General features: G+C 35.6%; 1 protein-coding gene across 1 annotated transcript; it reads right to left on the bottom strand.

Moving 5' to 3' along the window:
- Positions 1-447: 447 nt before the first annotated feature.
- Positions 448-97682, bottom strand: MSH4 (mutS homolog 4; the record flags this gene model as incomplete). The annotated part of the gene is made up of 18 exons (XM_081307548.1): positions 97525-97682; positions 95747-95857; positions 90091-90206; positions 89104-89277; positions 84715-84887; positions 75762-75829; positions 53466-53540; positions 51797-51861; positions 49144-49313; positions 46744-46880; positions 45726-45829; positions 44579-44703; positions 42585-42785; positions 38632-38750; positions 37196-37324; positions 13868-14042; positions 11891-11979; positions 448-639 (listed from the first exon to the last, which is right to left on the bottom strand). Exons 1-18 carry the CDS (start codon positions 97594-97596, stop codon positions 448-450), a joined length of 2295 nt encoding a protein of 764 aa, XP_081163674.1. The 5' UTR covers positions 97597-97682.
- Between the last annotated feature and the right edge of the window lie 11832 nt (positions 97683-109514).

Genomic DNA, 109514 nt, shown 5'->3' on the forward strand with positions numbered 1-109514 from the left:
ATCATTTATAATTGGAATCTAAGGGTATCAATTCAGCAATTGTTGAGTTATAGGGTATATTACTTCAGAATAGAATGTTAAAAAAAACTCAAACAAGTTTCCAAATCTAAAAAGAAAGGATTTTTTAAAGTTAAGGTATATGTAATATTTTATAATTCATAAATGCAAATAAACTTAGCAATGTGATTTTCATAAATGAGAGAAAAGTTATGCCTTATACTTTTTTCTAACATAAAGATCATTCCTTTAAATAGTTCTCATTTGTTAAATTAAAATAGCAAATTTTTGTTCATTTTAGAATATTTAGATGAAAATTCTGAGGTTAATATAATATGGTTTTTAATTAAAATATTTAGCAAATATTTTCTTTTGCTCTTAGGAGATAAATTACTTCAGGGTTCCTGATATTAAGATATATTATTTCATTAGTATAAAATATGACTTGTATTATTCTTCAGTTTTTCCTGGAACTTGCTCAGCCTTGCATAAATCTTCTTCATATTTCTTCTTGAGATTATTTAAATACATCCGCAAACTGTCTGGATCCAATTGAGAATTTCGAGCCGTTTGAACAAGTCTTGTGGCTAGATGATACACAGCTCTCTGTCTTTCCATCTCCGGGGTACTCCTTTGGTGCTGCTGTTATTAAATATCCATAGATATAAATTTAAAATGAATACAATTTTATTTAAATCATAGTTTGACACTGTTCTACTTCTATAGAAATATGGAGGAACTCAAAGATAAGAATCAGTTCCATCCAACTAGTAAAAATAATACACTAGAAGAAATTTTTAAAATTCTATTTGGAAGAATAAAAATACTATTTGGAAGAATGAAATTTCTTATGAACATTTACTACTTTATGACAGAACCTTAAATCCTCAAAAATCACTTTTCAATGAAAAAAAATTTTCTGTTAAATAAATCAAATTCTTCAATAAAAATACCAAAAAAAGTATTAGAAAATTCAACAGAGAAAGGTTCTACAAATACTTTTTCACTAAAATGGTATGGGAAAATAGCACTACTCATTGCTATACAGTAATCATAATTTTAATGTTATCCAAATATACCACTATGTGTCTCCTATTTTAATTCCTCAATAGATAAACTGGTGGACATAATGGGTCATCAGAAAATTCCTTGTCCCTAACAACTCATATGTAGAAATTGTTGGAGTCTAAGAGAAAATATTCATGGAGGGGAATAGTACATTTTAAAAATATACAACATAAATAGCTATTTAAAATTATGCCTTAATTCCTAACAAACTATACTTGAGGATACCCAAGAAATTTAAAATGATAATTTGGAAGACTTTTATATATTCCATTTTTAAAATAGTACTTCATGATTGGAAATACAGCTGAAAAATTCTTAATTCATACCTTTGCCTGATCTAGATAGAGGAGTCAACATTTTCAATCTCAACTATGTATGAAAAGTCTTGGTTAGTCTCCCAGAAATACAATCCTGTCAACTCTTTCTCAATACATCAAGGAATTCTAAATATTTTCCTACTTTTATTATAGGAAAAGATGAGTTAAGATTCCATGAGATAGAATAAGGTTATCATATATTCACCCATGTTTCTACTTAATACATAGGTTGATTACCATTACTCTATTATTCAAATAACAAATTTTAGATATCTATTACCATCTACGTTCCAGACCCCAAAGCTTGTGTATATGTGTCTAGGAAGAATACAAAATGTGAATCTGATATAATATCAGAGCTCAAGGAGCTTGTGGTCTAGTGGTAAAAAGGCTTATTTTAAGCAATTTATTATGGCAATTATGAAAAGTTCCACAAGGGCAATATAAAAGATTCTGAGAAAGGGAAGTTCACTTCTAGATCACATGAAGAGAAGCTTAAATTAAATGGAGTATTTGGAATGAATCCTGATGAGTAGAAGCACCTAGAAGGGAGAGTGTTCTTCATAGAAGAAACAGCCAAAGCACATTCAAAAGCATGCTACACAATCAAGTCAAAGTGATGAAATGACAAGTAATTCAATGCGACAAATGTGGATTATGCAAAACTGAGTGAAGTAATGTAAAGCTTGTGTAGATAATAAAGAGGATCTTAACACAAAAATCAACAAACTTCAGAATCATCTGATAACTGGTTAAAAAAAAAAAAAGCAAATTCCTGAGCCACAAATTCCTGAGATCCTTAAAATCTAAGATGTACCAAACATTTCAGGTGATTCTAATTTCTTAAAACTATGTTTTGAGAAATAATATAGAAGACTTTTAACACTAGGCTAAGGAGTTCAACTTTTATATTGTTAAGAAATAACTGAATGTTTCTGAGTAAGCAAACAATCTGATAAGAGCTAAGCATTAGAAGATAATCTGGTAGAAGTGTGCAGGAGGTATTGAAAAGAGAGACAATTTAATTACATAGACCTAATGAGAGGTAATTAAGAGGAGGGATACATAGATTATTCTTATGGGTCACTGGGAGGCTTGAAAGAAAAGATATGGGAGATGTTTTCAGAAAAAGTAATTCTTAATTCAATTTTTGTCCTAAAAAGTAGACTAAGGTGTCAAGGGGAAATGTATATAGATTTGGAGATGGGCAGTAGTGATACAGAATCTGTGAAAAAGGATGAGATCACCAAGACTGCAAATTTTTTAAAAAGTGTGGGGGTGGGAAAAATATTATAAACATTTATATTTAGTAAGTGTAAAAGGATAAAGTGTTGGTGAAGAAAGGAAATAAGTAATAATAAAAGAAATAAGAGGATAAAAATGTCCATAAGAGAAAAACTGCACAAAACCAAGACAGAATTAAGGAAAGGGAAGTGATAAGTGCCATAGAGATATCATGGAAGATAAGAAGTGATTTTAAAAAAACAAAAAACACAAGATGTTTTGATTAACTGGGATTTAAGAAAAAAGTTTCAAAATACTGAGGGGAAAGGGAAAAAAAAACGAGGGAAATGAATTACAGTAGATGGGGTAAAGAGAGAAGATGGGAGGGGAGGGGAAGGGAGGGGGATAGGAAGGGGATAGGAAAGGCAGCAAAATACAACAGACACTTGTATGGCAGTATGTATAAACGTGGATATATAACCAATGTGAATCTGCAAGCTGTATATGTGGTAAAAATGGGAGTTCATAACCCACTTGAATCAAATGTATGATATGTCAAGAGCATTGTAATGTTTTGAACAACCAATAAAAAAAGAAAAAAAAAAGATTAAGATTACAAGTGGATAGCAGAAGAAGAAAGTATAGATACTCCTGAGTTTTCAGTAAAAAAGAGAAATGGGAAAATAATTTAAGAAATTGGGGTGAGGATTTCTTGGTGGAAGAAAAAAACATAATCATATTCATAGAAAAAGGGAAATCAGTGCAGAAAAGAATAAGCAAAAGAAAAAAATGAAACAAACAATAATTTACTCAGAAGGAAAGAAAACAGAAAAGTTAATTTAAAAAAAATTTTAAATGTTAATGAACCTTTATTTTATTAATTTATATGCGGAGCTGAGAATCGAACCCAGTGTCTCACACATTCTAGGAAAGCGCTGTACCACTGAGCCACAACCTCACCCCAGAAAAGTTAATTTTAAAAAGTCTGAAAAGCAATCTTTTTTCTTAAAATAGAAGAAATATGAGATGGGAGAAAAATAAATATTCCAAGAACAGAATTTTGCAGGAATTGTGCAACAAGGGCTCACAAAGGGTAGAAATGTTTTGAAAGAGTTACAGAAAAGAAGTTATAGAGATCAATAAAAGGAGAAGAAAAAATTATTCAGTAAAATATTCAACTAAAGTTAGAATGTAAGAATTTTATAGTGGATAAAATTAGACTATCTAGAATATTTTTCAAACATTACTAGGAAAGTTAAAGCCTAGATGACCAGTGAAGAATTGGCCTATAACAGGAATTTGGCAAGATTAAATCTGAAAAATTATGGAATGAGAGGTACTTTTGAATGATAACACTGATAAAATTACTGATGAAGAGATTTAAATGGGTAATTAGACAAGTGAAGTCATAGAGACAGTCTAAAAAATCAGAGAAGGAAAGAATGCAATAAAAAGTGGAAGGCAGCTGGAGGGGAAGATGGCGGCGAAGGGAGTGCATCACCCCAGTGTGCTGCGTCACTGTGCGGGAGAAAGATGAGGTGAAACAGCTGAAGGCTATCTTGTTGGGAATTTCCAGTGAAATTGAGGTGCTCCAGAATCAAGTGGACGGATTTCCATCGCGTGAGGTTCGGCTGCGGGGGCTCGGTCGCAGGTGATTTCTCCACACGGAGGGTCGCAGTGCCTGATCAGCGGACCGCCCCGCAGCTGAAGTCTGCGGCGCGCGCGCGGAAGCGGCGAGGTTCCGGAGCCGGAGTGCAGCGATGCGGATTCTGGGGGCTCCTGCCAGTGGTGCAATGGCCGTGCTTAGTGCTGAGTTCCGGCTTTGAGACAGAGGAGAGAATCGGTCCAGTTTGATTCTCGACACCAGTCGGACCACGGAGGAGGACAGCAGCCGCCATCTTGGAGAGCTGATGTAATCATCCCTGTTTTCTACTGATCTCAGCTCATTCAGCTATGGAACAGGTGATTTCAGGCTGGTATTTGCCTGCGTCTCGAAGTCTGATCGCTCAGGCTCGGGGCTAGAGAACCTGTGGAGAATACTCCTTGGGGCTCGCTCCTGGCAAGGTGTGCGCCGGGCTTTGAGCGGCCGGATTCTGGTTCCCCGGGCTGCTTTGGCCCAGGGCTGGGGAACCTGCGGAGACTGCGTGTTGAGGCCAGCTCCAAGTGGAGCGTGCGCTGAGGTCGGGGCAGCTGGGCTCTGACTCCTGGAACAGTTTTGGCCCGGGGCTGGGGAGCCCGCGGGGACTGCATCTTTGAGCCTGCTCCCAGTGGAGCGTGCACCGAGCTCGGAGAGCTTGGAGCGGCCGGGCTCTGGCTCCCGGGGCTGCTTTGGCCTGGGGCTGGGGAACCCGCAGGGGTCGCTCCATGGAGCCTGCTCCTAGCGGAGCATGGCCGGGATTGGAGAGGCCGGGTTCTGGCTCCTGAAGCTACTTTGGCCCAGGGCTGGGGAACCTGCGGTGACTGCTTCTCGGTCCGGGTCCTGCTGGGTGCTGTGGGGGCAAGGGGGGCAGAGTGGAGCTGCCGCCTGCACCTAGAGCAGGCCAAGTGACCCGCCGGCGTGGTATCACGACACCCCAACTGCAGCTGGGGCCGAAGAGAATAGCCGCCCACGCCTAGAACAGGACCAGCGACCCGACGGTGCGGTAGCCAAGTCACCCCATTTGGAGTAGGGGCTGTGCAGAGCCGCCGTCTGAGCCTGCAAGGTAGGCAGACCTGCGACCCACTGGCAGGACAGGCCCGGTAGCCTACCAGCGTGGTGGACAAGTAGCACCGAGGCAGTCACGTCACACTGGTTGGAGTGGGGGTGGAGCAGAGCCGCCGCCCGTGTCCGGAAAAGGCCCAGCGACCCGTTGGAGAGGCAGTCAGGTACCCCCACTGAGAGTGGGGGCTGAGCAGAACTGCTGCCCGAGCCCGCAAGTTAGGCAGACCTGCGACCCACCAGCGGAACAGGCCTAGAGGCCTGCCAGCGTGGTAGACACGTCACACCAATTGGAGTAGGGGCCGAGCAGAGCCGCAGCCCACATCCGGATCAGGACCAACGACCCGAGGGCGTGGTAGTTACGTCACCACAATTGGAGTGGGGGCAGAGCAGAGCAGCCACCCGCGCCCGCAGGGTGGGCAGACCTGCGACCGACCAGCGTGGTAGACAGATCACCCTAATTAGAGGAGGAGCACAGCCACTACCCGCCCTGCAAGGGAGATTTCCCAACTATACAAGAGCAATATAAATAAATAGGGGGAAAATTTCAAAAACACAACAGTTTCACCAAGCAGAAGGAAACGCGAGCAGTATGAAAAGACAAAGAAAGGACCAATGCAGGTCAACTCAACTTTAGAAGAGGTAATAGCTGCAACAGATGCAATGTCAGATAAAGAGTTCAGGATATACATGCTTCAGATGATCTGGAGTCTCAAGGAAGACATGAGACAGCAAAATCAGACAATGAAAGATCACTTTGACAAGGAACTACATAAACAAATCCAGGAAGTAAAAGATCAATTTCACAGGGAGATAGAGGTAATAAAAAACAAACAAATAGAAATCCTAGAAATGCAGGAAGCAATAAACCAACTTAAAAACTCAATTGAGAATACTACCAGCAGAGTAGATCACTTAGAAGATAGAACATCAGACAATGAAGACAAAGTATTTCAACTTGAAAAGAACATAGACAGCTCAGCAAGTCTGCTAAGAAACCATGAGCAGAACATCCAAGAACTATGGGATAACATTAAAAGACCAAACTTAAGAGTCATTGGGATACAGGAAGGCACAGAGCTCCAAACCAAAGGAATAAACAATCTATTCAATGAAATAATACGAGAAAACTTCCCAGATTTGAAGAATGAAACACAATCCCAAATCCTAGAAGCCTACAGGACGCCGAATGTGCAAAATCATAAGAGATCCATACCTAGACACATTATAATGAAGATGTCTAACATACAGAATAAGGAGAGAATTTTAAAAGCTACAAGAGGAAGGAAGCAGATTACATTTAGGGGTAAACCAATCAGGATAACAGCTGATATCTCAACACAGACTCTGAAAGCTAGAAGATCCTGGAATAACATATTTCAAACACTGAAAGAAAATGGGTTCCAACCAAGAATCGTGTATCCGGCGAAATTAAGCTTCAGGATGGAAGATGAAATTAAAACCTTCCACGATAAACAAAAGTTAAAAAAAAATTCGCAGCTAGAAAACCATCTCTTCAAAAAATCCTTGGCAAAACATTACAGGAAGAGGAAACGGAAAATAACATTGAAAACCAACAGTGGGAGGTAGGACAGTAAAGGGGGGAAAGTAATCAAAGAGGAAAACAAATCAGGTTTAGTAACATTAATAAACAAATATGGCTGGAAGAACAAACCATATCTCAATAATAACCCTAAATGTTAATGGCTTAAACTCACCAATTAAGAGACACAGGCTAGTTGAATGGATCACAAAACAAGACCCAACAATATGCTGCCTACAGGAGACACATTTGATAGGAAAAGACATACATAGACTGAAGGAGAAAGGTTGGGAAAAATCATACCACATATATGGACTGCGGAAACAAGCAGGAGGGTCCATACTCATATATAATAAAATAGATTTCAAGCCAAAGTTAATCAAAAGGGATAAAGAGGAACACTACATACTGCTCAAGGGAACCATACACCAACAAGATATAACAATCATAAATATATATGCCCCAAACAATGGTGCAGCTATGTTCATCAAGCAAACACTTCTCAAGTTCAAAAGTCTAATAGACCACCATACAATAATCATGGGAGACTTCAACACACCTCTCTCACCACTGGACAGATCTTCCAAACAAAAGTTAAATAAGGAAACTATAGAACTCAATAACACAATTAACAACCTAGACTTAATTGACATATATAGAATATACCACCCAACACCAAGTAGTTACACTTTTTTCTCAGGAGCACATGGATCCTTCTCAAAAACAGATCATATATTATGTCACAGGGCAACTCTTAGGCAATATAAAGGAGTAGAGATAATACCATGCATCTTATCTGATCATAATGGAATGAAACTGAAAATCAATGATAAAAGAAGGAAGAAAAAATCATGCATCACTTGGAGAATGAACAATAGGTTACTGAATGATCCATGGGTTTTAGAAGACATCAAGGAGGAAATTAAAAACTTCTTAGAGTTAAATGAAAACACAGACACAACATATTGGAATCCATGGGACACATTGAAAGCAGTTCTAAGAGGAAAATTCATTGCTTGGAGCTCATTCCTTAAAAAAAGAAAAAAACAACAAATAAATGACCTCATACTTCATCTCAAAATCCTAGAAAAAGAAGAGCAAAGCAACTGCAAAAGAAGTAGAAGGCAAGAAATCATTAAAATCAGAGCTGAAATTAATGAAACTAAAACAAAAGAAACAACTGAAAAAATTGACAAAACTAAAAGTTGGTTCTTTGAAAAAATAAATAAAATCGACAGACCCTTAGCCATGCTAATGAAGAGAAGAAGAGAGAGAACCCAAATTACTAGCATACGGGATGAAAAAGGCAATATCACAACAGACACTTCAGAAATACAGAAGATAATCAGAAATTATTTTGAATCCTTATACTCCAATAAAATAGAAGATAGTAAAGGCATAGATAAATTTCTTAAGTCATATGATCTGCCCAGATTGTGTCAGGAGGATATAGACAACCTAAACCGACTAATAACAATAGAGGAAATAGAAGAAACCATCAAAAGACTACCAACTAAGAAAAGCCCAGGACCGGATGGGTATACAGCAGAGTTTTACAAAACCTTTAAAGAGGAACTAACACCAATACTTTTCAAGCTATTTCAGGAAATAGAAAAAGAGGGAGAACTTCCAAATACATTCTACGAGGCCAACATCACCCTGATGCCTAAACCAGACAGAGACACTTCAAAGAAATAAAACTACAGACCAATATCTCTAATGAACCTAGATGCAAAAATCCTCAATAAAATTCTGGCGAATCGGATTCAAAAACATATCAAAAAAATTATACACCATGATCAAGTAGGATTCATCCCTGGGATGCAAGGCTGGTTCAATATACGGAAATCAATAAATGTTATTCAACACATCAATAGACTTAAAAATAAGAACCATATGATCATCTCGATAGATGCAGAAAAAGCATTCGACAAAGTATAGCATCCCTTTATGTTCAAAACTCTAGAAAAATTAGGGATAACAGGATCATACCTCAACATTGTAAAAGCAATCTATGATAAGCCACAGGCCAGCATAATTCTGAATGGAGAAAAATTGAAGGCATTCCCTCTAAGATCTGGTACAAGACAGGGATGCCCTCTCTCACCACTTCTGTTCAACATAGTCCTCAAAACACTGGCCAGAGCAATTAGACAGACGAAAGAAATTAAAGGCATAAAAATAGGAAAAGAAGAACTTAAATTATCACTATTTGCAGATGACATGATTCTATACCTAGCAGACCCAAAAGGGTCTACAAAGAAACTATTAGAGCTAATAAATGAATTCAGCAAAGTAGCAGGATACAAAATCAACATGCATAAATGAAATGCATTCCTGTATATCAGCGACAAATCCTCTGAAACAGAAATGAGGACAACTACTCCATTTACAATATCCCCCCAAAAAATAAAATACTTGGGAATCAACCTAACAAAAGAGGTGAAAGACTTATACAATGAAAACTACAGAACCCTAAAGAGAGATATAGAAGAAGACCTCAGAAGATGGAAAAATATACCCTGTTCATGGATAGGCAGAACTAACATCATCAAAATGGCGATATTACCAAAAGTTCTCTATAAGTTCAATGCAATGCCAATCAAAATCCCAACAGCATTTCTTGTAGAAATAGATAAAACAATCATGAAATTCATATGGAATAATAAAAGACCCAGAATAGCAAAAACAATGCTAAGCAGGAAGTGTGAATCAGGCGGTATAGCGATACCAGACTTCAAACTATACTACAGAGCAATAGTAACAAAAACAGCATGGTACTGGTACCAAAACAGGCGGGTGGACCAATGGTACAGAATAGAGGACACAGTAACCAATCCACAAAACTACAACTATCTTATATTTGATAAAGGGGCTAAAAGCATGCAATGGAGGAAGGATAGCATCTTCAACAAATGGTGCTGGGAAAACTGGAAGTCCATTTGCATCAAAATGAAACTGAATCCCTTTCTCTCGCCATGCACAAAAGTTAACTCAAAATGGATCAAGGAGCTTGTCTGATAGAACAAAAAGTTGGCTATGATCTACATACTGTGGGGTCGGGCTCCAAATTCCTCAGTAGGACACCCATAGCGCAAGAGTTAACAACTAGAATCAACAAATGGGACTTACTTAAACTAAAAAGTTTTTTCTCAGCAAAAGAAACAATAAGAGAGATAAACACGGAGCCTACATCCTGGGAACAAACACACACTTCAGATAGAGCCCTAATATCCAGAATATACAAAGAACTCAAAAAATTAGACAATAAGATAACAAATAACCCAATCAACAAATGGGCCAAGGACCTGAACAGACACTTCTCAGAGGAGGATATACAATCAATCAATAAGTACATGAGAAAATGCTCACCATCGCTAGCAGTCAGAGAAATGCAAATCAAAACCACCCTATGATACCATCTCACTCCAGTAAGATTGGCAGCCATTATGAAGTCCAACAACAACAAGTGCTGGCGAGGATGCGGGGAAAAGGGTACACTTGTTCATTGTTGGTGGGACTGCAAATTGGTGCAGCCAATTTGGAAAGCAGTATGGAGATTTCTTGGAAAGCTGGGAATGGAACCACCATTTGACCCAGCTATTCCCCTTCTCGGTCTATTCCCTAAAGACCTAAAAACAGCATGCTACAGGGACACTGCTACATCGATGTTCATAGCAGTACAATTCACAATAGCAAGACTGTGGAAGCAACCTAGATGCCCTTCAATAGACGAATGGATAAAAAAATTGTGGCATTTATACACGATGGAGTATTACTCTGCATTAAGAAATGACAAAATCATAGAATTTGGAGGGAAATGGATGGCATTAGAGCAGATTATTCTAAGTGAAGCTAGCCAATCCTTAAAATACAAATGCCAAATGACTTCTTTGATATAAGGGGAGTAACCAAGGACAGGGTAGGGATGAAGAGCTTGAGAAGAAGATTAACATTAAACAGGGATGAGAGGTGGGAGGGAAAGGGATTGAGAAGGGAAATCACATGGAAATGGAAGGTGATCCTCAGGGTTATACAAAATTACATATAAGAGGAAAGGAGGGGTAAGAGAAGAATAATACAAGTGGAAGAAATGATTTACAGTAGAGGGGGTAGAGAGAGAAAAGGGGAGGGGAGGGGAGGGGAGGGGAAGGGGGATAGTAGAGAATAGGATAGACAGCAGAATACATCAGACACTAGAATGGCAATATGTAAATCAATGGAAGTGTAACTGATGTGATACAGCAATCTGTATACGGGGTAAAAATGGGAGTTCATAACCCACTTTAATCAAACTGTGAAATATGATATATTAAGAACTATGTAATGTTTTGAACGACCAACAATAAAAAAAAAGTGGAAGGCAGGTTAAGAAAAAGTGAAAGAAAACTATTATTGAAGAAAATTCCCACTACCTATCCTAGCTCAACTTACTGAACACATTGAATTTTCTTTTTTTTTCACATTGAATTTTTTAAAACACTACAAAGCAACCTAATTTGAAAAATGAAAAATATTTCCGATTTTCTGAGTCAACGGATGTGCTTTTAGTGTTGGATATAGTACTTTGTAGCAAATCACTTAACCTCTATAAACATATAAAAATGATAGTAAAACTAATACATTTATTATTTATCATTTTATTAGAAAGACCTAACTACTTCATTTCTTCTTTTCAATGCTACATAAAACCATAAAAATACAAATGTCATGCATAGTGATTTTTATTTTGAATTTCCCTTTTAAATACTTATTTTCTCATTATAAATTCATTTGGCAATAATTAATATAGAAACTGAACTGCTGAATTTTTCTCTTTTAGTAGCTGATGTGCTGGGAAAAGCCATAACAGGCCAAATCAAAAATGTTTTGAGAAATAAAAATAATTTTCTTAAGAATTAAGCTTTATATTTTAAATATTTAATTATTTTAACTATTACTATTACAAGATATTTAGGTCAAAGCCAAAATAAGAAAGTACACTAAAACCATTTTTTTTTAATTTGAAAAACAATTAATTATTATTGTTAAAGTGGTTTTTACCAAAATTTTTCTTGTAATTTGAGTTGTGATTTCTTTGGCATCCATGACAATTGATTGTGGAAGTGATGATACCTCTGCTGCTTTTAAACCTAAAATTATAAATAAAAAAACTGGATTCAAAATAGTTATGATATTTTTATGTTTGTTTTAACTGATGTTAATATTTTTTACAAAGATTTAAATTTCCCTTGTACAAGGATTTCTGAACTGCTCAATTCTCAAAATTAAGTTTTCCAAAGTTTTAGATGACAACTTCCCAATTATTAGATTTAATTGCTTGTCCCAGACAAATAAGGCAAATATCAATTACCTCTCAATATACTTCTGAGACAGGAAAGAAAAGAGTGACTAGGAAATAATAACATTAATATTACAATTACAAAAACAGTCAGTTGCTGGCCACAGTGGCTCATGCCTGCAATACAGCAACTATGTGACTGACCTCTGTGAGGAAAAGTAAAGCATCCTTGTTTTACTTTTTGAAATGGTAAATCAACCAGATAACTTATTTGTTTCACATGTCTAATCTTTATAAGCCTCAATTTCATTGCCTATGAAATGGGGATAATTTTTCATATATAGAGACTCATAAAAATTCAATAAACTATCAAAAGTCAGCTGCCTAGCATATAGCATAGTACTGGCTGTAATTCCAGCAGCTCAGGAGGCTGAGGCAGGAGTATTAAAAGTTCAAAGTCAGACTCAACAACTTAGTGAGACCCTGTCTAAAAATATAGAATAAAAAATGGTCTGGGCTATGGCTCAGTAGTTAAGCAATCTGGGTTCAATACCTGGTACCAAAACAAACCAACAAACCAACAAAAAGTAGTTGGTTAATAGAAGGTGGAAGGATATTTGTTTTTTCAAATGATAAGAATGTTGAGTCACAGAGACAACCTTACAGCTGAATGTTCCTCTAGCAAAACTATGAGATTAGAATTTCTCAGAAGATACAATAGTAGGTGACCACTCTACGCAAATTCAAAGTATAAACTATTATTCTTGTATTTTTAAAGTTTAATTGTATTGTATCAATGTCATGCAGGCACTCTACTGTGTGCCATTGTTTATTGTACTTTAGAAGCAATGGAAGCAATGACAATATTTATTGAGAAGTTACTCATTGCCAAGTACTATGCTAGGCAGTTGACTTTTGATAACATTGAATCTTTATGACTCTCTCTCTATAAAAAAATTATCCCTATTTCATAGGTAATGAAATTGAGGCTTATAAAGACTAGACATGTGATACAAATAAGTTATCTAGTTGATTTACCATTTTGAAAAGTAAAACAAGGATGCTTTACTTTTCCTCACAGAGTCAGTCACATCCATAGCTAAAATGGTTTTTGGAACCTTATATGTATGGATCAACTGAATATTCTCTGAATCTGTGATGATTTTATATGTCATATAATTACTTATGTAGAAAGTATCTAATAAAGTTTAGGAATATCATATGATTTGGTAATAATTCTCATTTAATTAGTAATACTCTGAAATTGAAGAAAACAAAAGGAATTTACTCCTAATAGAGTGTGTAGGAAATGTACAATTTTCAACTTAATATTTAACTTGCAATTATAAACTAAATTACATTTTTGTAAGAGTAGAAATTCATACTTCTAGGGCTTTCATGTAACATATTTCTACACAGTTACTGGTTCATGTAAGTTTTTAAATTAAAAAGTTATATAACGTGTGTGTATATTATATATATAAGCTTATAATGTATAAATGTCATATATATGGTATATATTAATTTTCAGCTTATACGAACTTATATTAACCAGTATAACAGATACATAATGTGATTTTGACATATAGTCTTAGGCATATAAACATTCACACACACACACAAAAAAAAAAAAAAAAACTAAACAAAGAAAGTTTGCTTAGATTGATAGCCAAGAAAAGGGGAGAAAACAGTTTGTCTGAAGAGAGTGTGTTTTAATCTATAATTTATATATGCAATACCATAATTTTTTTCTTCTGTGAGTCCTTTAGAAAGTTTGTATGTATACAAAATTGCTTCTTTATTTCTTGAGGCATTCTTTACATGCTGAACTTCAAAATGCATGTTTTCTACATTAGGATACAAGACATCTATATGGCATAGTTCCAGGAAATGTGTAGCAAACAGTGTAAATGCCTACAATACATAAAAGACAATGAATATTAGTGCTTTTTAAAGTGAATTATAAAATTCAATTGTAACTATTTAAACATAAAAATTTAATTTCTTTTTCCAAATAGCTTGACAGAGATGTAAGAACAAAACCAATAATGTGGAGGCTAACATGATCAATCCATTTTAAAGTGTTTTGAAATTTTATATCCAATGAAGTAATATCTTTATTATTTTTCCTCATATATATGTGTATGATACTTTATGGAAAAGAGAACAAATCTAAAATTAAGATCATAAGAAATATATTTGAAGATATTAAAAAGATGTTTGCCAGAAACAAAACTATTAACTGAGGGAATCACTTAGTAGGGAGATAACCCCCACACATGATAAAATCATAATATTTCCTTCAACTTTTAAAAACTCCATTTTGAAAGTAGCTTCTCTTCCTGTAATTGAAATCAATGGATTGCCTTTAAGTATTCGAAATTCTCTAAATGTGATTTTTGTTTGTTTGTTTTGTGGTGCTAGGGATCAAATCAAAAGCAAAGCCACCAAAGTTTTTACTTTTGCTAAAATAAGCAAAAGTATGCATAATTGATTATATTTTAGGACATATTTACCAATGAGAAAAGAAATAGATGATCAATGGAAAACAGAATACTAAAATAGTCTAAAAAGAAAATATTTGGCTGGGGGCTGGGGATGTAGCTCAGCTGGTAGAGCTCTTCCCTAGAATGCACAAAGCTCTGGGTTCTAGCCCCAACACCACAAACAAGAGAGAAAAGGTGGGGAGGGAGGGAGAGAGAGAGAGAGAGAGAGAGAGAGAGAGAGAGAGAGAGAGATGGATGGATGAATTTGGTTGGCAAAATGGTACAACCATGGAAGACTGGTAGCAAGAACGGAAAGAAAAGTTTTTGTATATAACTTGCTAATAGTTTGGATATTGAGTGTATCCTCTTAGGAGCTGTTAAAAGCTTGTTCCTCAGTTTGGCAATGCTGGAAGGTGAAGGAACATTTAAGAGGTAGGCCTTAGTGGAGGTAATTAGGTCACTGCTCCTAGAAGAAATTAATGCCGGTCTACTGGAGTGAGTTCTTTAGAACAAGTTGATATAAAAGAACAAGGGAGCAGTCCTTGATTAACGGAATAAACTATTTAAAAGCTAGGGACCATGGTCAATAACAATATTCTTAAAAATTATGTGTCTAACCTATCTACTAGAATAACTTTGTAAACTGTATTTCACATTAGTTCAATTTAACAAATAATTATTCACAATGTTTTCTATTGCAAACATTGTGCTAGGAACTGAAGATAGTAAATTATAAAAAATAACAATTAACTTTAAGCTCCTTAAAAGTGAGTAGCGGCAGCCAAACCGCTATGACTCAGTACTAACGATCCCGCCGAAACAACTGGTCAGCCCTTCTGATCCTACGGAAGTAAATGCCAACCGAGCCTTCATAGGCAGTGGCCACAGGATTGAAACAGGGTTTGGGAGAGAAAGTCAGGACCCACCCGTTGCATTGGTCACCCAGCAAAGGGAACGAACTGTCACCATTTGCATGGGATACCACCATGGCGGAGAACTGACGTCACCAAAATGCGGCGGAGGAGATAACTTCATTGAAACCAGCGGCAACAGGTGTGTAATCCCCTAGCCTTCCCTCTCCACACAGTGGGGAAACCTTAAGGGCCCCCCCCTCCCAGCTCTCCCATGAGCACAATAGCCAGAACGAGGGAATCAGGAGTGGCGCGGGACTCACGGCGCGGAACTCCCGGCTACTGCTCCCACCAGTGCTGACAACTGAGGTCCCTTGCACCAGCTACCGGGGGTGTGGCTACCAGAGGGCAAGAAAATGTGCTGGGGGTTCTCAGCCCCAAGCTCTACAAACTTAGGGTCCGAGGGAATGGCAAACAGGGAGAGTGTACCCAGGCATTCATGAAAACAGAGCTCCCAGGAGCACCAGACCTGGCGTGTAGCCAATATTGTGGTGAGTGTCACCAGTGAGCGGGGCCTGGCTTGAGGAAAAGAGGGGAAGTGTCTAGACACAAGAGAAGGCCCTAGGCACCCAGGATTGGAGACCCGCCCAGTCTGGGAGGAAGAGCTGCTGCACAGTGATTGGTTCCCACCTATTGAGAGAAGCTTGGCCCAGTGGGCACAGCTCCACCTACTGGAAGAGAAGTTAATCAAACTCTAAGACTGCATTTATTAATTTTTTTTTAATTTGGGTTTTTTTTCATTTTCATTTTGTTGTTGTTGTTTTATAAATATTTTTTTTTAATTTTTAAAAAAAATTTAATTTTTTTTATTATTTTATTTTATTTTTTTAATTTTAATTTTCATTTTTTTATTATTATTTGTCTTTTCATTTCTTTTCAATTCTCTTATTCCCCCTTCCTCGAATACTATCTGCTTACTCTCATTCTCTTTAATGACTTCTTCCCTTCCCATCTAATACCTTTTCTCCCAAGCATCAAATAAATTTATAGGAGTAAACAGTAACTCAGCAGTCAAACAGAACAAGAAGTAACATGAGCACCATGAAAAAGCAAGGAAGAAAAGGAGTACAAACAATGCAGGACAGCCTAAATATTCAGGAGGACCTACAGCCATCAGAAAAATGGTCATATAAGGAACTCAAGGAATACCTTAGACAGATGGAATGGAACCTTAAAGAGGATACGAGACAGCAAATTCAAACAGTGAAAGAACACATTGAGAATGAATTACATAAACAGATAAAAGAAGAAGTTAAGCATCTTTATCAGGAGATAGAGATTATTAAAAAAATCAATAATTCTAGAAATGAAAGAAACTATAAACCAAATTAAAAACTCAAATGAGAGTATCACTAACAGAGTGGAGCAAGTAGAAGCCAGAACGTCAGATAATGAAGACAAAATATATCATCTTGAAAAGAGTCTAGCTAACTCAGAAAGGCTGGTTAAAAATCACGAGAAAAACATCCAAGAGATATGGGATAACATTAAAAAAAAAACAAATTTAATAGTCATCGAAATAGAGGAAGGCACAGAGATTCAAACCAAGGGAATGAGTAACCTGCTGAATGAAATAATTACAGAAAACTTTCCAGAAATAAAAAAGGAAACGAATATACAAATTGTAGATGCATACAGGACACCGAGCACACAAAATCAAAGTAGAACAACGCCAAGGAACACTGTAATGAAGATATCCAATATACAAAACAAAGAGAAAATATTAAAAGCTACAAGAGAAAGGAGGCAGATCACATTCAGGGGTAAACCAATAAGGTTAACAACGGATTTTTCATCACAGACGCTGAAAGTGAGAAGATCCTGGAACAATGTAGTTCAAACACTGAAAGACAATGGATGCCAACCAAGAATTCTGTATCCAGCAAAATTAAGCTTCAGGTACGACAACGAAATAAAAATCTTTCATGATAAACAAAAGCTAAAAGAATTTGCAGCCAGAAAACCAGCATTGCAAAGCGTCTTGAGCAAAACACTACATGAGGAAGAAATGAAAAACAATAACCAAAACCATCAGTGGGAAGTGCCTCGGTAAAGACACAGGATGGGGGGAAAGCTAATCATGGAGAAACAAACTAAATTAGAAAAAAAAGATAAATAATCAAACATGGCAGGAAGTACAAACCATATATCAATAGTAACTCTAAACGTTAATGGCTTAAACTCTCCAATAAAGCCACATAGGCTGGTAACATGGATTTAAAAAACAAATAAAACAATATGCAGCCACCAGGAGACACATCTGATTGGAAAAGACATACACAGGCTCAAGGTGAAAGGTTGGGAAAAAATATACCACACACACGGTCCTCGTAAGCAAGCAGGGGTGGCCATCCTCATATCGAATAAAATCGACTTCAAGACTAAGTTAATCAAAAGGGATAAGGAAGGACATTATATACTGTTAAAAGGAACCATTCACCAACAAGACATAACAATTATCAATATTTATGCACCAAATAATGGTGCTGCGACATTCATAAAACAAATTATCCTCAAGTTCAAGAATCAAATAGACCACAACACAATAATTATGGGTGACTTCAACACACCTCTCTCACCATTGGAGAGATCCTCCAAACAAAAGTTGAATAAACAAACTATAGAACTCAATATCACAATCAATAACCTAGACTTAACTGACATATATAAAATATATCAACCATCATCAAGTGAATATACTTTTTTCTCAGCAGTACATGGATCCTTCTCAAAAATAGACCATATATTATGCCATAGGGCAACCCTCAGTAAATATAAAGGGGTGGAGATAATACCATGCATTTTATCTGATCATAATGGAATGAAACTGGAAATCAATGATAAAAGAAGGAAGGAAAAATCCTACATCACATGGAAAATGAACAATATGTTACTGAATGATCAATGGGTTACAGAAGACTTAAAGGAGGAAATCAAAAAATTCTCAGAGATAAATGAAAATACAGACACAACATATCCTAATCTATGGGACACAATGAAAGCAGTTTTAAGAGGGAAATTCATCGCCTGGTGGTCATTCCTCAATAAAAGGAAAAACCAACAAATAAATGAGCTCACACTTCATCTCAAAGCCCTAGAAAAGGAAGAGCAAAACAGCAGCAAATGTAGCAGAAGGCAAGAAATAATTAAAATCAGAGCAGAAATCAATGAAATTGAAACAAAAGAAACTATTGAAAAAATTAACAAAACTAAAAGTTGGTTCTTCGAAAAAATAAATAAGATTGACAGACCCTTAGCCATGCTAATGAAGAGAAGAAGAGAGAGAACTCAAATTACTAACATACGGGATGAAAAAGGCAATATCACAACAGATGCTACAGAAATACAGAAGACAATTAGAAATTATTTTGAAACCCTATATTCCAATAAAATGGAAGATAGTAAAGACATCGATAAATTTCTTAAGTCATATAATTTGCCCAGACTGAGTCAGGAGGATACACACAATTTGAACAGACCAATATCAATGGATGAATTTGAAGAAGCAATCAAAAGACTACCAACCAAAAAAAGCCCAGGACCGGATGGGTATACAGCGGAGTTTTACAAAACCTTTAAAGAAGAATTAATACCAATACTTTTCAAGTTATTTCAGGAAATAGAAAAAGAGGGAGCTCTTCCAAATTCATTCTATGAAGCCAACATCACCCTGATTCCGAAACCAGACAAAGACACCTCAAAGAAAGAAAACTACAGACCAATATCTCTGATGAACCTAGATGCAAAAATCCTCAATAAAATTCTGGCGAATCAGATACAAAGGCACATCAAAAAAATTGTGCACCATGATCAAGTGGGATTCATCCCTGGGATGCAAGGATGCTTCAATATACGGAAATCAATAAATGTTATTCACCACATCAATAGACTCAAAGATAAGAACCATATGATCATCTCGATAGATGCAGAAAAAGCATTCAACAAAGTACAGCATCCCTTTATGTTCAAGACATATAAAAACTAGGGATAACAGGAACTTACCTCGACATTGTAAAAGCTATCTATGCTAAGCCTCAGGCTAGCATCATTCTGAATGGAGAAAAATTGAAGGCATTCCCTCTAAAATCTGGAACAAGACAGGGATGCCCTCTCTCACCACTTCTATTCAATATAGTTCTCGAAACACTGGCCAGAGCAATTAGACAGACAAAAGAAATTAAAGGCATAAAAATAGGAAAAGAAGAACTTAAATTATCACTATTTGCGGATGACATGATTCTATACCTAGAAGACCCAAAGGGTCTACAAAAAACTACTAGAACTAATAAATGAATTCAGCAAAGTGGCAGGATATAAAATCAACACGCATAAATCAATGGCATTTCTGTATATCAGTGACAAAACTTCTGAAATGGAAATGAGGAAAAATACTCCATTCACAATATCCTCAAAAAAAAAAAATACTTGGGAATCAACAAAAGAGGTGAAACAAAAACAAAAACAAAATTAACAAAAGAGGTGAAAGATTTATACAATGAAAACTACAGAACCCTAAAGAGAGAAGTAGAAGAAGTTCTTAGAAGATGGAAAAATACACCCTGTTCATGGATAGGCAGAACTAACATCATCAAAATGGCGATATTACCAAAAGTTCTCTACAGGTTTAATGCAATGCCAATCAAAATCCCAACGGCATTTCTTGTAGAAATAGATAAAGCAATCATGAAATTCATATGGAAAAATAAAAGACCCAGAATAGCAAAAGTAATTCTAAGCAAGAAGTGTGAATCAGGCGGTATAGCCATACCAGATTTCAAACTATATTACAGGTAACAAAAACAGCATGGTACTGGTACCAAAACAGGCAGGTGGACCAATGGTACAGAATAGAGGACACAGTAACCAATCCACAAAACTACAACTATCTTATATTTGATAAAGGGGCTAAAAGCATGCAATGGAGGAAGGATAGCATCTTCAACAAGTGGTGCTGGGAAAACTGGAAATCCATATGCAACAAAATGAAACTGAATCCCCTCCTCTCGCCATGCACAAAAGTTAACTCAAAATGGATCAAGGAGCTTGATATCAAATCAGAGACTCTGCGTCTGATAGAAGAAAAAGTTGGCTCCGATCTACATATTGTGGGGTCAGGCTCCAAATTCCTTAAATAGGACACCCATAGCTCAAGAGTTAATAACAAGAATCAACAAATGGGACTTACTTAAACTAAAAAGTTTTTTCTCAGCAAGAGAAACAATAAGAGAGGTAAATTGGGAGCCTACATCATGGGAACAAATTTTTACTCCTCACACTTCAGATAGAGCCCTAATATCCAGAGTATACAAAGAACTCAAAACATTAGACAATAAGATAACAAATAACCCAGTAAACAAATGGTCCAAGGACCTGAACAGACACTTCTCAGAGGATGACCTACAATCAATCAACAAGTACATGAAAAAATGCTCACCATCTCTAGCAGTCAGAGAAATGCAAATCAAAACCACCCTAAGATACCATCTCACTCCAGTAAGATTGGCAGCCATTATGAAGTCCAACAACAACAAGTGCTGGAGAGGATGTGGGGAAAAGGGTACTCTTGTACATTGCTGGTGGGACTGCAAATTGGTGCGGCCAATTTGGAAAGCAGTATGGAGAATCCTGGGAAAGCTGGGAATGGAACCACCATTTGACCCAGCTATTGCCCTTCTCGGACTATTCCCTGAAAACCTTAAAAGAGCATACTACAGGGATACTGCCACATCAATGTTCATAGCAGCACAATTCACAATAGCTAGACTATGGAACCAACCCAGATGCCCTTCAATAGATGAATGGATAAAAAAAATTTTGGCATTTATACACCATGGAGTATTACGCAGCAATAAAAAATGACAAAATCATGGAATTTGCAGGGAAATGGATGGCACTAGAGCAGATTATGCTTAGTGAAGCTAGCCAATCCCTAAAAAACAAATACCAAATGTCTTCTTTGATATAATGAGAGCAACTAAGAACAGAGCAGGGAGGAAGAGCAGGAAGAAAAGATTAACATTAAACAGAGACATGAGATGGGAGGGAAAGGGAGAGAAAAGGGAAATTGCATGGAAATGAAGGGAGACCCTCATTGCTATACAAAATTACATATAAGAGGTTGTGAGGGGAATGGGAAAATAAACAAGGAGAGAAATGAATTACAGTAGATGGGGTAGAGAGAGAAGATGGGAGGGGAGGGGAGGGTGGATAGTAGAGGATAGGAAAGGTAGCAGAATACAACAGTCACTAATATGGCATTATGTAAAAATGTGGGTGTGTAACCGATGTGATTCTGCAATCTGCATTTGGGGTAAAAATTGGGAGTTCATAACCCACTTGAATCTAATGTATGAAATATGATATGTCAAGAGCTTTGTAATGTTGTGAACAACCAATAAAAAAATTAAATTAAATTTAAAAAAAAACAAAAAAAGTGAGTAGCAATGTTATATGTTTACTAAATTACTTATAATAGAAAAAAACATTCAGACCTATCATTAAAGTTTTTATTCTTAGATACTACAGAGTACCACAGGGGTTTCATATTGTTGCTGAGACTTTGTGATCCTCCTGCCTCACACTCCTAAGGAGCTGGGATTACAGGTATGTACACCATGCTTAGATAGGAATTGACTTATAATCATGGAGATGGACAAGTTCTAAGAACTGTGATTGGCAAGCTGATAATCCAGAAGAGCCAATTATAGTTCTAGTCTGAATGCAAGCAAATTTTAGATCCAGAAAAAGTAGATGTTTCAGTTTGAGGCTGGTGGCAGACAAGAACTCATCTTCCAAACTGAAGGCAGTCAGAAGTTTCTCAGGACTCTTGAGAGAGTCAATATTTTTGTTCTATTCAGGCTTTTAATTTATTAGCTGGGACCTAGCCACATTTGGGAGGGCCATCTGATTTATTCAGCTTACAATTCAAATGTTCATCTCCTCCAGAAATATCCACACAGACAGACACAGAAAAATGTTGGACCAAATGTCATGACAACTTGTGACCCCATCAAGTTGATATATGAAACTAACCATCCACAAGTCCACTCCTTGTCAACTTGGTACCTATATATATCTCCTTATACCATATTTCATCTCCAAGTGAAGATAACAATAAGGTCATAATTTTACCTAATATGATACAACTATCTTGAGAACAACCATGAACACATTAACTACTTCCCCAGAAGAGGAGGTAAAAATCCTCCAGAGAGTTCATTCTTCTCTGTGATGTCTTATACTTTAAAAACTATGATGGATACTATCTATAGATGTAGCTCTATAGTAGAGTGTATTCTTAGCATGCACAAAGCCCTGAGTCTAGCACCAATAAAACACAAAAAAATATTTTTTAAAAAAACCTATGATGTAAAATTAGCAATATTTAAATCCTATAGTATTAAGTTAATACATTTGGGTCACCTGATAGCAAAAAATAAAGATGTTCACTTAATATATGTCTTTATGCACAAATATTCATAATAAAAAGGAGGGGAAAATTGTACTCTTCATTATTGTAACTGGTAACATAGTCATAGCTGCTTCTAGAACTTATTTTAAAATCCCTTTGTCTTCAGGAAGCACCTTAGCTACTCATGGTTCTTTGCCTGCTAACATGGTTCAAATCTCCATTACTGAAGGATCTTGGTCAACCATGGTTCTTCCTATATCCAATTGTTATAGTTTTCCATCAATCTTAATCACAGATGTGATAATTTATAAACAGATACCCTAAGGAATCTCTGGTATTCCAGACAAACTCCTCATGCCCACATTGTGGAGTAGTGCTGTTTCCCTTTGGTAATCAAGATCAATCACTCCTGTCAGCATAGTGATTCCCTTCTTTGATTTAGAGACATAAGGAACCTAAAGTAGCTGGGGAGGAGCCTTAACTTTCAAGTCAAAGTAATTGTGTCCCCTGGAGGAAGCATTGTTCCCTCTGTAATTAAGATGTTTATGCCAACAGAGTACAAGTTTTCAAGCACAAGAAGCAAAAATGTTGCTTGGTGGTTACGAGCAATGTCTTTTCCATTACCACTCTTTTATTCTTAGACTCATGAATCTGGGCTATGGGAGAAATAGCATCATATTTTGAAAGCTGACTTAGAACATATACAGTCTTCTCGAGAACCTTACTCCAGTATAACAAGGTACTGCCTCCTACCTGGTTCTATAACTGAGTGCTTCAAAAGGCCATACCACGATTTTGTGAAGGTGTTTACTTTGGATGGTGGAGAACATGGTAAAAACAGTCAATTCCAAAGCTATTTGCAACACTGCATTTATTGTGAAGGGAGTTGATCAGAAGTAATGCTGCAATATTCCATTGTGTATATACGCCACATTTTTTAATCCATTTATCTACTGAAGTGTATCTAGGTTGGTTCCATAGTTTAGCTATTGTGAATTGTGCTGCTATAAACATTGATGTGGCTGTGTCCCTGTAGTATTCTGTTTTTAAGTCCTTCTTTGGGTATAGACCGAAGAGAGGGATAGCTGGGTCAAATGGTGGTTCCATTACCAATTTTTGAAAGAAATCTGCATACTGCTTCCCATATTGGCTGCACCAATTTGCAGTCCCACCAGCAGTGTATGAGTGTACCTTTTCCCCCACATCCTCACCAACACTTATTGTTGTTTGGCTTCATAATAGCTGCCATTCTGACTGGAGTGAGATGAAATCTTGGAGTAGTTTTGATTTTCATTTCTCTTAATTGCTAGCAATGATGAACATTTTTTTATATATTTGTTGATTGATTGTATATCATCTCCGAAGAAGTGTCTGTTCAGGTCCTTGGCCCATTTATTGATTGGGTTATTTGTTTTTTGGTGCTTAGCTTTTTGAGTTTTTTATATACCCTAGAGATTAGTGCTCTATCTAATCTAAATGTGTGAGGAGTAAAGATTTGCTCCCATTCTGTAGGCTCTCTATTCACCTCACAGATTGTTTCTTTTGCTGAGAAGAAACTTTTTAGTTTGAATCCATCCCATTTATTGATTCTTGATTTTGATTCTTGTGCCAAAGGAGTCTTATTAAAGAAGCTGGGGCCTAATCACACATGATGGAGATTCAGGCCTACTTTTTCTTCTATTATACACAGGGTCTCTGGTTTTATTCCTAGGTCCTTGATCCGTTTTAAGTTGAGTTTTGTGCATGGTGAGAAATAGAGGTTTAAGAGAATAAGATCATGGCAATTGCAGGTAAATGGATGGAGTCAGAGAAGATAATGCTAAGTGAAGTTAAGCCAATCCTAAAAAACCAAATGCCAAATGTTTCCTCTGATAGGAAGCTGATTCATAGTGGGGTAGGGAGGGGGGCCGTGGGAGGAATAGATGAACTATAGATAGGGCAGAGGGGTGGGAGGGGAAGAGAGGGGATTAGAAATGATGGTGGAATGTGATGAACATTATTATCCAAAGTACATATATGAAGACATGAATTGGTGTGAATATACTTTGTATACAACCAGAGATATGAAAAATTATGCTTTATATGTATAAGAATTATAATGCAGTCCACTGTCATATATAAATAAAATAATTAATAAAAAAGAAGCAATGCTGTGTGAAATATTGTGATGGTAGATAAGGCATTCCATAAGTCCACAGATGATAATTTTGGCAGAAGGATCACATGATCACATGTAGAAAAGGTAAATCCATCTCAAGAGTATATATTTCAGTAAGAACATGATAGAAGTTATCCAATGTAATTAACCTGGAGCTGGTTGATCATCTCAGGGAATGGTTCCTTAATGGGGATATCATGTTGATCTCTGCTGCTGGCAGATAGAGCACTCAATAGTGGCCATAGCTGAGTTGATCTTGGAAAGTAAAAATCCATGTTGCTGAGTCCATGTATAAATTCCAGTCCTCCTATCATTGCTACTTTGTTCATGAGCCCTTTGGGTGATAATGACAAAGATGTCTGGGAAAAGGAGCTAGTTGAAGGTTTTAGTTAGATTTTTATTGCTGTGACCAACATACCTGACAGGAACAACTTGGAGGAGGAAAGTTTACTTTGGCTCATGATTTCTCAGAGATTCAGTATATGGTTGGCCAGCTCCATAGCTATGGGCCTGAGGTAAAGCAGAACAGAATGCTGGAAGGGTAGTGGAGGAAAACATTTCAGTACTTGATAGCCAGGAAAGAAAGAGAGGGAGCTCTGTTCACCAGGGACATAATATCAACCCCAAAGGCAAGCCCCCAGTGACTTACTTCCTCCAATCATATCCTATCTACCTATAGTTCCTACTCAGTTAATATATTCAAGAGGATTAATCTACTCATTAGGTTATAGTTCTTTAATCTTTTTACTTCTGAAAGTTTTTGTATTCTCTCACACATAAGCTTTGGGGGGACACCACATATGCAAACCATATCACTTGTATCCACATAACAAGTCATCCTATCTCCTATCCACTTGATTATTAAAATCTTCCTCTGCTGAGATCACTCTTTGGTAGGCATTCAACAGGACACAAATATCTTTTTTTGTCTATCCTCAAAAGTCTATTCACATCTTTCCTTCCCAAATTTCCTTGTCATCAATTGTCTGATCATATTCCAAGTTCCTGACTATGTAGCCAAACCACTGCCTACAGTCCATGAATTAATATATAGTTGCATATTTGGCCATTTTTCCTTCCAGGATTTTTCCAGCTGTTAAGCATATTTTAACTAGGCATTGCAGTATTGGAGAAATAACCACAGAATTAGTTTGGGAACTCACTGGGCCCACTGTGCGATAGACTTAAACTAAAATTTAATTGATCACCTGACCTTCATAAGTCCCTTTTCTGACTAAGGACTACAGTAACATTTTGGATCTCCTAAAATTACAGAAAGCTCAAAGCCAGGACCAGTCATTAGTCCTTACAAAATTTGACTGCTTCTTTTCCCCAGTGCACAATTATCCCGGTGAAAGGATTGGGTAGGAGGAGGATAAATTGAATAGTTATCCCTCTATATCCATTGGCTCCATATCCATAGATGGAACCAACCACAGATGGAAAATATATGGGGAGAAGATAGGTTTGTATTAGTATGGACAATCTTTTTTTTTTCCGTGTTCCTTAATATAGTGTAACAACTACTTACATTGCATTTATATTATATTAGGAATTATAAAGAATCTAGAGATGATTTAAAGTATACAGGGAGATATGCATATATTACATTCAAATATGACACCATTTTATGTAAGAGCTTGAAAATCTGCAGATTTTGGTAAACTTGGGGGTTCCTGGAACCCAGGTACCACAGACACTGAGAGATGACTGTATAAATATTTGAAAGTGTACCAGGATTCTTTCTCAAGAGGATCTCTCCCCAGCTGGTGCATGAACTGCTAGAAACAATGGTAACACAAGCCTCTCTTCCCTTGGTATCCTCAGCCTGGATTCCCCTGTGCACAACCCCTCTTTATGCCTATTTCAGTTGCAATGGGCCATGTTCACTCTGGATACCTCACCAGGCATTTGTTGGAACAGATTGGCAATATATTTTATGAACTCCAGAGCTTCCACCACTGAATGCTGCCACCCAGTCACTTGCAAATGTTTCTTGTCTCAACTCTCTTCTCACTGCCAAGAGGTTCTAGTTCTTTCAATCATCAGTTTGCTCCAATATCTCTGGGTCAGTTGAGATCAGCCTACTTCTCCATTTTATGGTTCTCTCATGCCAAATTTATTCACAGTACCTTTTTCTCTTTCAGCCTGTGTTCTCCCTCCCCTCTGTGGTAAACTGGCAGTGATGATGCTGCTACCACCAGCAAAGCTGCTATGTCTCTAATATATTATTTCCTGTTCTATGTTCAAAGCTTCTGAATTTCTGTGTCTCTATGATTATTTTACTATCCAGTATTGAATTTAAGTGAATTCCCTCAGGTACCCCCCTTGCTAAGAAGCAATACTCCTGTGCTGCTTGAATCTCAAGCTGTATAACAACTGGAAAGTGCTCCCTTCCTTTAATCTGTCATCTTCACAAGCTCCCAAGTCAAACTATTCTGATTATTGTTTTGACTCTTCTGCTTATTATGGTAGTAACTATGCCCACTTTGACTTTGGTGATTGAGTATCACTGTTTGGCCCTTGCCACCACAAATCCAATTATTCCTATTATAGGTTTCCCAATTCAGAAACCACAGTTCCCACCATAAAGTCTGGCCTATAGAAAAGAGTGACAACAGACCATTTCAAGGATGCCAGGACTTCTCTCATAAATTTATTTCCTATACACATGGTGAAAGGCATGTCTTTTCAACTTTCCCAGAAGGGGTAAATAGGTCATATATGACAAATACACTCTAACATTCCAACCTCCCTAGCTTTGAAGCTTTTCTTCTGCCTTGAATTATACCCAGTTTTCCAACTCACTCATGATGGGCCACTTATGCTCCATATTTCAGCCAACCAACCAAACTGTTAGAGCCCTTCTTAATTCACAGAGTTGCAATATTAAATACAGACTCTACTTACAGCCCATATCAATAAAATCACCTTGATTCAACTTTATCTCCCTTTTTTTTAAAGAGAGAGAGAGAGAAAATTTTTTAATATTTATTGTTTAGTTTTTGGTGGACACAACATCTTTATTTGTATGTGGTGCTGAGGATCGAACCCAGCGCCACGCACATGCCAGGCGAGGGCACTACTGCTTGAGCCACATCCCCAGCCCACTTTATCTCCCTTTTATCATTATCCCATACCCTTAATACCCATCCCCACCCATGTTTCCTAGATTTCTATTTGTATAGGTTTTAGAAAAAGAAGCCAAGATGAGTGGGGGAGTGGGGAGTATACTCAGCATTGTCTTACATGGAAACTGCCTCAGGACAGTCATTATAGTTTCCTTAGGTAATGCTGGGTAATCTCCTCAGATGAGATTGAAAGCTACTTTCACTAGGGGTAGGGAGGTCTGACAAAAAAAGATTCATCAGGGACCCAACATGGCCGCCGGCGAGGAAGCAGGGATTCCAATGTCTCCACATTAACGGGATCAGAAAGACCCATTGGAACAGCGGCAGTCTACCTACTGAGGAACTTCTAGCAAAATTTCGTGAAGAGGGGACCTGCCGGGAATTGGTAGGTTTATTAGAAGTGTCAGTTTGTCTCAGACAAGTGGATCTTGGCCGGTCACGCGGGCGCGGAGGTCTAGTCCCACAGCCACCAGCCGCTTCAGAAAGTTGCTGGAGGCCCCAAGCGGCGCGGTCCGCCCGAACCCGCAGACGGCACCTGCCATCTCGCTGTCCCGGAAGGCACCGTTCTCGCTCAGCGAACGGCCACTCCACCCGCCCGGATCTTAGCCACACGGTGGCGGCCCGGCGCAGCGAGAAGTGTCCCCGCCGGGCCGAGCAGAAAACCTGTGCCCTCCGGGCTCTACTAACAGCCACGCCCACCCGGCGAACGGCTCCCCCCCCCCCCCCCCGAGACAGCGTGAAGGGAATCTAACCAACCCTTTACGAAATAGCAAACTGGGAACTAAAACCAGAGATTGTGTCAGACCAGAGACAAGCCAGTTCCACCCCTCCCTTCGGACACTCCGGCAAGGAGCCAGGGGCCCGCCATAGCAGAGAGGGGAAGTCACCAAAGTTCGGCCAAAGAGATTCCTTCCCAGCGGAATCTACTTTAGCAGGTGTGTGACTCCCACCCACACCAGATACAAACAACCGGGAAACTTCAAAATCTCTCCGTGGGCATGACCGTAAGGGCCAAAGGACTCTCAACACCCAACTCCCCCTACTGCCAGTGACGAGGGCGTGACTGTAGGGGCAGAGGGAAGCAGAGAAGACTCCCCACCCCCAAATCCCCCAACCGCGAACTGAGAGGGTGTGACGGTAGGGGCGGAGGGAAACAGAGGACACTCCAGACCCCCAACTCCTCCTACCGCCAGCAGTGTGGTTGTGACTGTAGGGGCTGAGGGAAGTAGAGGGGATCCTCGACCCCCAACTCCTATTACCACCAGCAGCGACACCAATGGTCTTAGCTGCCAGACTCCGAAGTTGTGCCCACCAAAGGGGTCCGGAAAAATTAAACAATTGACTCCCAGACTACAGCTCCACAGCACTGGGGCTTAGATGAATGACAGCGAGAGTGCTCAGTAGTTAGGGAAATAGAGCACTCGGTGGGGCTGAAAGTGTAACCAAATCCTTGGGGAACTGCCTCCGGTGAGCAGGACCTGGCTGGCTGGCAGGAGGAAGGGGAGGAGGGGCCGTAGAAGTGAAACGGCTCTGGAACAACAGGATTGAGAGACTCCCAGGAACCACCTTACAGGGATTGCTGTTGACACACTGAGGGCAAAACTCAGCCCGGAGGGCACAGCTTTGCCTACGGGAAGAGAAGAAAATGGATCTCTAAGACCTAATTTTATTTCCTATTTCATTTTAATTTTTTCTCTCCCTTTTCCCTCTCTCTCTCCCCTTCCAAGTTTTACTGCTCTTTCCATTATCCTCTATGCTATCTATCTCCCTCTCCTTCTTTCTTTACAAGAGCACCTACCTTCCCCTTCCCCCCCCCCAACTTTCATCCCCAAGCATTACGTCCTCCATTTCGCGTAACTGTCTAAATACAAATAGGTGTGCGCCCTCCCCCCGCGCCTGCAAGGTAGCCGGACCTGCAACCCACCAGCAGGTCAGGCCCAGCAACCTGGGAGGGGCAGAGCCGCCCCCACGCGCCTGCAAGGTAGGCGCACCTGCTACCAACCAGTAGAACAGGCCCAGCGGCCTGCCGATGTGGTAGACACAGTGCCCCAATTGGAGGAGGAGCAGAGCCCCTGCCCGCGCCTGCGCAGGAGACTTTGCAACTATACAAGAGTAATACAAATATATAGGGGGAAAATTCAACAACACAACAGTCTCAGTAAGCAGAAAGAAACACGAACACTATGAAGAGACAAGGAAAGAAAGGACCACAAGCAATGCAGGTCAACTCAACGTTAGAAGAGGTAATATCTGCAGCAGATGGAATGTCATATAAAGAATTCAGGAGATACATGCTTCAGATGATCTGGAGTCTCAAGGAAGACATTAGACAGCAAAATCAGACAATGAAAGATCTCCTCAACAATGAAATACATAAACAAATCCAGGAAGCAAAAGATCAACTATACAGGGAGATAGAAGCTATAAAAAACAAACAAACAGAAATCCTAGAAAGGCAGGAAGCAATAAACCAACTTAAAAACTCAATTGAGAACACTACCAGCAGAGTAGAACACTTAGAAGATAGAACGTCAGACAATGAAGACAAAGTATTTCAACTTGAAAAGAACATAGACAGCTCAGCAAGACAGTTAAGAAACCATGAGCAGAACATCCAAGAGATATGGGATAACATAAAGGGACCAAACTTAAGAGTCATTGGGATACAGGAAGGCATGGAGGTCCATACCAAAGGAATAAACAATCTATTCAATGAAATAATACGAGAAAACTTCCCAGACTTGAAGAATGAGACAGAATCCCAAATCCTAGAAGCCTACAGGACGCCGAATGTGCATAATCATAAGAGATCCACACCTAGACACATTATAATGAAGATGCCCAACATACAGAATACGAAGAGAATTTTAAAAGCTACAAGAGAAAGGAAACAGATTACATTTAGGGGTAAACCAATCAGGATAACAGCTGCTCTCTCAACACAGACTTTGAAAGCTAGAAGATCCTGGAATAACATATTTCAAACACTGAAAGAAAATGGCTTCCAACAAAGAATTGTATATCCAGCAAAATTGAGCTTCAAGATGGAAGATGAAATTAAAACCTTCGACGATAAACAAAAGTTAAAAGAATTTGCAGCTAGAACACCATCTCTCCAAAGAATCCTCAGCAAAACATTACAGGAAGAGGAAATGGAAAATAACAATGAAAACCAACAGTGGGAGGTAGGACAGTAAATAGGGGGAAATAATCAAAGAGGAAAACAAACCATATTCAATAACATAAATAAACAAATATGGCTGGAAGGATAACCCATATCTCAATAATAACCCTAAATGTTAATGGCTTAAACTCACCAATTAAGAGACACAGGCTAGTAGAATGGATCACAAAACAAGACCCAACAATATGCTGCCTACAGGAGACACATTTGATAGGAAAAGACATACATAGACTGAAGGTGAAAGGTTGGGAAAAATCATATCACACATATGGACTTCGGAAACAAGCAGGAGTGTCCATACTCATATCAAATAAAATAGATTTCAAGCCAAAGTTAATCAAAATGGATAAAGAGGGACACTACATACTGCTCAAGGGAACCGTACACCAACAAGACATAACAATCATAAATATATATGCCCCAAACAATGGTGCAGCTATGTTCATCAAACAAACTCTTCTCAAGTTCAAGAGTCTAATAGACCACCATACAATAATCATGGGAGACTTCAACACACCTCTCTCACCACTGGACAGATCTTCCAAACAAAAGTTGAATAAGGAAACTATAGAACTCAATAACACAATTAACAACCTAGACTTAATTGACATATATAGAATATACCACCCAACATCAAGTAGTTACACTTTTTTCTCAGCAGCACATGGATCCTTCTCAAAAATAGATCATATATTATGTCACAGGGCAACTCTTAGACAATATAAAGGAGTAGAGATAATACTATGCATCTTATCTGATCATAATGGAATGAAACTGAAAATCAACGATAAAAGAAGGAAGGAAAAATCATGCATCACTTGGAGAATGAACAACAGGTTACTGAATAATCAATGGGTTATAGAAGACATCAAGGAGGAAATTAAAAAATTCTTAGAGATAAATGAAAACACAGACACAACATATCGGAATCTATGGGACACATTGAAAGCAGTTCTAAGAGGAAAATTCATTGCATGGAGTTCATTCCTTAAAAAAAGAAAAAACCAACAAATAAATGATCTCATACTTCATCTCAAAATCCTAGAAAAAGAAGAGCAAAATAACAACAAAAGAAGTAGAAGGCAAGAAATAATTAAAATCAGAGCTGAAATTAATGAAATTGAAACAAAAGAAACTATTGAAAAAATTGATAAAACTAAAAGTTGGTTCTTTGAAAAAATAAATAAGATCGACAGACCCTTAGCCATGCTAACAAAGAGAAGAAGAGAGAGAACTCAAATTACTAGCATACAGGATGAAAAAGGCAATATCACAACAGACACTTCAGAAATACAGAAGATAATCAGAAATTATTTTGAATCCTTATACTCCAATAAAATAGAAGATAGTGAAGGCATCGATAAATTTCTTAAGTCATATGATCTGCCCAGATTGAGATAGGAGGATATAGACAACCTAAACAGACCAATATCAATTGAGGAAATAGAAGAAACCATCAAAAGATTACCAACTAAGAAAAGCCCAGGACCGGATGGGTATACAGCAGAGTTTTACAAAACCTTTAAAGAGGAACTAATACCAATACTTTTCAAGCTATTTCAGGAAATAGAAAAAGAGGGAGAACTTCCAAATTCATTCTACGAGGCCAACATCACACTGATTCCTAAACCAGACAAAGATACTTCAAAGAAAGAAAACTACAGACCTATATCTCTAATGAACCTAGACGCAAAAATCCTCAATAAAATTCTGGCGAATCGGATACAAAATCATATCAAAAAAATTGTACACCATGATCAAGTAGGATTCATGCCTGGGATGCAAGGCTGGTTCAATATACGGAAATCAATAAATGTTATCCACCACATCAATAGACTTAAAAATAAGAACCATATGATCATCTCGATAGATGCAGAAAAAGCATTTGACAAAGTACAGCATCCCTTTTTGTTCAAAACTCTCGAAAAAATAGGGATAACAGGAACATACCTCAACATTGTAAAAGCAATCTACGCTAAGCCCCAGGCTAGCATCATTCTGAATGGAGAAAAGTTGAAGGCATTCCCTCTAAAATCTGGAACAAGACAGGGATGCCCTCTCTCACCACTTCTGTTCAACATAGTTCTCGAAACACTGGCCAGAGCAATTAGACAGATGAAAGAAATTAAAGGCATAAAAATAGGAAAAGAAGAACTTAAATTATCACTATTTGCAGATGATATGATTCTATACCTAGCAGACCCAAAAGGGTCTACAAAGAAACTATTAGAGCTAATAAATGAATTCAGCAAAGTGGCAGGATATAAAATCAACACGCATAAATCAATGGCATTCCTGTATATCAGCGACACACCCTCTGAAATGGAAATGAGGACAACCACTCCATTCACAATATCCTCAAAAACAATAAAATACTTGGGAATCAACCTAACAAAAGAGGTAAAAGACTTATACAATGAAAACTACAGAACCCTAAAGAGAGAAATTGAAGAAGATCTTAGAAGATGGAAAAATATACCCTGTTGATGGATAGGCAGAACTAACATCAACAAAATGGCGATATTACCAAAAGTTCTCTATAAGTTCAATGCAATGCCAATCAAAATCCCAACAGCATTTCTTGTAGAAATAGATAAAACAATCATGAAATTCATATGGAATAATAAAAGACCCAGAATAGCAAAAACAATGCTAAGCAGGAAGTGTGAATCAGGCGGTATAGCGATACCAGACTTCAAACTATACTACAGAGCAATAGTAACAAAAACAGCATGGTACTGGTACCAAAACAGGCGGGTGGACCAATGGTACAGAATAGAGGACACAGTAACCAATCCACAAAACTACAACTATCTTATATTTGATAAAGGGGCTAAAAGCATGCAATGGAGGAAGGATAGCATCTTCAACAAATGGTGCTGGGAAAACTGGAAATCCATATGCAACAAAATGAAACTGAATCCCTTTCTCTCACCATGCACAAAAGTTAACTCAAAATGGATCAAGGAGCTTGATATCAAACCAGAGACAAGGCATCTGATAGAAGAAAAAGTTGGCTACGACTTACACACTGTGGGGTCGGGCTCCAAATTCCTCAATAGGACACCCATAGCACAAGAATTAATATCTAGAATCAACAAATGGGACTTGCTCAAACTAAAAAGTTTTTTTCTCAGCAAAAGAAACAATAAGAGAGGTAAATAGGGAGCCTACATCATGGGAACAAATATTTACTCCTCACACTTCAGATAGAGCCCTAATATCCAGAGTATATAAAGATCTAAAAAAATTAGACAATAAGATAACAAATAACCCAATCAACAAATGGGCCAAGGACCTAAACAGACACTTCTCAGAGGAGGACATACAATCAATCAACAAGTACATGAAAAAATGCTCACCATCCCTAGCAGTCAGAGAAATGCAAATCAAAACCACCCTAAGATATCATTTCACTCCAGTAAGATTGGCAGCCATTATGAAGTCAAACAACAACAAGTGCTGGCGAGGATGTGGGGAAAAGGGTACACTTGTACATTGCTGGTGGGACTGCAAATTGGTGCAACCAATTTGGAAAGCAGTATGGAGATTTCTTGGAAAGCTGGGAATGGAACCACCATTTGATCCAGCGATTCCCCTTCTGGGTCTATTCCCTAAAGACCTAAAAACAGCATGCTACAGGGACACTGCTACATCGATGTTCATAGCAGTACAATTCACAATAGCAAGACTGTGGAAGCAACCTAGATGCCCTTCAATAGACGAATGGATAAAAAAATTGTGGCATTTATACACAATGGAGTATTACTCTGCATTAAGAAATGACAAAATTATAGAATTTGGAGGGAAATGGATGGCATTAGAGCAGATTATGCTAAGTGAAGCTAGCCAATCCCTAAAAAACAAATGCCAAATGTCTTCTTTGATATAAGGAGAATAACTAAGAACAGAGTAGGGAAGAAGAGCATGAGAAGATGAATAACATTAAACAGGGATGAGAGGTGGGAGGGACAGGGAGAGAGAAGGGAAATTGCTTGGAAATGGAAGGAGACCCTTAGGGTTATACAAGATTACATACAAGAGGAAGTGAGGGGAAAGGGAAAAATGATACAAGGGGGAGAAATGAATTACAGTAGAGGGGGTAGAGAGAGAAGAGGGGAGGGGAGGGGAGGGGAGGGGGGATAGTAGAGGATAGGAAAGGCAGCAGAATACAACAGACATGAGTATGTCAATATGTAAATCAATGTAAGTGTAACTGATGTGACTCTGCAATCTGTATACGGGGTAAAAATGGGAGTTCATAACCCACTTGAATCAAAGTGTGAAATATGATATATCAAGAACTATGTAATGTTTTGAACAACCAATAAAAATTAAAAAAAAAATTAAAAAAAAGATTCATCAGAATTTAAGGATTAAATATCTCCAACTTCATTATGATCTTCCTATACATCTCTATTCACACTTTCAGTATTCCATTCCTTCCCAACTCTGTCCTTTTCCAAATCAAATGCAGGCAGACTCTGAGTCATCTGGTTGTTTGCTCTATTCAGGTTCTTAATCTATTGGAGGGGACCACTCACTTCAGGGAGGATCATCTGCTTTATTCAATCTACAATTCAATGTTAACACATTCTAGAAATAACCTCATACACACACCTAGAATAATGTTTGACCAAATGCCTGGCCCAGTCATGTTGACACATAAAATCATCCACCATAGATACTAATTAGCTTTTGGTCTTAAGTAATAAGTACATCTTATTTATATGAGAAATTATAATTGACTGACATTTAGAATTATAGAAACTAAAATTATCGATTAGCATTATTATTTTGTGGGGCGGGGGGTAGGGACCGGGATTGAACTCAGGGGCACTCTACCACTGAGCCACATCCCCAGCCCTATTTTGTATTTTATTTAGAGACAGGGTCTCACTGAGTGCTTAGAACATTATTTTTTAATTCATCACATACCTTTGTGTATAAAAGAAATTTTTTCTTATTTTATATAATAAATCATTACAGACTCTCATTTAAGGTTCATCTTAGGAATATTTAAGGTATTCTAAATATAAAAAGTATTTGGAATGATCATCTAAAAAGACATTTTAAAACTTAGACTAATAATAGAGAAAAAACACTGTTTAAAAGTGTAATGATGTTACTTTTTCATGCTAAACTTTTTATAAAAGTTTAGTTGTAAACTTAACCCTTTTATACAAAATAAATCAAGTGTGTTTATTGAATGGTGATTGCCTGCTTTATTTCAGACAACCAGTGCTTTGATTTTTATTATGCTATGTTATAACTGAACCCAAATAAATACAAGTTGAAATTTATGTAGACTGTATTAAGATTATAATAAAATGTACCTGAAGTTAAAAAAAAGACACTGTTTGACATAGCTGATTTGTTAAAAACTCTTTTCTGTAAAGGAATTAGATTTTAGATGAGTAGGTCAATAGAGTTTTGCAAGTGACCTCAGATGGATAGTGTTTACTTCATGTTGTGACATCATAAACAATATAATTACATGTGGAAATAATTATTAAAATGTCTTCATATTTTTCTATTCAAATTGATTAAAGCCAACCATCTTTTACATTGTTTGTATTTATTTTCTCCTTGTTTATATTACAGCTATCATACTAATTATTCCCATTTTCATCAGAAATAAAGCAACAAAAATATAAAATGTTATGATATACATTTTCAACCCCAAAATTGTTTGCAAAGCTATTTGGGGTGCCTGTGACATCTGATCATAAATATATCAAAAATGACTCAAAATTAATACATTTACATTAAATAGAGAAGTATACCTTTAAGCTCAGCAGATATTCACAAACAGCATAACAAATACCAATACCTTCTTCTGTATTAGTACCTCTGCCAAGTTCATCAATTATTATGAGTGATTTGTCATTAGCATTATGTAGAATATATGCTATCTGAAAAATATAATTTTAATATTATTCATTGTAGCCAAACAGCTGTCACTATCATAGAAAAATGGAATGAAACCCAATCTCTTTATTAGTTCATCTGAAATGTATTTTAATATAGAAATCCTGCTGAGTAGAAAATAACACATTGCTTTTCTTTCTCAAGATCTCATGACTAACAATTTCAATTGAATATCTGATATATAAAGAGATAGACATATGCATATGTATATGAGACAACAGAGTAAATAATCATTATCTAAAATATTGATGTCTTTAGAGATAGTGAAATAAAACAAAGCAGTGAATTAAGTGTTCAAATAAAACATCATGATAGTCATTTTCTTCTCTACAAATGACTAACCACTATCATAAAGTACTTAAAATCATCTAACAAATTTATTTTACCATCACTCTGTATTCAATAAAGATGGAAAGAAAAATTTAGGAAAAGAGTGCCCAATTCTTAATTCTTCATTTAAGAAAAAAATGGAATTCCTGATCAATAAAGACTTAAAAATTAAATTGTCAGAAGTGCTCCTTATCCCAAAGAATATTATCTTCTTTCACTGAAGATAGAATTCCACCTATATTATATTATGACACAATATAAGTTTTATGAACATTATTTATTTCAATGAGACTAAGCTTTTTAAGGCTAGGATGATTTAAAGAAACACCTCAAGCACCTGGTATATTTCTATACTCCTCCAAAGACATTCAATATATACTAAGTAATTATATAAATTGTGGGACAAATTATAACTTTATTCACTATCTATTTACAGAAAATTATCCAATTATAGTGATCCAATAATTCCTACCTAATATAGATATTTCAAGAGCTATGTTTAGCTGTCAAGCCTACTTGATATAGGTTTGGAAATAGGGAAGGCTACATATTTTATACAGCAAAAGAAAATTCTATAAGGGCAAATATGAGGGTGATTTAAAAATCCTTCTAACAGTTACCTTTTATTTTAAAATCAAGCCTAAGAGGAAAAATAGATATTATACAGAATGATACTAAATATTGTTTTTTGAAAAGTCTTTTATACATTCCATATAAAAACATGTAAGCATATTTTTTCATTCAATAACAAGATTTTCTTTTAAACTATATTTTTCAATAAAATATTCACTTCTATTTCTTCCTAAAACAAAAATTAGGAAGCTGTCTTTGACTGCCCTCTGGCTCTCAGAAAGGAGTATAAGCACTTTGCAAGTTTTACTTCAAGAATACTTTCTAGCATAATTGACCATTAATGGGAAAATGTAATATATTTAACACAAGAAATGTTTTGTTTGAATACCTCTTTCATTTCCTTCATAAATGTTGATGAATTTGTTTCAATATCATCATCAGTACTGATCCTTGTAAAAATCTGTTCAGCAATTCTAAAGGAAGAATATTCTGCTGGAACATAAGATCCTATAAAATATAAGATCAAAGTAAACTAAAATCCTTTTATAAAATTTTTTATAAAAAAATTATATAAGTACCAACAACATTTTATACTTCTTGGCTCATTTACTAGAATTATGTGGTGGAAAGAGCAATGGATATAGAGTTAGAAACACAGCCCAGCCCTATTATTTATTTCATAATCTTGAACAGCACTGAACTCTCTTGAGTATCATCTTCCTCACATATAAAATGGAAATAGTTGTACAAAGTTATTTGGACATTCTAATAATACAAATATTATTTCAAATGGAGTAATTTTTAAGTAACATACTTAAATGATAATCACATTCAAAATATGAGAATTTGAAGGAAATGTTTATAAAGTTCAAGTTGATAAAATAACTATAGAAAGGTATATTAGAAAACATTATCATAAATATACAGAAACAGACAGGATCAGAAATGAAAAAGGTGAATTTTAATCCACAGACGGTTTTTATCTGAGAAATTAATATGCTAATTAATCTAAAACATTTATCTTTTGAAAACAAGTCAATCTAATTAGTATGTATCTAACAGTATGTACATAATATTATAATCTTCATTTGCAGATAGGATGCGCCCATCTTTCTACATAGTATGGGATATAAAAGACATTCTAACATCATAAGAATATAAATATACAATAGTTGAGTGGGGAAAGTATTACACATATAAAATTCTTTATAGATAAAATAGTGAAATAATGGGAGCAAAGAAATAGCCTTTTAAAACAAAGATAAGGATAAAGGACGGAGCCTATATCAGAAGAACAAGATTATCAGGGTATCATCATAATTGCCATCACTACTTTTAGTTTTATTAGTATAACTAAAAGTAGTGATGGCAATTATAATGATTGCACCTACTTTTCACATGCTAGACATTTTATAATTATTTTCTCCAATTCTCAAAAGATAATCCACTGAAGTAGGTTCTAATTTTTCTCATTTTACCACTGAAAACATGGAGCCTCAGAATTACAAAGCTAGTAAGATGTAGCTCTTTCATGTTAATCTACTTTTAATCTTCTTAAAAGCAGATATTATAAACCTAGAGCAGCTTCTAACATCATAATCTCATAATAAATGTTTTCTGAAAATAAATAAAGAATTGATGAAGGCAGAATTTCAATCAGATTTGTCTGACTCAAAACAAAAACAACCCCTATTTTCTCAAGATACTGGAAATGAACTGCTTCTTTCTTAATAGTCTAGAAGATGGGACATTTTATTCATTTAGAGCTGAGAGTCTAGGGTCATGCTGTCTGAGTTTGAATCTATAGTTAAAATACATCTGCAAGCTACATATACATCTGCCTCATAGGAATTATGTGATATTTGATAAATTACTTCCCAATTATTTGATTTACTCATCTATAACATGGAGTTAATGATAATACTCATTATATCTTTATAAGCAATAGATAAATAATACATATATTAGGATAATACATGGAAGGTACAGAGAAACAGAATTAGCTATTAGGGCCATTTGGGTAGACTAAGGCAAAGAACTGATATGGGGAGATATTGGGCAAATCTTTGGCCCTGATCTTCCTTGTTATATAGAAATTTAGCAAATAATTATTAAAAGCTATTATATGTTGGGGTGAGTAACACAGACATGGGCCCTTCCCTCAGAGAGAATAAATTATTAATCTCTTAAATATAAATTTCCTATAGGGTTTTCAGAAGAATTAAATGAAAAATAAATGTTAAAAGTACCAAAAAGAGAATATAGAATATGCTATTAATTGGCATGCTTGTATTTTATCCTTTCTCCTAACCTCCACCCCCAAAATTCTCAAAATTGCTTATCTATATTATTACAAAAGCTGTCTAGCTGATATTTTGCTTCTGGTCTGGTTCTTTTCTATAACCAGTAAGAGTGATCTATCTAAGTTAAATCGGATCATGCCATTCTCTTGCTAAATAGCTCCCTAAAGATTGCTGGATAAAGTTCAGTCTCCTCCAGTAAGGATCTAGACACTTCATGATTTAATTCCTGTCCATTTCTCCAGTGTTATATCCTGCCATTCAGTCACTCTGCTCAACAGAACTACAAACCTCAGGACTATTTGTAAATCCTTGAGCACATCATACTATTTGTTTTTTCTACTGTGCTTTAGAAAAATGCTTTTACCTCTGTCTGGGAAGTCCATTTTGTTTCTCATACCCTCCCCTTCACAGTATTTTGTATATATTAGTTCAGTTCTAATAATGATTCTTAGAAGTATGTACCTAATATTATAATCTTCATTTTCAGATAGGAACACTAAGACTTGAGAATTTAAGGAATTTACTTAAGATTACACAACTAGTAACTGGATAAATGGATCTACCTGCCAAGTCTGTGCTCTTACTATCAAGCCTTTCAAGTCCCAGTGCTTTCTTTTATTCAGACTATACAGACACTATATATAGTTTGAGGTATTTCAGAGGTTTAAGATGGGCAACAACAGAAAATAATTATCTTTAAATATTTAAAGAACTAATATCAGAAAGACTAGATTTTTCTGTGATAAATAAAAGAATTAGGACTAATAAATACAAGTTATAGAAAGTTAGAATTTAGTATAATGAATACGTTAACAATTAGGGCTGTTCAATAATTGGACAGCCTTTTTAAAAGACAAAGCTCCTCATAAATACTCAAGTAGGAGATTACGTCACATATAAATCAGTTAAGATGTATTTTTAATTTCAGGAAAACTCTAAATAAAATATTTAATTTCCTTTATTTGTTAATCTCTGATTTTCTTTCCCAGAACTAAGAGTAAATTTTCTCTGTATCAACAATATTACCATTGCTGTGTTCCTTGCAATCCTTTACATTAGACCAGGGTTTCTCACCTATCGTGCTACTAACATCCCAGGCTCAATATATTTTTCTTATGTGTTGGTGAAGGAGGGAAGGAGAAAGAGGGGAGCCCTGTATTATAGAATGTTAGCAGCATTGCTGGACTCTATACTCCCACCAGCTAACAATCAAAAAATATTTTCAGACATTGCCAAATTCCTAGTTTTGGGGGTTAGGGATCTGGAACCAAAACCAAATTTGTAGGCTTGGGGGAAAGTGAACCAAAACCATGCCTGCTTGACAATTCCTGCATTAGGGCCAAAAATTTCATCCCTGATCCATATATTCCTCAAGGACACCCATTTTTCAGAGATAGTAGTTGTTTGGACAGCAAGAATATGTGACAGTGTTGTGTGTTCATATATGTATGCCTAACATCCAATTACTATTGGTACCCTCTAATTAAAGGATAAATTTCTTTATCTGAAATATTATAACTTTGGGAAAAACTCACATGGGTTATTCAAGGCAAAAGCTTATCCTACTCATTTCATTTTTTCTCACAAAAAAGTGTTTTTGATCCTGAAATTCTTATATAATTCAATTCAATGATAATTGTTGCAATATTAATGGAGTAAGCTAGTTTCTAATTTTGTAATATTCCAAAATGGAATATTCCACTATACAATCCAAATCGAATGAATTTTAATGAATACCAAGAGTTAAAGTTATGATCTACATAATAGGTGCACTACTATACTTTTTTTTATAGACACAATACCTTTATTTTATTTGTTTATTGTACATGGTGCCAGAGATTGAACCCAGTGCCTCATGCATGCTAGTCAAGAAGTCTACGACTGAGTCACAACTCCATCCTCACTACCATACTTTTAGGTAGGAGAATCTACTCAAAACTTTTCTTGAGTTAATTAGGCACGTGGAGCTAAAATCTAGGCATAAAACATTTTCAAAAGGGAATATAATTGGTAACACTAAAGTAAAAGCATAACTTACCAATCTGGGCCATAATCTGACAAAGAGCAATCTGTTTTAAATATGTGGATTTCCCACTCATATTTGGTCCAGTTATGATTAAAAAATTACTCCCTTCTGTTATATAAGTATTGTTGGCAACAGGTTTCTCCACAGATATTTTCTCAAGAATCGGATGCCATCCCTGTTTGATTGCTAAAGTGTCAGTGAACTCTGGACGTACTGAAGAGAAAAATATAACTTTTTAAAGATTAGTATATTTATATATAAAGAGTTTGTGATATGTATTACTGTGCATAACTTAGTGATTTTACAAGGGCCAACATGGGACATTAATATTGATATTGTTTTATCACAAATCCCTAACTAAATCCCTCTAAATTACAATGGATATATCTAATCATTTTTATTCGCTTTCAGAGAACTCTGCAATTTAGTTATTTGTCACTGTCTTGGGTTCGAGATCATTCAATTTTCAGATTAAATTGTATAGATTAAAAAGAATAAGGTATCCATTGGTGATATTGTTAAAATAACAAGTGATTACTACAGAATTGCATATTTACTTACTGTACCTTAAACATTATTTCAACCTTTAATATTATTTTGAATCCTTAGCACTTGAAATAAGGTATGATTATAGAATAAAAGCAAATGAAAAAAGAATTTTCTGTCCTAGCCTCTGGATAAATTTGTCTAAAAAGAAATTTAAGAGCACAAATAAAATATAACACAAAAGTTTTGTTACTTCAAAAAAACAAATAATGATCAGATCTCTATGGAAACCAGTTGAAGGTGGAAGGAGGATGAAGAAGGTGGAAGTATGAGTGAAAACTAAAATGCTGTATAATCTCTAGGTGAAATGCATGCATAAACTTGAAAGCATGCATTATAAAACAGAGATTAATTTTTTAATTTTAAGGGATTTTAAAAAATTCATTATTTATTCATTATTAATATTATTATTATCCCTCTCAAACCAAAATAGAACAATATTAAATCCTTTAAGAGTTACAAAAAAAAAAAAAAACTATTGTCAGGATGGCCAAACCCTAAGGTAAGGTTTTGATCCCAAAAGACATATAAAAGATTAATAAGTTTCAGTCTATAAAATACCAAAGCAAAAGTAATATTTCCATGAGAAATATGAAAAACTTTATGATTCTTCCAATAAAAACAACTTAACATCATAATTTTGAAATGTTAGCATTGATTTTAATTAGAAATTTTAATGTTTTTAATGTTATTAGGTCCACAATTATTTTTTTAAAATATTTTCATTAGTTGTTGATGAATCTTTATTTATTTATTTACATGCAGTGCTGAAACTCAAACCCAGTGCCTCACACATGCTAGGCAAGCACTCTACCACTGAGCCACAACCCCAGCCTAAGTCCACAATTATTGAACCATAACCATCACATACTGGTTCTGTAAATCCTCATGCTAGAGTATGGTTATTACTAATAAGTTGGATAAGAAATTTCAAAGGGCTATCTTGAGTGAAGTATTCACTCAACATTAGAAAATTACTTAACATTACTATTCAAGGTCTGTGCATAGTATTGAATACAAAAATAAATGACATAATTCCTGATCCTGGTATGCTCACATCTAAAGAACAAAAACGCTCACTTTGGAGATTCATTTCTCTCTATTAGCATTTGTCACACTGCTTCTAATGAGTATTCAGATATGAACTTCATACGTTTCAATCATTGCCATTTTCACCAAGGAAATGTCTCTGTAGTGTCTTATTTGGTAAGCCTTTAAAATATCTTGCAGTGTTTTTCTTTTTGATTTCCCATTTTCTGAGTGAATAATTTTTTGGATTTTAAAATTAATTTTAGGGGCAACTTTACTTTATTTTGTGTCCTAGTCTAAGACATAGGCAAGAATCTATATTTCATGTAAAACATGTAATGTTAAATACAATTATTCATGTTAAATACAATTATTTAAATAGAATACAAATATCAGTATGCCACATTCTTATTTCAAAGAAAGTAACTTACCATAGTCAGAAAGAGTGCAGGCATGAGCAAAAGAGAGTAGCATATCCAGCATTGACACAGTGTCAGAAAGTTTATATAAGCAATGAATATGTTCATAAATCTCACTAAGCAGTTTGCACACTATCCTGAAAGTACATGTTGGGGAAGACACGTAATTATTTTTTAAAAAGCACATACAATACAATTATCAAATACTACTAAATTTATTGCCTAAGGTAGAGTAATATTCATGGTGAAGTGTACACCACAACTACACAAACCTATTGTTCAGTTGTTTCATTTTAGAGATGAGGAAATGAAATGATTGCTTAAGGTCACATCTACTTAATGACAAAGAATCTATCTTTTGGTGTATTAACACTACATTTTTAAAGTGATGTTTCTATTAAGAAAATAATCTTTTATTAATAAAAACATCATATATAGGTCAAATCAAGCCCTAACAATACTTTAATCCCATCTGTTAATAATTCTGTTTTTGCACACATTAGATTGAACACAAAATCTATTATGTATTTTTCTTTCATTCTCTCTTACACATGCAACATCCAAATAACATAATCATTTAAGAATTTATGTGTCAGTATTTTGATATAGTATAAAAGTTTTTCCCTTACAAGATAAATATGTACCCAAAGCTTATTATATTTTATAATGTCTGTGGTCCATGTCTTGAAACTGTTTATAAATCTCAACATATCTCTATTATCTCAGAACACCAATTCTAAATTTTCTATTTCTTCTAACAGTATAGCTATTGTTTCATGAACAACAAAAGAACTGGTACCATTGTGATATTGCTATAGAAATGTCAGGATATGAGAAACTGAGGGCTTATGGACCATAGGAAAAAAATAAAGTAAAAGAAATTCAAGATAAGCCCATGCTATGCTAACCTCCTCTACTTATGGTGGAAAGTACAATACAGAAGTATTGGTTATAATGTTATAATGGCATTTTTTGTGTAATTAGATCTGCCCTGAAGCTTCTGTGAGGCTCAGTGGCCCTCACCATAATGACAGACTTTCTTTCCTAACATTCATAATTTTATAATTGTCTACAATCAGACAAAAAGTCAATTAATAAAATTTATCATAGTTCTTTAAACCAATTTATTTCAAAATTCAAATACTTTAAATGCTCTTACATATAAGTCATGTGATAGATTTCTCGCAAAGACTCTTGGCATCTTTCATTCATTTTAATTAAATCTGCTGATGTAAAACTGTAAGAATTTTTCACTTTAGAAATCTGTTAATAATTTAAAAACAGGATATATGAACATGCATATGAAACAAAATGGACTTATACAACTTATAAATATAAGTTAGTCACTTTAATTTTTGAGAAATGATATCACAAAAAAAGTTCTAAGTAATGTTTGGGAAAAATAAAAGGAAGACAACTTCAAAGGATAAAGCAGTCTATTTTAACCTGCTCTATCCAACATGACCATTTTGACAGGTTTTAAATAGTCTGTGTAAATGTTAAAACATTGCATTTTATTACCAATTGACACACATGACAGATATCAGTGATATTCATGCCATGTGTGACTCCTGTCTTATCCCTTATCCCATAATTGAACCTCACTCAAAATCTAATCACATTGCTGACTTTAACCCACTTATTACTTCATCCTTTCCTCACTTCTTGGAAACACAGTTTGCTTATACACACACACCCCAGAGTACATGCATGTGTATGTATGTGGGTAATATACAAATAAATTTAAAAGTTAAAGAGTTTGTTTTTGTCAAAAGGTCCTCCTTGGAAGCAGAGAAAGAAAAGTTAATAAGCATGCAGAAAAAAAAGATTTCCATGGTCCAAAGGTTTGTAGATATTAAGTTTTAAAGTTTAAGCAGATTTCTTTACTTCAGGATTTTTCAAAATAGGAAAATATGTATAGAGGAACATTTTCTATTTTAGGTAGTCTCTTTGTTTTCCTTTCTTCTTACACCAAGCTCTCAAAACTGATTTTTCTCCTAAAAAAAGCTTCTAAATCACTCTGAGTCTAGTATAACTCTTACACAGTGGGAGGAAAATAAAAGAAGCAATATACAAAGTATTCAGAAGATTGGCATGTAAACTTAAGGAGTGCTGGAATATATGTAAATGTACTATAAAATCAGGAACAATAATTTCCTAACCACTCTTGAATGAACCTTAATAAATTCTGAAGGAAGTTGATCAGTGGGTAGCACTGTACAATCCGTAGTCATCTGAATGAAAAATCCTCGAGCAGAGCTAAAACTTGTTCTTAAAGGCAGACTATATTTTTCTGCAAGCTGCGTTATCATTCCTAATGGCCAGAAACAAGAAAAACAAAAATAAAGTGAAAGAATTTTAATGAGAGAGTTGCTTTTTGTTTAAAAAGTCACAAGATATTTTTCCATAAATAGTTTTTAAACATTTTTTTCCAGTTTTATTTTATTGTAGTTGAAAATGAGTAATAGACAAGAATAATTTCTACTGGTGACCATAGTTTATAATAATACATTGTATGTTTCAAAATTGCTAAAAGAATAGATTTTTAAATGTTCTCACCACAAAGAAATGGTAATTTTGGAGTGATGGATATGTTCTTTAGTCTAGATGTTTTCTTTTTTTTTTTTTTTGGAATGCATTACACTAATTATTACCCATATACAGCACAATTTTTCATAACACTGCATATAAAGTATGTTTACGCCAAATTATGCCATTACACATGTACTCTTTTTTTGCATTACAATTCTAAATACACATATATACCACAATTTTTCATATCTCTGTTTGTATATAAGGTATGTTGACACCAAATTCAAATCTTCATTCACGTATTTCTTATAATGATTACCACCACATTCCACCATCCTTGCTAATCCCCTTCCCCCTCCCTTTCCCTCCCACCCCTCTTCCCTATCTTGAAATAATCTTCCTCCCATGCTCTCCCTCCCTACCCCACTTTGAGTCACTCCCCTTATATCAGAGAAAACATTCAGCATTTGTTTTTTGGGGATTACCTAACTTCACTTGGCATTATCTTATTTAACGCTATCCATTTGCCATCTTTTTTGTTGTTGTGACAGACAGAATAAATACATTTATTTATTTATTTATATGTGGTGCTGAAAATTGAACCCAGTGCCTCACACATGCAAAGCAAGTGCTTTACCACTGAGCTACATACAGCCCCAGCCCCCATTCTAATTTTTAATAAAAGATAACAATCACATAAATTATTGCAATCATTAAGAAGGTCCCTCTATAAAATATATTTTTTAACACAAAATATTATTTTTAAAGAAATAATTAATTCATCAAAATTCCCTAAAAATCTAAACCTCCTATCGACTTCATACTATTTAAATTTATATTTTATTTTATGACCATTAATCTTGAATATTGTTTGAACATTGCTCAAAACAATCACTCCTCCTGACTTTCCTGCTTTTCTCAATGGTACCATCATTCTTACATTAGAAATTTCATTAAGCACTAATGGCCACATTTCCCTTTACCAAGGCCATATTAACTTAATAATTAACTTATATAAAATTTTCTTTTAACCTCGGTATTTTTCTTGACTCAGATTCATTGTTATCATCCTAAATATTAATATTAATATTACTAACATGCAATAATTTAAACTGGTTTCCCTGACTCCATTTTACTCAACTTTACTAAATATATTTTAAATAAATTTTATTTCACAAGGCAAAACCATCTCAGTACTTCATTCTCTTTGGGGAAAACATTTAAACTCCTAACTCTCAAAGACTAAATTCTGGTTCCCAGTCTACATTTAGGATTTATCTTTGACTAGTACTGTGAGGGAATGTCTTATTCCATCCTATCACCTTTGCTCATTCATTCCTTGAGGATTTCCTTGAACCTCTGTGCTTCAGCTTATACCACTGCCAGTGGTTAGAATTTCTCCCTAGGCTATTCCAACTACCAACAAATGTCCATCATCTATGGGAAGATCCTCTATTTATTCTGACTCCTCTCAAATGCTGCATTTTCCTTTATACACCTAATATTCTTTGAAGTTATGATGTTTAGGGTTTAAATCCACCAGTACTTATATACATATATAATGTGTACATATTTATGTATGTGTGTTTTTTACTTTATCGTCTGCCTCCACATAAGCTCTGTGAGGACAGGGACTTAATCTTGATCACTATGTATTCCTTGTGCCCAGATCAGTATCAAAGGTATTATAAGATCAATAAATATTTGTTAAAAGGTTACTGGACTGGCTTAATAATCACCTCCTCTTGAAAAAAAATGATGTTTCTGCTGCTGAAATTTTTAGCATTAATAGCCTACATTTTTCTTATAACTTATATACAATATTGTATGAGAGTAACTATATTTAAGTTCAGAAAAAAGATATAATAATTTCATGTCCTTTTTTAAAAAGGGTTCCTTATATAGTAAAATGTTAACATTACCTGTTTTGAAATAAAAAATAAATTTAAAATATGTATAACTAGTTATCACCAGCAAAAAATCCAGCATGTCCTAAAAAGTGTGTTTTATTCCTTAAAATTAAAAAAAAGTCTGAAATAAATTACCTGCTATGTCATCTACTATCTCTGTATATGTTCTTCTGGCTATGTCAAGAAATTCATTTATGTGAGACCTCACTGCATAGCACTTCTGAGTCCTCATATTCAAGCATCCTTTCATGTATCTTGCATCATCATTAATTACTGTTTTAATCTTTTCAAGTATGATTTCAAACCTAATGTTAAGGTTAAAAAATTACAAGTAATAAATCAGCTTTTGTATAATTTGATCATAATAATAGTAAACTTATTGAAAGCTATTTTCAAATAGTTATGCAACAATTATTTTCCATAAGTTACAGTTATGATTCAATAAATTCTAAATTTTTTCATCAGTCAAAACTAGAATAGTGTGAGGCCACCAAGAACAATTCTAAGATCTGCTAATATATAGATCTCCCAAATTACACATACTGACTGTGCCTGTGAGTACAAAACATATTCCTAAAGAACTGTTGTACACTGCTGGTGGGACTGCAAACGGGTGCAGCCAATTTGGAAAGCAGTATGGAGATCCCTGGGAAAGCTGGGAATGGAACCACCATTTGACCCAGCTATTGCCCTTCTTGGACTATTTCCTGAAGACCTTAAAAGAGCACACTACAGGGATACTGCCACATCGATGTTTATAGCAGCACAATTCACAATTGCTAGACTGTGGAATCAACCCAGATGCCCTTCAATAGATGAATGGATAAAAAAAATGTGGCATTTATACACCATGGAGTATTACGCAGCACTAAAAAATGACAAAATCACGGAATTTGCAGGGAAATGGATGGCACTAGAGCAGATTATGCTAAGTGAGGCTAGCCAATCCCTAAAAAACAAATTCCAAATGTCTTCTTTGATATAATGAGAGCAACTAAGAACAGAACAGGGAGGAAGAGCAGGAAGAAAAGATTAACATTAAACAGAGACATGAGGTGGGAGGGAAAGGGAGAAAAAAAGGGAAATCACATGGAAATGGAGGGAGACCCTCATTGTTATACAAAATTACATATAAGAGGTTATGAGGGGAATGGGATAACAAACATGGAGGGAAATGAATTACAGTAGATGGGGTAGAGAGAGAAGATGGGAGGGGAGGGGAGGGGGGATAGTAGAGGATAGGAAAGGTAGCAGAATACAACAGTCACTAATATGGCAGTATGTAAAAATGTGATGTGTAAGCGATGTGATTCTGCAATCTGTATTTGGGGTAAAAATGGGAGTTCATAACCCACTTGATTCTAATGTATGAAATATGATTTGTCAAGAGCTTTGTAATGTTGTGAACAACCAATAAAAAAAAAAAAAGAAAGAAACTAAAACCACTAGACGGAGATGAAAAGAACTACTCTGCAGTTCAGGTCATGTCAGGTCAAAACAGGAGCAGCACGTCAGACTCTAAAGAAATCGTCCCCAGCGGTCCCCCTCTAGACAGACATCTGAAGTTGAAAAGTACCCACCCTGGCCCAGAATCACTGTCCTGTGTTTTCAAAGAGTGGGGAAAATGTCTCAGGAAAGAAAAAGAATGACTGGGGGTCTGGGGCTGTGGCTTAGGGGGGAGCACTTGCCCCTGTGAGGCCCTGGGTCCATCCTCAGCACCACATAAAAATAAATAAATAAAACAAAAAAAATGCAAAAAAAAAAAAAAAGAACTGTCATAAAAATTCTGTCTTCATGCTCATTCACTCAATAAATACTTACACAATGTAGCAAGAGCTGTACTAGGTACAAGGATTCAAAGAAAGATAACATGTGCTCCCTACCCTCATAAGGAAGACTAAACATATATTGTGAGGCAGTGTAACTGAAGCCTCATAACTATCAGTTATCTAGTGGAGTGGAGAAGCCTGGTAACACCTATTTTCCTAACATTTTATTTTATTCTGCTCTGTATTTTATTTGCAATTAAGCTGGTTTTATTATTAACTTCAGTTTGTGGCATCACACTGTGTATAAAACTTGAATAAATAAAATATTTTTAAGTATCTTTTTTGGTCATGAACTAAAATGCTATTGCTAATAATTTAACAATATTCAAATCAAACTGTACTTAGATCTTTTTCCATACTCATATCTATTATTTCTATTTGCATTAGGCCCTTTTTTATTTAATAAAGAAAAGGAATATATTTCTATATTTTTAAGTCTTTCCATAGAGAATGACTAAAAAGGGAAGTATTAAAATCATCCATAGGCCAGGCACAGTGGCACATGCCTATAATCCCAGAGGCTCAGGAGGCTGAGGCAAGAGTATGGTGAGTTCAAAGCTAACCACAGCAAAAGCAAGGTGCTAAGCAACTCAGTGAGACCCTGTCTCTAAATAAAATACAAAATAGGGCTGGAGATGTGGCTCAGTGGTAGAGTGCACCTGAGTTCAATACCTGGTATTCCTTCCTCCCCCCCGCCCGCCAAAAAAAAAAAAAATCACTCATGGATTTTAATCTCTCATACAATTCTACCTGCCAGTTGCATAAATAATGTGTTGTTACCCTATTTTTATATACATAATATGAAATATATAGCTCGAATTTTAATGAATAGTTTAAAGTTTCTGTTAACCAAAACTCAAGTAACTATTCTATCGACTACAATTGGAATCTTTAAAATAAGTTATGATCAGGAAGAAAAGAATAATCTTATATTTTATTAACAGTTGAATGACAAAAACCTCTTGTCTTCCAAGGAACCATAGTAAGCTCTTAATAAAGGTGTGTTACAGTTCTTCAGAGTAATCTATTAAAGAGTAAAATAAAGAATAGTTAAAGATAACAAATTATGACATTATTCAAATACAGCATTTTATATTTGTTTAATACTTTATAGTTTACCAAGTGCTTTCTTGCTTTCTAATTTTCATGCACCCCAAAAATATTTTAGGTATGTAGGTGAGGACAGATTTTTCCTTCCAAAAAGAGCACATAGTTAATGAGTGTCATCCATTGTTTCACCTTCATGACTTCTATTTTTCTTATCTCCTAATTGTTAAGATTTAACAACATATAGTGGTAGGTAGTAATATAGCTCTGTTGTACATTTAGAGTTCTCAACATATAATTACAAAATTTGGATTATAAATACATTAAACTAGAAAAGTGCTTGGTATGTTTGTAAATAAAACAATTTCTCTATTATTAAGTGGCAAAAGTAGGAATTTTGTTTTGCTTAATGAAAATTATGAGTGCTTACTAATTGAATAAACAGAAATGAGGAGAATACCTCCTTAACCTGATCTTTATCTATTTTAGTTTGATATAAGGCAATGGCAAAAACATTTTTCTTTTGCTTCAGAAAAGAAAAATAATATATACATACTGATAAAAACTAGAAAGTTCATAGAAACATAAAGGAAAATTAAATCACTCATAATTATATCTCTTCTAAAGATACTCTAAATATTACAATATATTTCCTATCAGAAATCAAAACTTAAACACCATTGTATGTTCCTTCTCCCCACAGTTAATACTACATATAAGTATTAGAGATTTTTTTCATTCCAAAAAATTTAATAATTTATATTCCACCCTGTGGGAAACAAATAGTCTAATTATTTGAGTATTATTCCACGTATAATTTCACACTAATACAAATAATGTTGACCATCCTTGGATGTAAATCTTGGTCAACATTTGTTAATTTTTTTCAAACAGATTTGTAGGCATAGTATTGCAAGATCAAAAGATATATGTTACGAATGTTTCCTATAAAGTAGGTACAATTTGTACTGATACAAGCTATTTAAGAAGTTTTCTATCTCATTGGTCTCTCATTTTTCCAAAATAATCATACCATGAATGGAAAGGCTAACAAACTTTTTTCCTGTTTAAATTAGTTTAAAACATTAAATATAATGTATGGTGGTAGACTGGATCTTGTACCAAGAAAAAAATTCTATAAAGAATATGGTTAAAAATTTGATAAAATGTAAATATGGGGTATACACTGTATAATAGTATTATATCAACATTAAATATTCTGATTTTGATAATTATATTGTCATTATATAAGAGAACATCCTTTTGTGTAGAAGATACACAAGCTAGTATTTAGGTACTTCAACTTACTTTCAAATGGTTCAGTGAAAGTTATTAATAAACACATGTGTGTGAGTGTGCATGTGCAATTTGTATTAAGAAAAGATATGCAAATTTGTTAAACAATCATGTAATTTCTCTAAGTTTAACTTTTTTCCTAAACACAAGTTGAAAAAATAAATGCCTAATATGTTATACAATTAATATACACACATGTAAATGAGGAGCTTTTTACTGTCATGTATAACTGATTAGAATATATATGTATATGCACATACACACATATACACACACGTAAATTACCTTTAAAGGTTCCACAAGTTCCAAGGTATGCTTTAGATATATTAAATTTGTTATTTTTGATTCAGCTGCATTAACCTGTTAAGATAAAAATCTAAATGTGGAACCATAAATATTTAATGCAAGAATGGGTTTTTCTCTTGAATATTTTAGCAGTCTATTCAGGATGTCAGTCTAGAAAATAATTAGAAGTTACTGACATACCATAATAAGCCAAGCAGACTAGTCTCCTGGAAATTGACAATGGGAGGAGTTTACTTCATTGTGCCTAATTTTCATTTCTATTTCAACATCTGAGCTAAACTTAAATTGTAATAACAAAAGTAGATATAGTTTAAACCTGAGTGGCACCAAGAGACTAAGCTTAATTTTTAAAAAGCACCAAGAATATATGTGGATAGATGGTATTTTGAAACTGAATCTGAACCTCCCAGATAGGTATAGAACAACACAAATTCCCACCACATATTCCTGTTTAGACAAATAAAATCATTTTCATAATTCTAGTGGTCCAAATTGGTTATAATTTTCCAAAATACAATAATATCAACATTCTAAATTTTGTAAATAAAGTTTATGTGAATGAAATTACAGTCTTTACAAATGAGTAGTAGTACCGACCTAGGAAAATGAGGATGTTGTTGTGCATGGACTAATTTATCAATATTGATAGAAACAGAGTTTTAGGATATCCCAGTTATAACACAATGTACTTGACATTGAGCTGTTTCCTTTTGAGGTCCCCTGGCCTATATCTTCACTGCACAATATCTGAGCCCTTCTATGACCATCTGGCCCAATTTAGAAGATACCATAATGAAGTCATCAGACCAAAAAGCAGTTCATACTATCTTATGAAGAATCTCTGAAAATAACAGGACAATTAATTCTAAATAAAATTCACCACAAAGAAGACAACTATTTTTCCTATCACCAAATGTAAATAATTCCAAAAACAGCCAACCTTCCCCTGAAGAAGATCAAGGTGGAAGGATTAACGCACTGAATATAAACTTATAATAAATTAAGAAACAGAGAGACCAAAGAAACAGAATAAAAAGTCTAGACACAGACACAAGCATATATTGGTACTTGATTTATGGTAAGGCTGACTGCAGAAGAATAGGAAAAAGACAATCTTTTCCATAAATGATGATAATACAATTCTGAATCTATATGGGAAGAAAGAAACATGGACCTTTCTTCACCCCACCAATATAAAAATTAATTCCAATGCACTGTAAATCTAAATGTAAAAAGTAAAACAATAAAACATCTGGACTATAACAAAAGAATATATATATGACTTTGGATGTTCTAAGTTTTATGGAATTTTGTAATTGATAATTTGGCATCCATTAATCACTTAGTAAAGCTAACAGCCAAAGTTGTGTACATCTTCCCTGTTGTCTGGCTTTTGTAGGTACCAAAAAATCATATTATAAACCCTATAATCACAAACCTTAACATCTGAGTTTTGCTTTCTGCCAAACAGAAAACATTCCTACCTAACTAACAACTTCCTGGTACTATAGTAATAAAAGACTTTCCTATGCTTTTCCTTTGCTCTTCCCATCTCTTAACAGACCTGGTACTTCCTAGTGTGAACCTGCCCTCTCCTCTTGGGAATTATAAATAATAAAACTCTTTCAGTGTCATTAACTTCTCCATGTTGCTATTTAGTCACCTCCATAAATAAAAATCCATGAGTGTTTTAGTTAACTTTTTTTTCACTGTTGTGACTAAGGACTGACAATGTAGAGGAGAAAAGTTTACTTGAGGGCTCACAGTTTCAGAGGTCTCAATCCATAGACAGCAGGCTACATTCCTCAGGGCTCGAGGTGAGGCAAAACGTCATGGCGAAAGAGTATGGTGGAGGTACGCAGCTCACATGATGATCAGATGGTAGACTCCACTTGCCAGATACAAATATATACTCCAAAGCCATGTCCCCAATGCCCTATCTCCTCCAGCCACACCTCACCTGCCTTCAATTACCACTCCATTAATCCCATCAGGTGATTAATTCAATGATTGGGTTAAGGTTTTCATGACCCTTTCATTTCTCCTCTGAACCCTTCTGCATTGTGTCACATGTAAGCTTTTGGGGGACACTTCACATACAAACAATAACAATGGGTAAAAGCATGATATTAGAATAGGTAAATATTTCTTAAGTAGTACGCAGCAAGGATAAACTATAAAGAAAAAACACTGATGTATCCAGACATTTAAATTAAGCACTTCTTTTTTTTGGTATTGAATTTTTATTTTGTACATATACATGTGGTTAACAAAGATTTTATTAAAAAATTCATGAGCTTCATGTCTTGATTTTTTTATGTATGATTACATAATTTTTACCTAGTGTCACTAAGGTTTTTTTTTTCACTTTGAACTACAATCTGGAAAGATTCTGATGTGGTATTTTGGGATCTTTCAGATTTGATTGTAATGATGTTGGCAGAAAACTTTTATGATGTTGAGATATGTTCCTGTTATCCCTAGTTTTTCTAGTGTTTTGAACATGTATAGGTGCTGTATTTTATTGAATGCTTTTTCTGCATCAATTGAGATGATCATATGATTCTTATCTTTCAGGCTATTGATGTGATGAATTACGTTTACTGATTTCTATTTTTTATTTTTTTTTATTGGTTGTTCACAACATTACAAAGCTCTTGACAAATCATATTTCATACATTAGAATCAAGTGGGTTATGAAATCCCATTTTTACCCCAAATACAGATTGCAGAATCACATCGCTTACACATCACATTTTTACATACTGCCATATTAGTGACTGTTGTATTCTGCTACCTTTCCTATCCTCTACTATCCCCCCTCCCCTCCCCTCCCATCTTCTCTCTCTACCCCATCTACTGTAATTCATTTCCCTCCATGTTTGTTATCCCATTCCCCTCATAACCTCTTATATGTAATTTTGTATAACAATGAGGGTCTCCCTCCATTTCCATGTGATTTCCCTTTTTTTCTCCCTTTCCCTCCCACCTCATGTCTCTGTTTAATGTTAATCTTTTCTTCCTGCTCTTCCTCCCTGTTCTGTTCTTAGTTGCTCTCATTATATCAAAGAAGACATTTGGAATTTGTTTTTTAGGGATTGGCTAGCTTCACTAAGCATAATCTGCTCTAGTGCCATCCATTTCCCTGCAAATTCCGTGATTTTGTCATTTTTTAGTGCTGCGTAATACTCCATGGTGTATAAATGCCACATTTTTTTTTATCCATTCATCTATTGAAGGGCATCTGGGTTGATTCCACAGTCTAGCAATTGTGAATTGTGCTGCTATAAACATCGATGTGGCAGTATCCCTGTAGTGTGCTCTTTTAAGGTCTTCAGGAAATAGTCCGAGAAGGGCAATAGCTGGGTCAAATGGTGGTTCCATTCCCAGCTTTCCCAGGAATCTCCATACTGCTTTCCAAATTGGCCGCATCCATTTGCAGTCCCACTAGCAGTGTACAAGTGTACCCTTTTCCCCACATCCTCGCCAGCACTCATTGTTGTTTCACTTCATCATGGCTGCCAATCTTACTGGGGTGAGGTGGTATCTTAGGGTGGTTTTGATTTGCATTTCCTTGACTGCTAGAGATGGTGAGCATTTTTTCATGTACTTGTTGATTGATTGTATGTCCTCCTCTGTGAAGTGTTTGTTCATGTCCTTGGCCCATTTGTTGATTGGGTTATTTGTTTTCTTATTGTCTAATTTTTTGAGTTCTTTGTATACTCTGGATATTAGGGTTCTATCTGAAGTGTGAGGAGTAAAAATTTGTTCCCAGGATGTAGGCTCCCTATTTACCTCTCTTATTGTTTCTCTTGCTGAGAAAAAACTTTTCAGTTTAAGAAAGTCCCATTTGTTGATTCTTGTTATTAACTCTTGTGCTATGGGTGTCCTATTAAGGAATTTTGAGCCCGTCCCCACAATCTGTAGATAGGAGCCAACTTTTTCTTCTATCAGACGGAGAGTCTCTGATTTGATATCTAGGTCCTTGATCCACTTTGAGTTGACTTTTGTGCATGGTGAGAGAAAGGGATTCAGTTTCATTTTGTTGCATATGGATTTCCAGTTTTCCCAACACCATTTGTTGAAGATGCTATCCTTTCTCCATTGCATGTTTTTAGATCCTTTATCAAATATAAGATAGTTGTAGCTTTGTGGATTAGTCTCTGTGTCCTCTATTCTGTACCATTGGTCCACCCGCCTGTTCTGGTACCAGTACCATGCTGTTTTTATTACTATTGCTCTGTAATATAGTTTGAAATCTGGTATCGCTATACCACCTGATTCACACTTCCTGCTTAGAATTGTTTTTGCTATTCTGGGTCTTTTATTTTTCCATATGAATTTCACGATTGCTTTATCTCTTTCTACAAGAAATGCCATTGGGATTTTGATTGGCATTGCATTAAACCTATAGAGAACTTTTGGTAATATCGCCATTTTGATGATGTTAGTTCTGCCTATCCATGAACAAGGTATATTTTTCTATCTTCTAAGATCCTCTTCTATTTCTTTCTTTAGGGTTCTGTAGTTTTCATTGTATAGGTCTTTCACCTCTTTTGTTAGGTTGATTCCCAAGTATTTTATTTTTTTTTTCTGAGGATATTGTGAATGGAGTGTTTTTCCTCATTTCCGTTTCAGAAGTTTTGTCGCTGATATACAGAAATGCCTTTGATTTATGTGTGTTGATTTTATATCCTGCCACTTTGCTGAATTCATTTATTAGTTCTAGTAGTTTTTTTGTAGACCCTTTTGGGTCTTCTAGGTATAGAACAATGTCATCCGCAAATAGTGATAATTTAAGTTCTTCTTTTCCTATTTTTATGCCTTTAATTTCTTTCGTCTGTCTAATTGCTCTGGCCAGTGTTTCGAGAACTATATTGAATAGAAGTGGTGACAGAAGGCATCCCTGTCTTGTTCCAGATTTTAGAGGGAATGCCTTCAATTTTTCTCCATTCAGAATGATGCTAGCCTGAGGCTTAGCATAGATAGCTTTTACAATGTCGAGGTAAGTTCCTGTTATCCCTAGTTTTTCTAATGTTTTGAACATAAAGGGATGCTGTACTTTGTCAAATGCTTTTTCTGCGTCTATCGAGATGATCATATGGTTCTTATCTTTAAGTCTATTGATGTGGTGAATAACATTTATTGATTTCCGTATATTGAACCATCCTTGCATCCCAGGGATGAATCCTACTTGATCATGGTGCACAATTTTTTGATGTGCCTTTGTATCCGATTCGCCAGAATTTTATTGAGGATTTTTGCATCTAGGTTCATTAGAGATATTGGTCTGTAGTTTTCTTTCTTTGAGGTGTCTTTGTCTGGTTTCGGAATCAGGGTGATGTTGGCCTCATAGAATGAATTTGGAAGAGCTCCCTCTTTTTCTATTTCCTGAAATAACTTGAAAAGTATTGGTATTAATTCTTCTTTAAAGGTTTTGTAAAACTCCGCTGTATACCCATCCGGTCCTGGGCTTTTCTTGGTTGGAAGTCTTTTGATTGCTTCTTCTATTTCATCTATTGGTATTGGTCTGTTTAAGTTGTGAGTTTCCTCCTGACTCAGTCTGGGCAAATCATATGACTTAAGGAATTTATCGATGTCTTCACTATCTTCTATTTTATTGGAATATAGGTTTTCAAAATAATTTCTAATTGTTTTCTGTATTTCTGAAGCGTCTGTTGTAATATTGTCTTTTTCATCCCGTATGTTAGTAATTTGAGTTCTCTCTCTTCTTCTCTTCATTAGTATGGCTAGGGGTCTGTCGATCTTATTTATTTTTTCGAAGAACCAACTTTTAGTTTTGTTAATTTTTTCAATAGTTTCTTTTGTTTCAATTTCATTGATTTCTGCTCTGATTTTAATTAATTCTTGCCTTCTGCTACATTTGTTATTGTTTTGCTCTTCCTTTTCTAGGGCTTTGAGATGAAGTGTGAGCTCATTTATTTGTTGGTTTTTCCTTTTTTTGAGGAATGACCTCCAGGCGATGAATTTCCCTCTTAAAACTGCTTTCATTGTGTCCCATAGATTCCGATATGTTGTGTCTGTATTTTCATTTATCTCTAAGAATTTTTTGATTTCCTCCTTTATGTCTTCTGTAACCCATTGATCATTCAGTAACGTATTGTTCATTGTCCATGTGATGTAGGATTTTTCCTTCCTTCTTTTATCATTGATATCCAGTTTCATTCCATTATGATCTGATAAAGTGCATGGTATTATCTCAACCCCTTTATATTTACTGAGGGTTGCCCTATGGCATAATATATGATCTATTTTTGAGAAGGTTCCATGTGCTGCTGAGAAAAAAGTATATCCACTTGATGATGTTTGATATATTCTATATATGTCAGTTAAGTCTAGGTTATTGATTGTGATATTGAGATCAATAGTTTCTTTATTCAACTTTCGTTTGGAGTATCTGTCCAATGGTGAGAGAGGTGTGTTGAAGTCACCCATGATTATTGTGTTGTGGTCTATTTGATTCTTGAACTTGAGGAGAGTTTGTTTTATGAACGTCGCAGCGCCATTATTTGGTGCATAAATATTGATAATTGTTATGTCTTGTTGGTGAATGGTTCCTTTTAACAGTATATAATGTCCTTCCTTATCCCTTTTGATTAACTTAGTCTTGAAGTCGATTTTATTCGCTATGAGGATGGCCACCCCTGCTTGCTTACGAGGACCGTGTGCGTGGTATATTCTTTCCCAACCTTTTACCTTGAGCCTGTGTATGTCTTTTCCTATCAGACGTGTCTCCTGGAGGCAGCATATTGTTGGATTTGTTTTTTTTAATCCATGTTACCAGCCTATGTGGCTTTATTGGAAAGTTTAAGCCATTAACATTTAGAGTTACTATTGATATATGGTTTGTACTTCCTGCCATGTTTGATTATTTATCTCTTTTTTTTTTCTAATATAGTTTGTTTCTCCATGATTAGCTTTCCCCCCGTCCTCTGTCTTTACCGAGGCACTTCCCGTTGATGGTTTTGGTTATTGTTTTTCATTTCTTCCTCGTGTAGAGTTTTGCTCAAGACGCTTTGCAATGCTGGTTTTCTGGCTACAAATTCTTTTAGCTTTTGTTTATCATGAAAGATTTTTATTTTGTTGTTGTATCTGAAGCTTAATTTTGCTGGATACAGAATTCTTGGTTGGCATCCATTGTCTTTCAGTGTTTGAAATACATTGTTCCAAGATCTTCTCGCTTTCAGCTTCTGTGATGAAAAATCCGTTGTCAACCTTATTGGTTTACCCCTAAATGTAATCTGCCTCTTTTCTCTTGCAGCTTTTAATATTTTCTCTTTGTTCTGTATATTCGATAGCTTCATAACAATGTGTCTTGGCGTTGGTCTACTGTGATTTTGTGTGCTCGGTGTCCTGTATGCGTCTACAATTTGTATATCTGTTTCCTTTTTTATTTCTGGAAAGTTTTCTGTAATTATTTCATTCAGCAAGTTACTCATTCCCTTGGCATGAATCTCTGTGCCTTCCTCTATCCCGATGACTCGTAAGTTTGGTTTTTTTAAGTTATCCCAAATCTCTTGGATGTTTTTCTCGTGATTTTTTACCAGCCTATCTGAGTTGGCTAAACTCTTTTCAAGATGATATATTTTGTCTTTATTATCTGACGTTCTGGCTTCTACTTGCTCCACTCTGTTAGTGATACTCTCGATTGAGTTTTTAATTTGGTTTATCGTTTCCTTCATTTCTAGAATTATTGTTTGATTTTTTTTATAATCTGTATCTCCTGATAAAGATGCTTAACTTCTTCTTTTATCTGTTTATGTAATTCATTTTCAATGTGATCTTTAAGGTTCCTTTCCATCTGTTTAAGGTGTTCCTTGAGTTCTTTATATGGCCATTTTTCTGATGACTCCAGGTCCTCCTGAATATTTAGGCTGTCTTTCATTGTTTGTACTCCTTTTCTTCCTTGCTTTTTTATGCTCATGATACTTCTTGTTCTGTTTGACTGCTGAGTTACTGTTTACTCTTATAAATTTATTTGATGCTTGGGTGGAGAGGTATTAGAAGGGAAGGGAAGAAGTCACTAAAGAGAGTGAGTGTAGGCAGGTAGAATTCAAGAAAGGGGGAATAAGAAAATTGAAAAGAAATGAAAAGACAAAAGAAAAAAAGTGAAATGAAAGAAAGAAAAAAACAAAAAAAATTTAAAACAAACAAAAAAATTATAATGATAATAAAAAATGGAAATTGAAGTTTAAAAAATAATAGTAATAATAATAGAATAAAAAGAATTTAAAAAATTGAAACCATTAATAAGAAAGTTAAAGAACAACAACAACATCAACTACAAAAAGTGAGAATAAAATAAAAAAATACTAATAATAATCATTAAATAATAATAATAATAATAATAAATGCAGTCATAGAGCTCGATTAACTTCTCTTCCAGTAGGTGGAGCTATGCCCACTGGGCCAGGCTTCTCCTCTTGATAGATGGGAACCAATCACTGTGCCTCAGCTCATCTTCCCAGACTGTGTGGGTCTCCAGTCCTGAGTGCCTAGGTCCTTCTCTTGTGGTTCCTCAATCCAGGTCCCACTCACCTGTGACGCTTACCACAATACTGGCTACACGCCGGGTCTGCTGCTCCTGGGAGCCCTGTTTTCATGGATGCCTGGGCACACCCTTTCTGTTTGCCTCCCTCGGACCCTAAGTTTGTAGGGCTTGGGGCTGAGGACCCCCAGCGAATTTGTTTGCCCTCAGGTAGCAACTCCCCTGGTAGCTGGTGCAAGGGACCTCTGTTGTCAGCCCTGGTGGGAGCGATAGCCGGGGGTTCTGCGCCGCTAGTCCCACGTCACTCCTGATTCCCTGGGTCTGGCTATGGTGCTCAGTTGGCTTTTACCTCTGTGAGATCAGGTGGGCCGACTAGTTATTTCAGCGGGATCGTTAGTGCTGAGTCACGAGAAGCAGGCGAACCGGGGCTTAAATGCAGCAGATTCGTGCTCAGTGTGTGTTTTCTGAGGGGCCCAAAGTGTACGCCCTAGCTCCACATCAGCTCAGCATTGCCTAGTGATCCTGAGCAAACAGTCTTTAGATAATTTACAGCTCCCTATGCCCGCGCAGTTGAAGAGGTCAGAGACTTGATCTCTCCGCGCCTGCCGCCATGTTAGACCTCCTCAATGATATTCATGTTACCCTTACAGTTTCCTGGCATAAGCAAGATCTTGGGGTTATACAAACTGCTGCTTCTGTTTCCAGTCCAGTTTTCTAGAACTGAAACCCTGCTGCCGTCGCCTCCACCTCTGGGCCGCGCTCTTGGGCGCCGCGCTTGTCCGCGACCTTAGCAGCACCACCGCGGCCTCCACTGCTCCTCGGCCCGGTGCCTAGCTCCCAGGGCCCAAGCGGCTACCGCCGCGGCTCTCCAGCCCCCTCCTCCGGAGCACGGGTCCCCTCGCAGGGGGATGCCGAACGACCGCAGAGCAGGCTCTGCCCCAAGGTGCAGCAGGGAACAGGCAACCGAGGCACTTGAGGCCGTGGTCCAGCCTTTGGAGGACAGGGCTCGGCACGCAGCCCAGTTCCAGTCTCTAGATGCGGCAGCTGGACCGTGTAGACAGGGCCATCAAGACAGCATGCAGAAAGCAAATGGCGGCTCCCGCGGAGTGGATTTTCGGCCCCGAAACCACAGCCCAGCCAACAATTCCAATCCACTAACTCTCCCTGTATAGACAATATTCAAAAAAAAAAAGGCGGGGTGTACTGAGCTTTCTTTGCCTCAGGTACTTACAATCCACTGCTGATTACCCATTCAGCTTCTCTGCCGGGAGCGAAGTGAAAGAGGAAGCAAATGGGTGCAAAGCGCCTGCGGCTCTGAGCAGGAAAGCGTCCGGGAGCCAAGCGTCTCTTTTTCAATCTCTTTGTTTTTTCTGGTGCTTGGCCGGGTGGTCCACTACAGATTAATGGTGAAAGGAGCTCTAACAAGCTGCGCAAAGTCTCGATTAAAGCCGCTGTTCTGAGCACCAGGCTCAGCACTTCAGCAACCCCCGTACGCAGCGGCCATCTTTTTCTAAATTAAGCACTTCTATTCACTACTAAGCCAGGATTGGTTTGCCAACAGTCAACTTTGAGAAACTAGAATTTAAAGGCAGATAATTTATTTGAAATGTAATTCCAGCAAGAATAGACAATGCAGGGGGAGTAAGACAAGGAAAGGAATGATAGCAGTGTAGAATGCATTAATGATCAGGTTACCAATGCAGCTAAGTCCTGCTGGAGATTTATGAGGGATGCTTTATGGCAAGTTTCAGGATCTAGTCCAGAGATAAGGAAAAGGGTGTATTCGTTCACCAATTCCTATTCAGTATTGGTTAAAAAGCTATTGCCAGGGGCATCAACTCCCTGATACGCTAGGGCCTTTTCTGTGGTGAGGGAAAGTTCTCAGGTAATCACATCTGCTTCCAGCAAGCAACTTCCCTTGCACAAAAGTGAATGCCAAGAAGATGTGGATGATATGCCAATAGCACCTGCTCCACAAATTTGACTAAACATATGGTAGTTAGTCACTGCTGAAGAGGTGCTGAAGATTAAAGGAGATGAACTGAAATGGTTTCTGAGCTCATATGAAAAGTCAAGAAAAAGACAGAATAACTATTGGGTAGCCTTGGGGGCTCTGTGAATATATGAGAGTCAAAGCTAGTGAATTTTAGAAAGTATGGAGAATAATAATCTGAGTACCAATAAGGAACTAGGACACCAGCTTTAAACTCCCTAGTAAGAGGAATATGCAAAGGAAAACCACTGTCACTAAGATGTCTGCAAAACAAGAGTCACCAACCTGTAATTTTCAGTTTGAGGAAGAAGTTAAAGAATATAAAGGAGATTTGGTAATAACTGAATTTGAGTAACCAGAGAGGAAAATGGAAATATCATGGAATGGATAGGGGTGGAAATAAAGACAGCAAAGTTGAAGTCGAGCTGTTGGGGACAGAGCTATATAGTCCATAATAAGAAGTAGTTGTAAGTACTGGGCTTCTTGTTGACTTACATGAACAGGAGTAGGGTCAACAAATTATCATTGATGTTTCAAAAGCAAAGAGCAATTCAAATATTAGTTCCCATAAACACTGAAAAAAAAGATTGGCACAGAAAATAGTCTTGATAGAACCAGGAAAAATTGTAGGGCTCCAACTGACTCTTGATGATAAAAATATAAAGTAAAAACTAAAAATAGACACACTGGGACTGCAACTTGTGAAACACTAGAAGAGGACTAGGCTAAGATGTGCAGAGAATCTTGACCCACAAAAACTATTGAATAGTAAGTAGGTGTTATGGGGCTATGGTTGCAGTTCTTTATTACACAGCAATATAAAACTTACACAGATTCTCTTCACAGTTTGCTTCTTCAGAGACCACAGGGACAGTCTCTCTATGAAGAATAAGGAGACAATTCTCCATTGGCCTTTTGCATTTCCACATATATTTTGAATGGCACTGACTGCCTTTTTTTTTTTAGACAATATTTCCAAGGATGAACATCCACAAAAGATATAGTGTCCTAGAGCAAAGAAGAGGTTTACCTACAGTTTTGGAAGATAAATATATTATCCCCCTTCAGAATGGCAGGAAGGCATACTTCCTGTCCCTTATAAAAGATTCTAGTTCCTTAAGCTCAGTGATTCTCTCTTGCAACACACTGAATGAGCAGGTATTGCCAGGCCCTCTTCATATCATCCTGTGAGAAATAGACCTTTGGGAACCAGTGCAAGAAAACGATGATATTCTAGTTATTACTACTGCTGTGATACTAAAGTCCTTTCTCTCTGACCTAACAATATTGTGTGATCTCGTAGAATCTATGCAATGGTAGCACTCTAACTTGTTCTGCACTATTTGCAACCTAACGGTTTTGGATAAAACATGCAATTCATAAGTAAAATTGTTCTTTAACACATTTCTCATTTAAAATTATCATTCAAAGCAGTGGCATTTGGCAAAAGGCCATAAAGGCTAATCATAATATTTTGTGTGTTAACATTCATAATTAAAAGTCCTTAAACATTTACTGATTCCAAAAATACTGTTAAATGCAAAGTGAAAAAGGATTAATGATCCAGGTTAGCAATGACATATTCAAAAATAAAGTGAAGAACTTTCTCTGTATAATCATAAATCCTTTTATTTTAATATAATCACTATAATTTAATATTAATTATTAAGATTGAAACTGGAAGAAGAAAGCATTCCTGCTGTAGGGGAGTTAAAATCAGAGCAAGGGAAGATGGAGAGATGGTACAGTACAGGATAGTGATAAGGACATCCAAACTGGAGGTCTGCCATCACAGCCATCACAGTGTATATGAGCTTGAACAAGATCAGGAGAGTATCTATGCAAAGGGAGAAGAATAGTTTGGCATTAGTTTTGGATCCCAACTAGGCCGAAGAAGTTTCTGCATAGGAGGCAAGCTTGATGCAGAATATCAGCCTGAGAGAAGGGAGAGAATTACTATACAGAAGAATTTATTAGCGGGTACTGGAACACAGGCAGAATGAGGATGGTACCTGCATGGGGAAGGAGTGACAGCAGTGATAGAATAAAAGGAGAAATGGACGAAACATTTTAATGTATTAAGGATAATGACTTTCTCATCAGGTTTCTCATTGGCAGAAAAGGGAGTTACAATAATGGAAAGGGAAAGAACTAGTATACCCAGGGATGGCTGACTGAAATTGGAGGTACTGGTGTGAACTCATGATTTTCTGTTGTATAGATGAATATAGAAATAAATATATAGAGGTAAATGTATATACTTCTATACTTATTTATATAAATACATATTTATTCCCTAGGCATGAGAGGGTTGGGAGTTGACTTCTATACTTATTTATATAAATACATATTTATTCCCTAGGCATGAGAGGGTTGGGAGTTGTGACACTCCGATAGCAACAAGTGCTCAGATCTTTTTTGAAATTTATTTATTTCTATTATTATAATTATTCCACCATGCTAACTGTACATATTAGTGGGTTTCACTGTGATATTTCCATATATGCACTTAGCATACTTTGATCTTATTCACCCTCCCTCTTATTTTCTCCTCTCTACTTCCTCTTCCCAGTCACTTTCCCTTTCCTTAACAGTGTGTCTTCTATTTCAGGTCGTCTTTTTTTTTTTTCTTTTCCAGTTTCCATACATAAGAGAAAATGTGACAATGTGACAATTATCTTTCTGTGTCTGGCTAATTTTGTATAACATATATGACAATATCCAGTTCTATCGATTTTCCTGCAAATTACATGATTTTTTCTTTATTACTGAATAAAACTCCATTATGTATATATACCATACCTTCCCTATCTATTCAATGGGCAATGCACGCTCAGTTGGATTCTGTGTCTTGACTATTCTGAATAGTGTCACAATAAATGTGGATATGCAGGAACTTCTTTTGTCTGCTGGCTTAACAATGTATAAAGCTTCCCTTTTCTCCACATTGTCCCCTACATAATTATTTTTTGTTGTTTTTGAATAATAGCCATTATGACCAAAGTGAGATAGATGGCAGTAAAATTTTGATTTGCAATTACCTGATGGCTAAAGGTGTTGAGCATTTTTTTCACATATTTATTTGCCATTTATACTTATTTGAGAAATGTCTGCTCCGATCATTTGCCCATTGATTGGATTATCATTGACTTATTTTTTAGTTCTTTACATATTTTAGACATTAATTCTCTATCAGATGAATGGCTGACAAAATTTTCTCCCATTGAGTAGGTTGTTTACTCACAATGTTGTCTGTTTTTCTTGCTGTGCAGAGGCTTTTTAATTTGATGCAATAGCATTTGTCAACTCTTGCCTTTATTTCCTGAGCTTTTGGAGTCCTATTCAAGAAATTGTTGCCTATATAAGTACCTTGAAGTGGTTCCTATATGTTTTCTTATAGTAGTTTCAAAGCTTCAGGTCTTACATTAAAGTCTTTATATATTTTCAGTTGATTTTTGTACAAGGTGGGTGATAGCAACCTAGTTTAAGTCTTCTCCAAGTGGTTATCCAGTTTTCCTAGCACCACTTGTTGAAGAGCCCGTCTTATCTCCAGCACATGTTTTTGGCAACTTAGTCAAGAAACAGATGGCTGTAAATAATGTGGGTTTAACTCTGGGTCCTCTGTTTTGTTCCATTGGTCTAAGTGTCTGTTTTTATGCTATTGATATGCTTTTTTTATAAGTAGGGCTCTGTAGAATATTTTGAAATCAGACATTGTGATACTGTGTTGCACTTTTTGCTTAAGATTGCTATAGCTGTTCAGGGTCTCTGTGCTTCCATATGAGTTTTGTTTTTTTCTAATTCTGTGAGCAACGTCATTGATATTTTGACATGTACTGAATCTACAGATTATTTTGGGTAGCATGGCCATTTTAAGAATATTAATTTTCCTAATCCATAAAAATGGAAGGCCTTTCCATCTCTTAGTGTATTCTTCAATGTCTTCCCCCAGGAATTTTAAATTTTTCACTGTAAACATTTTTCACCTACTCGTTTAGGATTATTTCTAGATTTTCTTTTATTTTTTTAAGGATATTGTAAATGAAAATGTTTTCCTGATTATTTTCTCAGCAAATACTTATTGTTTTGTAAAAAAATTAATGCTTGTGTTGATTTTGTATTCTGTTACTTTGCTCAATTTTTCAGTTATATGAGTTTTTACATGGATTCTTTAGGGTCTTTTAGAATTATATCACCTATAAATAGATACAATTCAATTTCCTCTTTTCTTATTTGTATCCCTTTTACTTTGTTCTCTTGCCTGATTGTTCTGTCTAGTTGTTTGAATGATCTTAGTTCATTACTTTCTCCCTTATTCATCTTAGAGATTTGATGATTTACTGAATCAATGATGTAGATTCCTTTTTCTCATTTATATATCTACTCTTCTAGTGACATTTATTCTTTCCTGGACTTTCATTACTCTGTGTATCTTGCTTCCTCTTCTGTGAATAGGATTCCTTTAAGTGTCTTCTGTAATGTTGGTTAATGGTGATAATTCCTTTAGTTTATGCTTATCTTAGAAGATCTTTGATTCTGAAAGACAATTGTGCAGGACATAGTCATTTAGGTTTGCAGATATTTCCTTCAAGGGCTTGAAATATATCATTCCACGCCCTCCAGACTTTTATAGTTCTTCTATGAAACATATTGTTATTCTGATGGGTTTGCATTTATAAGTGACTTTTGCTTCTCTTGCAGCTTTCAATATTCTTTGTTCTGAATTTTTGGTAATACAACTATAATATAATGTGAAGAATTCTGGTCATTTCTACTTGCAGTTCTAAATGCCCAATATGCATAAAATGTCAGACTCATACAGGACATCCATGTCATTCCCAATATTCGGAAATTTTTTGCTATTATTTCCACTGAATAGGAGTAGACAATGTCTACTCCTACGATTTTCGGGTTTGGTTTTTTAATCATGTCCCAAAGGTATTGGATGTTCTGTTCATTCTTATTTTATCTGAAAGTAATAATTTGTCAGCCTTCTCTTCAAGCCCTGATATTATTTATTCCACTTGATCTTGTCTATTGACAAAGTTTTCAACTGAGTTTCTTATTTAACTTATTGAGATTTCCATTTCCAAGATTTCTGTTTGCCTTTTTGAATCTCCCTTTATTGAATTGTTCTTTCATATTCTTCTTTATCTTCCTTAATTAATTCAGTTGTTTATTTGAATCCTCTTTGAATTCATAATTTTTATTATCATTCTTTTAAATTCTTTGCCCAGCATTTCATCCTCTTTTTAGAATAATTTTTTAGAATCAATTACTAAATAGTTATGAACTTTGGGAAGAATTGTGTTGCCTTGTTCTTCCATGTTTCTTATATTTCTTTTGAGATTTGTGCATTTGTTGAATGTGTATCTATTCCACTTTTATATGAAGGCCTTCTTTGGGAAGAGCCTTTTCATGATGATGTGCCCATTGTTTGTTGCATAGTGTTGAATTTAATTCAAAATGGACTTAGTAGTGTAAGTTTACTTGTGGTTTCTCTGGCTGTGATTATGAATTTTGACAGTGCATACTGTGTTGGAGCCTGAGACTCCCCCTTCCTCTTTAGATCTTGCAAGAGAGGGTCCCTTTAGTAGTTTAGGTAGGTGTGTTATAGACAGCAGAGTATATGGATAATCTGTGGTCACTCTTCCAGACTTGTCAACAATGTGCCGTCTGCAAGGGTATGATAGCAACCTATGATGAGGTCCCTTGTAGGTGCAGTGTCCAAAACAGTTGTTATTTCTCTCTGTTGTTGCTATAGGAGTGGGTCTTCAGCATGATGCCAGCTATGCCTGCTTGAGGGCATGTTATTAATTTGGAGTTTTTATTTCCCCTACTCTTTATGTCGAAGTATCTGCTTAGGTTCAAGCAGGGTTGAGTCATGGGTGAAATAAGGTGCAATCTCGTAGCTGGGCTGGGAGTACAGCTCAGTGGCAGAGGATCTACCCAATATGCATAAAATGTCAGGCTCAATCTCTTGTACCATACAGAAAGAAGAAAACAAGTAACTCTAAGAAAAACAAATAAAAGCAAATCAGATACAAAACACTCATAACAACAAAGAAATGGCAACAACAAAAATCATACAGAATCAACCAAATAATTAAAAAATGATGAAAATAAAATTGAGGAAGTAAAAAAGGGAAAAGGAAAGCATAATAAAATTAAAAATAGAAAGGAACAAAATGGTAAATTTTGAAAGCGAGAATAAAAAATAAGACAAAAATTTGAATCTTAAAAAAGAGTAAAGAAAAAAAGAATTTGTGTATGTGTGTGTGTGTGTACATACATAAATATCTGGACAAAACAGTAAATATTTTTTAAAGTCTTAATGCAGAATGAAAGAATCGTCTCCACTGAGGTGATCAGTTGTCTGGGCAAGAATAAATGCTTGCTACCTATGCAAATCAGCATTCTTCCCTTGTCTTCTTTAGCTATGCACCTCTTGGAGAGAGCAAAGACTGGAGTTTATCACCCTTTCCTTCTTACTCTTGTGTTGCTTCACAGATGACCAGTAGGAATGGATCAGTTTGGAACAGTTAGAATACTTAGTTGGCCTTTTCATTAGTGTGAGCTAGGGCAGCACAGGACAATATCTTGGCAGAAATCTACTCTGGAGATTAGATTTAGCTCAGTGTTATTCCAGGACTGTGTAGCAACTGCATTTTAGTACATCTGATTCACCAACACCCTCTGCAAAATCCACTTGGAAGGGCAACAATTTGCACTTTGTGAGGGCCTGAGAGAGGGAGTTGCCTGCTGCAGACCCTGCATAATCCACTACCCATGACTCTGGCCTTCCAAGACCTAGCTCCTAGCTCCTGTGCTCATCTCATTAGTTCCCTGAACTTCTTTAGCTAGTTGCCTAAGCCATCCATCTTAAAGGGGGAACTCTGATCCTCCAGAGTCAAGTCAAATCTCAAGAGAGATTCCTGCTGAGACAGTGTAGTTAGTAATGTTTTCTATGGGTTCTCCAAGTTCAGGAAAATGCAGGGTCTTTTGTTTCCCAGAAGCAGCAAGCTCAGATGCAACCTTCTCAAGTTACTTCTATTATAGCACCACAAGTACACACTGGAAAGTACAGAGAACCTCTCCAGCACCAGCTTCCTATGCAGATACCAAACAGATCAGCTGTGTTCACTTGGAAGTACTGGCTCTCTGTACTGTGTCAATTTCTGTTCTACTTGTGTTCACTTGGTCTCCCTCCTGTCACCATAACCACCCACACCCCACTACCCTTGCCCTCAGTCACACTGTTGTATGCACTACATTGTTGCACACTCAATACTGGGACACTCTTTCTCATTCTGTTCCACTCCCTAGAGTCCCTGGTCTTATCCAAGTCTCTGTCCAGTACTGAACCCCAGCATCTTCCCATAGTCATCACTTTAATAAGAAGCTGCTCTCTAGTTGTTCTGATTCCAACTTCCAGAAAAGTAGGTGAGTGCAGGCAGGCCATCTTGCCTCTCCAAATCTTAACTTGTAGATACAATTCCTTACTAAAATGAACAAGAACTCCTTGGAGAAATACCTGATTCAAACGCTGGAGCAGAGAAAGTACAAGGAAAGCCTGATTCATTGTATTATACCAGAAAGTGATAAAGAATAATGAGTGTACTTCCAAATGACATAAATTCATCACTCTTCATATATGAAACATTTTTATGAGTTGTGTCCGTCACCTAGTTGTTCATTATTTTGATCAAACTACTTGGAAAGAAGAACTTAGAGGTGAAAAAATTTATTTTGGGTTCATGGTTTCAGAGGTCTCAGTTCATGGTTGGCTGACTCCACTGCTTTGAACTTGAGGTGAGACATAACAGCAGAAGGATATGGTAGAGGAAAGCCTCTCAACTCATGGAAGCTAGGATGGAGAGAAATGTGTTACAGTAGATGGGGTAGAGAGAGGTGATGGGAGGAGAAGGGAGAGGAGGGGGGGATAGGAAGGGCAACAGAACAACAGACACTAGTATGGCAGTATGTATAAACGTGGCTGTATAACAAATGTGATCCTGCAATCTGTACACGTGGAAAAATAAGAATTCATACCCCATTTGAATCAAATGTATGATTTATCAAGATCATTGTAATGTTTTGATCAACTAATAAAAAAAATTTTAAAAAGGGGGAAAAGACAACCCACAGAATGAAAGAAACTATTTGCAAATCCAATAAGGGACTAGTACCCAGAATAAACTCTTAAAATTCAAAAATACACATAACCCCCATTAAAATGGGTAAAGGATTGCCGGGAGCCATTCACGAACTGTGCATGAACTAAAATTAGCATGGAAACCTTTGGGTAGGAAAGTCTGGTATCTGGAAACTCACAGAGGCACTCCTGCTGTTGAGACTGCCCAGTTCACATGAATTCCCATTCAGCTCTGTCACAGGTTCTGCACAGAACAGGAGATGGAGTGACCTACTGGAGCCACATAGCCACACAACCTCTCAGAGATGGGTGTGACTTGCCAAGGTACCAACAAATCTGTTGACTGTAAGCTACCATGAAGCAAGACTACACCTGTTGAAACCTTATCCCTGCCTTTGATGTACTCTCTCTTAAATAAACAATTAGTGCCACTTTCTAGTTGTTCAGTTCCAGCTCCTACCAGGAGGAAGGAGCTATTAGGCACTCTGCTTTTTAACACTAATTTCTGGCTCTATCTCTTAATTCTTCACTAATTATTTCAGACTTTCATTTTCTCAGGCAGCTCATCACCTCCTGAGCAGAAAACTACCCTGGTGGGGTCATGGTTGCCCAATGATGAAGGATATGAATAAATATTTCTCTAAGGAAGATACACAAATGGCCAATATTGCACATGAAAAAAAAAATGCCTAAGCATTTTAATCATCAGGGAACTACCAATCAAAACTATGAGATAATACTTCTTACCTACTAGGATTGCAACAATCAAAGAGTGTGATAATAACAAGTCTTAGCAAGGAAGTGAAGAAATCAGTACCCTCAAGCACTACTGGTGGGTATGTAAAATGATAAAGTCACTTTGGAAAATAGTATGGTATTTCCTCAAATAATTAAACAAAGTTATCATATGACCTAGCATTTCTACTCATAGGTATACATCAAAATAAATGAAAACATATGTCTTATAACAACTTGTACACAAATATTCATAGCAGCATTACTGATGATAGCCAAAAGTGAAAATAACCTAAATGTTCACCAACTAACAAATTAATAAGCAAAATGTACCATAAACATACATATTAAGAACAAAGTGAGCTAAGAATGTAGCCCAGTGGTAGAGTTCTAACTAATAAGTCAGCAAAAGAAATGAAATGGAATCATAGAAAGTTCTCAATCCAAAAGAAGGTAGGGGGTAAATAAAAGAGAAAAAGAGGGAAATAGATGAGGAATATAGAAAAAAATCAAGATGGCAGATTTAAATGGAACCACCATATGAATAATTTCAGTAAATGTAAAGGGAAAGATACCTCAATACATTCTGATCAGATACAAAAAAATAAGACCCAAAATATATGTTGCCTATAAAAAACTCACTTTAAGTACAAAGATATAAATAAGTTAAAATCGAAAGGAGGGTAATGATGTCCCATTCTAATGCTAATTAAAAGCAAGATGGTTATATTAATAATAGAACAGTGGATTTCAGAGCCAAACATTTTAGTAGAGTTAATGAGGGTCATTTCATGAGAAAGGTTAAAACTCATCAAGAGAACATAACAATCTTAAAGATCTCTGTACCTAATAACAGAGCTCCAAACTGCTGGATAAAAACTGATAAAACTGCAAGGAAAAAAATAGGCCAATCCACAGTTACAGTTAGATTCCAATGCACCTTTCTCAATAACTAAAAGAACAAATAGACAAACCAGTATGAAAATAAGAGACTTGAAGAATACTATCAACTTGAACTGATATTTATGAAACATCAGCAAAATACACATTTTTGTCAACTTTTCATGGACCATTAACCAAGATAGGCCTATTCTGACCCCTAAAATAAGTGTTTATAAAGTTAAAAGGATCTGTATTATGCAACCTTTTTTCTCTGCCCATTAGGAGTTTAAATTAATAACAGAAAGGTATCTGGAGAGTCCCCAAACATTGGAAACAAAAAAACCCACACTTCTAAATAACCCATATATCAAAGAAGAAATAAAACTTGGAATTTAGAAAGTATTTTGAACATTTCTTAATTAAAAAGAAAACAAAGTTGTGGATTACAGCTAAAGCAATATTCATAAGAAAATTTATAATACTAAATGTTTATATAAGAAAAGAAAAAAAGGTCTCAAATCAATGACTTCAGCTTTTACCTTTAAAATGTTGGTAAAAAGTTAAATCTAAGCACAGGTTAAGCAGAAGGAAAAAAAATAAAACAGATAAAACAAAGAAACAAACAAAAAATCAATGAAACAAAGAACAGATCAAATCCCAAGTCAATTCCTTGAGACTAGCAACAAAATTGACAAACCCTAATAAGGCTGATAAGAAGATCATATTCAAGTTACCAGTATCAGTAATGAGAAAGCACATCACTGAAAACTTTACAGACATGTAAAGACAATGAGGAGGATACTACAAGCATTTATGCCAGTAAATATGAAGGTTTCAGTGGAATTAAAAATTCTTTGAGAGATACAACTTACTAAAGCTCATTCAAGAAGAAACACATAAATAGAACCATATTTATGTAAAAAGTTGAATTAAAGTTAGAGACCTTCCTACTAAAAAAGTACAGGTTCTAATGACTTCATTTGTGAATTCTACTAAATGTATATAAATAATAATATTAGTTCTACATAAACTCTACCAGAAAAATTGAAGAGTAGGAAGAATACTTTCAAATTTACTTTACAAAAGTCATTTAATTATCAGTAATCTCAGGTTATCTCCAATTTGTTTATACTGAATTTAAGGTATTTTAATGACTTAAAGAAACTTCCAGTTCTGTGCCTGTCCAACAGCTGAAGCTCTTCCACCTATTGAGCTTTTATTACAAATAAACCTCAAAGGGTGTTTTTTTTTCTACAATATGGGATAATTTCCCAAATATAAAATAGTTTTGAATGAATTTTTAAAAGTAATCAAATTTTACTGATGTACAAGATTTTATTTCCTTAAAGTAAATATTCTTTAGTTCACCTTAAAAGGAAGAATTTATTATTTCCTTTATCTATGAGGACTACTTAAATTTGGAAAATATCCAAAGAAGTAGTTTTATTCTTAAAGGTTAATCATATTTAAAGACTATCAGTGGCACAGCACTTGCCTAGCATGTGTGAGGCACTGGGTTTGAACCTTAGCACCACATAAAAATAATAAATGATAAATAAAATAATTTTCAAAGAGGAATAAAAAATACTCTTTGAATTTAATATAATTTTATTTTTAGGCACATATTATTATAATTTAAGGTTTTTTGAAAATTATATATAAATCTTTAAATAACGTAAATATGCCAATTCCTGAAAGATCTAAGAAATTTTTTATTATGCCATAACATATGGGATAATACATTTTTTAATTTGAAAGACAATTTTTTTTTGGTGCTGCTGGGGATTGAACTCAGGACCTCACACGTGCTAGGCAAGGGCTTTTACCACTGAGCCTGGGATAATACATTTTTTAAAGATTTTTTAAAGAGGTCTTAAAATATTCTAAATATCAATAATGAAGTATTTTCCCAAACATTTTTTATATTTTACCATTGTTACATTATATTAAGATAAGTTATATAACAATAATGATAAAAACATGATGTGTAAGTAAGCATACCGTGTCTTGTTTTGGAATTTGGACTAAAACAGAAAGAAGCTGCTCCGTATCAAGGAATCTTGATATAACTGAAATAAACAGACAAAATGTGAGCATTTAAACTAGGGCTAACCAGGCATCGTGGCTTATGCCTCAGCCTCTTAGTGAGGCCCTAGGTAATTTAGTGAGACCCTGTACTAGGTAATCCTAGTACAAAAAAAAAATCCACAAAAAACAAAAACCTTTATGGTACAGTCAAAAATATATGTATCGTGTAAAATATAACCCTTGAATAATAAAACAGAACAGTTCTACCTGTAACTCTTACTTATTTTAATATTATTCTTTCTCTACCAGGAATAAAACAATACATTCTAATGTTCTTTTGTTAATTTTGATTTTTCACCTATCTTTTCTCAAAATTTGACATATTGAAAACCCTTTTCTTCTTGAAGCTACTCTTTTGGATGTTACCTATAAAATTTTCTTTATCTACTTTGATCTCTACTTCTCTTTCTGATATTTAAAATGCTTAGTTTAGCAGCATGGCTTAACCACTAACCATGTAATTAACCTTCCATGAAGTTACCTAACTTCTCTGAACTTCAGATATTCTCATCTTTTCAATGTGGATAGCATCAGATCCACTCACACCGGCCTGTGCAGGACCCAGGCTCACTGTAGGCCCAGGTCCACTCCTCCACCAGAAGGTACCCACAGAAGCCCAGCCTCCTCTGGCACAGCACTGCCCCTTCTGACCAGGCCCAGGCCCAGGCCCAGGCCTGGCCCAGATCCACCCACAGCCCCCAGGACTTGCGCAGGACCCAGGTCCAAGGCAGGTCAAAGTTCACCCCTCCCCCCACCTGGGAGCCTAAGCCTAACCCACTTCCATCTTGGGACACTGCAGTCATCACCATAGCCTTCCCCACGCAGTAACCCCTAACTTTTTGACAACAGACAGTGCCTAGAAGCAGCTGCATCTCAGAGCAGGCATCCCAAGAGAGCATGAGGCCCACCCTTTCATCCCCATCTCTGTAAGATATTGCATGCATCTTGGGGTACCTTAACTATTGTCTCAAGTTACCTTGACTATTTCCGCCACCATCTTTAGATGCAGTAACATACATTGAGGGACACCAGCAGGGTCTGGAAGCCCAACATCAAGGTGAGGTACAGACAATCTGCACAGGTACTACAAGAATATAGGGGAGATAGAGACTCAGGAAAAAAAAAAAGAAATCCTTGAAATAAAGGATACAATAAATCAAATAAAAAACTCAATAGAAAGCATAACAGACTAGATCACTTGGAAGAAAGAACGTCAGATAATGAAGACAAAGTATGCAATCTAGAAAATAAAGTTGATCACACGGTGAAGATAGTAAGAAACCATGAACAGAACATCCAAGAATTATGGGACAGCATCAAAAGACCAAATCTAAGAGTTATTGGGATAGAAGAAAGCACAGAGTTTCAAACCAAAGGAATGCACAATCTCTTCAATGATATAATATCAGAAAATTTCCCAAATGTGAAGAATGAATGGGAAAACCAAATACAAGAGGCTTACAGAACACAAAATGTACAAAATTACAACAGATCTACACCAAGGTACATCAAAATGAAAATGCCTAGCATACAGAATAAAAATAGAATCTTAAAAGCCACAAGAGAGAGAAATCAGATCACATAAAGGGGGAGACAAATTTGTATCTTAGCAGGTTTTTCAACCTAGACCCTCAAAGCCAGAAGAAGATCATAGAACAACATATACCAACCTCTGAAAGAAAATGGATGCCAAACAAGAATCTTATATCGAGCAAAATTAAGCTTTAGATTGGATGATGAAATAAAAATCTTCCATGATAAACAAAAGTTAAAACAATTTATAATTAGAAATCTTGCATCACAGAACATCCTCAGCAAAATTATCCACAAAGAGGAAATGAAAAACAAGGATAAAAATCAGCAGAGAGAGGTATTACACTAAAGGAAAAATCTAATCAGAGGAGAAACCAAGTCACATTAATTATCAAAATAAACAAAAATGGCTGGGAGTACAAATCATGTCTCAATAATAAAACTGAATGTATGGCATAAACTCACCAATCAAAAGACATAGACTAGCAGATTGGATTAAAAAAGATACAATAATATGCTGCCTCCAAGAGACTCATCTCCCAGGAAAAGACAGCCACAGACTGAAGGTGAAGGGTTGGCAAAAATCATACCACTCACATGGACTGCAGAAGCAAGCAGGGATTTCCATCCTCATATCAAATAAAGTAAACTTTAAGCAAAAGTCAATCAAAATGAATAAAGAAGGACACTATATACTGTTCAAGGGAAGCATATACCATTAAGACTTAACAATTATAAATATATATGCCCCAAATAATGGAGCATCTATGTTCATCAAAAAACTCTTCTCAAGTTCAAAAGTCAAATAGACCACAACACAATAATTTTGGCTGACTGTAACACACCTCTTTCATCACTAGATAGATCTTCCAAACAAAAGCTGAACAAAGAAACTATAGAACTCAATAATGCAATCAATAACTTAGACTTAACTAACATATATAGAATATTTCATCCTTCAATGAGAGAATACACTTTCTTCTTAGCAGTACATGGATCCTTCCCTAAAATAGACCATAAACTATGCCACAAAGCAACTCTTAGCAAATATAAAAAAAAATAGAGCTATTACCCTGCATTCTATCAGATCATAATAGAATGAAATTAGAAATCAATGATAAAATAAGAAAAAAAGCTACTCCAACACCTGGAGACTAAATAATATGCTACTGAATGAACAATGGGTTGCAGAATATATCAAGGAGGAGATTAAAAAATCTTAGAGGTGAATGAGAACACAGATACAACATATTGAAATTTCTGGGACACTATGAAAGCAGTTATAAGAGGAAAGTTCATTGCATGAAGTTCATTCCTTAAAAGAAGAAAAAGTCAACAAATAAATGACTTAACATTACATCTCAAATTGCTAGAAAAAGAAGAACAAATCTACATCAAAAAGCAGTAGAAGATAGGAAATAATTAAAATCAGAGCTGAAATCAATGAAATTAAAACAAAAAAAAAACAATTGAAAAAATTGACAGAACAAAAAGTTGGTTCTTTGAAAAAATAAATAAAATTGACAGATCTTTAGTCATGCTAACAAAGAGGAGAGAGAGAACTCAAATTACTAACATAGATGATGAAAAAAGAAATATCACGACAGATACTACAGAAATACAGAAGATAATTAGAAATTATTTTTGAAAACTTGTACTCCAATAAAATAGAAAATATATAGAAGGCACCGACAAATTTCTAGAGTCATATAATTTGCCCAATTGAATCAGGATGATATACACAGTTTTAAAAAATCAATTTCAAGCCATGAAATAGAATACGCCATCAGAAGCCTATCAACTAAGAAAAGCCCAGGACACAGCCAAGTTCTTCAAGACCTCTAAAGAAGAACTAATATCAATACTCTTCAATTTATTTCAGGAAATAGAAAAAGAGGGAGCATTTCCAAACTCATTCTATGAGGCCAATATCACCCTGATTCCGAAACCAGGCAAAGACACATCAAAAAAAGAAAACTTTAGACAAATATCTCTAATGAACACAGATTCAAAAATTCTCAATAAAATTCTAGCAAGTCAATTACAAAAAGATCATGCATCATGATCAAGTGGGATTCATCCCAGGGATACAAGGGTGGTTCAACACATGGAAATCAATAAATGTAATTCATCATATCAATAAACTTAAAGATAAGAATCATATGATCATCACAATAGATGCAGAAAAAAACAATGACAAATACAGAACCCCTTCATGTTCAAAACACCAGAAAAATTAGGATAACAGGAACATATCTCAGCATCGTAAAGGCTATCTATGCTAAGCCCCAGCCAACATTCTAAATTAAGAAAAAATGAAGGCGTTCCTTCTAAAACTTGGAATAAGACAGGGATGCCCTCTTTCACCACTTCTATTTAACACAGTTCTTGAAACACTGGCCAGAGCAATTAGACAGACAAAATAAATTAAGGGGATACACATAGGAAAAGAAGAACTCAAATTGGCACTATTTGCTGATGACAGATTCTATACCTACAAGACCCCAAAAGTTTCACCAGAAAACTTCTAGAACTCATAAATAAATTCAGCAAAGTAGCAAGATATAAAATCAACAACCATAAATCAAAGGCATTTCTGTATATCAGTAACAAATCCTCAGAAAGGTAAACTACCCCATTTACAATAGCCTCAAAAAAAATTAAATAAAATACTTGGCAATCAACTTAACTAAAGAGGTGAAAGATCTATATAATGAAAATTATAGAATCCTAAAGAAAGAAATAAAGAAGACCTTAGAAGATAGAAAGATCTACCTTGCTCTTGGAAAGGCAGAATTAATATTATCAAAATGACCATACTACCAAAAGCACTATACAAATTTAATGCAATTCTGATCAAAATCCCAATGGCATTCCTCACAGAAATAGAAACAGCAGTGATGAAATTCATCTGGAAAAATAAGAGACCCAGAATAGCTAAAGCAATCCTTAGCCGGAAGAGTGAAACAGGTAACATCACTATACGAGACCTTAACTATACTACAGAGCAATACTAACAAAAACAGCAAGGTATTGGCACCGAAACAGACTGATAGACTAATGGTACAGAATACAGGACACAGAGACTAACCCATAAAATTACAATTATCTTATATTAGATAAAGGTGCCAAAAATATACATTGGAGAAAAGATAGCCTCTTTAACAAATGGTGCTTGGAAAACTGGAAATCCATCTGCAACAAAATGAAATTAAACCCCTATCTCTCACCATGCACAAAACTCAACTCAAAATGGATCAAGGACCTAGGAATAAAACCAGAGACCCTGTGTCTAATAGAAAAAAAAAGTAGGCCCGAATCTCCATAATGTGGAATTAGGCCCTAACTTCCTTAGTAAGAATCCTATAGTGCAAGAATTAAAATCAAGAATCAATAAGTGGGATGGATTCAAATTAAAAAGTTTCTTCTCAGCAGAAGGAACAATCTGTGAGGTAAATAGAGAGCCTACAGAATTGGAGCAAATTTTTACCCCTCAGATACAGCACTTATCTCTAGGGTATATAAAAAACTCAAAAAGCTAAGGACCAAAAAAAACAAATAACCCAATCAATAACTGGGCCAAGGACCTGAACAGACACTTCTCAGAAGAAGATATACAATCAATCAACAAATACATGACAAAATGTTCATCATCGCTAGCAATTAGAGAAATGCAAATCAAAACCACTCTAAAATTTAATCTCACTCCAGTCAGAATGGCAGCTATTTTGAAGATAAACAACAATAAGTGTTGGCAAGGATGTGGGGAGAAAGGTACACTCATACACTGCTGGTGGGGCTGCAAACTGATGTAGCCAATATGGAAAGCAGTATGGAGATTTCTTGGAAAATTGGGAATGGAACCACCATTTGACCCAGCTGTCCCTCTCCTCCTTGGTCTATACCCAAAGAAGGACTTAAAAACAGAATACTACAGGGACACAGCCACATCAATGTTTACAGCAGCACAATTCACAATAGCTAAACTGTGGAACCAACCTAGATGCCCTTCAGTAGATGAATGGATAAAAAAAATGTGGCATACATACACAATGGAATATTACTCAGCAATAAAAGAGAATAAAATCATGGCATTTGCAGGTAAATGCATGGAGTTGGAGGAGATAATGCTAAGTGAAGTTAGCCAATCCTATAAAAACAAATGCCGAATATTTTCTCTGATATAAGGAGGCTGATTCATAGTGGGGTACGTAGGGGGAGCATGGGAGGATTAGATGAACTCTAGATAGGGCAGAGGGGTAGAGGGAAAGGGAGGGGGCATGGGGTTAGAAATGATGATGGAAAGTGATGGTCATCATTATCCAAAGTACATGTATGAAGACACTAATTGGTGTGAATATACTTTGTATACAACCAGGGATGAAAAACTGTGCTCTATATTTTGTAATATGAATTGTAATGCATTTTGCTGTCACATATAAATTTTAAAAATTAATTTAAAAATTGGATTAAAATATTCAAATATCCAAAATATTAAATAAAGAAAAAAATATGAACACCTATTAGGTCCTACTCATATAAAGGAACCATTCCCCAACAAAACATGCATTTATAAAATAGTAAGATAAATAACATAACAATTATATTATAGAAACATGCAGAAAAGACATTTAACACAGACTGGGAAGTCAGACTTCTAGTCATAGAGACATTTAAATTAAAATGGTAAAGCATGTACTGCAGCTAGCTACACAACAGCTTGAGAGAAAGAGGTTTCAGAAAAGAGAAAGGCAAAATTTATAGTGTACCAAGGCTAGAAAACAAGAGCAGATATGTTTGAGTAACTTAAAAAAGTTCCATTAGACTAGAAAGCAAAATGGAAAGTATGGAATAGAAAGAGATGGTGTGGTAGATGACAGAGAAAGAGATACATAAAAGAGTTTGAATTTTATTCTAAAAGTAAATAACCTCCCAAAGATGTCCACTTCCTAACTCCTGGAACCTATGACTATGTTAACTGGTAAAGGAATTTACCAAATAAGATTAAGATAAGTATTTTGAACAGATGAACAGATTATTTTAGATTTTATCTGTTTGTCCCAATAAAGTCACAAGGGTCCTTACAAGTGGAAGAAGGATCAGTGTCAAAGACAGATGATACAAGCACAAAAGCAGAAGTCAAAAACAAAGAAGATACTATGTTACTGGCTTTAAAGGCAGAGCAAGGGCAATAACAAGGAATGCAGATGACCCCTAGAAAAAGGAAACACAAAGAAATGGATTCTTCTCCAGAATGAGAATGTACTGCTAACACATTGATTTTAAGTCCAGTAAAGCTGATTTGGGACCTCCAGATAATAAATTCAGTTTTAAATTTCTTGTGATTTGTTACACCAGCAACAGAAAACCAGTATAGTATGAAAAAGCCCATGTCTCTAAATAAAATACAGAGTAGGGCTGGGGATGTGGCTCAATGTTGTGTGCCCCTGAGTTCAATCCCTGGTACCTCCCCTCCCTGCCCCAGAAAAAGAAATAATCCAGTGAAAGAATGGGATGCAGAACATAGTTGACAGAATTAGCTATAAAAGGAACAGGAATGACTACTCCTAACTGAAACAAGGGGAAAGCAAAGTGGGTGAGTACAATATTTGGTAGCAGAAAGCTTAAAAATTCAAAAGGTGGAGCACAACCAACATTACAAGATTAAATGATTTTCATATTCCTGGCACTTGAGTTTTACACCAAATGCTAGGTATAGATAGGTCAACAAAATGTTCCTGTGGACAATAAGGGTCACCAGTTAAAAATGACCTCTTTCTACCTTTCCTACTGTCTCACTAAATACACAGGTACATACAGGGGGAAAGGAGTACATTCAACAACATTGGAAATATAGAGAAATAGTCAAACCAATACCAAAATTTGAAAGGAATTACAAGGTATTTGGAATTAGACTGAGAAAAACTCACTGAAGCTATAAATGTCTTCTCCATTTTCAGGTACCACTTCAATTTAGACTATTAGAACACAAGGTGGGGTAGTGAAGGGAATAGAGATATGGAAGACTGGCCAAATTGCTAGCAACCAGAAATTGGACTAAGAAATGTATACAAACTATCCTTCCAACTATAGATTTAAGAAGGAAACTGCCACTGCACCTATTAAAAGAAAAATTAGGCCCAAATCTCTATCATGTCAGATTAGGCCCCTACTTCCTTAATAAGACTCCTATAGTCCAAGAATTAAAATCAAGAATCAATAAATGGGATGGATTCAAATTAAAAAGCTTCTTCTAAGCAAAGTCATATATAACAAATTAAAATTTAAAAAGAAATAAAATAAATTATGCTTTCTTCTCCGAAAGAAAAAGTGATAAATAGAAGCTAGATAAGTGTTGCTAGCAAATCAACATTATTCATAATGTAAATTGACATTATTTTAGTTGAAGAAAAATAATACTAGATGGAAGTTTAGATATGCATTAAAGAAAGTAGGATATTCAAAATGTTATATGCATTAAAGAAGGAAGGATACTCGAAATATTAAATAAATAAATATAAAATGCTAAAAAAGAAAAAGAAATAAAGAAGAAGGAAACTGCACCATCATACCAGTGAACAAATAAGGAATTTCTCAAGAGCTATTTTCTTGTCCCTGCTATGAGTTGAACTGCATTCTCCAAAAAAAATTTAAAGTCCTAACTCCTAGTACCTGTGACATGACTTTATTTGTAAACTATTTTTTATAGATATAATCAAGTTAGGATAAAGTCATTAGGATAGATCCTAATCCAATATGACTAATGTTTTACATGAAGACATTATGAACACAATATGCCAACAGAGGCAAAGATTGGATTGATAGAGCTGAAAGTCAAGGCAGACTGTGGATAGCCGCCACCAGAAGCTTGAAAAAAACAAAGGATTGATTCTCCCCTTCAGTTTTAGAGGGAGCATGGCCCTACCAACACCTTGATTTCAGCATTTAGCTTCCAGAACTTTAAGACAAAATTTTTCAGTTGTTTTAAACCATGGAGTATGTGGTTCTCTTTAAATAGAAACCCTAGGAAACTAATATACCCCATCTGTTAATAATTATCTAATTTGGACAGATCTTCCCTCTCTGAAGATTACCACAGAGCAAAATAATTACGAAGTGTTCATTAAAAGAATAAAGGAAAAGAATAGCATCCAGAAAATAAAAACATACCTCTGAAATTATTTACTGTGAAATTTAAAGGAAATTTTCAGGAAAATAGCTTCATTACAAGAATATAAGAATTTACACTTTCACTGACTGCCTTTCAAAAACTTAGAAAAAAATAATTCAACTAAAACAACTGTATTTTCAAAATTAGATGATATTCTTTTACCTGATTGAAGTCCAAAAAAGAGTTCCTCATCTTGAAGTAATTCTTGAACACAATCTAATCTCATGTTAATGGTTTCAATATCAACTAGAGGTTCTAATATATTAGAACGAAGTCTTCTACTCCCTCCAGAAGTCTTAGTATAATTTAAAACACCAAAAAGAGTATGATTATTCCTTTGAAAACACAAGTTGGAAAATTCCATTAAGTATACAAAGAAAATTCCATTTTAACTTTGTAATTAAATAATTTTATAATCTATAACAGTGATATTTAAACTTTAGTATGCATACAAACTACTTGGAGATTCTTCAGTATGTCTTGGAAAAGGACTGAGAATCTATATTTTTAACAAGCTCCCAAATATAGGGTCAGTCAATGAACCAAATTTTGATTATCAAGGATCAATAGTATCTCCTTACCCTTAGTGACTTTTTCCACAGATCAATTACAATATTCAGACTAATATAAAGTTTTTAAATCTATGACATTTCATCAATAATAGCAAAATTATCAGTAATATATCCTAAAAAGGGATGCATTTATATTGATTTTTTAAAAATGAGTATTTAGTGTACTGATTTTGTTCTAATTGAAGAAGTTACAGAATTATAAGCAAAAGAGAATTCCATAATTTCTAAGTGATTCTTATAAAGAAATAAGCTATTATTAAGAATGCATTTCATTGGACTTTTTATGAGACAATTATATTGTATGCAAAATATCTGGTTAATTGTAATTTTTGTTTGTTTTTTAAAGAGAGAGAGAGAGAGAATTTTTAATTTATTTTTTAGTTTTCAGTGGACACAACATCTTTGTATGTGGTGCTGAGGATCGAACCTGGGCCGCACGCATGCCAGGCAAGCGCGCTACCGCTTGAGCCACATCCCCAGCCCCTAATTCTAATTTTAATGAATAATTACTGAGTCCTTACAGTATTCAAAACTCTATGCTAAGTCCTAAGAACATAAGACAGACATAATTTCTATGGCCTTTATAGTGTAGTGGCTAATAATTTAAAAAAAATTTTTTTTTGTTGTAGGTGAACACAATACCTATATTTTATTTATTTATTTTTATGTGGTGCTGAGGATCAAAACCAGTGCTTATCCATTAATTAGTCATGACAGAAGACAAAACAATTTGAATGGGGACAGAGAGACAATAAACACATAATCTTAAAAAAAACAGCTGGGCATGGTAGCACATGCCTGTAAACCAAGCAGCTTGAGAGACTGAGGCAGGAAGATCACAAGTTTAAAGCCAGTCTCAGCAACTTAGCAAGGCCCTGAGCAACTTAGCAAGAACCTGTCTCAAAATAAAAAATAAAACAGTTTGGGAATGTAGCTCAATAGTTAAGCACCCCTGGTTCAATCCTTGGTGAAGAAGGAGAAGAAGGATAAGGGGAAAGGGGAGGAGAGGGGGAAGGTAGAGAGGGAGGGGGGAGGAGAGGGGAAGGGGGAGAGGAGAGGGAGGGGGAGAGGGAAAACATTTCACATATATAAACTACTAACAAAAAAATGAAAATAAGAATGCATAAGAAAATGATTGAACGTTGATGATTAGTTAGGTTGATTAAGAAAGACTTCTCTGTATTCAACAGTTGACTTAAGACTTGAATGACAAAAGAAGGAGGCAGCAATGCAAAGAGGATGATGGGATGGGAATTATAACAATTATAGCTAACATACGAAGAACACTTGGTATGTTCCAGTAATTGCTTTAATCACTTTACATGTATTTGACTCATTTACTTCTAACAACCATTGCCGGGTTTCTGTTCTCATGACTAAAAGGCTCAGGGTCACTCCAGACAAACTGGGCTAACTGGGCTGTGCAAAATAACCACATAAGAGACACAAATACCTTTTTCTTTGGGGTCGCTGTGAAGGCTCCTCTGACCTTAAGGGTCAGCAGAAAGAGAGAGAGCGAGAGCACGCGCTGACCCCTTTTATTGAGGAGAAGTTATTTAAATGAGGCAAGGGATCAGGTTTTGCCGCAGTCCGGATGGGCAAATAACCAGGAGGTGACAAGCAACTTGAAGGTTGAAGCGGGAACTACTGTATTGCAAGTGAACTCAGCGGGAACTGAGCGAGAACTCAAAGTAGCGGGCTCCTAAAGTAGCGGAACCACTTCTCTGCGGGACAGCAGAGGTATATATACCTAACTAATTACACACAGCTTGACTCAATTACCATTATCTAGATACAGCAGTCAGCCAATAAGGAATCTTCATCATCTTAATGGCTTGATGGCGTTGCTTCACAAACCGCTCCTCCTGGCAAACTGCCAGGCGCCATCTTGACTTGAATTGCATCCCCAACAAGGTTTCAGGGGGCTGAGTCTATCTTCATGATGTCCACTGTCAGCAGGTTGACTGACATCTGGGTAGACCACACCCAAGGGCACAGTAAGGACACACACAAGGCACTTCTATGGAAGATTCTATCCTAAACAGGGCAAGGGGTTATATTACAAAGGAACAGGTGAGCATAGCTTCACCCATGGGGCTGTAGCAAGTCATACCTATGCACGAGACATGGACCCTCAGACCCAAGAAGGGTGGGGAAAGCTCTACCACATTTCTGTGACTGAGCACCTCAGCACCCAGCCAGGAAGTGTGACTCAGTCATGTGCAAGGATGGTCTCCCACAAACCATGATATAAGGTAGATGCTATTATTAGTCACATTTTGCAACTAAAGAAACTGAAGCACAAGGACTAACTTATCCAAGGTTTCCAAGTAAGTTTCTAAGTAAGTAGTAGAATACCAACTTAAGCCCAGGAATTCTGGCTCTAGAACCAGAAAAAAGATTGAGCTTTACAAGTGAATAAAGAAGTTGATAGAGACCAGGACACAAAAGTCCTGTAAGTCATGGTAAAGAATCTGGACTCTATTCTGAATGTCATAGGAACCACTGGAGGGTTTTATACAAGAAAGTCAGGAAACCTGATTTCTAGGGGCTGGAGTTGTGCTCAGTGGTAGAGTACTTGCCTGGTATGTGTGAGGCCCTGGATTTGATCCTCAGCACCTCATATAAATAAATAAATAAATTGGAAAAAAAAAAGATCCATTTACAACTAAAAATATTTTTAAAAAAGAAAACCTGACTTCTAGATTATAAATATCACACTCTGGCTACTACTTGTAGAAGGATAAGGAAAAGGCAAAGAGATAAGTTGGTAGGCTATTATATTAGTGCAGTCTAAGAGAACAGAGGTTTGGGTTAGGGGTTAGTCTTAGAAATGGTGAGAAGTGATACAGAATTATATAGACTCTCAAGCCTGAGTCAGAAGCATTTACAAATGGATTAGATCTGGGATGTTAAAAGGAGAGGAAATAAAAGTGACTCTTAAGTTTGTAGTCAGACTATTAGATTTTGGACAGATCAAATTAAACAAATTTTTAGGGAACTATCCAGATTGACTGATGGGGGGTCTCTCATCACATGCACAATTTTTTTTAACCTTTTGAGGACTTGATTTCTGCAGAAACAAAGGAAGTGACCAACACACACAGTCTGACATTTGCTACAGAAATTAATGGGTGTAACAGGTGACAAGTCCATATAAGCACTGGAGCTATTCAGATAGTTCAGTAGGTAGAATATCCATCTGTTAAACTGAGATTCTTTGATTCAAGTCTGTGAAAAGACTTCTGAATTTCTCATTTTGTATTATAGTACAAACTCTGGAGATCAGATATTCTTTTAAGTTTGTGTATCCCTAATATACAGCAGGAACTCAAGCAATGTTTGACAATGATAAACAATGATGAAGTATGCAATGTCATGAGGTAAAACTGAATATAAAGCACTTTACAACAATAACCAGGGTTGATCATTGATTTTTTTATGTTAAAATAAAATAACATATGAGGCTGGGTTTGTGTCTCAGTGGTAGAACACTTACCCAGCACGTGCGAGGCACTGGGTTCAATCCTCAGCACCACATAAAAATAAATAAATAAAATAAAGGTATTGTGTCCAACTAAAATAATAATAATAAGAAGAATAACAGAAAATCAATAATAATTTTAACCCACACCATAACATATGTGAAGCAGTACCTCAATATGGTTTTAATTTTCATTTCCCTAATACTAGTTTATCTTTTCATGTACTTTTTATTCTTTGTTATATCTTTTGAAGAAATGTCTTTTAAGTCCTTTTACTCAGATAGTAACTGGGTTTTTCTGTTGTTTCATACAAATATGTTTTAAAACCTATCTTTTGTAAAACATCTGAGTGGTTCACCAACAAGGGTACAACGATTAAAAATGTTTATTCAATATTTCTCTATCAAAAAATTAAAAGAACTTTCATGTATTCACATAAAATATGACATAAAATATGCTGATATATTTTATAAGAAAAAAACTGATGCTCTTACCTACAGTCTTGGTTATTAATTAATAATTCAAGGTTTTGGGCTGAGGATGAATCTATCATGGCTGTCTGTTCACTACCCTGAAAACAAATCTTCAGCGATTTTGGTGCATAAACTGAATTTTGAATAAACTCAACATATTTTAGTAAAGCTGCAACAGCTGCAAGGCAGTAATACCTGTAAGGTGACCAATGACATAGCATTATGTGTTTAGAATTAGGGAAAAAAGGTATTGATAGAGAAGAAAACATTTATTTCACCTTAATATTAGGAAAATCACAAGTACTTGCATAGGATCACTTAAATTCAAAGCTAAAAGGTACACTGAATATGCCTAATTTTTAAAAACAAGGTAAATAACCTCTAATCCATAAAAAATCCCATTACTTAAGGGATATATTAAACTCCAATAAGTTACTTAGAAGAAAACATTCAATAGTATATTATATCAATTGTTGACATATCATTCTAAATATTCAAATAAGTTAAGACTTTATAGGTATAGTCAAGAGGTCCCACAGCCATTATGATTAACTGAGTAAACAGGAGGTCCACTGGCTCAGAGAGTATCTATTTAGCTTATTTAAAGAAATATTTTTTCTAAAAGTATCATCACTGTCTCATGCTGACCCTTTTAGGAATAAATGTATGAAGTAACAGAAACACAACCTTAACTGTTTTCATTTCCTAGTACTCAAAATTCTAGGATATGGTAACTACTTGAGTGTTTTTAACTCCAAAGTATGGCAAGCAGCAACCTTTAGGGCAACAAATTATGACTAATTTGAAAAATTCTATGTAAATCAAATTAGTAATATATGCCTTGTATATAAACTTCATTAATTATTTTTCTACTTCAGTAATTACTATGTATTATGAAATCAGGCACTTTTCTAGGTGGTAGGGATATAACAGATAACAAAACAAAAGAAAATCTTTGCCCTTGTGACACTCATACTAGAGATTAATTTCCTTTATATTATAACTTACTTGGATTGAACCTCCAGTAGGACAGTGCTGAATTCAGTAATACATAATTGTTCGATGTATTCTAATCCTTTTGTTTCATTGAAGTATTTCCTTTGGATAGTACTGAAATTAATGTTCTGAAAAGAAGTTTTTATTTTAAAACTGTAAAACTTGTTGAGTGCCACACAGTTACTAAAAAACTGCTTGCTTGGTTTTTTGTTTGTTGTAGTTTTTTGTTTTGTTTTGTTTTCTTCCTTTGGTACCAGAAATTAAACCCAGGGGAACATTACAACTGAGCTACATACTGACTTTTTTATTTTATTTTCTAATTTTAAGACAGGACCTCACTACCGTTGCCCAGGCTAGCCTCAAACTTGCCTTCTGCATCAGCTTCTCAAGTCACTAAGATTACAGGCCACCACGCACCCACCTCAAAACTGTTATTCTTAAGTGAATCCTGGTACATGGGTAGGTGGTTTCAATATTGCTTAAAGTTTATCTTTTAATATTTTCAACATTTAAAGTAAGTTTTCTTAATTATTGAAAAAAGAAAATGGTTATTTATCTTGCTAAATGAATTATAGTGTAGTCTGTAGTTCTTATTAGGCATTACTCTCATAAAATTTAACTAAATATATATTAGATATGATAATTTAAAAAATAGAGCTGGAGTGTATCTCAGTAGTAGAGTGCCTCCTTAGCATGTATGAGGCCCTAGCTTTACTTCCCATTACCAAATAACTTTTAGATTAATAAATAAACATGAAAGTCTTTGTCTTCTATTAATCTTATTCTATAGTAACAATTCTATAACATCACACGGTTTTAACCTCAGTCTTCCATACTCTAACATATTGAGAAAGGGTAAACTTTATAATGTGCTAGTTGAAAAGATGAAAATCCCAACTCCCACCTCCCTGTTCTATAAAATGCTATTTACATGTAGTGAATTTAATTTATTTAGATTAAAGAGAAAGAGCTAATAGGACTTTTTGAAGAGGGAAAAAAAGGCATGTAGTTGTACAGTAAAAGGTTTACTTACTCTGGAAAAAAGTAATGGGTAAGAAAGATAGTATAATAACAATGAACTATGAAAAAGCTGTTAGGACTGAAAAAAAACATGAGCAGATAAGTAATTTATATGCCAGGATTGTTTTAAAAGTTATTCAATTTAATCATCACAATAACTCTGTTTTATTTTCCTCTAAGTAAAATTCTGAAGTCAAGTAACTTTCCTGATATACACAGTCCAAAGTAAAACTTCTTTAACTATGAAGTCCACATTTATTCTACTTCATATTGATTCTGATTTAATGAAGGTTTTTTTTTAATGATAAGTGTAGTAATAATAACAAGAGTGATAATAATTATTATTATTTTTCCATCTATGTATAATACTTTCTCTTCAAATTCTTCCCATGGCTTGCTCCCTCACTCCATTCCAGGAGTAATCTTATGAATTTGCCCAAATGTAATCTTATGAATGAAGCCACCTCTGATTACTTTATATAAAATATGAATTATTTAGTGGTAGGTACTAATATTGTCCTCAATTTTCTGTCAAAAAAAAAAACCCTGAAGTTCAAAGATGTTAAATAACCTGCAGAAGTTAATTTAGAGTCAGGATTTGAAATTAAGACATCCAACTTCTCTGTTCTTTTATTTTTCTTCTTTTTAATTGGTGTATTATTATACATAATTGTGGAATTCATTCTTATATATTGTGGGGAGCCATTCTCACACGTGACTGGGCAACTCCCGGTTTGGGTCTGAGGCGCTCTGGCTAAACTGTGTTGGAGCTTTCCTGGCCCTCTCCTGGTGCGAGAGCCTGTCTGTGTGGGGGTGTGACTGACCACTGACCCCAGGGGTCAATCACTGACCCTGACCTTGGAGTGCGGCCCCCCTCAACCTTCATTGGATGGAATTTTCCCCTGAATTTCTTGTTTCCCAATAAAAGGCTACTCCCTGGCGTGCTCCCTCTCTCTCTCTCCTGCTAGCCCTGAGTAATCCTTGTTGTCCTACCGGGTGGTCCAAGACGGCTCCCCCTCTGGAACGGGGTAAGAAAAGTCATTGTTAATTTAGAGTACCTGTTAAATTTTGTCCTTTTAGTAGGTAATGGCCGAATTTGAATAGCCTGGGCAGGCGGTGTTAAACGCAGCCTGTTAAAATTTCTCTGTAAGTCCTGAATTTTAACGTCTGATTTTTCTCCCTCGGACTGTGAGTCGTGGGTAAACTTTGTGCTGTCGCCATTTTGAAATTGGGCTTCTAAGCCACGTGGCGGAGAAGAACTCTGTGCCCCTCTAAGAATCTCTTCTGGATTTTTCTCTCCAGGAAGATCATCTATCTCTTCCGGAGGACCTTTTAGGACTGCCGAGGTTTTTCCTCTATGACCTTTTTTTCTATAATCTCCCTGCGTGCTAGCCTGATCTTGTAAGTTTAAAGTCACATTTTTAACCTTTGGTTTGGCCCTTAGAGCCTTTGTTTTTAAAGGGCTCAAGGGAAAGGGAATTAACTTAGCCTCAGGCAGATTTTTCATTTGAATAGACCTAATAGCTCTCTGAATGTCTTTTAATAGGTTTTTAGGGGGCCATGAACTTTGGTCCATATATTTAAAAAGACAAACTTTTAGAGCCAGTCCAAGTTTTTTGAATATTATCTATGTTTTTAGGTAATTCATTAGAAAGACAAACTTTTTGTACCTTTTTTTTTTAGTTTCTCCCAAGTAAGTAAATTTGGAATCTCTTATTCACAAAACCAAGGACAATATTTGTCTACAATTTTTAAGACTTGTAATAACTGAGTTTTTTATGTTTTTTTATTAATTATACTGTTTAAAATAGTCAGATACATTTTCTTATCTGTAGAAGTTGAATTTTTCATTTTAATTAATTTAACATCTCTTTTTTTTTAATATCTCCAGGTACTTTTGTGACCCAAATTGTCACCACTTCCTTTATCTTTATCTTTATAGTGCGCTTCCACTTAATCTAGTTAATCTAGAATGCCCCCCTCGTGGGTGCCAAATTCCACCGTGCGAACAGCGCACTGGTTTCATTAAAGAGGTTCTTGGCATAAAGTTAGCTAGTGAGATCGTAATAAAACACACAGACTCAGTTACCTTTTTCTATGACCAGGTCCAAGACGGCTCCCCCTCTGGTTCCCACCTCGAACCACCCAGTAGGGCAGCAAGGATTACTCAGGGCTAACAGGAGAGAGAGAGGGAGCACGCCAGGGAGTAGCCTTTTATTGGGGAACAAGAAATTCAGAGGAAAATTCCATCCAATAAAAGTTGAGGGGGGCTGCACTTCAAGGTCAGGGTCAGTGATTGGCCCCCGGGTCAGTGGTCAGTCACACCCCCACACAGACAGGCTCTCGCACCAGGAGAGGGCCAGGAAAGCTCCAACACAGTTTAGCCAGAGCGCCTCAGACCCAAACTGGGAGTTGCCCAGTCACGTGTGAGAATGGCTCCCCACAATATATTCATACATGCACACAATATAACAATATATTTGGTTGACTTCTCTATATTCTTTTAAGCACTATGCTATACTACATCTCAAACATATGGAATATTTTTTGTTTTGCCTTTGGAGGACCTAACTGTTCCACATTTCAAATGATTCTAGTAGGCCTGTCAATTACAGTATTCTGTGACCCACAGCAAAAAGAACATGATCTAGGAGTAATTAATCACAGTGCCTCTACCTCCAGAAATAGTGATTAGTCTAATGTGAGAAAATGAACAAAGCAGGGCCAGTCAGCATCCTTTCCTGGAATTCATATATGGACACTGGAAGAAAGACATTCTTTTCTCTCTAGTTTGGGTATGCTGAGATTACATCAGCCTAAAGCCATGAGCAATCATCTTCTTAAACTTCATGGAGGTAATCTATCTTCAGTAGAAAAGAGATGATACTGGGGAGAAGGTAGAGGCAAAGATTCTCTCATTGACTGAATTCTAGCCAGTAGATCTCAACTTTGACCTATCCAGACAAACTAAACACTAACAAGGTTTCTAAAAGCTCAAGGGTACATCCCTAGGATGATTCTAAACCCTCTTAAAGTGCCTGCCTAAGAAAACAAAAGGATGCCAAAAAATCCTTACTATTTATTTTAGCCAATGCCTAAAGATAAGAGTCCTTGTCTCCCATTCTCTGTGAGGGAAGGAGCCTAACTTCAATACCCAGATAGTTTTCACATGGACCAACTCCACTTTCCTACTTTTTGTAATTTTTCACTTCCCTGACTCTATTGAGCCCCTTCTCACTTCCCTAACTCTACTGAGCCCCCTTTCTCACTTCCCTCCCTAGTTCCTCATTCTCCCTTTAAAATACCCAGTCACCTCTAACAAAGCAAAGTTGAGTTCACTCCACATTGGACACTTTTTCCTATTGCAATAATATATTTCTGATTAAAAATTTGTCCTTGAGCTGGGTCTGTGGCTCAGGGGTAGCACACTTGCCTGGCATGTGTGAGACACAGGGTTCAATTCACAGCACGACGTGTAAATAAATAATAAAGGTCTACCAACAACTAAAATTAAAAAAAAAAAAAATCTGTCCTTACCATCTTATCTAGATGTGATCAGATTTATCTTTGACATAGGATCTATCCAACCACTGACTTTCCAGTTACATAAGCCAATAAATTTTTGGCTAGTTTAAGTTGGATTCCTGCTACTTACCAAAAGACCTAAAAGGCCTAATCAGGACAACAAGAAGTGAGAAAGAAATATGTAAAAACGATGATGAAAAGAAGTATGAGCCAATGAATGAGAGAGCAGAGAGAAAGAAACTTATAAAATAGAGACAATAAATTTAGAATAGGGACTATTTCTGACAATGAGTCAATAAAACAAAACAAAACAGCTGAGTTGTGTAGTACCTCTAAGAGCACCACAGGGGGGAAAAAAACTTATATGACTACAGATGCTGAATATATTAAGAACAAGAGCAGAATTCATTAGACCCTACATCTCATGTTGGTTCCAAATGTATTAAAATAAAAGCTAAGTCTAAAAATATAACAAAATATTCCATATTCTGAAAATAATTAGCACTCCTCAGGAATTATTCCAACTGCAATGTTGCTTACTTTCTTGGAACCACAGTCCCAATTCCACTAAACAGGGAGAGTTACTAGAGAAGAGAGAAACTATATGAGGGACAAAGCATTTGTTGTATAGGTTGTACAGCATTTACAAGTCACAGTCCCACAGACGGAGGCTACACTAGTAGACTAATTGTAAGGCAGTACATGTTCCCTTTGGGGAAGCTGAAACAATTTTGTAACGCAGACTAACCTGCCTAGAGAAAAAAAGCACTTACTGATAGTTGCTATCCCCTGGAAGGATGAGAACTTCAATTTTAACAGTAACTAGTTTCCAGAAAGCTACATCTAAAGAAAACTGGGTTTTAATTAACAGTCTGCTGTCCCTTGTATACTTGAGAAACCTCTTATTACCTAAAACATTTTTTTCTTTTACTTAAAGTAGATCAAGAATGTCCAATCAAATGTGAATTCTTTATTTTATTCTTGTTTTAGATTAGTGTTTGCATTTATTGACTATTTTAGGATTCTGAATATACAGTTACTCAAATTATTTTTTCCTTATATTACAAAACAGAGTATAACTAATTAAACCTTAAATGTTATTTTTGAGAATGAAATTGTTTACCTTGAAATTTTCTGTGATCAGAGTGAACAACTTCGTTGAATTCCCCACAACACAAGCAGTATTTGACATTATTATTTCCAAAGGTGATAAAATTTTGAGCTTAGTGATCACCTAAAATTATTTGGTATAAATAATTTCATTAATGTAATCTTAGAACAATCTTTAAAACAAAAAATTTCAATATTCTGGGATAATGACTTAATATTAATTCAGAAATAACAAAATTACAAATGGTCCAAGTTATATTTAAATCAATTTCTAATGATATATATTAAACATATATCCACATATATACATTATCATAAACATAGGCTATATTTAACTCACATTAGTTTGTAATAATTATAACTTAAAAGTTAATTTGAATTTATGAAATATACATTCCCCAAATAAGGTATTTTAAAATAAATTCTTCTACTCAGTATTTTACCCATCTTCATTAGAAACATGAACATATCCAATCATGTAAGCATGGCAATGGGATTAGTACAGCCCATCAGTACATTTCAGAAGTTGAAAAGTACAAAAAGCAGTGAGAAATATTTGCTTTCTGCCTTGTGTTTTTTAACAAGATGCATTTCTTGGAACTACTCAAAACACAAACTTAGTCAGTATGTCCAACATTCCTGTTTTTCTAAAAAAAAAAAAATTCCCTATTCTTTTCAAATTATATAAAAAATTTTAAATACCCAGAAATGAAGTTAGTATACAGTATTAATATAATTTAGGTTGTTAAAGATAATAAAAATTATTAGGAAAATGAAGCCTATATATACTGGGGAACCATAAAGGGGAACTTAAAAAGATTAAACAATAAAAGACTAAAAGTAACATAGTACATCATATTTTAAAAGTAATTATAATTTTGTCAAGTAACTTTAGCCAGACATGGTGGCACATGCCTGTAATCCCAGCAGCTGGGGAGGCTGAGGCAGGAGGATTACATATTCAAGCCAGCCTCAGCAATTTAGCAAAACTATAAGCAATCTAGTGAGATCCTGTTTCAGAATAAAAAGGCCTAGGGGCTGGGGATGTGGTTCAGATGTTAAGCACCCTTGGGTTTAATCCCTGGAATTAACAACAGTAATAATATTAATAATACCAACAACTTTTCTAAATGAAAAGATTAGGAAAAGGTTCACATCTAGCTGATATATCACACAAATTCCCATGACCACAGGTCAGTGGCCCAAATTCATGTGATCAATACAGAGGCAAAATAAGTGAGGGCAAGAAGCTAAGGAAGTAGATTATGATGATCTAAGATACTAGTTTCCCTTAACTCTAGAAAAAACAAACAAATATTATTTCAATGGAAATAATCCTCCTAGAGATACGATTATCATGTTACCTTTAGAATGAGTCCAGGTATTATTAATTTGAATACATTAATTTTAGACACTAATGTTACATAAATTTGGAATATTCCGAGTAACAATAAAACATTTTCTTTTTTAAATATTTTTTTAGTTGTTGATAGACCTTTATGCATTTATGTGCAGTACTGAGAATTGAACCCAGTGCCTCACACATGCCAGGCAGGTGCACTACCACTGAGCCACAGCCACAGCCCAAACATTTTCTTTTTAGAATAAAAAATATTTTTTTAAAAATCAGATGTAAAACAACTTTATTTTAATTCACAGTAACTGGAATAACCATGAATAACCTTTATCCTACCAAAAAGTACAAAACAGAAACTAATTAGAAAAACTCTGACTTGGAAATCTGCATACTGCCTACTAGAACAACCATTTTCTAGAATTATTAATACTTACCTTGGCATATGTTGTATTGTCTGCAAACTGGGATAATATAATTTGAGGGCTTTTTAAATCAATGCTTGCCATTCCTATTTCACCTCTGGCAAGTCCTCTCCCTTCTACCACAGCTACAATAACTGATGGGGCATGTGCAGAAACTGAAGAGGATGTAGCTATAAAAAAAAGTTTTAAATGAAGAAAATATATAAACTTACAAATGATCATTTCTAATTTTCTCACATAAGACTTCAAAGCCCCAAAGGTGAACATAGTTAAGAAAAATGCAGTCTATATTTCAAAGAAGCTAGAAGAGAGGATTTGATATATACTCACCATGAAGAAATGATTAATGTTTAAGGTGACAGATATGGTAATTATCCAATTTAATCATTGTGCTATGTATACATGAATCAAAACATTATATTATACTCATAAGTATTTATAATTATTATTGCATCAAAAATTTTTAAAGAAAATAAAATTATTATTACATAAAGAATAGGAATTAGCCAGGTGCAGTGGTACATGCCTCTAATCCAAAAGGCTCAGGAGGCTGAGGCATCACAAGTTCAAAGCTATCCTCAGCAATTTAGCAAGGCCCTAAGCAACTTACAGAGACCCTGTCTCAACAAAAAGGGTTGAAGATGTTGCTCAGTGGTTAAGCATCCCTGTTCAACTCCTGATACCAAAAAAGAAAGAAGAATTATATGCAACTATAGTTCATCAATAAAAAATGTGGGGAAAAAAGAAGGTGGCTTATAAATATTAAAGGTGAGTAGGATATTCTACTAGATAGCAAGAATTATTATAAAGTTAAAGATGGTGTAATAATGGCACTGAGATAGACATAATGACCTACTCAAGTTAAAAGAGAACTAGATATTGAAACAAACATATACAAATCATCAAAATTTTTAGTATCCAGAATAAAGAATGGATACAAATTTTTAAAGCCTACAGAACGGAGAGATCCAAGATGGTAGAATAGAGGTCACATTCCTGGCTGCTCCATGGCATGAAATCAAAAAAGCAAATAGGCAGTTTCTCCACAAGGTGGGTGAACAACAACAACAAAAAAGGCAGAGTGGTAGTTTACTGGAACCTAAAACTGACATTTAAAGCAGATCAGGGACATAGCAGGTTGGATAATATAAGGAAAAAATTCCCCAGGGGCACAGCAGCTGCCACAGATGGGCTGGAAGCTCCAGCCAGAGGTCCCTCCATGAGGATAAGGGAATTAAAGGAACTTGCATTTTTGGGAAGCTCAAGGTGTGTCTGGGTATGGAGCAGTTAGAGATCAAAGACATTGCCCAGCAAACCTGAAGGACATACTGTACATGAAACTGCCATCTTTCCAGGCGGGTTGTAGAAGACAAAGGAAGGAACCATTTTGAAGCTGCAATGGGGAAGCCGGCAACTGAAGAAGTTAATTCCTGGCAAACCCACTTTGGGCCTGAAATACAGGTCCAGTAAACACACGCTGCACATGCTGAACAATATAGAGTATACTTAAATGACCAGAAGAAAATCAGAACTGGAGAGAGGTTTACACAAGGGACAACTGGTTTTGGAAACCCACCCCAGGACCTGCTAAGAGAGATATCTCTGGCTGGGCAGAGTCGGGAGAAACTGGAGACTGAACCAGAGACCAGGAAATGTGGGGTCTGTAGGTGACATAGGGGACTAAGAATTGGCTCCCCCACCCCCAGCAGGGTGCAGTGATGCAGCCTGTACTCCCACCCACTGGGAAGGCTGAGGCAGGAGGATGGTGAGTTTTTTCTAAAAAGAAAGCCAGCCCTCAGCAAAAGCGAGGCACTAAGCAATTCAGCGAGACCCTGACTCTATATAAAATACAAAATAGGGCTGGGGATGTGACTCAGTGGTTGAATATGAATTCACTCCCTGGTACTAAAAAAAAAAAAAAAAAAAGAATTGGCTCCTCCACCACATGAGTGGAACCCCCAGAGCAGCTCTGGGATAAAGTCCTCCAGTGTGGACCAGGGATAAAGTCCTCCAGTATGGACCATGAAGTACCGAGCCCTGGAGATGCGCTGATTTAAAATCTCCAGAATAATTAGCATTCAGCAAAGAGCCTGGAGCCCACCTATTCCTAAACCCTGCCGACAGGAATTTCACCTACAGGATTACCTCTCTCACTTCAGCAATCCAGAGTGTGGAGCACCACACTCCAGAAGGCTCCACCTAAAACTCCTGAGAAGAAAAGCTGAGAATATTTTGAACTCCAGTGGAAAGAATTCTTAAACTTCTCATGAAGATTTTTTTTTTACTTTTTTCACTGTCTAATTGTGACCATAATGGTACATGGAATTTATATAGTTTCCTATTTTATTTTTCTTCTCTAGCATTATTAAAGCCTATTACTTTACATGGATTAGTTTAAAAAAAAACTAGGATGTTTGATTAGTATATTTTAGTTTTGTTTTGTATTCCTTTATTTTTAATGTATTTAAATTTTGCTTTATGTATATTTTTCTCCTACCTGTTTCCCTTGATTCTCTCCTTTCTTCTACTAATAGAAGAAACTGTTGTTCTTTTTCACCTTTTTTTCACTCTTTAATCTTTTTCTTCTGTCTTCTCTCTTCCTCCCTCATAATTATATATATCACTTCTGTTCTCTCCCTGTCCACCATTTGAAAATATAAACCCTTTTGCAAACTTGTTTCTTTTTATTATAGGCATAACTGATCACATCATTTCTGTTTATTGTGATGATTAACACTGTAGATGTCATAGTAGGAACTATTTGGTTTAATGCTGTAAATTGTTGCATTGGTTTTAGTTATTATTTGTCTCCCCATAAACAGAGAGGAACTATTTTAAGGACACTATAAGTCCACAGGGTAGAAATTCTACTGCCTCAGATCCATACTGTTAAATGGGTAGACACACAAACAATATGAAAAAGCAAGGGAACAAATCACACCAAGCAAACCAGGATATTCCAATAACAGAATACATCGATACCACAGTGGAAGAAATGTCAGAGAAGGAGTTGAGAATACACAGTAGTTAAACTGATCTGCGAAGTAAAGGATGATGTAAGAGAAAATATAGGTAGCAAAAGATATTTTCAGGAAAGAGATAGACAGTCTGGGGTGGGGGGAACACAAACAAAAATCCTTGAAATGAAGGAAACAATAAACCAAATTTAAAATTCAATAGAAAGCATTACCAACAGACAAGATCACTTAGAAGGCAGAACCTCAGGCAATGAAGACAAAATATATAATCTTGAAAATAGAGTTGTCTGCAGAGAGAATATGTTAAGAAAACATGAACAGAATTTCTAAGAATTATGGGGTTACATGAAAAGACCAAATTTAAGATTTATTAGAAGAAATAAAGGCACAGAGATACAACCCAAAGGAATGCATAATCTTTTCAATGAAATAATATCAGCAAATTTCCCAAAGCTAAAGAATGAAATGGAAAATGAAATACAAGAAGCTTTCAGGACCCCAAACGTGCAAAATTACAACAGACCCATGTGAAGACACATCATGATGAAAATGCCTAGCATACAGAATAAGAATAAAATTTTAAACACTGTGAGAGAAAAATATAAGATTACATATGGGGGAAACCAATTCAGATCTCAGCTGATTTCTTAACTCAGACTCTCAAAGCTAGAAGGTCCTAGAATAACACATACCAATCTCTGAAAGAAAACGGATGCCAACCAAGAATCCTATATCCAGCCAAATTAACCTTCAGATTTGAAGATGAACTAAAAACTTTCCATGATAAACAAAAAATAAAGAAATTCACAATCGGTCGGGAAGCCTGCACTTTAGAATATTCTTAAGAAAATACTCCACAAAAATGAAATGAAAAAAAAGTGAAAACCAATGAAGGGAGGAACTCCACTAAGGGAACACAAATCATATCTAAATAATAACTTTGAACATTAATGGCCTAAACTCTTCTTAAAAGACAGAGACTGGCAGATTGGATTAAAAAACAAGACCCAACAATAAGCTGTCTCTAAGAGACTGACCTCATAAGCAAAGACATTTACAGACTGAAGGTGAAAGGATGGGAAAAAACATATCACTCACATGAACTGCATAAACAAGAAGGGGTTTCTGTTCTCTAAAATAGACAGTTATGTAAGCTATATAATCATACAATTGTAATTTTACCTTAATACATTTTTAGCATCTGTAAGGGTGTTTTGATAGCTTCCTTTCCTGATATTTTTTCTTGATTAGACTTGTTAGATTTTTATCAACTTTAAGCTGTATTATTTCTTTTCTATTTCACATATTTCTGCTCCTACTCTTACTTTTTCCTTCCTTCCATGTAATTTTGAAAATAATTTGTTAATCTAGCTTCTTTCTGATATAAATACTTTGTTCCTCTGAGTACTATTTCATCCCAGAAATTCTGATATTTTTATCATTTAGTGATAAAAAGCACTTTTAATTTACCTTTCTTGTGCTTTCTTCTTTGATTTGTGTGATATTTATAAGTGCTGTTTAAATTTAAAGTAGTTGAGATGGGGGGCTGGGATTCTATATATCTTAAGGTTATTGATTTCTAATGTAATAAATTAGGCAGGAAACACAGCTTGTATGATTTCATATTTTTAAAATTTCTCAAAGTTTATTTTATGATAGAATACAGTCCATTCTTATTAATTTTCTACTTGTCATTTTTGTGTCTAGTTCTCTATAAATAACAAATAGGTCAAATTGGCTGATAATGTTGTTCAGCCTTCTATATCATTACTCCTTCCAGCAAAATGAGAGGGCTAAAAATTTCCAAATATGATTGTGACTTGTCTCTCTAGTTTTATTAATTTTACTTCATGTATTTTGAAATTTTGTTATTAGGTACAGACACATTAGGATTATTATACTCGAAGAAGTTACTGTATTATGGTTATGAAATGTTCCCCTTTATCTCTGAAAATGCTTTTTCTTGAAACTTATTTTATATTAATAGCTCTATTTCAGATTTCTCATGCTTATTTTCCCCTTCTTTTGCTTTTAACCTATTAGTGTATTGATATTTAAATTGTGACATGTATAGAGCATATAGTTATTGTTTGCTTTTTACACAAGTACAATATCTAGTTCATTCATATTTAAATTAATTATTGATAGTGTGAAAAAAAAAGAACACCTGACATGAAGGTCAGTGGAAAATTGGGTAAATGATAGGTTTGACGATGTAATATTTTGGAAAATGGGTTGAATAAAATGGGTCCCACTGTCAGACTCAGAGAGAAGATTGTTGGAATGCTTTTATTGCAAATGTTCATTCTCTCATTTATCATATGGTGCACAGCAACAGATGTATATTATTGTCTATTAAACTGTAGATGGACACGATATCTATTTATTTTTATGTGGTGCTGAGGATCCAACCCAGTGCCTCATCCATGCAAGGTAAGCACTCTACCACTGAGCCACAGCCACAGCCTGTTAACACTTTTTATTTTGCAAATAAAAATTTGTACACACACACACACACACACACACACACACACACGCGTCTTTTAATATTCAAATATGCATAGGCAATATATGCATAGGCAATCTCTTTGTCATCCCATTATGGCTTTAATGTGAAATTCTCTGACAACAAATAATACTGGGTATGTTTTCATAAGTTTATTTGCCATTTGATTATCTTCTTCAATGAAATACCTGTTTACTATGCTAATTTTTAATTGTACTATTTGCTAATTGTCGAGTTTTCCAGTCATTGTATATTTTGTAAACAAGTATGTATATTGCAAATGTTTTTCTCAATCTATGGATTGATTGCTCCTTTATAAATGATTTGTTGACTGAAATTTTTTTAAAAAAATTCAGGGTAAAAAAAACCCTACAGAATAATGGGCAAAGGATATGAACATTCATTTCAAAGAAAATTAAAGACATATGGTCAAAAATATGCAAAAAAATAAATTAACCTCATTAGTATCAAAAAATGGAAGTTGAGGCTATAGATTGTACTGCTAGGTTGGCAAATATTTAGAATCTAACAATATGAATGTTGACGAGTACTCTCTCACATTGTTAAGAAAAGTGTATATTGGAAGAAAACAGTCATGTGCCATTTAACAATGGGAATATATTCTGATAAATGCATCATTAGCAAATTCCATCACTGTCCAAAAATCAAAGAGTGCACTTAACTCAGTGTAGATGATATAGACTGCTAGACACCTAGAGTATATAGTATAGACTATTGGTCCTAAATCTATATAGCATGCTACTGTATTGAATACTATAACATAAAGGTAAGTATCTGTGTATCTAAACACAGAAAGGTATTGTAAAAATACTAGGCAATAGGGAATTTTTAGCTCCATCATAATCTTATAGGAACAACATCTCATACAGTCTGTCTTGAAATATTATTATGTATCATTTTAGACTTTATAAAACAACTTGGCAACATCTTATAACCAAAAATTTTCTTGTATGTACCTTATAGAACTGTTATACATTAAAACCTATTTCATCCATTTATCCAAAGAAGTAGATTAAATAAAAATTAAAATTTGAATATTAAAAGACATTCAATAGTATTATCAGGACTAACTTACATTTAAATAAACGTCATGGGAGTAACAGAGCTTTCTCTTCCTTGTAATTTTTTGTCAGGATGGATAAAACTACATAGAAATGCAGATAACAAACAATATCAGAATCTGTGTAACCATAGTAATGTAGCTAAAAATTATGAATATGGGTCAACTGACATTTATTTTTCAATCATCCATATCAGTAATAGATGACTTCAAATAAACTCAGTCACCATAATTTATAGAACTCTAATAAAAGATTCAAGCTGGGTGAATCTTATGTAGCTGAGATAGGAGGTTCCTAAAAAAAAAAAAAAAAGTTTCAAAAGGCCAGAAGGTCATCAATGTTAGTCTTGCACTCATTTTACCTGAATATCCTATTTGTGGTGTCCAACTTTTATAATCTGATTTCTGGGGTTTTCCAGCATACAATGGAGTTTTAAGTATTTGAGGATAAGTTTCCTGTAAAGAAGATGAGCTTGTACCAAAATTTGTTGCAACGGGGTTTGGTGTGTAAGATCTTTTGTTTCCAAAGTTTGAACCTAAATTTGAAAAAAAAAAAAGTATTAATTCTTAAAGATTATGTAACAATGTGTAAATCCTCATAATTCATATTGTCTACTTTCTATAAAACTTCATAATGATTTTTTTAAAATATCAAGTTATGGCATTTAGTTACATTTTTTATAAGTAGTCTTCTTGTACTAAAATATGCTAATATGGCTTTTGTTTCCACAAGTTCACTGAGGCTACTCTTGCTAAAATCATAAATTACCTTCTTTAAATATACTTAATATGTTTAATTTTGTAGTAAATATTAAGCCTCTTTTCTCTGTTAACTTCCTCATTGAAACTCTCTCTTCACATGTAAAAGGTTACTATAAGTTTCAGACTTGACTTCAGTTACTTTTTTAGATATTTATCTATTGACAAATTACCTGTTTTACAGTGTAATCTGAAACAAAGTATAAACAGCCTAGCATAGTGTCGTGAAATATGGAGGTTTAAAAAAGTTATTTTCTACTATTTCCTTTCCTTTAATTTCCATGACAACTTTTTATCTTGATTCACTTTAAACTATTTTTAGTTTCCTTTGCCAGATCCATTTTTTTCTGTCTTCCTCTTAACTGTTGGAGTCTAGAATTCTAGTCTTTAAATCTTCTTTCACAAATCAATATTATACATTTTCTATAAGCATCTCATCTGTTCCTGTTAACTTCTATTTCCTGACAACTCTCAAATCTTCCTATGCAGTCCTGATCCCTCTACTATACTGTAAACAAAGGTTTGATCAGCTTTTTAATAAAGGACTAGACTGAAAATACTTTAGGCTTTGTGGACTATACGGTCATGGTCACAATTATTTAACTCTGACACAGTAGGAAAGCAGTCATAGATAATACACTAGTAAATAAGCATGTATTTCAATAAAACTTTATTTTAGATACTAAAATTTAAATTTCATAAATCTTCACATGCCATAAAATAATATTCTTTTTAAATTTTTCAACCCTTTAAAAAATGCAAAAACCATTCTTACTACTTCACCTGCACTGTTCAATATAGAAGCCACTAGCAACATGTGGCTATTTAAATAAAAATTAAATAAAATTAGGAATTCAATTCCTCAGTCATACTCGCCACATTTAAAATGCTGAAAAGTGACATTTGTCAACTGGTTACCATACGGACAGCATAGATATGGAATATTTCTTCTTTTTCACAGAAAATTCTTCTTCTTTTTTTTGGATTGAACCCAAGAGTGCTTTACTACTGCACTGCTGCCCCTGTCCAGTGCAAGCAGCCGAACTAAAGTTACTCATGTGAATTTGGGGTGACGCAAAATACCACACAGACACAAAATACCTTTTATAAGCTTCAGGACAGCTTCCCTGTCTCCCAGCCTCAGGCTCCCCAAGAAGGGGACAAGACAAAGTTGAGGGGGGGGGGGGGATGAGAGGGAGAGAGACAAGGGAATGGTTGGAAGTGGGCCTTTATTTGGGGGGGGGGTGCTGTTTCTTAGAACATTCTATTCAAAAAAGGCAGAAGGGGTAGGATTACAAAGGAACAAACAGGTGAGTGTAACTACACCTGGAGCTGAGCCTTGTTATCTGAGCTGGGTAATGCCCAGGTTACCGAGAAACTGCAATAATGTTCAGGACCCTGGGGCATCTGGACTTAAAGTCCTGTTTATCCAGGGCCCCACACTGCACTAATTCCCAGACCTTTTTTTATTTTGAGACAGGGTCTTACTAAGTTTTTTAGGGACTTGCTAATTTGCTGAGGTGGGCCTTGGACTTGTGATCCTCCTGCCTCAGCTTCCCTAGCTGCTGGGATCAGAGACATGTGCCACTACATTGAACTAATCCTCACAGAAAATTCCATCAGAGGATGTAGTATAGATCACTGTATCTAACTACTTTCTGGACATAAACCTGTAGATATTTTCCCAGAACTTAAATCCAAAACAGAGCTTTTTATCTTTCCCCCAATATTTATTACCAGTCATGGTCAATTGTGCCATCTTGGATCATGACACCCAAGTCATAAACTTAGTAGTAACTTTTAATTCCTCTTTTATCAATCCTAACAGCTAATCAGAATTACCAAGTCCTGTAATTCTTTTTGTTTATTTTAAACTTAGAAAAATTTCCAACTCTGTCCACTCCTATCAGCACATTTCAAGCCTGTATCTTCCTCAGAAAATATTCACAACAGTGTGGATAATTCAGGGGTATCATCATAAAAAGTGTAGAATCTGACAAAATACCCTTCATGAGCATCTCCAGGCTTAAGAGAATTAAGGAAGGAACTAGGTACTAGAGACTGAAGACAGAGACCACTGTTTCTTATTCTCAAGCTACTTTTAGATTCTGAGTCCTTTCTTGAAACTTGTTCACTTGTCTCAGCTTTCCTCCAACTTTTTTTTTAACCTCTGTTTTGCTGTATTTCCTTCATATCCTCTCCTCTGATCCCAAATATACATAAGTTTTAAATCTGTATCTCTTCTAAATGTCTCTTCTTAGCCCTAGCTAAATGGACATACCAGAGGCTCTTCACACTCAAAATGTCCATAACAGAACTCATCAGTTTCCCTCTAAAAGTTGTTTCTACTAAAAAATTCCTATATCAGGTAAGAGTATGACCATTTATTCAATTATCAAAGCCAGAGAAGACCTGGTGTTGACATGGAGAATAAAACTAATCTGCTTCTCAGATCTAATTCCCATAAGTACTTTAAATTTACCTACATCAGCTCATCTGTTCTAGTGACACAAAATTATTTGCAGTTTTATCTGCTGCTTCTGTGCCTTTGCACATGTTTTTCTTTCTCAAGAATGCTCGTTGGTTTCTTTTCTACTTCCCTTTAGTTGGTATTCTTTGTCCTACTTTTAAAACCAATTCATGTTGCACTTACTCTATATAAGTTCTTTTCCCACTTTGGTTTTCCTACTGATAAATATGTTTTGTTCTAAAGCAGTGTAAATATCAAGAAGCAGGTAGAGTGCTTGCCGGGCATGTGTGAGGCACTGGGTTCGAATCTCAGCACTGCATATAAATAAATGAATAAAATAAAGGTCCATCAATAACTAAAAAATATATTTTTTTTTTTAAAAGAAGGGATGGGAGATGTTATGGTTTGGATGTGAGGTGTCCCCCAAAAGCTGACGCTGAGACAATGCAAGAAGGAGGAGAAATGATTGGGTTGTAAGAGTCTTATTCCAATTAGTAATTTAATCATCTGATAGGGATTAACTGAGTGGTAACTAGAGTGGTAGGGTGTGGCTAGAGGAGGTGGGAATTAGGGCGTGGCTATGGGGTATATATTTTGTATATGGAGAGTACAGTCTCTCTCTCTGCTTCCAGATCACCATGATGTGAACTGCTTCTGTCACACTCTTTTGCAATGATGTCCTGCCTCACCTTGAGCCCTTAGAAATGAAGCTGGCCTTGTAAGACCTCTAAAACCGTGGGCACTCAAATAAATTCTTTCTCTTCTATAGTTGTGATGGTTGGGTCCTTTAGTCACAACAGTGAGAAAGCTATAAAGATTGGAAACAGATCCAAAATGGCCATGGACAGTCTTTTAAACAGTTCGACCTTGTACCTGTTGATACAGAGCCACTGATTTAAGTTGCATGGGATATAAGAATTTTGCATTTTCCACATAACTCTAGTGGTACTCTAAGTAAACCTGGAAGAAGAAAGGATATGACATAAAATTATGTCATAAAATTAGACATAGAATTATGAGAGTCTGCAATAGCACAGAGATGGAAATGGACAGAATACTGTCACCCTCTTTCAGTTCGTGGTAAAAGCATCATTTTCACATACAACTGCAATGCACAGTTTGCATCTGATCTGGTTCCAGATTTCTATTTCAGACTCTCTCTTAAAATTTCCAATGATGGATAGATACCTCAAAATCATAATTAATATTTCATTCTGATGCTTTTTGTATTTATCTCAATAACCTGATAGCTTAATCTTAAGTATAGAAAACTTAAGTATAGAAGTGTTTCCTCACTCATAACAATTAATGAGTCATCTTTATCTTTTAAATAAGTCGAACTTAACTTGAAGGACTTTTTTTTTATTAGTTACTGATGGATCTTTATCATTTATTTGTTTATATGTGGTGCTGAAAATCGAACCCATTGCCTCACACATGCTAGGCAAGCACTCTACCACTGAGCGGCCACAACCTCAGCCTGAAGGACTTGGTTTTTAATAGTAAACATATTCACTAGGATCAGATGAAATATTCAAATCAATCTATTTTCGTCCCATTTGATGACCTGGAGACTATTCATGCACAACCTGTCACTTGTCACAAACTGGGGAGAGACAGGACATTATAGTGGGTGTTCCAGCCTTATTCAGACCTGAGAAAAGGCATCCAGCCTTTTAATGGGCCTGACCCATACAATTCCCAGGACACCCTCTTTGCATCCCCCAGGAACCACATTGCCCTCCTGTGGTGGCCGCCCAGCCCAGGGGGTGCACCTTCACCCCATCAAGCACTCCTTGCCTGGGGCTGGCAGAGAGCTTGGCGGCTGGTGAGGGAGGCTGCTGCTGCAGCTGCGATCCCCCGCGGCTCCTGAAGTGCCGGGAGGAGTAGAGGACGCCGAGGCCTGAGCGGAAGGGCGGCTCTGAGGCGTCTCCAGAAGTTCGAAAGCGTAGCGAGGACCTCGGGAACTTAGCGGGTGAACCCCTCCGGGTAAGGGGGAAGCCGCAGAAGTGGAAGTAGTAGGTCTCAGCATTCTCACAAGCCTCTCCGGGCCTCAGAAAGGTCGTTTGTGAACGCCTGGTCGCGAGGAAAGGGCGGAAGTTGCTACCAAAAAGGGCGGGAGAACGGTGCGCAGAGCAGGGAAGCCCACTTTCCACAACCTCTGGGGTTTCATTGGTTCCTAGGTGCGCCCAGTGTCCAACACATTGA

This window comes from Spermophilus citellus (genome assembly GCF_964194105.1).
Source record: "Spermophilus citellus genome assembly, chromosome: 9".
Taxonomy (NCBI): Eukaryota; Metazoa; Chordata; class Mammalia; order Rodentia; family Sciuridae; genus Spermophilus; species Spermophilus citellus.